At 42.1% G+C, this 117,265-nt stretch overlaps 1 protein-coding gene across 5 annotated transcripts; it reads right to left on the reverse strand.

The window, feature by feature from the left end:
- Positions 1–18,886: 18,886 nt before the first annotated feature.
- On the reverse strand, positions 18,887–87,091 carry SLC38A1 (solute carrier family 38 member 1). 5 transcript variants are annotated; one of them, XM_045801216.2, is made up of 18 exons: positions 86,308–86,589; positions 72,166–72,410; positions 71,918–72,049; positions 67,398–67,611; positions 57,615–57,690; positions 57,221–57,336; positions 38,000–38,073; positions 36,281–36,373; positions 35,888–35,969; positions 34,809–34,891; positions 33,320–33,378; positions 33,081–33,197; positions 31,626–31,705; positions 29,929–30,029; positions 27,421–27,539; positions 26,757–26,898; positions 26,560–26,657; positions 18,887–24,811 (listed from the first exon to the last, which is right to left on the reverse strand). In XM_045801216.2, the coding sequence occupies exons 4-18, from the start codon at positions 67,517–67,519 to the stop codon at positions 24,710–24,712; spliced, it is 1,464 nt and encodes a 487-aa protein (XP_045657172.2). In that variant the 5' UTR covers positions 67,520–67,611; positions 71,918–72,049; positions 72,166–72,410; positions 86,308–86,589; the 3' UTR covers positions 18,887–24,709. The 5 variants fall into 5 exon arrangements, with proteins under 5 accessions (XP_045657172.2, XP_045657171.2, XP_045657173.2 ...); XM_045801215.2 differs by lacking the exons at positions 72,166–72,410; positions 86,308–86,589 and adding an exon at positions 86,643–87,091; XM_045801217.2 differs by lacking the exon at positions 72,166–72,410 and having other exon boundaries at positions 67,398–67,532.
- Positions 87,092–117,265: the final 30,174 nt, after the last annotated feature.

Below are 117,265 nucleotides of genomic sequence, written 5' to 3' on the forward strand. Positions count from 1 at the left end.
AATCTACCCAGCTTTGACTGTTAACTGCATCAGTCTCTGCCAATTACCCTTGTGAAAAGAACGCCTTTAAAGCATGGGTGTGTTCGGCTTTTATACAATGGTCTAGTCACAAACTCTGTGACAGCTCTACCTTGAGTAGCCCATTTGGGAATTCAGAAGAGCTAGGGTTGCATTAGGCTCTCTTTAACCACAACATTCTTTTGGCTTTTACACTGGCTTCAAACGTGGTATAAACAGTGATTTTGTTCTTGCCGAGTAGAGTTTTCTCGCCGGTTTCTGCCAAAACGTGCGGAACATGGCTCCACAGATAAGAGCATCACAATGATAATAGGTAACCTGTACTGCAGGCTTACTACGTGATAGGTACTGTGCTGAGCAATTGACAATGTGCTGTCCCTTTTATTTCTCACAACCACTCTGTGGAGTGGCTGTGATTATTCCCATTTTATGATTGAGGAAGTCGAGCCTGAGAAAGACAAGGGAAACCTGCCTAAAGTCACGTAGGTTGTATGTGGTAGAGGCCGGATTCCAGCTAAGGTCAGTCTGAGTTCAATGCCATGCTCCTACCTCCTTACATTTTCTCCTAACCAAGCCATTTGTCCTTGGGCTGGGTGGAGAATCCTGGAAGAGAAGATCAGGCATTACACACACACAGGCACACACACACACACGCACACACAGGAGTCTAGTTTTGCTCCCAATCAAACATGGAATTAGTACTTGTAGAGCTGACTGAGGGAGAGTCTCTACTTGGCTCAGGACACCCTCCAAAAAACAGTCCTTTCTTGAAGCGTCTGCTGGTGGTGGGTGGCCCTGATTTACCATTTTGTTCAGGCCAGTTCTCTACCCCAAGAATGAAACTTTTCCCCTTCCCCACCACCTAAGGATCACTTTCCAAATGGGAGGCCCAAGCCAGTTCCCTAAAAAGCAGGGTATGATGGATGCCTCTTTGACAAGATGGAAGACATGTTTCCTGTGTTATTCTCATTTTATGTGGAGGTTTGATCTACGGCTTCACTTGGAGGCAGTGCTCTAATACTGGTGGATAGGTGACCCTGCCTTATGAGGACAACCTCCTTTGTCAGTTAACACTTCCTTTAACCAACTGGCCATGTAAGGTGTACCCTGCTTACCAAATTCCTCTCTGTCGTAAATACTGTTATGCAATTCTAGCCTGGATTTAATACATTTACAAAGTACTTGACCACCTCCTCCAAAGATAGGAAAATTGGAAAAGTAACCATTTTTATAGTTCTGAAAACTAAAAAAATAATACAGAATAAGGATGCCTGCCTGGCTCAGTCAGTAAAGCATGTGACTCTTAATCTTGGGGTTGTGAGTTTGAGCCCCACGTTGGGTGTAGAGTCTACTTTAAGAAATAAAAAAATAATAATACTGACTAAATAGGAATTCCAAAATGACAAACATTTCCAGCATACCCCTCTAAAATGGTGATAAATATAACTCTCTTCTTTCTCAAGGCAACAAGGTTCTGAAGGAACAAGTTATATTGAAAATTTCCTATTCCCTGAAAGGGTTTTGGAATTCTGCTTGATTGCCAGAAGTAGTTGGGGGTAATATTTAGAGAGTGAGATAACATCAAAATGAGTCTGTTTGGAATTATCCCAGTGTCTGCTAAATTCCCTTAAGCCTCAAGGATAAGAGATGAACTGGGCAAAGAGAGCTTCCTTTGAAGCCCCCTTTGATGAAAGCTGACTTATTTTATTTTAGTGACAAGCTGGAATGATAGGAATTTTATTACCTAAATTTCTTCTATTGAACTTCTCTTTAAGAAATATTCTGGACGATTTTAAGATTATCCAATTATTTGCTAAAAATAAAATTGAATGGTAACTTTTGGAGGAACTTTCTTAGATATGACCTTATATCTGTGTGCTGCTCAATGGGTTGGCCTGTAAGGGAAACATAGCCAAGGACTGCAGCTTGTGAATACATTGTTCTAAATAATGGATGATGTACAGATGGTAGTTTACCTAGCATAATTTTGTCTTGAGTTAACTGATACTTGGAGTCATATTTTAGCTTTTTTCTTCTGTGTTCTTATGTTTGGTATGAAACTGTCCATTTTTTCCAAGAGGCAGTCCTTAAATTTGAAGGAATTATTAGTCTGGACTTGGGGGCAAGGCAATTTAAAAGTTCACCACAGGGACGCCTGGGTGGCACAGCGGTTAATCGTCTGCCTTCGGCTCAGGGCGTGATTCCGGTGTTACGGGATCGAGTCCCACATCAGGCTCTTCCGCTATGAGCCTGCTTCTTCCTCTCCCACTCCCCCTGCTTGCGTTCCCTCTCTCGCTGGCTGTCTCTCTCTGTCGAATAAATAAATAAAATCTTTAAAAAAATAAAAAATAAAAAAATAAAAGTTCACCACAGGTCCAACCATAAGAAAAGAACAATTCGTATGCCTGGTTAGTATATGGACTGGTGCTTCTTGTCCTTTACCTAATAGTAAGTGGAGCAGAATAAAATGGGTCACAGGAATTATTGAATCAAGCCAATTTCATCTGTAACTTCTTAACTAATCCCCAAAATGGGTTATTTTCAGAATAAAGGCTTCTTTTTATGTCTTTAAAAGTGAAGCAAAAAGGATGAGACACAGAATTTAAAAAAACAGTATAGACACATTAATCTAGGGTAATACAATCCCCTCCATTTATAGCAGTGGGTCTCAAACTTTAGTATGAATCAAAATTGTCTACGGAGTTTATTGAGAATGCACGTTCCTGGCCCTACCACATGATTTAATAGGTTTGGGAAGGACTCAGGAATTTACATTTTTAAGAAACATCCAACTATTCTGATTCAGGTAACCCACAGATCATATTTTGAAGGATGTCGAAACCATCCGAGAAGAGATTAATGTCTGTAGATGCTAATACACCATTTCCTCAGGGAGTGAAACTTCAGGTAGAGAAGCTTGAACAGAGAATCTTGGGAACCCATCTTTGATCTGGGGCTTGCATATAGTTTCATTTCCTTTGGATTAGATAAATGACATCCAGGAAAATGTGGGAGCAACAACACCAGCACACCTGTGTGCATGCACACACACACATCTATAATTTCTCGACTCGTTAATATTTTTTACAAATATATTCTGAGATGCTTATTTAATCATTAGCAAAGACTTTCTTTACATTGAATAAACCTTTGACCTCTCTTATTTCTTCATCTCTGGACCATGTAGAACTCTCCAAACTCCAACCAGCACTGACAAGGGACCTCTCAGCTAAAACTTACACTGCTCCAAGGTTGAGGGGAGCCTCTGGACTTTATTTTTTCTTTCCCTGCAGCTACCTCTGCATTGACTAGACTCTCCTGTCCAGATACACCAAGATAGACTTCATGTATAAGCTCTGACCTGGCCCAGTTCCTGATCCTATTTCGCCTGAGATAAGCAGGATGCTAACAGATTTAGATTCCTATGCTAAACCAGCAGGATTTAATATTTAAATTATCTCCCATTCATTCAACAACATGTGAGTGCCTACTCAATATTTGAGTGCCTGCTATGTGCCAGGCATTGTTCTAAACATTTGGGATACATTACTGAACCCGACAAAAAGATCCCTGACCTTATAGAGCTTATATTCCAGTACAGGAGAGAGACTGCAAACAGCATAATTAAGGCAATAAATGCTATGAGAAAATGAAAGAGTAGATTGGGGTGTGCACATGCGTGTGTGTGTGTGTGTTTATGTGTTGTGGTATTACATGGAGCAGTCAGGGTAAGCCTTATTAAGAAAATGAGAATTGTGCAAAGATTAAAAGATGGGAGGAAGTTAGAGGATATTTGTGTGGAAAGCATTCTGGCCAGAGGGGTAAGCTAGGGCAAGACCCTATAGCAGGGATGTGCCTTGCATGATCAAAGAATAGTCAGGAAGCCAGTGTAGCTGGAACAGATTGAACAAGAAACTAATAGAAGGAGACGAAGTAAGAGATAATACTAGGGAAAGTCAAGAAAAACTTCAACTTTTTTCTGCAAGCTGCTGAAAGATTGGAGTTGACATCAGCTGAGGAAGGGAGGGCTATGGATGGGGCTGACATGGAATGAGTTTAGGGAATAGGGAGAAATCAAGACATTTGACTTGAAAATGTCAGACAACCAAGTGAAGATGTTGAGTAGGCAGTCAGGTTCTTGAGCTTGGAGTTCAAGAGTGAGGTAAATATTGGAATCATCAGCATATAGATTTTATTTAAAGACAGGGAACTGATTTAAGTTATCAAGATATAGATAAAGAAGAGGTTCAGATTCTGAGCTCTGGGGAAATTGAACATTAAGAGGATGAACTAAGAGAAGCAAACAGCAACAGAAACTGAGAGGAAGCAACCAGAAATGTAGGATGAGAAAGAAGAGAATGTGGTATGTTGGGAGAATATTAAAGAAGAGGGAGAACATCATAAGCAGCTGACAGGTGAAGATCTGAGGTTTGACCATTGTAATTAACCACATGAAGGTCATTGGTGACCCTGCTGAAAGCAATTTCAGTGGAGTCATGTGGGTAAACCTGATAGGAGAGAGTTCAAGAAGAATGAAAGGAAATTAAGTGGAGACAGTAAATATACATAATTCTTTCTAGGAATCCTGCTACAAATGGAAAGGAAAAGAAATGGGGCAAGAGCTAATAAGGGTTTAAGAGAGGTGTTATTATCACTGTTGTTTTTAAATGGAAGAAATATAAATATGCCTTTATGACTAATAAGGGTGATCCAATAGAGAGAAAAAGATCGGAAGTGTAGGAGAGACAAAGTAAAATTGCTAGAGCAATGTCCTTGATTGAAAGACGTCAGAGTCCACATGTGCAGGACTGGCTTTGTAGAGAGTTCAGGTAGTTCATCCATGGTCACAGGCAGGAAAGCTGAGCATGTGGGAGACGATGCCATTTGGTGAGTACATGAGATGGTGTGAGTCTGGGGAAGTTCTCTTCTGATACTTCCATTTTCACAGTGAAGTAGGAAATAAAAATCATCTATTAGAAATGAAGATGGGAATAAGGTTTTGGGGGGTTAAAGAAAGAGGAGGTGTGAAAAGGTTATCTGAGAGAGTGGGAGAATGAGCGATCTTGATATGTATGATATGATGCCCATAGGCATTAGGGGCCCAGTTGTGGTTTCTGTTTATAAATTTAAAATGCAACTTGTCTGGAGTTTGTGGTTTTTCTCCAGTCATATTTAGCTACACAGGTGCAGACGCAGAATAGGCTGAGAATTGGATTTAACCAAGGGAGAAAAGGGAAGGCATGCTCAAGAGGAATTAATTGAAGAAAATTTAAAGGAGGGACAATTTTCAAAGGTACAGGCAACATCAAGGGAACCAGCAAGCACCCTTGCAGCACTTCAGGGTTGGCACCAGGAGGGAGCTGTTATCATGTCCAGGCTGCAAGGGCAGGAGACGAGTAGTTACCAGAACTCTGTGAGAGGTGCAGCTGCAGGAGATGGACCTGTCAGTCCAAGGCTGTGGCCTTAGAGAAACTCAGCCACTGCTGAACTGCAGCTTGACATGGAGAGAGCAGGGGATTAATAACCTGACTCCTTTCTCTCCTCCCCTTTCCTGCCTGCACCTCTCATTGGTTGGACCTAACTGGTAGCTAAAGGGTAAGGGAGTCTCATGGAACCATCTGTAAAGGGCAGCTCCTAGCAGACAGAGCAGAGTAGAGAAGGATGGAGGATGGATCTGGAGGAGCAAACACAGAATATCCAGCTGGACCAGCATTGTGCTTTTTTAAAAAAGATTTTATTTACTTATTTGACAGAGAGAGAGAGAGAACACAAGGGCATGAGGAACAGTGAGAATACAGAGGAATTGCCATCTGCTAAGGGTGAAGGATAGTTGGCCTTCAGATAGCAGAAGGAGTGAGAATAGGAGGTAAAGGTAGGAGGTGGTTGAAAAGGTCAAAATTGAGATTATGGAGGAGTTTCAGGTATTGACAATAACAAGGTCTAGATATTATGATGGGAGTGAGTGGCTGGGATAGGGTGAAAGACAAGGTCACTGAGAGTGGGGAGGTCAAGGAACTAAGAGGTCAGACCTGGGATCTGGTGCTATACTGAGTGGTGGCCACTGGGTTCAAGAGTTATTCCCAGACCAGTGCTTAGTATTATCAGATATGATAGCTGGGTCCTTCTGTTGCTCTGCCTGCTTGCCGCCTCAACTGGTGGCACTGGTTTTTGCCTAAGTCCTGGTTCCTAAGTTCCAACCAGTACTTTCTTTAGTACTATGGTCCCTTCTAGAAGTGGAGACTTGCCGTGAAGTCCAGGATGGTTGACTGTGGCTCTATGGCCTTTGGTGAAGTTTTCTGGCCAATGCCTATGGTTATGCTGAGCTGGGAATCACTTCTGATTTCCTGTTGTAGAGTTTCACCACTAGGAGGAACCTGGCCACTTTCTCCTTGGACTCTGTAGCTTTGTCAGATGACTGATCATGACTGAAACTGTGTGACGGTCCCTTTGGGCCTCCTTCACCTCCTCAAACCTTCAGAGTCAGTTTGGCATCTGGGTGGATTCCCTTAAGAGCCTATCCTCATGCAGAATCTCTTAACATCCCTACCTGTTCATATTGCTGTGAGGCCATTTCACCGTGAGTCAGAGGACTAAGTTATTAAATACTACTGAGGGGAGGACCTATAAATGGACATAGAAGTGGCAGGTACTAGACACATAACAATCTTTTCCAGTGGAATCCTAGGTCCAACTTCAAATCCTCCATGTTTAGAGTTCCTTCTCATAAATATTTGGTTCACATAGCATACCTTTGGGCTCATAGCTAAAAACCAAGCACAATGTTAAACCTTTCTGATAAAGGAAAATCATATGAGTTACATATAAAGCACATGATATAAAGCAGAAATAGCTTTCCAAATGCACTATAAATTTTTAGAGCTAGAACAATGATAAATATTAAAAGAAAAAAATGTCAGCGATAATTTGACAATGCTAGGAATGAGATGCTTCATCCACCTGACATAATAAAGCAGAGAATCAAAAGTCTGCTAAAAATCAGAAGTAAAGATGGAGGGGCGCCTGGGTGGCTCAGTCGTTAAGTGTCTGCCTTTGGCTCAGGGCGTGATCCCAGCGTTCTGGGATCGAGCCCCACGTCAGGCTCCTCTAATGGGAGCCTGCTTCTTCCACTCCCACTCCCCCTGCTTGTGTTCCCTCTCTTGCTGGCTGTCTCTCTCTGTCAAATAAATAAATAAAATCTTTAAAAAAAAAAAGAAAAAAAATAAAAAAGAAGTAAAGATGGAGAGGGTCTCCTGGGTGGCTCAGCCGGTTAAGTGTCTGCCCTCGGCTCAGGTCATGATTCCAGGGTCCTGGGATCGAGCCCGGGTCAGCCTTCCTGTTCAGCGTCAAGCCTGCTTCTCCTTCTCCCTCGGCCTTTCCTCCTCCACCACTTGTGCTCTTCTTTTGCTCTGATCTCTCTCTCTCTCTCAAATAAATAAATAAAATCTTTAAATAAAGATGGAGGAAAAGATTCAGTTTATAATAGTGACAAGAGCTGTAAAATTCTTAAGAATAAATTTTAAAAGGAAGGTATATGATCTATATGAAGCAGACCAGAAAATCTTTCTGAACGATGTAAGATAAGATTCACGTAACTTGAGAGACACTTTTGTTTTGGCTGGGAGGAAGACTCACTGTAAGGAAAATGTCTGTTCTTTCCAAATAAATGAGATGCATGTATTGGAATTCCAACTTGAATCCCAATAAGCTTAAAAAAACCTGGGCAAAATATTTTAGCGTGAAGATAGAAGGTTAAATATCTAAACTGACCAATAATTTTTTAGAAGGACTGAGGGGGCATGCCTCACCAATTATTAAGACATTATAGGAAACAACTATGACTGTGGTTAACACCATCTTGTGTAATTAAAATGCGCTGAGAGAGTAGAAATTAAATGTTCTCACACACAAAAAAGATCCATACGTGAGGTGATGGATGTGTTAATTAACTAGATGGCGGGACTCCTTTCACAATGTACACATGTATCAAATCATCATGTTGTACACTTTAGTCTTACAATCTTGGGGCACCTAGGTGGCTCAGTTGGTTGAGTGCCCGACTCTTGGTTTCAGCTCAGGTCATGATCTCCAGGTCGTGGGACTGAGCCCCACGTGGAGCCCCGCTTCAGACTCTCTCTCTCCCTCTGCCCCTCCCCTGCCATGTGCTCTCTCTCTCTCTCTCTCTAAAATAAATTAATAAATCTTTAAAAAAAAATAAATATCTTACAATCTTGTCAGTTATAGCACAATAAAGGTAAAAAACAAGAAAAAAAAGAACATTAAATAAATTGAAAACATTTTGAAAACCAAAAAATAAAAATGAAGAAAGACTCTAATTCCGACAGTGTTAGCACAGGACTGCAAATATTGATAGGAGGACGACTAGAAAGTCCAGAAACAGATCAAAATATAGGAACACTTAGTAAAACAAGGACATTTATATAATAAATGGTGCTGACCTAGTTACCTATCCATCTATGAGAAAAGTTCTAGTCCCCTCGCCCATACACAAATATCCTACAGATGGATTGAAAATCTTGAATGTTTTAAATAAAATAATAAACATGTTAAATGAAATTAGGATATTTTATTACCTGGCACTAAGAACTAATTTCTTTATAAAGACCGTAAATACAGGAAAGCCAAAGCCCATAAAGTAAAGTCAGCTTTATATGACTATATGAAAGCAGAATATAAAAGGATGCATCACCAAGTCTAAAAACAAACATAATGACTGGGGAAAAATTAATATTTGACAACATATATAGTAAACAAAGCATTCCTTTGTCCCTTTTACACAAAATAATAAGCAAAAGATAAACAATCTTATTGAACAATGGTAAAGAATGTGAATAGGCATTTCATAAGAAAGAAAATGAAAATGGCAATGAATATATGAAAAAAATGATCAATTTCATTAATAGTTTAGAACCTTAAAATAAAAACAAGATCCCATTTTTTCGTCATCACTTGACAAAAACTTTAAAAGTGTCACAACTTCCCTTTCTGGTGAGGATGCAGAGAAAGGGGCAGATATGTATTATTTGTGGGTGTGTGGATTATTACTAGTAGTTTAGAAAGTAATTTGGTAATTTCTATTAAAATTAAGTAAGACAGATCTTTGGCCCAGCCTCACTTTGGTGGTTTTTCTCCTAGAGAAATAATATACTGATTTATAAGGTCCTGCAGTCATGGATATTTATTGTAACCTATATGCCATAAAAAGCTGTTTGTCTATCATGGAAAAAGATTGAAAAAATATATATCCCTGGCTTATCCCTACCAGGGAATGCTAATGCATCCAGTCGTAGGATGAGTTTAATCTGTAGGTACTGTGTTGGAAGGAAATCCAAGATCATTTGTTAAGTGGGGGAAAAATTAGGTAATTTGCGTAGTGTTTACAGTATGATATACACTACTCTGAGTTTTTGTTCATGTTTTAATGAAGTCATTTAACCCTCACAGCAATTCTATAGAAAGGTTCTGTTACTACTTCCATTTTACAAAAGCAAAATCAGGCATCAAGATATTGAAGTAACATATCCGAGCTTGCAGATCCAATAAATTTGAATCCAGACAGTCTGATTTTAGAAATCATGTGTGTAACCACCATGCTGAAAGTTACATTTTGGATGTTCCAAAAACAGGGATTATTAACCATTTCTTAATACATCTCTGTAATGTTTGACTTGTTGCAAGGAGAGGCTTATAATTTTTAAAACACCTATTAAGCAAACCATTTTAAAATTAAATTTAAAAATTAAAAAGGGTTTTAATTACTATATTGTACACTTGAAACTAATAACACTATACGTTAACTAACTGGAATTAAAATAAAAACTTAAAAGGAAAATTAAAAGGGGGAAGAAAAACAAATCTGGGAGCATGATGCTGAATCCTGCACCTCATTATCCCACTTACAGAGGGAAAGTACTCAATGTAAACTCTTTAATTTATTCATTCACTCATTCAACAAATATTTATTGAACACCTATCCTGTTCTTGGTGCTGGGATATGGCAGTGAAGAGAATAGATATAGACCCTGCTCTCACAGAGTTACATTCTAGCTAGAAAGAGACAAACACGCTAACTAAAGCACTTCGGATGGAAAGAAGGGTTCTAGCAACAAGAATAAAACAAGAGAAGGGATACAGGGAGTGAGGTATGAGTGTTATGGGTAGGTGAGATGCTATTTTTTGTGGAACGGTCAGAGAAGATCTTAGGGATAAGGTGACATTTGGGAAGAGAACTGAAGGCAATGGGGTAACGCCACGTGGATAACTGTGGGAGGAGTGTGACAGCAGAAGGAAGAGCAAGTGCAAAGGCTCTGAGATCAGAATGCTTGGTGTGTTCAGAGAACTAGAAGGTCAGCCTGTGGTAGGGTGGTCAGGAGGAAGAGATCAGGGGAAGACCATGTAAATGAAGGATCTAGCCTTTTCTACGAGTGCTATGGGAAACCACTGGAGGATGTTGAACAGACAATGACATGATATGACTTACTAACCAATGGTGAGTATTAGTGGGTCGTTTCAAATTTGAAGGTAGTGCAGTATTTGCCATTCACTCCACACATAGACACTGCAGTGAGTGTCTCCTGAGAGACTTGTTGGAAAAGAGAATTTTCAAATGGCCTGGGAATGTTTTCAGGAAAGTCTGAGAAGGCAACTGAGCGTGATTCCAGAGAGTGATTGGAAATCCCATCCTCGTTTGAATGGATCCTGCTGACAGAATGTGCTGCCCTTGTGGTTTGCCTTGTGGCTATCCCATTCAGAGAAAGAACCTTGGAAAACTGATAAGGACACTTTGTTCCAGAAGGAGTATTGTTTGTTTGATTTTCAGCAAAGGGACTTACCTGAGGCCTGACCTCCTTCCGCCCAAAAACAAACAAAACAAAACAAATATAACCTCCAGGACTTTGATTTGTCAAGAAAGCTCAGAACATCATGGAGGAAATGATCATTTCAAATATATTTTACATACTGTGAGCCCAGGCAAACTTAATGTCTTAGGTTGGGTTCCCCAGAAGCAAACCTTAAGATTGATTTGTATAAAAGTAATTTATTAGAGAGTGTTCCTATGAAGAACCTACAGGTCAGGCTGGGAAAGGAAGGAACCAAGCAAGGAAGGATGTAGTGTCAAGAAAGTCTGAAGGGAAACTGGCTCCATGGCACAGGGGAGTTCTGCAGACAGAAGGCACACCTCTGTGTTGGCCCCATTGCTGCGCTATTTACCACAGCTTAGCAACAGTGACGCCTTACATCAGTTATTGGTCAAGTGCTGTGTGAGGGAAGAAATGCTAAATCCTCAGACATACAAATCACAGAGTGGACTCCACTGAAAATCTCTAAGAGAAAAGATCCAGGATAAGGACATCATTTGACTACCAAAGGGGTCTCTGAAAACGATTAATGCAAAGTATATCTCACTCTTTCCTTCATGCTCTTCCAAACCATCATGCTTCCACAGGAAAAAAAATCTTTAGCTCAAACATCAACTTGAATGTTTGAAAAATGAGAGCAAGATGCTTTCCCAGGCAGAAAAGATGGCTTCTTAACTACATAGAAGAGCTATCTTTTCAAAAGGTATAGACAGGGGGTGCCTGGGTGGCTCAGATGGTTAGGTGGCTTTGGCTCAGGTCACGATGTCCAGGTCCTGGGATCTAGCCCCACGTCAGGCTCCCTGCTCAGTGGGGAATCTGCTTCTCCTTCTCCCTCTGCCCTCTCCCCAGCTTGTGCTCTCTCTGTCTCTGTCTCTCTCTCTCTCTCAAATGAATAAATAAAAATTCTTAAAAAAAAACAAGGTATAGACGGTGCATAATACTTTCTCTGATGTCCAACTCCCAAGTGCTGAGCAGTTCATGCAGACTTAGTTGCCAGTTGCCTAATTGAGGAAAAAAGCCCTCAGTAGTGGTCAGGAACCTATCCTGCTCTCAGACATGCTTCGTTTGGCTACTTATGTTTAAAAGTTGATTTTGCAATATTTGCATAAAAGATATATTTTGCCCACAAAGAATGTATCAAAAATGTATTCTGTCTTCAGAGTATTCACATTATGAATAAAAGGCTGAGAATCAAAAATATAAAATAATCTATGCTAGGGGAACAGTGAGTATGGCAGCATAAAATATCACAACAGAGATAAGAATTTCACATCCTTTGGATAGTTTCCTTAATAAAAATAATAAGCCAAAGATAACACACAACCAATCTGAAGTAAAATGGTCAAACAAATTTAAAGGGCATTTTGAGCAGCTCCTGGGTGGCTCAGTCAGTTAAGCGTCTGACGCTTGATCTCAGCTCAGATCTTGATTCCAGGGTTTGAGTTCAAGCCCCATATTGAGCTCCATGCTGCGTGTGGACCCTACTTAAAAAATGAATAAATAGTGCCACCTGGGTGGCTCAGTCAGTTAAGCATCTGCCTTTAGCTCAGGTCATGATCCTGGGACCCTGGGATCAAGCCCCACACTGGGCTCCTTGCTCAGCGGGGAGTCTGCTTCTCCCTCTCTCTACCCCTCCCCTCCCTCCTCCCTCTTCTCCCCTCCCCGCCCCAGGTTCTCGCTCTCGCTCTCTCAAATAAATAAATAAAATCTTTAACAAAAATAAATAAAAATAAAGGGCATTTTGAGGAACTGATTATTTATAGGCATTTTAAAAGGAATGATAGAATAAGATTGCTAAATTTTTGGATTGCTAAATTTAAACAAATTTTTGGACGTTATATTCACCTAGACAGAAATCATTTGCATCTCTATCAGACAAAAATTGAGATGTTAACATTTAACACGGAAAGTTACATATTATAATGTAATATTTACATATAAATATTGTATATATAATTATGTTATTATATATTACAAATCACATATGTAAATATGTAATTACATGTTACATTTAAATATTATAATATATAATTTTACGACATATATAGGTGTCTTGCAAAATCTGGGCCTTTAGTCAATAGTAAACAGTACATCAAGCAAAAGTACATTCCTCTAAAAAAGAAAAAGTACATTCCTCTAGATGATTAAATAATATATGGGTGAGATTGGTAAGTAACATCCTAGTCCAATATTATGTCCTCTCTTTGTCTTATTTCTAAATTTTGGATAATTTTTTAAATATCTCTGGCTGTACCACTAGAGATTATAATTTAATTGGTCTGAAGAAGGACCCTGGCATAATTATGTTTTAAAGCTGTCCTAAATTCATAAAATACATAAAACCTACCCACCACCATTTTGAAACTAGCTATGAAGAGCCAAACTGTGGTTGAACAGGGATCTATCAATGGAAATTTTCTGATGCATAAGACCAAGAAATGTCTCTAGTTTCTGTCTGTGATACGGAGGTAGGCCACCTGGGAGCCTGAAGATAGAAAATAAAGACTGGTGGCTGGGTTTAGTTGGGGGGAGTGTTAACATATGGACTATTCAAGAGCTTATTGAGAAAAGAGAAGAGATGAACAAACAGCATAAAGGACAACAGAAACAGTAGAAGAAGAGAGACCTGAGTATGAATTGAGATAAGGAGATAGGAAGAGGGGCGCCTGGGTGGTTCAGTCGTTAAGCGTCTCCCTTCAGCTCAGGGCGTGATCCCGGAGTTCCGGGATCGAGCCCCGCACTGGGCTCCAGCTCCACACTGGGCTCCCTGCTCTGCTGGGAGCCTGCTTCTTCCTCTCCCACTCCCCCTGCTTGTGTTCCCTCTCTTGCTGGCTGTCTCTCTCTCTGTCAAATAAATAAATAAAATCTTTAAAAAAAAAAGAGATAGGAAGAGAATCTGACAGCATATTTTTCTTGTGAGTTACAAAAACTCACAGACATAGAATTGATGGGGCAAAGTTAAAAGCATTTAAAATATTAATAGACATTGCCAAATTTCTCTCCAAAAAAAGTCATACAGTTTACACTACCATCAGCCACATATGAAAATGGATGTTTCTTACATCCTTAGCGAACTATAATAGCAACTGTTTTGATTTTTGCCAATATGAAAGGAATAATTTCTTTTTTCTTTTTTAAATTTATTTTTATTTATTTATTTTTATTTATTTATTTATTTATATTTTTTATAATAATAAAGGAATAATTTCAAAAGGTATACACAGGTGTTCTAATTTTCATTTATTTACCTGTGACTTAGATTGTTAGACTGAACACCTTTTCAAGGTTTATTTCTTTTTCTGTTCATGTTTTATATTTGTGGAGCCCATTTTTCTATTGGGCTTTTTATATTTTTTTCTTGGTGATTTTTAAAACTTGATTTATTAAGGAGATTAGCTCTATGTCAAAGGCTATGTAGGCAGAACTTTAAGAAGTTTCTAGGTGCTGTCTTTTAAGACAGTTTAGTCACTGTTGAACAGGGAAAAGTCAATTGAATGGCCCCTCTTAAGTTCTAAATGGGAGTCAAACTGTCAGGCATCACCCCTAGGGAAAAATGTAACTGGAACATTTTTGTGGTTTATCTATGACTGTCCAAAGCCAAACATCCCTTGGAATGTTGAAACAGTAACTATTGTAAAGGTCAGGCAAATTTGCAGAGGCACCAGATAGGATTATGTCTTCTACCCAATTCCTTCCCTTTTGAGTTTTGTTTTCAAACCTCTTATAGTTTGAGATGATCTCAGAAGGGACAGGAAACAGTCCTAAGAGTCCAAAAGTGAAGCTCACCATGAGAGACATCTACAGTCAAGAGCTGAGATCAATACGAGGTTTAAATGCTCATGGATGGGGAAAGGGACAGGGTTGGTTCTGATACAGTGTGCAGCTATAATAGGAGAACCTTCTGAGCCACACATCCTGGTGGGCATGAGCTGGGAATAAACTTCTGGTGAACTGAGGCACTGTTCATTGCTTGGGCTCTCAAGGTGACAACCACGATAGCACTGCATGGATTAAGGTCATCCTTCCTCCATCACGTCAGCCCTCACAGAGCTGTGGAACTGTGAGGGCATTATTGCCGCAGTAGATGCAGGTAAGAAATTGTGCAGAGCTGGTGTTCAACAGTGACCCCGTGTGGCAGCAACAGAAGCTGCACAGCAGTGGGAGAGAGGCCTCATGTGAGCAGATTAAATTTACCAGTTAGTTCTCTTTTGCCCGGAATTTGGAAGCAGGCACCTCTGGAATCAAATGCCTCGAGGGTTCTTGGACATTTGAATGTGGGAATATCAAGAAAGCGATGTTGGACATCCTGGTAATTTGACCAAGGGAATATTTTGAATAATTTTGACCTCAAACTTGAGAGTCGGATTATACCAGTTGCAACATATGTGTGGCAAATGTGTTTCATCTCTCATTTGAATTTTTGGAATTTTTTTTTCATTTTGGCACTTTTATAAGTCATAGAGTTTTAAAGATTTATTTATTTATTTTGAGAGAGAGCACGCGCGCACACGAGAAGAGGCAGATGGAGAGGGAGAATCCGAAGCAGACTCCGCACTGAGTGCAAGTCTGCTTTGGGACTCGATCTCAAGAGCCTGACATCACGACCTGAGCTGAAACCAAGAGTCGGATGCTTAGCTGATTGGGCCACCCAGGCACCCCATACACAGAGAGTTGTAAAATACTTATTAGTCAGTTACTTCCTTTGTGACTCCTGTGTTTTGTAGCAAGAAAGGCCCTCCCTTCTCCCAAGATATTATATATATATGAGATATAGATAGGTAGTGCCAGAAAAATTGTGAAAAACTTTGGATTGGGCAAAAAAGATGACTGGACGATCTCTCAGTGGTACACTACACGGCTTTTCAAGGTCATATAGAAGGACACTGATGATAGGATGGATATCCATTAATTTCTACAGTATGTTAGCCACAGTCTTCCAGTCTCATTGTCAAATAGGTTTCTGCTTCCTGAAACTTGCCCGAGTCTCTGCAACAAACTGCAGGCCAAAATCTGGTTCTTAAGCAAAGACAAACTGCCCAGAATCTCATGGAGCTGGATCGTGCCGAGTACATCCAACTATTGACACTTCAAAGAATAGACCTTAGGTCCAAGCTTGAGCTGACACAGCTTCGACAACGTTCAGGCTGTACCTGGGCGGTGAGGGTGGATGTCCAGGACTCTGTTCCGGAAGCAGACAACTTTATCAAAGCAGAATGCTGACCCAAGGTCCCACAGAATAGAATTTCACGGGATGAAACGAGCCGATGAGGGAAATTTAACTGTGGTAGTGTTGAGGCTGTCGTAATGCTCTATTTTCTGGATATATAAGGAGGCCATTCTTCTTCTTAAGTGACCTGTAATCTACAACAATCTGGTAGACTCCGCTTTTGTAAAGTGAAATTAAACTTTTTTTTTTTCTGCCTCTCACGGAACTTCCTACCTCCCCAAATTAAAAAGCTCTGAGTTCCTTACTTTTTCAAAGCAATATACTTATTTGCATAGGTTCAACAAGAATCTTTTCCTTTCTACCAGTATATAATCGGAAAAAATTGATCTTGTAACCATAGCCTTTCCTGGAAGGTCAAATTTGAGAATGATGCTCATTTAATCAGTTATATCAAACAACTCTAAGGAACAAAGGTTGATTTTACTTATGGAGCCAATGCCTACAAAACCATCCCAGGAAAATTGGCCTTAGTACCATTTCTAAAGGTGGTAAGAATGGGGTGGGGGGTAGGACACGGGACTCAAGTAGGGAGGAAGTCACCCACATTTATAGATAGTGCAAGCAAAATATGGTAGTTTCTTGGTGCTCCTTCCCCAGCCTTGAGCTAGCAAATAATAGAGACATTTAAAAGTACAATTCTGTGGCTCCAGTTGCTGTTCAGTACCCCATGGCTCTCAATTTTCAAAGCAAACCCAAGGAACCCTACATGATGGATTGACACTTGTGGCACCTATGAAAAGAATCAGGCCAAATCTAATGAGTCCAGCTCTTTTTTTATGATCGAGAATAATCTTTGGGATTTCTATGGTCACAAAAAGGGAAGTTGTTAGGGAAATTGGAAAGACTTTGAAAGGGGCAAAAAAGGCTACTTGGAATACTTTGATGGAATACCAGATATCTCTTCTGGGTTATCTGATTCTATACACATTTTGCTGGGGGGGGGGGGCTCGAGTTATATTATAACCCTGTAAATTATGGAGAACCGATGTAGAAATGATTACTGCCCAGAGAAGTAAAAGAGTTCTGCTGGTGGAGATGCAACTGATTTCCCCGTGGATAAGGCCGGTTTTGTGTCTATTAGCAAATTCATTTCAGCTCTCCTGATTTTAATGTATGGGTCTGTTTTTTGAATTATCCTTTGAACCACTTGTTTAAGCATCTTACTTGTTCATTTATTAATAAGGAGCTAAAGAAAATTTTTGACGTATGACAGCTTTATAAAAGTCATGGACTTTCATTTGTGAAAAAACGTATGTATCCACATGTTGTGCATTTGAGCTCTCTTTGGATATAAGGGGTGAACCAGGGACCCAGCTTTATTTACTCCAAAAAACTAATCATTTTTTCATAATTTATTGAATAGCCCTTACTTTTCCTATTAATTTAAAGGTCCCCATTCTGGTATTATTTGGGCCATTTATGTGTTCTCTATTATGATCTATTTATTTATTTCCACATCGGTAAAAATCTATTGTAGGTGCTACTACTTTATAATACATTTTGATAATCTGACAGGTTATTTTGTGTTGCACTGAGCCCACAGAGGAAGAAAAGATTGTCCTGCCAATTTGGATTAGTCTAAAATTTAAACTAATTAAAGATAAAACATTGGTATACAAAAAATTGGCACAGTTATTTGGGCCTCATCAACCCCTTCCAGACTATCCTAACCAGAGAGAATACAATTATGAGTCTAGAAGGTAAGCAAACAGGTCTTCTGAGTTCTAACTTACTTACTTCTGCAAAGTTAGTAAGCCCATAGTTTATTCCATAGGGGAGATAGAGAATAACCCTTACCCAATTATGTACAAAATAGGGCAGAATAGAATAGTCCTGGCAGACATTCATGGCATGATAGTGGAAGAAGTCAGAACTATCAAAAGCACTGGAGGAGTGAACCTTTTGATTTAGAACAAAACCTGCTCATATGCTCGATGGCCTTTTGGATTTTTGCATTTTAACAACTGCTTGACTTTGAAAGTAGTAATTACTTACACTCTTTGCCTCTGGGGTTTTGATCAACAAAGGATTAGACAAAGAGACGCATATGGATAACAGTTATCAGCTTTATTGCCAATGAAGCTAAATTGGAACACACAGTTTGGACTCCTGTGCTTGAGATTTCCAAATTTCCACCTTGAGGTCCACACGTGCACCGGTGCTCTACAGAATGGGCTATCATCCAGGCAGCTCAGGGAGCATCAAGAAGGGCCTCATACCCAGTCATACCATGAAGGCCCAGGTTGTTTTTGCACTAACCCCGTCTACAAAAGGAATCTGGATATCAGAGTCTGGCCATCTTGCTGTTCTGATAAAACTTGCCTAAGATCATGGGGAGGAGCCAGGGATGGACAGAGAAAAGATCAAGCTGCAGAAGCTTTCCCCTTAAAGTTCTAGGGAAATGGAAGTGTTGATAGAATTTTCTGTTATGCGTGGCTACAATATGAGTAGAGGAAGACTCAAGTCCTTATTACAACATAGTACAGAAATTGAGATCCATAAAAATGAACCTGAGCTTAAGAAGAAAATACTATGCTCAGCCTACTCTGATTACAAAGAATGGAGAAACATGTAATGTTTCAGATCAGATAGATTTCTATCAGAAGTATTTTTTTTTAAGTTTGGGTATGTAAATAATAAGCTTTCATGAACAGGTCATGTTCTAGAACCCTGAAAAATGTGTGCAAATCTGTCTCCAACAATCAAATGCCCCCCCACCCATTTTAGTATTGCATCCCAAAAGAACGAAGGCAAAACTCAAAAATACTTTTAGTTCACATTTTTAATGTTTAAAAACTATGTTAACAGAGCAATTATAGAACAGAATTTCTTATATTTCTTTATTTACACCACATCCTGGGGGGAAAATAAACTATTTGATTAACCATGAATAGCAAAGTTTTGTGACGTGTGACTCACTTCTATCACCCATCTGAAAGTCATTTACAAGTTTTTACATTAATAAAACAGTGGTGTGCTACACATACTGGACTTACATGAAGTCTAAAATACAACTGGACTCTGGAGAGTGGATTACGTACCAATGGTCAAGATTCAAGTGTTTTGGGAAAAAAATGACTTAAGACAGTCTATGTTGGCATCAACACTGAAAATGAAAGGCAAACATGCAAGACTTTCAAAAGCTTGATAAAATAACGGTCCTTTTTTTGTCCTTCAAATTTGTGCTCATAGTTAATGTTCAGGTTTTTCCCCCCTTTCAAAGATCCCAAAGTTTGGGAAATGCAGCAATTCAATTTAACTTTGAAAAGAAAAACTCTCCCCAACTTCTGTTTACATAAATACTTGTAGTGGTATCAGTGTTAATAGCGAAAGAGCATTATGAAGAAACAGTTTGTCATTTTGGGTATATCTATTTCTATCTGACAATAATTTGGGTCTAAATATTCCTTATTTGTAGCTCAGAGGATTATCTCTTAAATAATTGTCTTAATACCAGTATAAGAAATCAATGCAACTATTTCTCTGACATTTCGCTTTCTGAACAGTTAAGTAAGATGTTTAGATTCCAAGTTTACACTGAGAGAACGATGTTACCTGGGTGAGAATAAATTTTTCTAATTCCCAAACAAAACCACTAATATCTATGACAACATTTATTCTTGATATGCAAATACTAGATTCTTGATATGCAGACTTCTATCTCAGTGTGGATCAACAACTGCAAAAATATACAGCCTCCTATTTATTTACAACATATTTACATACAAATGAAGTATTTCCTACAATAAACCTCAGCTGCATAGATTCTTCCTTTTAAAAACACAAATTCAAGCCTGTAGACAGTTCACAGCCCTTCCTCTGAGAAAACCCTAAAGGAAAATGACTGAGCCTTGTGAATTTTACAATTTTCAAGAAATTTCCCTTTTAGATTTAGTGATATTTTTCAGTTGTTGGCCACCCCATTCCCAATTTGTACCTGAAAGCCCTATATCATCCTACATAATTGTGTAGATTTTAGAGGAAGTATGTTCTGTTGCTAAAGGATTCTCAGATCTGCCGTCTCAGGAAAACTGTTTATTAGCACTGCTAAATGATAGTCTGTATCTTCTTTGTTTTGAGAGTGGCTACAAGTTGACAGTGAAGTGGAATGGAGGAATTGCTCTTTCTAAGCCTCAAGCCATTGCCATTGATTAACTGAGGGAAACTAGAGGCTTTTGCTCTGAGCCGTAAGATCAAATATCTGATCATGTCCTCAACCTCTTCCCCACCCCATAAACGTGCTGCCCAGCACTGCGATCTACTGAAATGGAGCCAAGCCCTACATCCTTTTCTGAGCAGTTTGTAGATGCTTATGCAGTACAGACCTTTCTAGAGAATTCACTTTAAAAGGAGGACAGGCTCGGTCGTTACACAACGCCGACGAACACTGTGGAGAGCTGACTCCTGACACGAATTCAGTATTTCATCTAAAGCTGCATTTACAAAGGGTGTTTTCCTTCTCTGCAAAAACAAAACCACTTCACTTTCATTTCTTCACAGCTTCAAAAAATGTCATCTTAGTGCACCTCAGCCCGGGCAGACCCGACTGCAGGCAGCCTTCCTTGACCACTGTGCACCGGCACCGGCATTTCCTAGGAACCATATTCTGAGGTAGGACTGATAGGGGAGAAAAAAATGAGATACGAATTGACCTGGAGTGGTTCTCACACTTAATGTGCATCAAGATCAGGCAGGGGGCTTGTTCAAACCCAGCTGCTGAGGGCTTCCGCCCTGAGTTTCTGATTTCATTAGTTCTGGGGTGGGGCCCCAAACCCTGCATTCCAACAAGTGCTCAGGTGCTGCTGCTGCTGCTGCCCACCTGGGGACCACACTGTGAGAACCACTGGCTTAGAGGCTGGAGTCCAACTCCAGAAGGAAGTCAGCTATGGGGCAATTGCTGGGGTGTCCTCTCAAACACAGGAATCTTACCACAGTCCCTTGTCTACCCCCAGCCCCATGACCGTCACCCCTGGGTGCCTTTCTCAACAGGGTCTGCAAATACAAAGAAGGAAAGTCAGTAGAGAGCTTTTTTACACCGATCTGATTACTAGGCAGTTAAACCATGGTTCACTAGCACGAAACCCATTAAAAGTGCTGTGTGCTGGCTTCAATGACGGGCACACGGGAAAGCTACACAGCAACAACTGTTCTGTAACCGGCAGGGGAAGAGACAAACTATAGGAGCAAACAGAAAAGTCAGGCCAAGCCTGAGACCTCCAGGCAAAAGAAAGGATACCAGCCGAGGAATGTCCCTGGCAGGCTCACAAGAGGCCCCCTCATCCTCCTTCCCCTCCCCCTACCACCAGGTTCTCCGGTGGCCCTGGACTTCTTCCCCTCCTTTGCTGGAGACTTGCTTCAGGCCCCGCTGGTCTCCACTAACTGGTGGTGACCATACCCCCACCGTCCGGCAGCTGGCCATGTGGCTGACATGGGCGGTCCAGATTCCATTAACAGGAGTGACACACTCTTGGCAACTCTGAACAAATACTCCTTAGAAACAATGTTATTTTTGGTTAAGGCTTTTTAGCCATCGTGTTGTATTATCCTATTCTGCTAAATGATGGGTCTGACCATCTTTCCTAGCTGCTTTGGGGGCCTAAACGCCATGTATAACCTGGTTTTTAGAGGAAAATACATTCCAGGTTGCAAACAACCACCTAACAGGGTTTTGCAACATGATCTGCTTATAAATTGGGGACAGCCTGTGTTTAACAAGACTAGATTTTTTTCCTGTACACACTTTCCTACTCCACTCCCAATAAGTAACATTAGGTAAATTAGGGATTTACAGTATATTGTGTTATAATAACTAGAGAACAGTTCTAAATCCAAAGCATGAAACTGGCACTGTTCACTAGTGTTAAGCTTCTATCTACCAAAGGAAAACGTGCTGCTCCCAATGGCTAAGGTATAATATTCTTTAGTCTACTAATTTAGCAGAAAAACTTCTATAGCACTTGACTGCTGTTTAAATTCTACCTAACATCTGTGATACATGTATTTTTGGCTATCGGTTCACTATTCTGAACAAGAAGAATTACTGCAGTACACTTTACAGCTAATCCCACACAAATGATGTAATTAATCTGTGGTATTTGACAAATTACACTAGGGTCTATTATATCCATCCGGTGAAAAATAAACTTAGATAAACATACAAAGAAGATTTTTTAAAACCTGCAGTATCACAGACATCAACAACGTGCCTCCTCTAAATAAATATTTTAAATAATAATAAAAATTCCCTGTACTGACACATAAAATCCAGAGATCCAAAAATATCACTACCCATCCCAAGAGTTAATGATAATTTTCTGAGTTGACTTTGTGAGTGTAAAATGAACTGTTATAAATTAATAAGGAAAATAGAAAGTAGCATAGTATTGCTTGCAAACTCAACTAGGTATCTTTTTTTAATGGAGGGTCAGTCCACTACCTGGCTATTTCATTACTCGGTGCCCTAGACAAGCCTCCGAGGGCCAACTGACTTGTTTTGCTCAGTTTCTCTCCCTGTTCATCCAATATGGAAGACATTGCTGAGAAGGACAGAGGTGGCTATGGATTCTACTAGGTTAGGTATTCAAGTATGGGTAGGTATTCATATCTAATTACCTGACCTCTGACCCAATGTGGATGTAATTCTGGAGCAGTACATTAAAAGCTACGATGATCCTACCAAGAAACGCAGGAAATAACCTTTCCTTCTCCCCCAAGAGGATCACAACAAGGTGCTTCAATGCCTGCCTTTTCTATGGAACATTAGTCTGTAAAGGGGGAGGGGGCAGTTCCTTGTTACTCCCCGTGAATGGTGAGCAAAGGCCTTTGGGGATTTGAGTGAGGGAGGAACAGAACCCAGAGCTAAGTGCTTGGAAATCCTGCCAAGAGTCTGCGGTTAGATTCTACTTATCTCTGGATAAGAAATCCGTGCTCGGTGAACTTATGTGTTTGAGAAATTCAACCAGAATATAAATAAAACACAGGTCCTATTTCAAGAGATCAGCTCACAGAGCACAAACATTTCTTACTGTGTGATAGAGACAGTCCAATCACAGGTGATGGCCCACCTTCAGGAGGGTGCAATTCTGAGTTTCCTTACTGTCCCCCAACTTTCCAAGCTATGCCTTGTCCCCAGCTCTCTTCTTTTTCAGTCTCTGTGTAATTTCCTTCCACCTCCTTTAGGAGATAGTGGGGCTGGAGTAGGGTGTGAGGCAACTCTGTCCTCCTGTGTGGATCATGTCGGGCAGGCAGTAATGGCCCATCCCTTGGTTGGGGACGAGAAGAGGAGACAGCACAGGCACCAAAGTCCCCATCTGAGGGAAGGAAGGTACACTGATTCTGTCACAAGTTCTTCTCAAAGGCTATCTCTGAGGGTTCTTTTTCTTTCTTTTTTTTTTTCAAGACTCGGAGTGGATTGTTGATGGACAAGAAATAGGAATGAGGCTTATTTAAGGTACAAAAATCTTGTATTTGTAATAACCTAAATTTATTGATATAAAACAAGTCTTTTAAAGACCCCCTAAAGTACCCAATATAAAACAGGAATTACTTATCCTAGATCACCCTTGGTTAGATACACATTATTCCCTGTGCAAAAAGCTGGTGGACATGAGTAAAAGCCGCTGGGTTTATAATTTAAGAAAGTGTTTTTCCCCCCTCAACAATACAGGTGTAGGGTTGAAGGCTATCTGCATCAGAGGAATATTTTCTTAGGCATTTTGGATGCTCTTTTTGCAATACTCTTGCTTCTCAATTTATTACAAAGGTGTCATGGGTCTCCCTCAGTGGAAGGTGACTCAGATTAGAGTAACTTTGACACAACTGGCCAAGAGGGAAACAAAACTTCATTTGCTAGATAACCCAAATGTGTAGCTTAATATGTTTACCAAGGTAAGAAATCATTCTCACTCCCTTCCCAGTGGAGAATGTCCCTGCATGCAGCAGAATGTAGTGCCAGTGAGGCCACTGGACTGCCAGCGCCTGGCTGCCGGGTGATCAGGGCCACCTCAAATATCGGGCAGACCCTGACCCAGCAACGGCACACACCCCGTCGCTCTCTTATGATTACCCCTGTGTGCTATGTTAACCAAAGTAGGCAAAATATTTACGAAACCATTGTTTTCTGTAAAGCAAAATAACTATATACAATTCAGGATTCTTTTCTCTTCTAAAAAGGTACAGATGGCATGAGCGGAACATCGGCAGGAAAATTATTTCGGAACCTGGATGCATAATAAATAAACATGATAGATGATTATGATTTCAAAGTTCTAAGGGATCACGAAGTCATAAAAAATAGAGTTAGGAGAGTGAAAAACAACTGATTGTGACGAGTACTGAGAAATACGACTGCATGAAACTTAAAAAAAAAAAAAAAATCCACAATCCTTAATTGATCCCAACTCTTAGAGGGACAGGAACCATTATAGAAACAGGTTTCAGTTTTGCTACCGAAGTGTTATTCCATTTTAAGTATCTTGTGAATTTCTGGTTTGCTTCTGTAAACTTGCGAAAGAAGTGATGAGAGATTGCTGATGTGTGGTGACATGACCGAGCCGTGGGCCGGAACGCTTCCTGTCCTCAGCTGGTCTCAGTGGCCTTCGTCACTACTTGATGAGCAGGCCCAGTCGTAGATGACCAAGGGAATGCTGACCAGGGAGAACAACACCCCCAGGACCAAGAAAAGGGTGGCCTGGAGCAACATAAAGGCATGGGTTATTTTCAGAGAAGCCAACATCTCCCACATACACCTGGGGAAAAAAATAGAAATGCTTTTCCCTCTCTTTTTGTGTCCCCTTGTATTTGGAGTTTGTTACAACCATTGCCAAACTGTGAGAATCATTCCAAGATTGTATCAAGGAGGGCGAACCCAGAACTAGCTACGCAGGGCCATCCTCCACATTCTGTTCTTGGACTTCGTGGTCACCTCAGAACGAATCTGTTCTGTAACTCACTAGGTATCCTTACAGTTTCTAAGATTACAACAACAACAACAACAACAACAACAACAAAGAAAGGCCTTTGAAAATGTACGGGTCATTTTGTTACTTTTCACCAACCGAGGTTATCACTGGCAGGCAAACATTTCTTTTTGAAAAAGTGGGGAAAAAAGATATATAAAAGCAAAGTCGATTTGATCAAGTGAAATGGGAAATGGATGTCCAGAACTAAGTTACTCTAAGGGTTGAGGAAGGCCAGAAGGGGGACAGGTCACTAAAACCAGGATCTGGAGAACATGAGATTAGAAATTGCTTGGCCTTGGAAGTATCCAGTGAGAACTTTGCAGGGAGAAGGCTGAAGTAACATGAGAGCCAAGGGGGCTGGACTGGAACCTGGAGGATAGAACTAAGGGAAGGAGAAGAGACAAATGGTGGGGTTGTACACAGGCTTACTCTCGTAGGTCTGGTCTAACTCCCAGTAGGGCCCCACAAGGACAGGAGCCCTTGTCTAATGCCATCTGCTAGCTCCTACTACCAGTTTTAACACGGGAGCAGGGTTGGGGAGGCCCAGAGAACTCATGGGCAACAGGCCCCTACCACTTTCAGATGTAATCTAAGTGTGTTTTACTGCTATGCCAGAGTGACTTCTCCTTCTCTTGTGAAGCCCCTACTGGTACGGTTTAGAAGGACTTGGGACTTATGGTTTCAGGGATAATCCTGCTGGGGAGGTAGATGCTGTACCAGCATCAGTGCTGCTTCTCCTAAATGCACCAGGATGATCCCTCCTGCTTCCATCTCTCACCCGGGCCTGTTGACTCGGGTCATGTGTGCAGCTGGAGCGCTTACACTATCTGGGAGGGCAGCTGGGAAGCCTTCTTCGAGGCCAAACACAATGGTGCTCCAGAAGGTGCTCAGGCAGCAGCCACTTCACCCCTGCTTCCCTCACTGTCTCCAAGTGCACCACCTTCAAGATGCCTTTGAACTTCACCAGACCTGGAAACAAGAATCCCAATATAGAAAGGTAGTTTCTGAATCCAGGTCTGTTGTTCCAAAGTATTTCTGTCAAATCATAAAAAGGCTCTTTAAGTGACCTCAGCCGTTTTAATGAAGGCATCCCATGTTCCCTGGGATGTCCCAAAGATTTCCGGGACCAGGAATTGTACAAAAACAGTGGATTGCATTAAATCTTCGAGTCCCTCTCCCTTTCCTAGCTTCTAAAGACAAGGCATCACCTTACAGAGACACAGGATGACAAACGTCCAGTTTCCCAGCTGGCCCTACCCTAGCTCAGAGCAAAAGTTAGGCACAGTAAGAGCAACACATTTTGAGAGAACAGATCAGATTCTGATAGGATATTTTAAATCTCCCAAAGGGGAAAACTATAGGACTGCTGCTCCCCTCCTGAGGCCGCTAAAAGTAGGATTAGGTGCGGGAGATGGGCTACTTGGTAAATAAATGAAAAACTAATCAGAAAAATTAGAGTGGCTGGCATGAGACATACCCAAATTCTTTGAGTTCCTTTATCTCCATCCTGGCTTGTGATTTTTAAATAAAGAGATGAAGGAAGAATGAAAATAAGCATATTAGCAGATGTGACTCCTGTAAAATAAGAAAAAAAAATTGAAGTTGTTATGGTGAAATTTTAGCTTTCTAAACAGCTGTTGTAGAATGATAAGTGTAAAGTTCATAAAGCCTTACCTACGACCCCAAAAATATCCTTCATGGAGGGTATGAAGATCACCAGCAAGTTGATAATAACCAAGAGTACGAAGGTAACCAAGATATGACGACACAAATTAAACTTTGTTTTCTTAGCCAGTTCAAATAAAGACGAACGAACCTACAGGAAAAGAAAACAGAGGCTCTGTGAGGGCCCCAGCACACCAGCCTTCGCGTCCTCAGCAGAAACTCATGTCCTGGTGCACAGGAGTCTGGGAAATGTTTTGTAAGACCTTGTGCTGTATTACAGGCAGGGGGCTTGACTTAGGGAAAGTATGTTTATTTACAAACAGGTAGTTTGCTCTGGTGGGGGATAATTTTATCTATGACTAAGTGTGCTCTTCCGGTCCCTTTCTGTTCTCTCATCACGCACGAGCAAGATTCAAACACTCTGTCTACATTTCTTTGTGAAGAAGGAACAGATTAATGAGAATTAAGATTCATCTCGTCAGAGCCCACCCTATCTCACTGACCCTACTTTCTTTCCGAAGAGCCTTAACCGAGTCTTGGGGTGCCTCCCTGGTACGGTTCCCATGACACTGGGCAGTTCCCTGAAACAGGCTTTCTCTGGAGCAGGCTCCGAACACGGAAGGGAAGGCGAGACCTCAGCTTTTCTTATAGGGCCCCGAGGCCTGGTACTCACCGTGAAGAATAGCACGGGCACTGTGAGGATGACAGCGACAATCACAGCCAGCCGCACTGTCAGGATGAGAATGTCATCTTTACTCTGGTACTTGTGAAGGAGGTCCGAGTGCACGTTTTCTAAAGCAAGGAAAAGAAGGCATTAAGAAAGAAACAAGGCACGTTGCTCAATGACAGTTTTTATCTGAACAACAAAGAACTTGTCACCTAAACGGCAAGGAAAGCAATGTTCTGGGTGTTGAAGTAACTATTAAAGCAATTTGTGAAGCTGAGAAGAAAAATGCCCTGTGTGAGACAGGCTCCACCTGTCTGTACGTAACTTTAAAAGGAATCTACAGTCATCGCTAGAAGCAGCTACACAGCGTGGGGATGCTCGATTTACACCAAGTTCAATCTAGGCGTAAACGGGGGTTAAAAAGAACATACAGTTGAAGCACAAAACACCTCTTTTTTTTTCTTAGAGATTTTCAATTTATTTGAGAGAGAGAGAGAGCACGAGTGGGGTGAGGGCCAGAAGGAGAAGCAGGACCCCCACTGAGCAGGGAGCCCGATGCAGGACTCGATTCCAGGACACCGGGATCACAACCCGAGCCAAAGGCAGATGCTTAACGACTGAGCCACCCAGGCGCCCCGCACAAAACCCTTCTTAATCTAGACTTTCCCCCACTTGGTGCCACTCATCAGACGACGCTACACTGTCTCAGCCTTGCCGGTGGATGGCAGGCCACTCAAAGCCTCTTTCAGACCCTCCTCTTGTCACTCAACTTCCAGGGGCCAAGCAACACAGGTGCGAACTTCACCACCACAGGAAAGAATTCTCTTCCATGTATGTTTTTCTTATTTAAAAAAAAAGTATCTAACTCATGTGCCACTTTGAACTTTTTCTTAACTCTGAGCTTCAGAACATGATTTCAAAGACAACCCAAGCTAGAATGGCAGTCCCTGCGAACGCTCACTGCTTTGACAAGAGCTCCTTCCCCTCTTGCTGTGTCTCCTGTGAGGTCTCCTCACTGTACCAGTCTCAAGGTTCTGGGGGTGGAATTCCAATTCTATTCTGTGCCATCGATTGGTCTCAGTTTTGGAAAAGGGAGCCTAGGTTATAATAAAAAACCTCATTAGTTCTAATTTTCTTGAATCAAAATTTATAACCATCTAAAAATAGCTGAGCCGTTTTCTTTATCCAAAGAGTACAAAAGGGTTTGGTATTTTATTTTATGTGGGAAAAAAATATGGATTTGCAAAGAAAATTCACGGCTTGAACAAGGTAACAGAAAGACTGTTTGACTAACATGAAGCTCTCCCTCCCTCTCTTTACCTACTCCCAGCCCTGTAACTCTGCAGGAAACCTAGAAACACTATTTTTATGCAAAAATGCAACATGGCATTTATGGATTCATCAGACAATGCTGTTTGCCATTGCTTGTGAAAATGGTAATAATGCAACTGTATAATCAGGGTAGCCATTCTCTCCAGGCTGAATTAATCATCTCCAAACGTGTTTAAATTTTGAGACATTTGTGTTTATGGGGGGGAAAAGTACCCCAAAGAAATATTATTTAATAGAGAACAATGTGAAATATATGTATTTAAATTTAAATCAGGTCCCAAATTACAATGGTAATGAAAGACGTCAAATACAACTTGAGGATCATTTGAATAGGAGAGGAAGAAGACCTAATAATATTAAAGAAGGAAAACAGGGCCAATAAGTTACAAATGAAAACCAGTTGTTCTCTTTTTCAGATTTCATTCCATTGAACCTTCTCTGCCATTCCTTCAAATCTTCGCAGGGCTCCAACTTCCAGTGAACAATCAGGCGTTTTATTTTTAATTAACACGAGTGTCATGAGTATAGCACTCTGCTCTTTCTCACTTTCAACATCTGTCTCTGTCTCTCTTCTCTATTAATGGAATCTGACCCAATTCGCAACAGCAATTAGGAAAGCCTTCTCTGGTATAGTTTTAAACTTTCCTCAGTAAGGGTGGCATGCTTATAAAGTGCATGCAGTTTCTTTTAAGGACAGTATGAGGAGAAAAAATTTACAGTATCTTGTTTCAGTAATTATTCTATTGTGTAGTCTGCACAAATATGTAAAGGAATCATCACCATTCGCTTTGAGTAGAAGAAAAGACCAGCAAAATCAATGGGTAGATCTGTTGCATTTTTGGGCTATCGTGTTAAAAGTTATCTGGATACTGGGGTGCCTGCGTGGTTCAGTCAGTTAAGCAGCTGACTCTTGATTTCAGCTCAGGTCATGATCTCAGGGTCCTGGGATTGAGCCACGTGCGTTGGGCTCTGGGCTGAGCAGGGGGTCTGCTTCAGGATTCTCTCTCCCTCTCTGCCCTTTCCCGCCCCCCCACCCCCCACTGGCACTCTCTCTCTCTTTCTCTCTCTCTTTAAAATAAATACACAAATCTCTTAAAAAAAACATTAAAAGTTATTTGGATACTGATTTTTACTAATTTATTTAAAAATACCTATGTTTATGTGCTAACAGAAGTCACTTACCATAGAACGTCAAGTAGCCAAAAATGGCAGTCAAGAAGTACATAACAAACATGGCGAAAAAGGAGATATTGGAAACCATCTGCATCTTTTTCTGTGATCGACTAAGAACAAAGATAAGGGAATTTTAAAAATTAAAAGCCATGTTACTGAATTTAAGTACCAGTGTTAACACTGAAGAATACTAACAACTTTCTATCAGGCTAGGGAAGATCTGACCAGCTAAGATTACCCCCCTTCCACCTCCCCTGCCCCCAGCAATTATACCAGTTTAAAATAAATTCTTTTATACCAAACAAGTATTGTGAGGGAGAGATTCATGGAACTACCGATCCCTCAAATGTCCTTCCCCATTCTTTTCAAAGAATATCAGGTTCTCATCTGAAGGGCAGAGAATATTTTTTAATATTTATTTTTGATATTATCTCCATACTCAGCATGTAAGGGGGAAAGGGCAGAATAAATTCAAATGCTGTTCTCCCAGCCCAGAGATCAGGGGCAAAGCTGGAACTTGACCTCAGGTCTTCCATTGCTAAAGCTATTATTTAGGTTCCTTTTTTCCCACTGAGTAGCCTCAGTGATGCACCTGGAAGTCTATGTTTCCAGAGCAATAAGTACCCAAGTGATCACAGCTGTGATGATGAAGGGCTCTATCTCCTAGGTCAAGTTTACTCTGGGAGTTTGGGTGAACCTTTAAGTTTCTTTAATGGCCCAAATAATTCATCTGTAAGACTTGTACTCAGTAACAGACCACTATAGTGGTAACATTTGTTTGTGTCATAACAGGAAAAATTGAGAAGTACACACATCAGAAAATTACAAACTAAAAGCTGGACTATTAAATTTAAAAGATGTCAAAGACATGTTTAAATGTCCTAAGCATATGATCATAAAGTAGGGCTGATGTACACATAGTTAGATGTAGATATTTCAAAACTTACCCATATATCAATTAAATATGAAAGAGGAAGAGTCATGAGTTAATCAATGCTAAAGGACATTTTATTTTTCAAAATGGAAATAGACAGCTATATTGTATATCTTTTCTGAGCTTAAGACGATGCCATGAAGATTATTTTTATCTGGAAAGTCTGCTAACAGTATGCTAAAAGAGAACCCAGGAGGAAATTTATAAGCAGGACTTTAGTTTTCTCTAAAACAGCAATCGAAAACAAATCCATAGAATCATCTTAATAGTTTAAGATGAACAATATTCTCTTGTCCAGTTTGTGGCCTTAACATTAATTTCTTTGCCTGTTTCGCAGCCGTTTCCATCTAAACCAAAAGAGGCAAATCAGACACAACGCATTTTGCAGTTGATACATGAATCTGGTTATTATCATGCACTTGCAAAATAAGCATAAGTGACCTAAAGCAACACAAATCCTTGAACTCTCCTAAGTAACACAGTATGCGAAAAACCACTTTAACAAAAAAAGTCCACATAATTGGCCACTTTATATATTTATGGCCAAAACATACTGCAGTTTTCTGATTCTTGTTGTTCTTTTTTTCCTTTAATATAGTACTTGCTCAAGAATGGCAGAAAGTAAATGTTGAAGCAGGGTAATGAGTCCATGGGGGTTCATTATACAAATCTAGTCATTTTAATGCAGTACTTGCCTATTAACGAGGGGATGTAAAAAATGCTTAAGGTAAAAAAGATAAAATGATTAAGGTAAAAAAAACAAATCTCTTACTCTTTAAGCTCACTGTAAATTGGCAGGACTGACGGGTGGCAGACAAAAGCAAACGCAATGGTTGGTAAAGCATACACGGTCTATTTGAAAGAGAAAAATAAACGTTAAGAAGAAGCATTTTTACTCTAAAAATTATCCCGCTCCAATATTTCTGGGCTGTCGTTTTCTCCGACAGCTCTCCAGAATCCCTGGATTATTCGGTTATTAGGAGGGCTTTGATAGCGAAAATAGAAGCAGCTTTTCTAAGAGAGCTTATCTAGTGTGAGACGTGAGGCACTTGGCACATAGGGGTTCCAGGTGCGCCTCACCTGCGGCGTTAAAATTTTACGTGCTTCAGGCAAAGCATCAGCCCATATTTACATGGCACTGGCCGGTCACCTGACCCTTTCCCTGCATTATTTCACGGAGTCTCTACAACAACCCTAAGCAGTAGAAAGACCACTGATGCTCTCCTGACTCCCTCCAACAGGTTAGGTGACACGCCCGGGACTTCTTCCATCTCCATTCCACTGCTCTTTGCTCTACAGGACGCATCAAATCAGACTTAAAGGATGGCATCTAGGGACGCCTGGGTGGCTCAGTCAGTTAAGCACCTGCCTTCAGCTCAGGTCATGATCCCAGGGTCCTGGGATCGAGTCCCACATCAGGCTCCTTGCTCAGCGGGGAGCCTGTTTCTCCCTCTGCCTGCGGCTCCCCCTGCTTGTCTGTGCTCGATTGCTCTCTCTGACAAATAAATAAAATCTTAAAAAAAAAAAAAATGGCATCTAAAAAGACAACTACTTCCACAGTCACCACCTCGGCTGTGTCCTTAGAGTTTCCAGAGAGAGCGAGATATCTCTAAAAGGAAGAAAAGTAATATTTCTCGTGCTCTCATTCTGTGCAAGCACTGGACTAGGCCCATTCTAAAAAAAACCCTGTGAGATACGGAACAGAATCCTTGTTTTTCACATGGGGTTTGGTAACTTGCTGAAGGATTTAAATCCAAGCATGATCGGTTCCCTAGTCCACTGTTCCCCGTGCTATTAACAACGCCCCAACTATATGAATGTTTTCTAAGTGTCAATTTGTGTATCTGTATTTGGTATCTGTATTTCAACTGTGCGAGCTGGGGAAACTTGAGGGACGCCTGTCACCACCAGGGAAGAGCAGTGGGCTAAGGATGGTATTAATCTGTTTTTAAAGATCTACAAGGAAGAGAGGAGCTGAGACAATAATCCAGAAAGAGATTTTTACAGAGATGCTTAAGGTTGTCCTTTATGTAAACTGGATAAGAGGAAGCATGAAATATATGTGTCTATTTCTCAAAGGTCTCTAAATTATGGAATTTGGTAAGCAGCAGTATGGTGTTCTATTGAGAATAAGTACTTTCAAAGCAGTTTAATTGAAACAAATATGAGAACTACAATGCCCTTAATAAAATGCTCTTTTTTATATTTAAAAGATAAGGAAACTTACCTTTGAATTGAAGGTAACGTATTTTGGCGTACACATGTCAGGGTTTGTTAAATTAGCACTTATTGTTGAATTTAGCTCTGGAACAACGCAGAGAATTTGAAATTTCTTATAGATAACCTGGTATTAAGAAATACAGGAGAAAAAATATAGACTTTATCAAATAAAACCAAACAATGAATAATTACTGCATGGCACTGTATTATGGCAAAACCAAATCAACCGTTTTCATCAGCACTTACCACTATTAGGAAAAAAACCATACAGCTCAAAGAAAATCCACTAGTATAGCCAAGATACCCTAAAAGAAAAGTTGAAAAAAATTACTGTTATTATTTCACATATCACCTTGTTTCTTTCAATGCATTATTTCCAGCATAGTTCCAATAGTATACAAATACGCCTATGTGAATATAAGATTCATTATTTGAGAGTGCTCCTTTATTTGGCAAAGTAATGGTGACTTTAAATTAAAATATTATATTATTGCTTTGATTCCAGTTTTCCCTAATACACTAGACAATGCAGATCCCAGATAGGGAAAAAGAGCCTCCCAAATTTGGCCCAAGCTCTCTGCGGCTATACTCTATTGAAGTCTTCAGGCCAAATCTATTTACTCCTTATCTACTTGATAGTTCTTTATTATGTACCTATTGTGTACATACTGAATATCAGCTACAATACTTCTCTTCCCAGATGAGGGGCATACACAGAGGAGATGAAGTGATTTCTAGGAATAAATTGAGCATCTGGGGATCTTCACCTTGCTCCCCCTGGACTCCCCAGCCACTATAACTTCCACAAAGGCAGAGTTAAGCGGTCTCTGGGAGGCTGCACTATTCTCATCCCTGCAGAAGAAGAGCCCTTCCCTCCTTAAATTTAAAAGAGCTACATGTATATATACAGAGAAGCCAAAACACAGAGCTAGAAACCAGAAAATTAAGTCGTTTTTAAGATCTACTTCTAGATCTTACATAACAGCCACAGAGGCTTGATATTTTCCATACAAAACAAAACACTATGGTTAGCAATCATTTGGAGGAAGAACTTTAAATGTCTTCCTTGAATTCGCCCAGAATTAAAGGAAATGCGTTTTGGACTGCATAGCAGTCTGGCCACATTATTCAATGTATACAATCCCCGTAACATCAGGCATACTGGTCTCCAAATATAAACATACACACAAAAAATGTCAAAACTAAGTGGATAGGACTTAGTGATTATCTGCAACCTCTGACCTTTCACTTCTCTCTTTCCCTTCAATGAAGCAAATAATTGAAATTGGTTAGACTCTGATAATTTAAGAATGATTCATAATACTTTAGGGGATAAATATAAGTAACTTTCTGTCTTGATATTAGATTTGAAAATCTATCTGAATAATCAGGATATTTAAGACCTTGTATAAGGAGAATTCCATTTTCTGCATTTTTCTCAGAGTAGCCTGTTTTAAGTTGTGCTATTGGATATAGCACTGTGTCTGTCGCTGGCTCCAGAACGTCACTGCCCCCTAACCCCACAGCTCAGTAGAAGGATTGCTTAGGAGGTCACATACTGACCAGTGTTTTTATCCTATATTAAAGTCAAGCCTGATTAATACTTGTAATTTATCATTCACTTAATCTTTACCCTACAAGTGAAAGTAGAGGAGACAAAGTTGTTCATTTTTATTAGGTTTCTGACTCATCTGGGCACTGCAGAGACTATGATAAAAGCAAGCTCTTTCCTTACCTAAGTTCTTCAAGAGACACAGAGGGAGGATTATGCCAAAAGTAACTACCACCACCAGAACGCGGCCATCCACATACCAGGCTCTGAAAAAGGCATTTAAGTGGCTGGGTCATATTTTTGTAGAAAGTCAAATTTTTTCTTAAATATAAAATTTCACAATATGTTTTAATGAATTTTTACTATTATTAATTTTTACCATTAATTTCTATCATTATTCAGGTTTATCCAAACACTTTAACCCAACCACTCCTCATCTACTATCATCTCTCTCCCAAGTGATGGAAGAAGGGATTTTTTTTCCCTCCCCCATCAGCTAAATGTGGCATTCCTCTGAATAATTTACATGGTTTCAAAGCTGAATGCACACACTGCATTCTGTCAGATTACAACATGTCTTATCAATTATTTAAGGAGAAGTTCCTTTTTGTTTTGCTTGGCTAATACCATTGAAAAACAAGTCAGCACAGGTAGGCATTGCTTTCTCCCTAACCTCTTGTATTTGACCTTGAGTGCTGATGACAGAACATGAGGAACTCTGGCTCCTATGATTCTCCCTTGAAAGAAAACAGAGAAACTAAGACTGACAAGAACTGTTAAACAGGAGGGAGTCAAAACAACGGATGTGCCAGGTGTAGCTCCAACATTTTCCAAGCTTAGCTCTATCTTTAATGAAGTTGGCTCGTGGAAATCTTGCTCCCTTAAGAAAGAGACTAGGGTCTTAATGTTTTTGCATGTTCCACTTCTGTGTTAAATATACATCTGTGTTAAAAATACTCTGTATCTGTTCTGTTTTGTAGAAACTAGATATAGATTTCGGGCTCTCTGGGAGACGCTGGATATACTGTTTGCAGCCTGACAGATAAATCCACCTTTTAAATGTTCATAGTCAAATGGCCTTCCCTGCTTCTTTCATTTATATAATAACCCCAGAAAAATTTGTTGGTAAAACAAAGAAAGAGAAAAAACAACCCAGGGAAAACTCAGGTTCCTGCAGTTTTCATAAAACAAAAACTTTGGTTAGCCCAAATTTAAATTAGAAAGATTTTTGTTATCTTACAAAAAAATGATCTATAACTTACGAAAATGCCTCTTCCTTTCCCATGAGAAACTTTATGGCGGAGGGTAGTTCATTTTTTACTATGAAGAGGTAGCTCAGCATTGCTAGAGGAAAATGAGAACATTTTTAGAAAGAAGATACTAAGGCTCATGTTGCAAGCTATATAAAAGGCTACCAGCCTGTTCTTAGACTGACCTTCAATAAGACACAAAGACAGTTTTAGCTACTCAGTATACTTGGTTTTAAATAAGTGACTGCTCTCTCTGCTTTACTTTCCATGTGCCATTTTAGCTATGAGAACGATACAGCTTCCATTTTGTTAAAATTCATGTGGCCACCCAACCACCAGAATTAGAAAATATAATAATATTCACATACTTTTAAAGTTATGTATAGAAAAGCATGTTCTTTTTACCTCCAGTGTTCTGTAGAGAGGTGGCTCCAAAGATTACGAGCTTCCCTGTGGTGCCAAAGACCTGTTCTCCCAGCTTTTCATAAACCATGCAGCCTATTTAAAAATCATAGTTGAGAACACAAGAAATGACAGGGATCTAAAAGTTAAAAAAAGCCAAGATTTCTTCATTCTATGGACTCTTCCCCAAGTTATTCTTTCTCAAAATCACACAAATAGCCATTTGGGCTTTGCAAGGGTTAAAGTGTTGCAACCTCCTGACATTTTAAAATGTCAGACATGGCCACCATTTCTCCTTTTTCAGGTTGGCTACAAAAGCATTACAATTCAATTATTAGGTCATAAGGCTTATTTTTTTTTAAGATTTTATTCATTTATTTGACAGAGAGACAGCCAGTGAGAGAGGGAACACAAGCAGGGGGAGTAGGAGAGGAAGAAGCAGGCTCACAGCGGAAGAGCCTGATGTGGGGCTCGATCCCAGAACGCCAGGATCACGCCCTGAGCCGAAGGCAGATGCTTAATGACTGAGCCACCCAGGCACCCCCATAAGGCTTATTTTTAACTATCTCGAAGAGTCTTCCTACTTTACTGGGGCGGGGGGAGATTCCTACTCTGATCTCCTTTTCAGGTCTGGTGCATATCGTTAAAGTAAAGATTTGGTTTAAAAATAAAAAGTCCCAACTTTTGGGACAAAAGTTTCCTTTTCAATTAATTACATGAACTGATGAGGCTAACAAGGAATTATCTTAATAACATTCCACGAATGCCTCATGTGTCCTAAACACAAAAACAAACATGTAATAGTCAACACCAGAATGTTGATCATTTGTAAAATTTAGTTCAAAGATATGCAACTCAGAAAAGAGACCAATAGATGAATCTGTCAAAAGAATAATTTGGCTACAGCAAAATCCTAACATGTTCAACTGTCTCATCTCAATAAATACTAAGCTGCTAAACCATTCATTTAAAAAAACACGTTTATATTTCTTTATGACAGTTCGGCTCACGTTTTCAAAACGTTCACAGAAAGCAATATGGGTCAGACTATAATTAAAGTTTTGTTTAATCTCTCATAAGACTGTTGTTTAAACAAGACAATGGTAGATCCTCCATCTATTACAAAATGTCCCAGTTAAATGGAGTCACCCCTGCACAGTAATAGTTGGCCAATGTGGTTTTAGCTAAAGTAAAACTCAAAGTATTACAAACAGACCCCATTTGTCCCAGGAACAGAAAATAAACACTTCAGGTATTACACTGCGCAGAACTTGGAGCCTTTCCACAGCATCCTTGCTCCCACATTGCCTCGGGCATAACATTTTCTCCTTGGAATATACACAAAAAAGAATGAAAGCTCTGTTTACTTTTAAAATCCTGGAGGCTATGATATCAAAACATGGGATCCTTGTTCTGAATTTATAAAGACCTAAGGAAAAACTGAAGCCTTTCACATGAAGTCATCTTAAACTAGAAAAACAGGTATAATTGGGGGTTTGCTTTAAATGGCAATGGTATTCTCTCAGTGTTTAAGACAATTTAATTTCCATGGTGCTGTGTCTGTTTCTCTGGGTAAATACCACCATAGGTTTTCAAGGGACTGTAGGTCAAAGTACTCTTCAATAAGTAGTTGCTGAATCGGGAGGGCATCACTTGTTCACAATATCACCATGCAAATCATTCACCCCGGCTTTACCAAGATTAGACATATTATCAGCTTACCTGTTTCCTTTGAACAGATCAAAAGAAGGTTTATTGAATATATAGATAGCAGTGTCACAGAAGTCAAAAGTATCCTAAAGCAAAGAAAATAAGTCTTGTAATAACTGTAAAAGAACATACTCGGACCTTACATTTTAGAGGGGCAAAGGCTTATTTATGTGATTAACACTGTTTTTGTTGGTAGCATCCAAATTATGGAAACTATTAGTCACACCCTCTTTAAAATCCTCAATAAAAATGTTCTAACAAATAAAGAGCTGCTCATTAGAATCTGAGTAACCCTAACAGTGCAAATCCTCTACGTTAATTCAAAGCCTAAATAGCTCTCTGAGGTCATTTCAGTTGAGATGACTTCCAGACAGTATTATGAAAGAAAGCTTTTATGGTCTGTGATGCATTTTCTGTTACATCCGAGTGAGAAAGTGTGAAAGAGGTGTGGAGCGGGGGAGGGGGCCGAGGGAAAGGCTTGTAGTGACTCTTAGGTCGATGACTATGTGATTTAGGCAACTTGCTCAATTCCTCCTATCCCTGGATTCCTCACCTATAACACAGACACAAGCTAAATGATGTCTAAGGTTCTTTTCTTCTAATTACTCTGTGGCTATTTTTGAATCTATATACTAGACCACTGAGATAATTCACTTTTTTTGCACCTGGTTCCTCTTAAAGACTAAGCACTTCTTTAACTGATGGGAAATTTTTTTTTTTAAAGATTTTATTTATTTATTCGACAGAGATAGAGACAGCCAGCGAGAGAGGGAACACAAGCAGGGGCAGTGGGAGAGGAAGAAGCAGGCTCATAGTGGAGGAGCCTGATGGGCTCGATCCCATAACAGCAGGATCACGCCCTGAGCCGAAGGCAGACGCCCAACCGCTGTGCCACCCAGGCACCCCATGATGGGAAATTTTTGACAAGCAAAATGAAAAGCCTTTTATGAATGACGAACTCATGTTTTTGTTTTAGTACATCTGGCTCATTATCAAACCCTCCTCAAGAAAAAGAACAGTTAAAATGATATGGGAGATAGATTATTTCTGAATCATTTGGTTAAAACAGATTTGGTAATTGAAAATAAAGCCTATCTGCTGAAAAGAAAAAAAAATTCCAGTCCCCCAAATGAAACCACTCACTCTCTGATGTAGGGAAATATATCCCTAGAACAATATATTAGTGCAGTTGATTCCACATTTGAGTAATTAAGGCAATGATTTTTTCTACCAAGTGCCATTGAGAGGTACTTGGCACATCATGCAATTCTCTCTGTGTGGGCTCTCTCTTCCCAACCCCACACCCCCACCCCGCACAGCCAGTGGACACTGTCCTTGGGCCCAGCTCAGATGCCACCTCCTGAGGTGCCTTCCCTTGCCCCAGGCAGGAAGAGCTCCGTGGCTCTCTCATGTCTTATGGTGTTTTGCTTCTCCGATGTGCAGTGCAGCCATAAGGAGATCAATGGGGGAGTACAGAATGGTCAACTGTAGAGCAGACCAAATGCCAGATATTGGTCACAAAACATAAGCAATGGACAGAGCTCAGCCGAGGTAAAAACAAACACAGGGAGAAAGAACAGAAAACTTCTCTGGGTGAAGACCAAACTAACCAGCTAATATAAAGGGGAATTTAGGTGATGATATGATGGTAAGGAAATATATTCAGACATATATTGACTTGGCTAAGATGCTTGAGTGGGAGGGTGATTAAGAAGGTAAGTCCCTTATTATCTATTCCGGCTGAGGGACAGGAGAAACTGAGAGTAGGCAATTATTCACCCAACCAATAGTTCTGAGATATGTAATGGAACACCATTTGATAGGCTCTGCCAGAGAGGAAGATACAGGACCCAACTGTAGTATGATTTTTCTTTCATCTTCTAAGAGATAAACAATATTTATTCTGAAGAAGCAAGCTTCGAATTTTGCTCAGAGTTCACTTATTTTTTAGGGACACTGAACACGAATGGGCAACTCCTACGTGTGCATGCGACAAGCCATAGAGGACTTGGGCGTGACATGGACTAGCATGGGCTTCCTGTTGGGGGTAGGACGGACTCAAGTTTCTGCTGTTCTAGAGTGACCACGTGCCCTGTTGAGTCTATTCTCCTGGGACTGACCTGGAGAGGAGAGGGGATCCTGCCACCGGGCCCCAGGCTAATGAGTAGAGAGTATGACCTTGCAGGCACCATGTGACTAGCAGGAGGGACAATTACTAACGTCTACATGATAATTAACAAAAGGCCCTAAGCCTAGGAGAACTGGGTACTTATTAGCAAAGGAAACATCTGTTCCCTCAGCTAGCGGCCCCTGGGACCACATGGCTCTTGCACATGGTTGTCTCCCGACACATTCTAGTGGGGTGAATCTCTTTGTAGGTGATGCTCAGCTGGCTTGTGGCCCTTGGCAAGAAGGGAAGGATTTCTTCATAAACTCCTATCACCTTTTTTTCTCTTCCCAGGAGAAAAGTGTTGGTCAGGGAAGGTATTAGCAGGGAGTTCATCTATCTTCTCCCCCACACTTACCAACAGCAGAGTGAGGTCCTCCCACCGTGATGAAAATGACCCTCCTGCTCCCATGTGTAAGAGACGTAACGCTGCACCCCAGACAGAAGGCCCTGGAGGGACAGTCTGACAGCCTCTGCCTTAACCACCCCATCTCTGAAGAGGTCTTCCCCATCCTTCCCAAAACACAGAGCTTCTCTTCGAAAACCGAAAACTAATATAAAACAAAACCCTTTTTCTATCAGATCATAAAAGGCAAAACCTGTATGTAAAATTTTAAAACCGCTTTAGGCTATAAAAAAAAATCTGGTAGTATTAATGGAATTAAAATTTAGAGAAGTACACCTCTTTGTTTAGATTCTTAGAAAGAAACTCTAAGTTGTCTAATTGGCTGTAATGATGCCAGAATAGTTTAAGGGGATCCAGAGATGTCAAAGACACAAAACATAACATCAAAAAGAAAGAGCAGGAGGAATGACTTGCGAGAATGTAATGACTTATTTGAACATTTCTCCTGTCTCGAGTGTGATTGTACCTCTGTTTGTCCAATTAGATCTTTGTACATATAACTGTGGTTTGCTGGAAGAGAAATACACGCTGGTATTCCTATGCTAAGAGGAACGTGAGTGATTTGTTTTTCATCTCATCCGGACATCATGTTCGCTTTCCCACTTCTAATCACTGACAAGTTCTAATGTGGTTATGGCAAAAGCCGCTTGCTGAAAAAGGCGTTTCGGTGGCAACTGAACCTCAGCAACAGGGACAGAGCTGTCAAGGTGTTGATATTTCAGACTTATGTTCAGCCTTGAAGAGAAGAGGATCCAGAGCATGAAGCCAGACATGGGCACTGCGGGAGCAGCGGCAGGAGAGTTATCTAGGGAAGAACATGGTCAGGAACTTCTGAGAACCCTCGCGTGTCAGCAACACTTTGAAAGAGGCGGTGCGGAGACATCCCTGGAGAGTTTGTGTCCCCTAAGGGGAAGAAGCCTGTTAGGAAACAATTCTAGACTCCAGGATCAGGGAGGGACCTTTAGACACCACCTCGTCCAGCTTTCCACCCAGCACAGGAAACCTCTCTGCTCTGTCCAACACACAGGCATCCAGGTCTGCAAAGTGTGTCACAGGGGACACATAGCCACCTATCCCATCCTGTTTCTGGAAAGTGCTGCGTACAGGAACTGAGGCTGAGCTGAAACTACCGCCGTATCACCCTTTGGACCTACTGGAATCTACTTGAAATCGAAACCCTCTTCCACCAAACAGTCCCTCTGATGGTGCTCATTTTCAGACTCTGCCCTTTGACCTACACCTCTCCAATTCTTCCAGCTCTCATCCTGTGATGGGGCGTTCAGGCTCTTTACATCTCAGTGCCTCATCCACCCTTTTTCATGTCTGTGTGCCAAGAAAAGCACGGTGCCGTCACATCAGTTTGGTCCAAACAGCACAAAGCACATTAAGATTACTAACTTGAGCTTGACATCATGCTTTCTTGAAGGCAACCTATTTTAGTGTTCATTTTTACAGCAGCCAAGCCACACTTTTGATTCTTACTGAGCTTCTACTGGAAACTACTAGGCTACTCTTCCTGGTTCTATCCTGTGTATACTTTTTTTTTTTGAAAGGATTCTGCACTTTTCCATTACATTTTATCTTTCCAGTTTTGTGATATCTTCTAAAATTGTTGATCCTTTTTATTTATGTATCAACTGCCTCATCGAGCTTCAAATCTTGAATTTGCCTTCATCCAAGTCACTGGTACTAACTTTGAATAGATCAAGACCCCAATCTAGAAAATGGCCCAGTGTCCCGACAACTGCTCCAGCCAGAAACCTGGAAGTCACCCTTGATCTTTTATCTACTCTCACATCCCTCACATCTACTCATTGGCAAGTGTCCTATCACTTCTCTCTCCAAAATAGTTCCTAAATCCATATGCCTTTTTTTTTTTTTTCCATCTCCGCTGCTACTGCTCTGATCCAAGCCACCATCAACTCTAATTTCTGGGCAACTGTAGTAATCTCTATCTGTCTCTTGTTTCTTGCCCTTTCTGACCCATCTTCCACCCAGCACCCAAAGTAATCTTTTTATTTCATTGCTTTATCATGTTCCTCCATTACTAGACTATAGGACAGGCCATGACAGTTTAATTCAGAGTCATGGCCCATCCTATTTGCCTATTTGCACACAATACAAAACAAATCACATAGCAGACTCTTAGGTAAGAATAAGTGAATTTACAGAATATTAGTATCTCTTTTGTAAGTCATAGGAGATTATGCCAAATGTCTTGCTAAAATCAAGATACATTCTACCTAAGACAATTCTGTGACCTACTAGTTCACTATTATCTCAAAAGATGAAGTTAGTTTAGCACAACTATTTAGGAAAACCCTATTGGCCTCTATGGAGCAATATTTTCTACAGTATTTGCACATAAAAGCTATTTAATAATTTGCCCTTGAATATTGCTTGAGATCTACCTTTTACCACTTCTGAAAGCTGGGATGAAATCTGTCCATTTCTAGTCCTCTGGCGATACTCCTGCTCTCCATGATTTCTTAAATATTTCTGACAGGGGTCCTCGATATATTTAGTGTATTTGGTGCAAGAAAATTTTGGCTCTTACCTTAAACAATAACATCTAAACATCTATTTTAAGAACATTTATTTGTTATTGTTTTGAATCACATTGATAAGACTGTAATTCTTTATTCTCCCATAACTTACCCAAAGATTACATGGATAACATTATAATAAATTTCATTTCTTAAAGTACTATATGCTAATCAAATGGAAAACTGTGACAATAGAACCGAATATTTAAGGCAATTGAAATTTTTTTTTTTTTTAAGTAGACTCCGTGCCCAACGTGGAGCCCTACACGGAGTTTGAACTCACAACCCTGAGATCAAGACCTGAGCTGAGCTCAAGGATCAGATACTTAATCGAGTGAGCCACCCAGGTGCCCCAGCAATTGAAATGTTCTATGCCATGACTGTGGTGGTGATTTCACAACTAGATTTGGGTAAACTTATCAAATCCCATCCTTTAAATTGGAGAATTTTATTGTGTATAAATTATACCTTTAAAAAAAAAAAAAAGACTAACCCCACATCACTTCAAGGATGATGAGACTATCTTTTAAAAGCCTAGCTGAACAACAAGGAATCATATGACATACTCTCCACCCAGCATCCGAGCCCTTGAAAGAGGTGGAGATGAAGCAGCAGTCAGCACCCCGGATCCAGAAATAGCTTCCATGGGGGTGTTCATATGGGGGTGTTCAGGGCTGCCATACAGGTGAGTGCTTTCAACTCCTCTAGGACCCATTCCTCTTAAAAAATAAGAGAACCCTTCCCAACCTTCCCTGCATGACTGTCCCTGTCCTCTCCCTTGCCAAAGTTTAAAGCAGCTGTCCTCAAACTTTAACGGTATATACGAATCTCCTTAGGATCTTGTTAAATCGAAGATTCTAATTCAGTAGATCTGGGGTGGGACCTGAGATTCTGCATTTCTCACAAGTTCCCAGGTATTTCAGATGCTGCTGGGCCATGGACTAGACTTGGAGTAGCAAGGATGTAAAGCTGCCAGCTCCAGCCCTGTGGCATAGAGATCTCGGTGTTTCTGTTTCTCACAACTGTGGAACTAGTGCCACATGGCCTGCCGCACTGTCTGCAGGTGGCTACACACTGTCTGCAGGTGCACAGAATCACCTATGACACAGACCCCACAGTTGTCCAAGTGAGACTGCAGTGAAAGGAACCATTTACAGCTGAATCATTATCATTCCTATGGGATGACAGCTCTCAGCGTGAATGCGAGGTCTGGTCTACTTCCTTTGGTCAACTTCCTCAGGATATTAGGGCATTATTTACTTCACCAACATGTATATTTTAAAATTGGGGGCACCTGGCTGGCTTAACCTAGTCGGTTAAGTGTCTGCCTTTGGCTCAGGTCATGATCCCAGGGTCCTAGGATTAAGCCCTGCATCAAGCTCCCCTGCTCAGCAGGGAGCCTGCTTCTCCCTCTCCGGCTGCCCCCCCCCAACTCATGCTCACACACACTCTCTCTCTCAAATAAATAAATAAAATTATTTTCAATGTCATACCCCTCCCCCACTCCAGCCACGTCTCTTTCCTTCCAAAAGGGATCTGAGGCTCATCACACTATAGAATTCTGCCTCTTCTAAACCCAGTTAAAAGTATAAAACTTTTACCATCCTCAGAATAGTCCATATAAAAACTCCCTGCACTGGAGGAAAAGTAGTCTTTACTAGTCTTGCTTTTATTTACTGTCATCTCCCACCAATCCACAGCCCCTCCCTCCAAAACTCAGAGGTACGCAATCTAGTTGAGGCAGAACATTTACAAGAAAATTTAAAATTCCAGTACAAGGGAATTGGACAAACTGTAGGAAACATACTGTTTTCTGGCCAACCATCTTTCTCCAGTCCTTCCCCTCTGCTACTGGCCTCTCTCTCACTTTCTTCTACCCCTTCCCTTTCTCCTACCTTTTCAAGCTGTCTCCACCTTCCTGTCTTCCACCCTCCACTTTTTTACTCATCTCTTATCTCCACTAACTCTCTCTGTCCTTCCATCCCCTCCCTGCCAACTCCTCCAAAGGGAAATATCTATATGAAGTGAGTAAAAATCTAAAAACACTGCTGTAGAGAGCAGAGCACTAGCTGGGGATGAAGGAAGGGCTGGGCAGTATGGAGAACCCAAGCGAGGATGCTGAATGAGTTACCCATCTGCGTGGTTAAGGAGCTCAGATTTGGGGGGTTTCCAGCTGGTGTGACAGAGAGCCAGTGGAGAAGGGAGTTTTAGGGTGTGGGAAAGCGAGGGGTTTTCAAGTGAAAAGCCATGACACTTGCGCTGGACAGGGAAGGAAGTGCGCTTCTCCCTGAGGTTCTCAGAGACAGGTTCTCCATGACATTGGAGGACGGGCACACTGGGAGTACGTGAGGGAGGAGCCTGGAAGCGGAGGGGGCTGTGGTCATAAGTAGAACATCTGGAGGGTAACTGCCAAGGCAGGGTGGTGCGGCATGGTTGCTGGCCCAGGGAAGCCATGCCAGTGGGAGGCTTAAGTGGAGAAGAAAGGTGACACGGAGGAAGAATCGTCTATTTAATGAGAGCCCACATGGAAGGAGACGTGCCTGAAAGTGAGGAGAGAGGGACCAGGTATTCTGAGTCCCTAATCTATGTGAAAATTTTAAATATTTTGGAAAATTCAAAATTACCTTTTACATACAAATCCATTTCCTAGAACTTTAACAGGGGTTCAATATAATTAATAAAACACTTAATTGATTATTACTACCAATAAGTTTAGGGTATTTTCATTATGTCAGGTCCACACTAAGCACTTTTTAAAATATTTCTCTTATGGGGCGCCCGGGTGGCTCAGTCGTTGGGCGTCTGCCTTCAGCTCAGGGCGTGATCCCGGCGTTCTGGGATCAAGCCCCACATTGGGCTCCTCTCCTGGGAGCCTGCTTCTTCCTCTCCCACTCCCTCTGCCTGTGTTCCCTCTCTCTCTGGCTGTCTCTCTCTCAAATAAATAAATAAAATCTTTTAAAAAATATTTCACTTATGAGCAGTACTATTACTATTTTACAAATAGGGAAACTGAAGTTCAGAGAATACTTAATTTTGTCTAAGGTCACACAGCTAGCATTAAGAGCCCTCAAACCCTCACAGCCTGACTCCAAAGTCCTTACCCACCCGTGGTATATTGTCTGCCAAAGTCAAACGTCCACAGAGGAATGACATTGTATGAAGTAAAACCTAAGCAGAAGACAAACAACTTAGAATGAAATACATCACAATGTTAACAGAGCCTGCTGTTAACAGTGTGATTTCGGGTGATTTCTTTACACTTAATTTATTTTATGCATTTTCAAAAAGGTCTTTAATGATTATCCTACTTTTACAATAATAGTATTAAAATGAAAAATGTAAAGAACCTTTCAAATCATAGTAGTATTATTCCAAATCTTCCTTTTAGGGACGAGGGGGAAGAGTTGCATTTGTTCAAAACCCAAGGTCATTAATATTGTCCCTATTTCATTTAAGGAGCTCACAAAACACGTAAAGAAAGGAGCAGAAACATATAATTATTCAGTCCCAAAGCGCACTTCCTAGTCACTAGATCATGATTAAATTTCAACATTCTGAAGGTCAGAGGACCAGCACACCAGGATCTGGTAGCATGCAATTATTTGTACTATTGACACATTAGAGAGTGAAAGGGATGGTTTTAAAATGCTGAGCTGGGAACAGGCAGGGTTCAATTATTTGTACAATTCCTTCCATTTCTTTCCTTGTAGGTAAATCTACATATTTTGGTGCAAAGCTGCTCTTAAACTCTCCTCACTGCTGGTTAGGTATTTCATGTTGTCTATTGAAAAGAATTATGCCTCACTGATGACCAAAGCAAGTAAGATCTGGTATAATCCTAAAAAGAAAGAAGTACTTAAAAGAGGTAAGCAGACAGAACTAGAATTTTATCAATTTACTTGATGCTTTGTGAGGTTAACAAGTTAGGAGGAAGTCTGACTTTAAAAGAGGAAGTTGTACTGGTAAGAAAGCAAGCCATGGGCCACCACCACTTCCTGTTTTTGCCTATAGTCGTTGGTAGAGGGCTGTGGGTTTTGTGGGCATTCCATTTATAACTCTTGACATGTCCTCCTTCCTTTTCTTCCACTCCACCAGAATAACTGGCTTCCTTTTCCCTCAAACCTAGACCCTTACCTTTGAAAATGATGCCCCTTTATCATACTCTTAAGATGTAACTCCTGAGTGACAGCAAAATTCCACGTAACCGTTAAATAAGGGAGTGTGCTGTTCTCTCCTTTGGGTATTTTGGACTTCCTTCTACTCCAGCAGGAATGATGGAGCTGGGGCTTCATTCATACTTTCCTACTCTGTTTCTGTGGTAACAATGCACATTGAAGGAGAGATGGAAGAGCTAAGAGGACGACATCATGGGCTTGTTGCCCTCCCTCTCCTCACCCCACCACCAATCATACTGTAATCCTGGCAAGTGCCTTAGCCTCTATGAATCTTAGTTTCTTTACCTATAAAACAGTGATGATAAATCGGGTTGTTATAGAGCCCAGGGAACATGTATACTTTATAACATCTTTTTTTTCTAACTCTTTAAAAAAGTAAAAGCTACTCTCAGCTAGCAAGCCACACAAAAAGAGGCTACAAGTGGTTTGGGTCAGTACGCTGTAGTTTGCGAACCCTTGAGGTAGCTGTGGATCACTGATACCGTGGACCTGACGTAAAGTGAAGCTTGTGGCCACTGAACAAAACAAAACTAACTGGCCTATACAGGGGCAGTTTTCCACTCTACTAAACGAACTACCACTCTGTGAGTAATAAAAGTTCAAGCTAACCTTGAAAATCCACATTTCTGGACTATACTGACCTACTGTGCTGGTAAACACCTGACTTTAAGTAAACGAAAAGGCATTCATGCATCATGGAGGTATTAATACTGGTAAAACCTAGAGTTAAGTCGCCTCTTGCAGGCTAAGAAAAACACAGTGCTCCAAAATGGAGGCCATGCTGTCGTCCTTGGGGGTAGCACCATAGCACCCAGGCACCGGATGCAACTCAGTCTAGATTGGACTGAGCCAACTCCCGGCACACGCGCTCGCGCATGCGCGCAGTGCACACACCCGCCCACCTCTCCGGGGCCACCAGAATTGCCTTCTTGGAACCCCTTATCAGACACATCTTAGGTGACTCACCAACTAAGCATAACTGCTCAACTTTTGAAAACAATGGGTGGGACTCATCTCCTATGCTTGCCAACCCTCTTCGTTTACAAAATAAGCACTCATTTTTCGGACAACACTAACCACTTTCCTATTTCCCTATTTCTGAAAAGCTTCTTAATCCAGTGAATTTCAATAGAGTTCAATGGCACTGCCACTGCCCTTTTTTACATGTATCTCAAATGCTGGCAAGCCTGAATGTGCCATTTCTCCTCTTCCAGTATTATTATTCCCAAACAAGAGACTCTGAAGCCAATGATTTTTGCTGCCAGCTTTAGGACAACAATTTTCTCTTCAGATCATTTCTAAGGAACAGTGACTATAACTCAAAGAATTTTAAAAACAAGTAACTGATTGACAAGAGGGAAGATGAATGTGACTATACTCATGGACCTCCTCCTAGGATCACCGGAAGAGCAGGGTTTCCCTATTGACTTCCTCTTTAATTGCTGGGTGTTGAGATCACAAGATCCAGTTTGAACTGCCTCAGGAGGCAAAGAACTGTCTGCTTAGGAATGCACAGAGAAAGACAACATTTACGAGGAATAACTTGATAAATATCACACAGACCATCTCTGTTACTGCTAAGAGCAAAATTATCCTCTTGGTGGGTGTGATTCAAACTTTCTGGAATGTATATGAAGTAATGAAGCCGGGACAGTTCAAGAACATGCAGAGTACATATCTGCGAAGGTACACTGCAGTCTCACTCCAATTTAGTAGAATTTGCTGAAAAAGATGTCAGACTTCAGAGCTATGCCGACGCAGCTATTTAAGAATACAAACCTCCTGATACGGTGAGAAGCCCATTTTTTGTGACGGGCTAATAATGATCAAATACCTACAAGACATGAACAGGACTTAGGGCAATGTGTTGATGGACCTACGGTTCTAATTCCATTCCTGTCTCCCCCTTATGTAGGCTCAACTGTAAGACACTGAATTTAAAGACAGAAGGCCCCTGCTAGTCTGATCTTGATTTAAAGAGATCTTTATATTCTAGATTGACCCTTACTGGCATGGCTATTTACTGGTTTGTTTGTAAACACTGTAATTATAGGTAATACAATGTTGCATCTTTTTAGTGGTCCACAGAGGTAAATATTGAGAAAAAAGAGAGACAGAATTCACCTACAATTGAAGCAAACAATTTACCACAAAGTGAAGGTAATTGCTGTAAACTGAAAATGACAATTACTTCCCTTTTTGCAAATAGCAATTTAACAACAAATGCCCTTTTAGCAATGTAATACTAACCTCTTACAGGATTTAACAGGCTCTGAACTATTTAGAATGTTCAAATGAAGGAGGCATTTTCAGGAAAGTAACCAAGTAACCACTTGGGGGTGAGTCCTGTGCTAACCTTGTTATTATCATCACATCTCCACAACCCACTGAAAATCTGAGGGTGAGCTAAACCTCTCAGTTGGTATTTGCCCTCTCATAATTTTGCAACAATGACGAGAGCCATTGTTTTGCCCTAAGCCTTGTTTTGGTTTTGCAAAACAGAATTCTTGGGTAGTCATGCATTCATGTCAATGAAACTATTGAGAATCACCTATATGCAAGCAACTGTTCTAGATCTTGTTGGGGCCGGGGCAGATGACTTGAACAAGGAAGAATTAGTCATTAATCCTGCCCTTGTAGGGCTCAGAGTTCAATCGGGAAGGTAAAGGGGGATCAGGGAAACAGTTCTGGAGGTGGCATCTGACTGGGCCTCACAGGCCTGCCAGGATTCCGAAGCACAGAGGTGCGTGGGACTAAGGAGAGGAATAAGGACAGGGAAAGGCCAGGGTGATAGGGATGGTGCAGGTGGCCTTTCCAGAAAAGAAGGAGCTTGGTGTGGCTGAAGTGGAGGCTCTTCGAAGGCAAGTGGAAGCTCTCTGAAGGCAGATGGGATTGAAAATATAGTTTGGAACAGGTGGCAGGCACAGTATCAACCGCTTATTCTTGCTCTTAGGGTCTTAAATATCAATACGGAAAATCTGCTATTCCTCAAGCCTTCTGTAGGTAAAAGGGGGAAAAAGTCCTATTGCATTGGTTTTAAATTCCCTAAAAAACAGCGTTTTTTCCATTATTTTCTTCTCCTAAAGACACTTGGTAGAAAGATAATACAGAAAGTGTAAACTCTGCACTCCCACTCCACCCCAGTCCCCGTGTAACTCTCCAGAAGTAAACACTGTCAACAGCTTACTCGAACACCCTCACGAATAGTCTGTGGGGTGTATGCATAGACATATGCTCACTTCCACCTAACAATCAGGTTTTTTCACATAGGAATATGCTTAGGACATTTTTCCATACCAGTACACATAATCCGGTTTACTCTTTTATATAGTCATCTAATATTCTGTTTGATGGAACTACTATGACTATTGAACCAATTCTCTAATAACGGACTTGGTACTATCTGACTTCACCAGTACTCGGTTTTTAATTCTTAACAACAACATTTAGTTAAATCTTTGGAAGGAATTAAATTCAAGGGCTCACCAAGATAGTGGTGACTCTTAAATATTAAATAGCACATGAGCCAAGCCGGGTGTAGATATGACACATACGAAGCAGTTCAGAAAGTATGTTAGTTTTATGGTATACTTTAGGCATATATTTTATTGGCTATTACCAGGAACCTGACCACCCCTGATCTACAATTTGGTGCACTCGATATTGTAAAAATATTTCCATTACAATAAGGACAATGGTTCCTGGTGAAACAGTAGTAAAATAGTCCAGGAATACTGATGATTATACAAGGTGATTTTTAAAGCTAAAATATTAACTTACAAGTATCTATTGATAAGAATAAAATTTCTCTGATGATGTACATTAATAATGCAAATTTGGTTTCTGAAGAAGCATCGCTAAAAGGCAGGATAGTGTTTTAGATCACACTGGTTCTAGAGACGAAAAGCCTAGACAAACTCTGGCTCCCCAACTTGCTAAGTTGTTATTAAGCCTCAGTTACTTCATCTGTAAAATGGAGCTAATACTTACTTCAGAATGTTGATGGAGATTAAATGAGATAATACGCATATATAATTACTGTTCAATAAATGTTAACCATTATTTAGTGACTACTTAATACTTCAGCAAACATGTACTATATAGTGCTACTATATACCAGGCATTACTGGTACTCCCTTCATCCCTCTCTCTCTCTCTCTCTCACTCACACACACACACACACACGCACACACATACACACACACTCACTCTCATGCACACACTCTCACACATACTCTCTCTCTCACACACATAGTCTCTTCTCTCTCTGCCACGCACGCACACACTCACAGCAGACTATGGGGTTGGCACTAATTAATAAATGTCTTCTTGTGTGCCACTTTTCAAAGTGTGTCTTTAGCTGTATTATCCTTTTATCCTCACAACCAAGTGACATAGAAAATGACAAATGAGACTCAAAATTAAAAAACTCAAAAAAGATGACTCTGGAATTGTAACCAACCGAAATAAAATTAAAACTATCGTCTATATAGATTGTCATGTTGTTTCACAATTATTATTTCCAACAGATGGTTTATAAACTCAGTGTTTATGATAAATGATCATACCTTGTGAGATCTCAGAAGTATCATCTATTTCATTCTCCTTTTTCATGGTTTTACACTTAGGGGCTACATTATTAAAATAATAATAAACAATACTACCTGCCAAGTAGTTATGGAAAAATATAAAGCATTTATTGCTTTATCAGATTCTGTATAGTTTAATAAACCTCTCATTTACCTACTACTATGAGGAAATGATACATTCCAAAGACATTCATTTTCTATAAAACATATGCCTTTAATCGATAACTTTAGAAATGTAACTTTCCTCTTTTGGGCTGGCATGGGGGAGATGGTAAGGTGAAATAAAAAACAAAACAAACCCCACCATTCTTTTATGCCAATATTTACTTTTTTCCCTTTTCGTTTCTTTTCTTGGAGGGGGGAGGGGAAGAGGGAGAAGGGAAAGAGAATCTTAAGCAGGCTCCATGCCCGGTGCAGAGCCCTACTAGGGGTTCAGTCTCATGACCCTGAGGATCATGACCTGAGCCAAAATCAGAAGTTAGACACTTAACCCACTGAGCCACCCAGGCGCCCTGCCAACGTTCACTTTCGATGTCACTTTGGCCATGACAGAGTTACAGGGAAGCTATGTAAAAAAAAAAAATTTAAAAAAAAAAAAATCAGGGACAGAAGAGGGAATTACAGTGGAAGAGTTTTCAGCACCCACTGCCTTTTCCTTGGCTCCCCAATCTTAGGAAAACACAGTTCAATGGGTGCGTTTTACCCTGAGATATGCTGTGCCTCAGCACAGCCCCAACTGCTGCCTCAGGGTACAGCCCCATTTTGTTTCCAACAGAGAACACATACTGTCAGGACAACTGTAAGCTGAGATTCCCCATTCCCATGCTTCCTGTTCCTCAGATGGAATTATAGGGCTTCAGAATTAGGGAAACACAAAACCTAACTGCATTCTTCCAATGGGGCAGAGTTCACTGAATCCAACTGAATCAGATGTGTGTTAAAGAGGGATGACAGCCATTATGGTCAGGTCAAAAAAAATGAGCTCCAAATGCATCCAAGAAAAAGAAATCACTCCCGCAAGTTTTCAGATGACCCCAGGGAAGAGCTCCGCACCCAGCCTCAGGGAGACTCAGAGGAGCCTTCCCAGCTGCTTTTCTAAAGAAGCTTGGACAGGCTTGGACTCTTTCTCCGTGTTGGCTAATATGAGTCTGGAACAGGGCCCTGTACCAGATGAAATACCTTGATCCTGCCAACTGCTTCTTGGCTTTGAGCAGCTGTAGAAGCAGCTGGTTTTACAACACACAGAGTGAGTCCTTGTTCTAAGGTTCTACATTTTGTGAAAAGCTCGTAAGTTTGGGTCCTTATACAGCTACCTTCATGAGCTTTCACCTGATGATTTGGTGTGTGGTGCTTGCTATTCACACATCTTGCAAAGAACCAAATGATTTATAAGAGTTTTATGCAGGGAAGTCTCCCTGCAACTGTTAAGAGTCAAGTTTATCCAATTCTTTGCTTCAGTCAGAAACTGAAGAGTCATGAGACAGGAGATCAATTATCCCTGAATCACTGTAATTAAAAATCAACTGAATTCTAGGAATGGTATATTGAATATAAGAACTTACTCCTGCTCCCTCCTAAGAACACAAGAGGAGACAATAAGCACAAAATTTCAGAACTGGAAAGTAGACAAAGCTGAACCTTACACTGGCAGTGGAGAAAGCCAAGACCAATCCAATTTTCACCAAAGAATTCCCAAAAGGCCCCAGTGGCATTACTGGAAGTAGGAAACAATGGAAGGGATGAGCTAAAATAAAGGGTATCTTCAAGAAATAGCTAGATTCCCCAGACCAGGCACCTATTCCGTAAAGCTGAGTGACTGTTCCTCCCCCATCTGGCAAAAGACATATATCTGAAGATACATTCTCTGTAAAGTATAAAATACAGGTCTCTGGGTGAGGGACCCAGCACAACTTGTGGGGGAGTGGGTACTGTCAGGAAAACTGGGATTGGGTGAATACATGCAACTGAGATATCCACCCCAAACCTTGCCCCCAATTTGGTTCCCAGAAAGACGGCAGCAATGCTCAGACCCTCCAGGCAGGTGACTGGAAGATCCTGGGTGATCCCAACAGCCAAAGAGTAACTGATACTCCTGGTTCCGTAAGTAAAAGGCTGGTGACAACACCTTATGAGAAGCCATTGCCAACAAGCCCCGCTCACGTGTAGCGGGCTTCACTTAGTCTTGTTTTTCCCATCCCTTACTTGTGAATATAACAGACAAAGAAGGACCACCTGACATCTGAGGAAAGAATCTAAAATGAAAGAGTGCAAAGCAAACAAACAAAAAATCAACTTGCGCCAGAGGGATACAGTCAGGGGAATTCAGACTGTCGGAAACTCTATAGGACAAATGGCCCAGTTTCTTCAACAAATATATTGCATAGGAAAAAAGGAGAGAGAGAAATGTGGGAACCTACAGATTAAAGGAGATTAACACAACTCAGCCAATTGTACTATACGGACCTTATTTCAGTACTGATTTGAAAACCCCAGTAGTTGTTTTTTTAAAGGAGATAAATACGCAATTCAAATATTGTTTGGATATTTGGTGATATTAAGGAATTGCTGATGACTTTTTAGGTGTGACATATTATGGTTCTGTTTTAATAATCCTTATATTTTAATGAGAAATTCACTGGAATATTTATGGATGAAATGATATGAAAGCTGGGATTGGCTTCGAGACAATCCAGGTGAGGGGGAGGATTAAACACGTAAGGCCACGGATGAAGGGAACATGGGAATCTTTTATACTCTTCTTCCCATTTTATGCTTGAAATTTCCCATAACAGAAAAAAACTGTCACTAGAATCCTTAGGAAAAAACACTGAAATCATAAAACAAAATAATATCATAAAAGAAAGGAACATTCCAGGAATTTTTAAAACTCCTGTAAATAAAAAAAATGATAACAGAAATAAAGCATTCAGTAAAGAGCTGGGGGAAATTGAGAACATATCCCAGAAACTACAGTAAAAAATTATAGAAATGAAAATAAAGAGTAAAACGGGGAGGACGAGTCCAGAAGGTCCAGAATTTGGGAAGCAGTTCCAGAAACAGAGAAAAGGGAAAGAGGAGGAAGGAATTCATTAACACAATAATGTGTAAGGAAATGTCCCCAAACTGAAGACTATGAACTTCTAAAAGAAAAGGAGGTACCGACTGCCTGACACAGTGGATGATAACGGCCCACATCAAGACACATCACTGTAAAACTGAAGAACATGGGGAACAAAGAGATTCAAGAAATTTCCAGAAACAAACCAGAGCAAAACAAAAACCCTGGCTATATAGCAAAGATCAAGAATCAGGAGGATATGGGACTTCCCAACAGAAGAAACTAGAAAGCAATGAAGGAATACATTCAAAATTCTGAAGGAAAATTATGGCCAATAGAGTTCTATATCCAGCCAAACTGCCAACCCAAGGTGAAGGTAGGATAAAAACATTTTGCAGACATGAAGGCCTTGAAAAACTTATTTCTATTCATCTTTTCTCAGCGACAAAAGCAAGGAAGTAAATCCAGAAAAAGGAAGAAATGGAATACAGGAAATAGGGGCTCTAGGAGAGAAGAGAGGTGAAGGGGATTCCCGGAGAAGGGGATTCCCAAAATGGTGACAAAGAGAGATTCAAAAATAAAAGTCTGTTCCCTCTGCCTCAGTTCCCTTATCCATGAAGGAGGGAACTAACCCTAGTACCTATCTCATAGACTTGCAAGGATTCAGCATAAAGCACTTAGAGTAGTACCTGGTACAAAGTTACAGCTGCAAGAGGTACTGTTGTTACCATCATCAAAGAACTGACTCTTCAACTACTTAACATAGAACTAACTAATACTCCAGTAACTGAAAAAAAATAAATCAGTGTAAAACACATTTCTGAACGGAACATTTTTCCAGCTTTGGAATAACTGAAAATAGTCACAGAATCGTAGGGTTTCAGAGGTTGGCAGGGTTCTGAGATTTTTCTAGTGCAATTTCCTTGTTTTACAGAGTAGGCAACTGCAGCTCAGAGTGGCTAAGTAACTTGCTTAAGACTACAGACGCATTCCGAAGAGGAGTTGGGACTAGCAGTCAGGCGTCTCCCGTCACTGCTCTGAAAATCACAAGTGCAGCGACCCCACGGCATCCTCAGAGTTCCATGCATACCAAAAAAGTCACCACAGAGTTTTGTCCAACTCCCTCCTTTTACTCTAAAATCTGGCACTCGGCTTAAGATATAAAGGCCACACAGAATTATCCACCCAGCACAATAAAGAGAAGAGGCTACAGCTGGGTTTACAGAGTTGGGTGGACAATAAGGAAGAAAATATATTGAATTCACTGTTCTATACAGAGCTTTAATTCTAGGAAGGACGTGTCTAATGCACTTACACGTAAGAGGAAGAACATTAATCCCTAGTGCTACTGACCAACATGGCCCAGCATGGATGGACATCACTGATCCCCGGGTAATGGAATGGGCAGCAATGTACTTTCATCACAGTCTTCTAAGTCTTTCTAAAGGAAGATACACAATTTACAGGAGTACTAGCCATTTTGGTCACTGCTTCCAAGGAAATGATGCTCCCATCTCAACAATCCAGCAATAGACTACTGAGCGAGGCCATGAGGAACGTGAGTGCAGTCATGGGGGAAGAGGCTGGCGAAGAGAATTTCCTTGTTGCCTCTTCAGGCAAAACACCACTGGTACTCCATAAAGGTTTGAGAGGGGAATCGGGCTGGGTGAGAATTTTCCTGGTATAAATTCTATAATGGTTTCATCTTGTTCCAACTGAAAAGAAGCCCTCTGTACATCTGCAGAAAGTCCCATTCAACAGTGCAAGAAAAAGTTATTTAAAAACAAAATTGCCTATTTTCTTTTAACTAACTCTCAGAGGAAAAGTACATGCTAATTTCTCATCTGTGCTTCTTGGTTATTTATTACAAACAAATTTGCAATTACCTTTGGAGAGAGTACATGTTCCATTGCAATCCAAATACCAGAGTGGTGAGTGGCTGGATTAGACACCTCTAAATATTTTGACCTTTTAGCTGAGATTTAAAGTGACAGGCAAAGAATCCAAAAATACCAAAAATCTAATTTTGAAAATTCATAATCCTTTTTATAAAGACTTATTTTGGTGTTTTTGGTGAATAAAAATATTTTCTCTTTCCCCATTCTTATAAACATTAGGTGCAACTTGGAAAATCATTCCAACAAACAATATAAAAGTATGTACTCATAACTTACCCAAGTTAGTAAAAACACCAAAACTATTTAGACGTATTTCCAATTTCTTCTGTATATGAACAGAAACATACAGAAAATACAGTTTTAACATGGAAAGTACTGCAGTGTCAACACTCACAGAAAAAGTAGGATTCCAGTGTTTGCCAGGGCAAAGGCGAGTCCCAAAATCCCACTGCCCATAATGGCGTTGCTTAGGTTAAACACAGACATGCCCAAGGAGGTTGTTCCTGGAATCTGAACAAAGACACAAACATAAGCAAAACAGTCCCCAAGAAAGTTCTTCATGCCAAAGTCTTTAAAGAACCATTAGGAACCAGTGAGGAAATAAAATTCAAGACATACTTCCTTTGTGGTCTAGTTATTTTTTAAAATGGGTTTCAGGAGAAAATACATAGGATATCCAGGTGAATATAAACAGCTATACTTTTGGTACTTTGCTCCATGAATTAAAACATCTGTCCCAATTTATGTGATTAAAACAAATAAGCATACTTTATTATAATGACACTTACATATTCATCACATTTCTTTTTTTCCAAATGGCTGTTGGTGAGACTTCTTCTACTCTCGCGATCAGAAATAAACTTGCTGTAAAGACACGTATAATAATTTAACTTCACGATAATGACTGAAGCTTAACATTATTACTTATCAAAACATCACACATGAAAAGTTAAGTTGGTTACTTAGGAGTTAACAGCCCTATTCAACCACCTTTCTGTTTTGTTTTGCTTTGTTTTTTGCCTGTATTAGTTGTCTCTGCTCTTGTTTTACCAAATAAACTCCAAGTGCTCCAAGGGCAGATACTTTGCTTCATTTGTTTTTCTACTCCTCACTCTACTTAGTAGAAAACACTGCTAGGGGCGCCTGGGTAGCGCAGTCGTTAAGCGTCTGCCTTCGGCTCAGGGCGTGATCCTGGCGTTCCGGGATCAAGCCCCACATCAGGCTCCTCTGCTGGGAGCCTGCTTCTTCCTCTCCCACTCCCCCTGCTTGTGTTCCCTCTCGCTGGCTATCTGTCTCTGTCAAAATAAATAAATAAAAATATTAAAAAAAAAAAAAGAAAACACTGCTAATAGTAGGTGCTCATCTTGAGATGAAATGAAAGACAACCATAAATCAAAAAAGAATGATAATCTCAAATCACTTCAATACTAATAGATTAAAACACTATATGCAATGGAAGTTAACTTTTACATAGATTTTTCTCTAACTGAAAATGAGATAATGTCAAGGATACTATAAAGCTGGCATTTAAAAGAATCCTGGAAAACAGGCCTCCTTCTGAGCTCGCATTCCCAGCATACAAACTTAGTAAATAAGCATTCCCTCTCTGCTGCAAAAAAGAAACTAACTCTTTCCCCATCAAACATTCCTTCAGCAACTGCTGTATGCACGTCAGCAGGCCAGGTGATGAGGGAGACACGGGGACACGTAGTAAGTGAAGCAGACACTAGGTGACTGGAGTTCAGGCTGGGAGATGATGGTGGGGAAGGCAGGGGCATATAGCCCATGGTTAGGGGCAGAGCAGGGCTTTAAGAAAGCATGGCACTAGAACTTGAGCTCGAATCCTCACTAGCTCTGAGGGACAAGGCATGCTACCTGTTTTCTCATCTGTGAAATGGGAGTAACATTATTATATTATCTCGTAGCATTACTGGGAAAATTAAATAAGAGAGCATGTGTAAAACATCGGTACAGCTCCAGGCACGGATAACAGCAATAGATGTTAATCACTCCTCTCCATGGGGGATGGTGGGACTTAAGCTGGGATGGAAAGGAGTCAGACAGGCTGCGTAAACTATATACAAACATATAGAAGCTCTATAGAACCATCAAATATATTCATGAGTAATATGAGAACTTTATGGCCTTAATTCCTAATTTAAAAAAAAAATTCCCAGGGCACCTGGATGACTCAGTCAGTTGAGCAACCAACTCTTGATCTCAGCTCAGGTGCTGATCTCAGGGTCCTGAGCTCAAGCCCCACGTTGGGCTCCACGCTGGGTGTGGAGCTAGTTAAAAAAAAAAAATCCCCATTACCAAAACAAGTGTTATTGTCAAAGAAAAGTCCCTTCATAGATACACTGCTGCATGGATTAGTAAGACACGTCAGGGATGCTTTTTGGCTCTTCTGAAAATCGAATTGTCCAGTTTTAGCAAGAACTAGTCACAGTGAATTTTTCACTAATAAATGTAAAGCCACTTGAACTGGACTATTTTAAAGAAGCAGCTATCTTTAAACTGTACATTACATTTTCATATGGAGTTTTGAATGATGCATATTTCACAATAAAACATTTTTAAATGAAAGATACATATCACCAAGTTGGTTTAATTTAGCTACCTTTTTCATCTTTCATCCAAGGGGTCTGGCTTCTCCCTGGCATTCCTTCTCCAAGTTTGCCTCATTTTGCCAGGATAAACTAAAGACAGGCGACTGACTGCCCCTGGGGCCATCACTTCATATAAGCAGCATAATCTGCAGTTTATCCCTCCAGCATCTGCCTATGCCTGCGACCTCTCCAGTTACAGCGAGAGGGCGAAAGGAAGTAGAAGGCAACCTCGTTCCCCTGAAACACAGGAGACTGTGCCGGCTAAAGCCAGAGCAGGGAGGTCTGGCTGTGCGAAAGGGAGATGAGAGAAGGAATCCAGAGAAGGAAAAGCTTCTTCTATCGGTGGGATTAGCCAGAGGGAACTTAAAGGCTGAGGCCTGAACTGCAGGTTCTTAGCAGGAGAAGGACATAAGCAAACCAGTCTCTTTGGAGACCAACCTGGCAGTTAAATAGCGTTGCCATTGCTATTAATGATTGGTGTGGCCCTTCTTTTGCCCTTAACATTTTTAAAGATTTTATTGATTTATTTGAGAGAAAGGGAGAGAGAGAGAGAGAGCATGAGTAGGTGGAGGGGCAGAAGGAGAGGGAGACAAGCAGACTCGCCACTGAGCACAGAGCCCGACGTGGGGCTTGATCCCATGACCCTGAAGTTGGGCACTTCACCAACTCAGCCACCCAGCTGCCCTGACCTTAACATTTTAAATCTTTACGCAGAACTGAGGTTTACAGATCTGGCTGAAGAGAGACAAGGGAAAGCTGTCTCTGTTTTCACACAGACGGCCTCCCCAAAAAATGTGGGTGCCAGACTTGCCAAAATGAAAGGGACTCCTGTTTAGTGTTGCTATTAAATGAAAGACTGTATTTAATCAGACTAACTTTAACAACCAACTCAAGTGTAACCAAATCTTTATCCAAAATGTTCCCTATTTGCCTTTCTCGTGGAGGGACTTGTTTTCGAAGAAGCATTTCTATTATTTTTAAATCAAGAGAAAAGCCCCACCACATTCAAAGAAACCAAACAAAACACCAATAAACTGCCTGTTATGGGGGCGCCTGGGAGGCTCAGATGGTTAAGCATCTGCCTTCGGCCCAGGTCATGATACCGGGGTCCCGGGATCAAGCCACACGTGGGGCTCCTTGCTCGGCTGAGGGCCTGCTTTTCTTCTCTCTCTGCCTGCCGCTCCCCCTGCTTGTGCTCTCTCTGTGTTAAATAAAATAAATAAAATCTTAAAAAAACAAAACAAAACTGCCTGTTATGGCAGAACTACGTTCCCAGCCCGGCAGCGTGCCTCAGAATCCGTGGTGGAGGACTGGTGGGCAGAGAAGAATGGGACGCAGGCACCGTGACACCGGGGGCATTTAGTGGGGTCAAACGTTGTGCAACAGAAAGGGATAAAGAATAAAATCCCTGCGTGATTGCCAGGTCTTTCCCGCACAACTTCTGCAGGATGAGACTCGTGAACCTGACTTGCAGAGCTGTGGTAATAAGTAACCATTAAAAAGCACATGAAAAAACATCGTGGGTCAGCTGCCTCCCTGACTCCGCGTCTTCCAGGGTGCTTTCTGCAGCGCGGCTTAATAGGCTTTCCCCCAAATCTTCACTGGCTCCCCCACAGAAAAAGTTCCAAGGACAGATTCCTTACCCTGTAATTTCAGGTACTGCTTAATTTAATGTTGTCTCCATGTCGCAATATTAGCTCCCCTGCTCCTCAAAATGATCTTCACTACATTCTGTAGTTCACCCCAGACCTTAACTACTGCTAGCCTACTGCTGGCCAGAGCCGTCCCGATAACGCCAACAGTCGATGAACACATATTGTGTATGTTATATGTCTTACAAATGGTTTTCTTACAATAAAGCAAGCCAGAGAAAACAAAACATTATTAAGAAAATCATGAGAAAGAGAAAATACATTTACAGTACTGTACTGTATTTACTAAAAAAAACTGGACCTGTGCAGTTCAAGCCTGTGTTGTTCAAGGGTCCACTATAGTAGGAATCCACTCCCCTCTCAGGAGACCCTCCATCCCCCTCTCAGCCACTGTCCTCCCACCAGCTCAAAGCCCTCAGCTTCCATGAGTCTTCTTAACCTCTGGTCTAAATGCAGTTTTCTGACTCTGACCTATTTCCTATTTTTCTGCGGCAAAGATGGAGCCATGAGGTCATTTTGCATCCTGAGCGTTACGTGGTGCCCGCACTCCCTCTCCTTCTTACATGTCCCTGCACTAGCAACTCAGAAGACCTTCCACAACCTGAAAATGCATCTTCTTTTTAGGAAGTATGGAGTAGCTGAGGCTGAAGGGAAATCTAGCTCAGTAAGAATGAAGTACTTAAAGAAAGCCTCTTTATTCTCTTCGTGTGCTTCCAAATTTTTCTTCTCTTTAGCCTTTATATCTTTGCTTTGTATTTTTGTAAACTTTTTTTTAAAACAAATAAAACGAACCTTTTTTTTGTAATGGAAAAGCCCATTCAAAATAACTAGAGGGGCGCCTGGGTGGCACAGCGGTTAAGCGTCTGCCTTCGGCTCAGGGCGTGATCCCAGTGTTGTGGGATCGAGCCCCATATCAGGCTCCTCTGCTATGAGCCTGCTTCTTCCTCTCCCACTCCCCCTGTTTGTGTTCCCTCTCTCGCTGGCTGTCTCTATCTCTGTCAAATAAATAAATAAAATCTTTAAAAAAATAAAAAATAAAAAAAAAATAAATAACTAGGCTGTGCAGCTTATTACAAGTTCCCATTATCTCACCATTTAAAAAAATGCAATTGCATGTTAAAAAGCATTGACCTCTGGCAAAGAAATTGAAGTAAATTCCTCTTTATTGACTAAAAAATGGGCTGTGGGTAAGGGTGCCTTTGACATGTGGTCTCAAATGATAAAAGTGTTATTAAAAAAGAGTTTCCACAGGGTCGGTCTGTACCTACAAAGCAGAATTCAACCAACTCATAGGTAGGCAATTGTTCTATGCACAAAACAAAACCTACAGTGGCTGTCGTGGTGACCTTCAACAGACAAAGCCTTAAGAAGAATGTAGGCGTTATACTGAGGTCATGTGAAAGGAGGCGAGAAATATAGAACGGTTATTTAAAACCAAAAATAAATCAACGACAACAACAATCCAATTAAGGATGGGTTGTATGATAGGAAGATAATCTTCCTATTGAAATCTCTACCAATCAGGTTCTTACTAGATTATAGTGTTTCATCTGAGGATTCATAACACAAAAGGGATGAGTGCTTGAACTTGAATGACCTTTGCTAGTTCTTTCCCTGAAGTCCTAACACTCTACTGAAAAGGAAAAGAGAATAAGAGGAAAGAAGCAAGTAACAAAGAGATTGGAAAACATGAAAGAATGAAAGAAACGGAAGGCACTTAAAGAGAAGACAGATCCAGATGGCCAACAGACATGTGAAAAGATGCTCAGCTTCACTCATCATCAGGGAAACGCAAATCAAAACCACAATCAGATATCACCTCACACCTGTCAGAGTGGCTAAAATCAACAACACAAGAAACAGTTAAGTGTTGGTAAAGATGTGGAGATAAAGGAACCCTTGTGCGCTATTGGTGGCAATGCAAACTGGTGCAGCCACTCTGGGAAACAGTCTGGAGGTTCCACAAAAAATTAAAAATAGAACTACCATATGATCCAGTAATCCCATGACTGGGTATTTACCCAAAGAATACAAAAACACTAATGTAAAAAGATAAATGAACCCCAATGTTTATTGCAGCATTATTTATAATAGCCAAATTATGCAAGGAACCCAAGCTTCCATGCATAGATGATTGGATACAGAAGATGAGGTACATACATACGATGCAATGTCACTCAGCCACAGAAAAGAATGAAATCTTGCCATTTGCAACAACATGGAGGGACCTAGAGGGTATTATGCTAAGTACAAGAGAAAGACAAATACTGTACGAATTTACTCACATGTAAAATTTAAGGAACAAAATAAAGAAAGAAAAAAAAAGAGACAAAAAAACAGATTCTTAACTACAGAGAACAAGCTGATGGTTACCAGAGTGGAGGGGGCTGGAGGGATGGGGGAAACAGGTGAAGGGGATTAAGGGTACACTTATCTTGATGAGCACTGAGTAATGTACAGAGTTGCTGAATCACTATATCGCACACCCGAAACTAATATAACGTTGCATGCTAACTATACTTGAATTTAAAAAAAAAAAATCTTTTTTTAAATAAAGAGAAGACTGAGAGGTAAACAAAGCCTTACTTGACGGGTAAACTCTACTGAAAAGAAAACAGACTTTAATTGGAACAGGAGCCATTAAAGCAAGGAAAGCATTTTCTGACATGAAAACTGAAGATAGCAAGAAGTTGTGGAAATTTCTTCCCTAATGAGTAGAAAAGACATTACATTTTCAAGGGTCCTTCCAAGGGATACAAATTTAGTACATAAATTCTGAAAGATATGGAGGGACCAAAACAAGCAAACAAAAGCTGGTGAGGGTAGTGACAAGAGCTGCCCCAGATCCTTTCAAGAAAAATCTTAATTGAAAGACCGTCAAATTTTGTTAGTGCTCCTGGGGTCATAACAACACTAAGTCTACACAGAGATGAGAACAACAGTAGATAACATACATGAATATTTGCATGGATACAGCTAGGATAATCTAATGTTTCGACAACTCTAATATTTCAGCAGCTTTAAGGTAACAATAACCAGCAACCATCCAAACGCTAAATCGATGTTATTCCTTGGGGTGGAGAACACAGAAGTGCTTCCCAAAGAAAGAGAGTTGCCCTATTATTGATACAGACTTTTCATGTACTAAAAGGCTAACGATTGCCAGACACTCTGCCAAGTACTTTACCTGGATTTTCTCATCTCTTTTCACAATAATTACATGTGGTCAGTACTATTATTGGCTCCATTTTAGAGAAATTAAATAACTTGACCAAAGTTACATTGCTAAACACTAACTGCTGAGCCAGGATTTGAACCCGAGCTGGCTGGATGCAGAGCCTGAATTCTTAACCTTCAAAGAGCAGAACGGTATTGCATCTAATATTCCCCAACGATCCCATGAGGGAAGCCATGATCCCCGTCTCAAGGGGATGGAACTAAGGCTCAAAGCACGAGATCACACAAGATCTACTGACTGAGCCAGGGTTCCATTCAAATCTAAACCTAAACCATGCACTAACTGGCGTGTGTGTGTGTGTGTGTGTGTGTGTGTGTCTTTCTCATTTAACAACTACTTTGTAACATCCACCCTGTACAGGCACTATTATCATATCATTACAAGGTACAGGAGACATAAAGACGATTAAGATGGCTCTTTCTGTCAAGAAGCTCACATCTAGAAAGAGAGTCCAGGGTCTGCTATGTTAGTGCGGTCGCTAGATCAACAATATGGGCATCACCTAGGAGCGGGCTCGAAATTAGAGTCTCGGGCCCCATCCCAGACCTCCTGAACCCAAATCTGCATTTCAAAAATTTGTATGCACATTAAAATGTCAGCAGTGCTGGTCTAGTGGACATTTTGAAAGGTTCTGTTGTTTCAGCTATAGATTTCCATGACTACAACCCCAAAATTAGGGCATGAAGTAAAACAATTGAACTGGAATACGGGCAGGAGTCCTAATACCCAAATGGCTCTAACTCTATTTTTAACAAAACTTCAAAGATGATTCTTCTAGTATCCTAGTGGGGACTTTCCAGGCAAAGCTATCGGTTACATGCCAGGTAAGCAAAGATCAATATTTGCTTTCAACATTGTCTCCAGCTTCCTAAGAAGAGGCGCTGTGACCTACAAGCTTACTGCTCTGGCAGAGGGCTCTCTTAGATTCCTATAATTGAGCCTGCGTTCTTCGCACCCACGTGAAAAAGCCACGAGAAGAGGGAGAGGTATTTAGGTGTCGCTTTTGCAGGAATCATGATGGGGGTCTTGTTTCTTTCATTTGCCTTTTTTTTGGCTTCATGTTGTCCTATGCTGTTTTTAATCTGACTTGTCCTAGAGCCAGAAAGGAAGCAAGATTCATGAACTGTGTCAGTGAGAGAGATGCATCACACTGTATTTGCAGTAGCAGAACCAGATGCCACAAAGCAAGTGGTCAACACCCGCCAGCTCTCCCGCTGTCCCCGCTTACTGTGCCTTAGTCACAGTCTGGGAGGAAGTGAGCTCACCCAGGCAAGACGCCCAAGCCACAGGCAAGACTGGGTGCTTCCAGCTACTGCAAGCTGTAATCGCCTCAAAACCCGAACATTCCTCGTTTAGTAAGTACAACTTTTAAAGATCAAGTCCAGATTCTAAACGGAATAGTGTAATGACTCACTTTAAGGTCCTCAAAGGTTTGCTCTGCTTCGGGAATGAAGCTCCATTATACAACTAGAATGTCCTACTTGTGCAATGATTAGACTCCCATCCACTGTTAAGTGCAGGTCAGCAGTGACTGCAGAACACTCCGGGTGTACAGAGCTTAAAATAGCATTGGCATTTTAATAAAATTAAGAAAGACTCTCTTTTTCACCAATGTCCCAGAGTTATAGTTGCAGGCAGCAGGACAGAGCAGAAAGATAGGTATTTCTGACAGACCTGTGTGTGCCCTTGGGCAAGTTATTTTATTTCTCTGAGCCTCAGCTTCCTTATTTGTAAAACGCACCTTAAACTTTTCCTTATTTGCAAAAGAAAGCTTTGCATGTCATAAGGAAAAATGGCAATCTATGTAAAAACACCTGATATTCAGGAAATGGTAGTTATTATCGATAATTACTCAGAAAAGGTGCAAGAGGCAAATCTGAGTCCAACAATAAGATATACCACAACGCAGTGTGAATGGTACTTGGATGATAATGAGGAAGTGTCTGGGTGGCACACTTCACCTCTAAGAACATTTAAGGAAGGGAAAAGGGAGAAGAGGAGGCAGGGCTGGAACTTCTGAGTTCATAAATGACAGCAGCTGAGTCCTCTGCTCGACTTCCAATAGGATACCATATCAGAACACAGAGCGGATTTCCAGAAACAATTTCCACAAAGATGTCTGGTTAGCTGACATATGTTTTCACCTTCCTCCATCCCAATTGCCTTCTGACCATACCCCAAATGTGTACATGGTTGGTGTTCTAATAAGCGGTCCTGTCTACTCCCCTCTCTTCCCCTGGCCTTTTAGGAGGCTATGTGCTTTACACAAACCACGTCACCGAGTCCCAAGCTGGAGAGCTTCCTGTGAAATGACCCGCATACGCTGGCTACAAAATCAGCATGTCAGAGAATGCGCCAGATCACTTAAGAAAAAAAAAAAAAAAAAAAAAGACATTGGTCCTACTCTTCCAACTTAAGAAACACAGGACCCAAGAGTTGCAAGGACCTGCTGAGGTCACGGCTGGGGTCGAGAGCTTCGCAGGCAGACTCTTCCCACCTGCCACCCACCTACCTCCTCCCACTCATGCTATCTTTTCTTTCTGTTTCATGTACTAATTCTCTACTACAGTTTCTCAAGAGAGCCACTGGGGCCCAGCTCTTGTTATTACTCTTTAAAATCTGTGTTACGAATGATGCTTGTAATGCTGTATCTGTAGTTTTAAAATGGGGTCATTGGCCAGGGGGATGTTGACCGTTGGTGGGTGACAATGTGGGTGAGGGCGGATGGCTGGGGCACGTGCTGAGATACGGCATGCAGTGGACTCCAGCAGTCTGTCTGGTTCACAAGCACAGAGCTCTTGAAAAGTTAGGGCTGGTCGGGGTCCAGTGTATTTATATATTTTTATTAGACTCAATTGAAAGATTTGAAAGGAGGAATAAATTACTTTCCTATTTGCTTCATCTGCTATTGCAGACTGTGCCCAACAGATGTCACATAAGAAATTCAAATTACGTCTTCAAATGGAGCATAACTTTAGTAATGAATAATTCAGGAGAATAACTGAAAACCAGAATAATATTTTAGAGACATTTCTTTCATGGGATTGAGAGTGTTAGCGGAAAAATACTCACCTATTTATTTGACCATTTTCTACTTCAGTGAAATCATTGGAATCGTTGCTAATGTTATCATCCTCGGGCACTGTCATGTTCTGCAACTCCGTTAATTCGAGTCCACTTTTGAAATGCATCATGTTGACAAAGTATCTGTAGTCAAAAAATGAGTCCAAATTCTGCTCTGAGTGTATTACAAATGGATAGCAGCAAAAATATAAGCTTGACACCCCTAGAACACAATACAATGAAAAAAATTAAACATATGAATATCACCACTGATGAAAGATAAACTATTACAAGTAAACAACTAGTTAACTTAATGATGACTTATACATTTTGCCATTCAGTGCGTTAAGGCCATCTTTGTACATCAAGTTACAGAGGCTTATCTCTAAATTTTATGCCTGTCATAAATCTCCTTCCATTTTAACTATAAAATGAGTCCTGTCCCATTATCTTCGTGTGCACGTTAACAGGAACACCACGTCAACCGCGGGCCACGTCGATGCCTTTTATGAAACAGTGTGTTTAATATGAAAGTGATGCAGTTATTTTACTGCATCTGATCACAGGGCACACACACAGCGTGTTCAGACTACACAGACACAAAAGCACCTCGGATTTAGCAATCCCAGTGTAATAAAAACGTGAATCCTCCCTAAATGGCATCATGAGGGATCAACTACCCAACCCGGAGGTCAAGCAGCAAAGGACAAATCTGTGTGTTGAAATGTAGCAAACACTTTATCCATCAACTGCGAGAGATTAAATCAATGTCTTCAATGAAATCACTCTATGTCAGGGAATTAGGGAATTAAAAACTCATACTCCAGGGATTTAGGTTAATCCACCTAAAACTATATTTCCTCTCCAGAAACGAAAGACTTGCAGAGTTCATAGTCTCCCCCACATGGATGACTGGGACTTACGTTTCAATGGTATGTAAGGGGGGAAAGAGTTTCGGACACACAGCATCCCAAATTAAGAATCAGGTGGCAACGAAAAAGAGCTAGACACAACCTGAAAAGCAAGGCCGTGTAGGTACAGGAGCCCCATCGGGGTCATCTCGGTGAGGTGGTGGGGATCAAGGGAAGAAGCAGAACGCCAGTAAGTTTGTCTTTTTACCTCCAACGGCGAACCCCTTTGGATGGTATTTTGTGCCCAGTAAGCATCCTAGCAAAGCCCAAGAAGCATTGTGCTAATTGATAAAATTTTCAGGACCCGTAGACAGTACCTTAGAATGATAATTTTTTAGAACCTTTCTTTTTCTCTTTCCCACAACCAGGCCACACAGTATTCCTCTTTGTTCAGACAGACTCTTATCTAGCATGAAACTCCCCTGGTTCCAGGATCCTTTACAACTTCCAACAGGGAGACACCCCCCCCCCCAGTGCCGGGGACCTCTGTTCCTGTCCTCCCCCTGTGCCTGTCCTCTTGAGTCTGGACCCCCAAATGAGGGGATGGGGAAAACCCCAGAAACCAGGCATGGATGGGAAATGCTGGAGACAAAGCCAATTACAGTACATTTTAAACCTGTGGCCCTGGGTGTGCTAGAGCCTGCCCCGCCGTCTAGGGCCAGGGTAAATGGACCTTGAAGTGGGGGCCTGGAGCTTCCTACACGCCCCCAGAGAGAGGGGGCATCTCTGTCCCCTGCTTGTGAAGACACTCTCACTGCCCACTGGGAAAGATAGGGTTTAAAAAAAAAAGGAAGGAAGGAAGGAAGGAAGGAAGGAAGGAAGGAAGGAAGGAAGGAAAGAAGAGAGGGAGGGAAGAAAGAAAGGGAAGGGAGAAAGAAAGGGAAGGAAGGGAAGGAAGGAAAGAAAGAAAGAAAGAAAGAAAGAAAGAAAGAAAGAAAGAAAGAAAGAAAGAAAGAAAGAAAGAAAGAAAGAAAGAAAGAAAGAAAGAAAGAAAGAAAGAAAGAAAGAAAGAAAGAAAGAAAAAGAAGAAAGGGAAGGGAGGGAGGGAAGAAAGAAGGGAAGAAAGAAAGGGAAGGGAGGGAGGAAGGGAGGGAAGGAAGGAAGGAAGGAAGGGAGGAAAGGAGGGCGGGAAGGAAGGAAGGAAGGAAGGAAGGAAGGAAGGAAAGGAGGGCAGGAGGGAGGGAGGGAAGGAAGGAAGGAAGGAAGGAAAGGAGGGCAGGAGGGAGGGAGGGAAGGAAGGAAGGAAGGAAGGAAAGGAGGGCAGGAGGGAGGGAGGGAGGGAAGGAAGGAAGGAAGGAAGGAAGGAAGGAAAGGAGGGCAGGAGGGAGGGAGGGAAGGAAGGAAGGAAGGAAGGAAAGGAGGGCAGGAGGGAGGGAGGGAGGGAAGGAAGGAAGGAAGGAAGGAAGGAAGGAAGGAAGGAAGGAAGGAAAGGAGGGCAGGAGGGAGGGAGGGAAGGAAGGAAGGAAGGAAGGAAGGAAGGAAGGAAGGAAGGAAGGAAGGAAGGAAGGAAGGAAAGGGGGGCAGGAGGGAGGGAGGGAAGCAAGGAAGGAAGGAAGGAAGGAAGGAAAGGAGGGCAGGAGGGAGGGAGGGAAGGAAGGCAGGAAGGAAGGAAGGAAGGAAGGCAGGAAGGCAGGAAAGGAGGGCAGGAGGGAGGGAGGGAGGGAGGGAGGGAGGGAGGGAGGAAGGAAGGAAGGAAGGAAGGAAGGAAGGAAGGAAGGAAGGAAGGAAAGGAGGGCAGGAGGGAGGGAGGGAAGGAAGGAAGGAAGGAAGGAAAGGAGGGCAGGAGGGAGGGAGGGAGGGAAGGAAGGAAGGAAGGAAGGAAGGAAGGAAGGAAGGAAGGAAGGAAGGAAAGGAGGGCAGGAGGGAGGGAGGGAAGGAAGGAAGGAAGGAAGGAAGGAAGGAAGGAAGGAAGGAAGGAAAGGGGGGCAGGAGGGAGGGAGGGAAGCAAGGAAGGAAGGAAGGAAGGAAGGAAAGGAGGGCAGGAGGGAGGGAGGGAAGGAAGGCAGGAAGGAAGGAAGGAAGGAAGGCAGGAAGGCAGGAAAGGAGGGCAGGAGGGAGGGAGGGAGGGAGGGAGGGAGGAAGGAAGGAAGGAAGGAAGGAAGGAAGGAAGGAAGGAAGGAAGGAAAGGAGGGCAGGCAGGAAGGAAATGCTTCCTAACACCTCAGGTTCTGGGAGCCTCCCCTTTCTGCCGGGCACGGAGAGTGGAGCCGGTGTCTCGGGGTGAAGGCACACCGGGCGGCTCAGGGCCGACGCTTCTGGCCAGGGGGTCGTGCTAGCCACAGGCCCGTCTAACTGCTCCTCAAGCGCTCCCACCGCAGCGGCGTGGACAACCTGTCTTTCCCGCACGGAGGCTGCAGGGCGCCCGCACTCGATGAACGCGCGCCGGCCCGGCCACGGCGGCTCCCCCCGGGCGGCCCCTGGAGTCGCAAGTAACACTGAAGTGAGGTGCCGGGCTGGTGGGCCGCTGACTCAGGGGACGGTGTCTGCCGTCCGCGCTGAGCCCTTTCCTCTCCAGAGACTGCCTGGAAACGTTTTCTGAGGACAGGAAAGGCCGACTAATAATAGATGTGGAATCTACTGTTTGATTTTCAACTTTCGTATCAATATATATGTGTGTGTACAAATAACATTTAAATAAATCTGTCCATTTAAATAAATGGACAAAAAGGCAAAAGCGTAAAAAGAACAGAGGAGGTCCTGGCCACTAAGCTCACGTCCGTACCAGGCAAATACCAGCATTCAGTTAATCACCTAGAATGAATGCTTTTTCCTTTGGCTTAAACAGGAAAACTTTCTTCACAGTTCAGGAGGCTACAAGTCCAAAAGCAAGGAGTCAGCGAGTTTTGTTTCTTCGGAGGCCTCTGTCCGCAGCTTGCGGAGAGCTCTGCGGTCTCTGTGTCCTCACGTGGCCTTGCTGCTGTCTGTGTGTTGTCTGCGACCTAATCTTTTTTTTTATCACAATGAATTTTTACTGTTACAGAATCATCTCTCTGAAACCTAACTCATTCTTGAAAGTGAAAACTGCAAAAAGGGGTAAGTTAGGAAAGTTAGTGACACCTCTCACCGAGCCTGGGCCACACTTCGAAATTCCTTCCTATTCAGTTCATCATCCATCTATTGAGGCTCGATAAGGAGGGATTTCAAAGTTTGAAAAAAGTCACATTCAGGAATCTGAGGCAGCTTCACTGGAAAGTCACATCTGGGCTGGTCTTGAGCAAGAAATTTTTTTTTCTTATGCTATAACTAATACATACTGACAGTAGAATCATTAGAACAGGCCTTGTAAAAAAAGATCCCGCCACCTAAAACTGGGCCACTGTTAGACTCTGATGTATTTCCTCTCCTCTTTTCTTCATTATCCTTTTTATCCTTTCCTTCTTTTTCTTTCCTCCTCTCTAGCTGCCTCTCCTCCTCTTTCTTTTTTTTAACATTGGGATTTTAGACTGTTTTTAACCTACGTTTCTTCATGTAGTATTATATTATAAGCATTCTGGAGAACAGAAATGTTTTTTAAAAACATACTAGTTCCTTATTAATAAATAATAGAAGCTTTGTAGAAAAATTAGAAAATACATGTTTGCAAATGAAGGGAGACACAAGTAAACAGAAAAAAGTCACCTGTGATGTCAGCACAGAGAGATGGTCACTGTATATGTGGAGAGAGATAATATACACTGGAGTATGACCTTCCAGGGCCTTTCTGTGCACATAGATATAGTGCCTGGCACACAGCAGGCACTCGATAAATATCTGTGAAATGAAAAAAGTACAAATAAAAAAACAGGTATACATTTATAAAAATGGAAATCATACCACAGAGTTTTTAACTCATATTTTTTTTCACTTAACAAGATACGATCTCCTACCCCGAGTTATGTCCAGGTAGTAAATGCGGGTCTACACCATCACAGCAAACGCCTGCTTATCTGCCGGACTGTGCCATAAATCAACACCCGACCCTTTACTCCTGGACAGTCACCCTGCTTGGCAGACAAGAGACTGACGGGTAGAGATGGGGCCCGAGCTGAGACTTCTCAGTGAAGGAGAGCATGGTCAACAGCACAGGTAGGAAGCCCAGGCTGAGTCCAAGAAGCAAAGAATGACAGCTTCTCTGAAATACAGAGGCGATTATCAGGCAACGCAATTAATGAAAAGGCCTAACAGGGTCACTGGGTGAAGACCTTAATGTTAGCCCAACCATAATTACAATCTCTCAACATTTATAATGGGGTTACAAATTGAAGTTTAGTCGGCACAGAACATCTTTGGTCCTTCACCACGATCTTGTGAGGTACTCTTAAGCAAGCACTATCTTGGTACGCTGATTGGTACATTTTACCAAGAGTACTATCGTAAAATCTGTAAGTCTCTACTCTTCATAGTGTTATGTCTCAAAGGAGAAGATACACAGAGAAACTTGTCTAGCCTTACATTGCTTATACCCTATTTAAGCAAGCAAGACCATCCCACATAAAGTGACAGTATACCATAAAATATCTGCATGATAGAGACCCAACTCTATGGCAGAACAAAGAATAAACCCAGAAATATTTTGGAGATACATACATACATACAGATGTACAGGCAAGCAGGCAGGCAGGTAGGAAGGCAGGCAGGTAGGAAGGGGGAAAAAATGGGGCCTGGAGAAATCAGCTAAGGTGGACTTGAACTATGTCTAAAAACAGGTGGCTTTAGACTGGGGGATAGGGAAGGCATCACTTGTACTGGGAATAGCACAAGCCAAATGTACACAGAACAGCCTTGCATGACCATTCAGATGAACCAGCTAGAGCAGAGAGAGCAAGCTGCATGTTCTCCAGTAGTGGAAGTTTTATAGCTTTGGTAAAAGCTGATTGAAGGACTGTAGAGGGGCACGCCTGGGTGGTTCAGTCAGTTAAGCATCCTTGATCTTGATCTCAGCTCAGTTCGTGACCTCAGAGTCATGAGTTCAAGCCCCACATCGGACTCCACACTAGGCGTGGAGCCTACTTAAAAATACATAAATAAATAGATAGATAGATAGATAGATAGATAAATAAATAAATAAATAAATAAATAAATAAATAAATAAATAAATAAAATACCGTAGAGGGAAAGCCAAACCCTCTTGTTCTAACTTAAACAATGTCAAAAATCACTTTTTGGAATAAATACCATTTCAATTGCTGATATGCTTTATAGGGGACTGGCCTGCTCCGTATTTGTTCCTACTTCCGTTAGTCCCGTTCTGTAGATGATGGAGTGTTGAGAGCTGCATCTCCCACAATCTTTTGCAGCTAGGGTTCTAGGTCTGATTTAGATCCCACACCAGAGAGCAAGGTGGTGGGGGCAAGGGAGCCATCTTGCTGGTACAATTCCAGCAGGTGCAACAGACGGCTCTGGAACCAACATCTGTGGCTATGGATTCCCGATCATCAGATCTGGCTCCAATGATGTGCTCCTGGAGCATGCAGCTGAGACAGTGCAGAACCGGCTTCCTGGTTCCCTGGCTGCCGGCTGGAGGCACAAGTGGTAATTCCTTTAGCAGACTAGTTTTAAGTGGTGGTTTTCCAGTAATTATTCCTAGAGGCCTGCCCTGCCATCTCTTCTGACAATTTTACAGACACTTAATTGCCTGTATTTAATCCCTTTCACTTAACATACATAGAAAAATCTCTGTTACGTGCAACTAGACCCTAACTGATATTCGTAATTTTATTTTCTCCCCTTTTAAATTTTTTATTATGGGAACTTTTAAACATATACACAAGTAGACAGAATCGAATAATGAACCCCCATGAACCAACTTCAACAATTATCAATTCAGGCCAGTCTTGAAATTTAACCCCCATCGTCACAGAGAATTATTTTAAAGCAGATCCCAGATATCCTATCATCTGTAAATATTTCAGCACTTATCTCTGAAAAAATTACTTTTATAAACCAATACCACCAGATCACTATCAAACCTAAAAAAACAACAATAATGCCTTTATATCAACAACACCCAGTCACACACACTCAATTTTAAAATTATTGAGTAACTATTGGTTTTTTATTCTGTAAAACTAATAAGATTAAACCTTTCCTAGCTCAATTGCTGAGAATCAATTATGGTAGCTACATCAGTAGTTTTGAGAAAGTGTTAGGCCTTAGGCCAATGATGGTCCTATTCCTTCTGCCATCACTTCTCATAACTGAGTCGGTTTACCCATTGAGATCCTTGGATCAACTGGCTCTTAGATGAATCTGGAGCGCCTGGGTGGCTCAGTCGGTTAAGCGGCTGCCTTCAGCTCAGATCACGATCCCAGGGCCCTGGGATCGGGCCCCACATCAGGGTCCCTGCTCAGCGGGGAGCCTGCTTCTCCCTCTCCCGCTCCCCCTGCTTGTGCTCTGTTTCTCTCTGTCTCTGTCTGTCTCTGTCAAATAAATAAATAAAATCTTAAAAACAAACAAAAAAAAGAAAACCCAAAATCCTTTAAAAAAATAATAATAATATGAGTCTATGAGCTGCTCTTCTGTATCTCAAAAGGCCTCAAACAGGCCAAACAGGTTGACTAAAATGTCAGGTATCCTTGCTTTGGCCTAGATTGTATTAACCTGCATGATCCTAAATTCTGACTGGCAGTTTTATATTTCTTTGAGTAATAAAAACAGGAAATAAATTAATATATTAAAGTTGTAGTCAACATTCATTAAACAGTATACGTACAATCTGGATATTACATCACATATAAATTACACTTCAACTACAACAAAAGCTTAGTGTATAGAAATGCAACTGTCTTCTATCCATTGGTTTTATATCCTGCAACTTTGCTGAATTCCTGTATCAGTTCTAGCAATTTTTGGGTGGAGTCTTCTGGGTTTTCTATATAGAGTATCATGTTATCTGCAAAGAGTGAAAGTTTGACTTCTTCTTTCCGATTTGGATGCCTTTTATTTCTTTTTGTTGTCTGATTGCTGAGGCTAGGACTTCTAGCACTATGCTTAACAACAGTGGCGAGAGTGGACATCCCTGCCGAGTTCCTGACCTTAGGGAAAGGCTCTCAGTTTCTCCCCATTGAGGATGATATTTGCTGTGGGCTTTTCACATATAGCTTTTATGATATTGAGGTATGTTCCCTCTATCACTACACTGCAAAGAGTTTTTATCAAGAAAGGATGCTGTGCTTTGTCAAATGTTTTTTCTGCATCTATTGAGAGGATCATATGGTTCTTGTCCTTTCTTTTATTAATATGGTGTATCACACTGATTGATTTGCAGATGCTGAACCACCCCCTGTGGCCCAGGGATAAATCCCACTTGGTTTTGGTGAATAATCCTTTTAATGTACTGTTGGATCCTGTTGGCTAGTATCTTGGTGAGAATTTTGGCATCCGTGTTCATCAGGGATACTGGTCTGTAGTTCTTTTTGATGGGGTCTTTGTCTGGTTTTGGGATCAAGGTAATGCTTCCATTTCTATTTTTTGAAACAGCTTCAGAAGAAGTATTCATTCTTCTTTAAATGTTTGGTAAAATTCCACTGGGAGGCCATCTGGCCTTGGACTCTTGTTAGTTGGGAGATTTTTGATTCCTGCTTCAATTTCTTTGCTGGTTATGGATCTGTTCAGGTTTTCCATTTCATCCTGTTTCAGTTTTGGTAGTTTATATGTTTCTAGGAATGCATCCATTTCCTCCAGATTGCCTGATTTGTTGGCGTATAATTGCTCATAATATTCTCTTATAAATTGCTTGTATTTCTGCAGTGTTGGCTGTGAGCACTCCCCTTTCATTCATGATTTTATTTATTTGGGTCTTTTTTCTTTTTGACAAGTCTGGCGAGGGGGTCATTGATCTTACTAATTCTCTCAAACAACCAGCTCCTAGTTTTGTTGACCTGTTCTACTATTTTTTTTTAATTTCTATATCATTGATTTCCGTTCTAATCTATATTATCTCTCTTCTCCTGCTGGATGTCGGCTTTATTTGCTGTTCTTGTTCCAGCTCCTTTAGGTGTAAGGTTAGGTTGTGTATTTAAGACTTTTCTTGTTTCTTGAGAAAGTCCTGTATTGCTATATACTACCCTACGACCCAAAAATTACCCTACTGAGTATTTAACCCAAAGATACAAATGTAGTGAACAGAAGGGGCACCTGCACCCCAATGTTTATAGCAGCAATGTCCACAATAGCCAAACTATGGAAAGAGCCCAGATGTCCATCAATAGATGAATGGATAAAGAAGATGTGGTATCCATATATACACAACGTAACACTACTCAGCCATCAAAAAGAATGAAATCTTGCCACTTGCAACCACATGGATGGAACTAGAGGGTATTATGCTAAATGAAATAAGTCAGTCAGAGAAAGACAAATACCATATGATTTCACTCATCTGTGGAATTTAAGAAATGAAACAGATAAACAGAGAGTAAGGGAAGGAAAAATAAAGTAAGATGAAAACAGAGAGGGAGGCAAACCATAAGAGACTCTTCACTATGGGAAACAAAACGAGGGCTCCTGGAGGGGAGGGGGGAGGGGGATGGGGTAACTGGGTGATGGGCATTTAGGAGGGGAGCACTTGGTGTTACACACAACTGATGAATCACTAAGTTCTACCTCTGAAACTAGTAATACATATTATGTTAATTACATTGAATTTAAAGAAAAAATTTTAAAAACCCCAAAGCTTAAAATTTATACTCAAAATCTTCGAAAAAGATCTTTGGGAGGTGGGGAATAATAAAAGTGGCCTTTGGTAGTGAGAAGCCTAGGAGCCAGTAAGCAATCTCAAATTAAAGGTGTTTTCTCTCTTTTTCTTCAAGACTCATGGCTTAACCAAATGCAAGTGGTCGCAGCTCTGCTAGCACGCTGTATCACCACTTCCTCTCCACGCACTTCCCTGACTTCCCTGACTTCTGCCAAACACTCTCAGCTCTGTATCTGGAAAGTGACTTTGTCTATAACCTTGAAATACGCCCCCCTCCTCGGCCCTTTACTGCCAACAACCTGAACAACCCGCTCCCATCCTCATCGCCCCCCTGAAACCACGCTCGACTGGCAAATTCTGGCTCTACCATTTGGGAGCTGTTGACCCCAGGCAAGTAGGTTAACTTCTCTTTGCCTCAGTTTCTGACTCTGTAAACTGGAGATGAAGAATACCCACCTCACACAGTCATTGTCAAGATTCCACGCTCAGGTCCGCGGCCAGCACCTGCAACAGTGCCCGGCTCCTTGCAACTACTGCTGCCATTTCCTCATCAAGGCAAGCGGCCCTTTCTCAGTTCTCATTGTCTCCAACTGCTTCCACAGCAGGCAGGGAATACTGCTTCCTGACCTCCCCCGGCTTGCAAAAAGCCGGGCCTCTAGGCCCTCTCTGCCAGCGCCCTTCCTTCTCCCGCCTGCAGTGTAGGGGTCGCTCCTTCCAGCACACACTCCAGATTCTTTTCTTTTTAAAGTTGCAAGCCTGGAGTGTCAGGTTTCATCCCACAAAGGCATCTTTCAGATTTTTTCCCCAGTCTTTTTCATTTTATAAAACGAGCATTCCCCTGCATTATGAAATAGGATCTCCCTCATAAATACTACTCGATAGTCATCGAGTCACTTAACATGTCACGTGTTTCTTCATCTGTAAGATGAGAAGGCTGGAGGGAGAGAGGATCTCTCAGGTTCCTTCCTGCTCAGAAAAATTTCCAAATTCTCTTTAGACGCCAGCTGCCCGCGGGACTTCTCCACGCGGATGTTCGCCATCGCCTCAAACTCACAGGCCTAGCTGGACACACCACTGACCTCACACATCAGCTTTGCCACTCCTGTTAAAGATAATGTCCGTTCTCCTCATCACTCAAGATTCCGAGCCTGGGTATCGCTTTAAAGCTGCTGAGTATCTAATCAGTCACCAGGCCCCATCAACATTCTTTCGTATGTCCCCTCCCTGCCCACAATCCTAACTCACTTTCCTCCATGCTACCTGCCAACCCTACCCTCTTCCCCTACAGAGGCAGGTTGCTCCTGAAAGTACATGTCTGGCACATTCCTCTTCTCTTCTTGCCAGTCATAATCTCCCAACGTCTACAGGATGAAGTCCAATCTCTGGAACCTGCCGACACAATCCCAGGTTGCTCCTAACTCTCTTTCTCTCCGATGACATTCCTCCTGAACCTTCTACACCCTCAATGGATCTAGTCTTGCACAGCTCTCTGCTTTGTTCATACCATTCCTTTGGCCCTGAACATGCCCCCTCCCCCTTCCCGTGAAGCCCATTCCTCCGTAAGCACAACATTTCTCTCAAAGCCCAGCTTGTTTGCGTTCATGCTTCTTTTTTTTTAATTTCAAACCAACCTTCTCTGTAATATTTTTCTCCAGTGACCAACCCATGATTGATTATTTACCTGTCATGAATTCTTTCAGCATTTTTGTATCGATTACTCATTAGCTTATTGGCTTACACAAAGGTTCTTATATATGTTAACAGTCTTCTTGTGTATTTATCGGCCTCCATAACTATAATTTCAACTCCTGGAAGACAGGGGTCATAGACCTCATAGCTCCCTAGCACATGGTAGAAGCAAATATGTTAACAATAGTAACGATGACTAGATTTAAAAAGCAAGCTGTGAGCATCTGTCTGCAGACAGTGTATTAGTGATCCTCACACTTTCTCAGGAAAACAAAATAGAAACGGGACGATAAAGGAGGCAACATGAATAGCCTCACCTCCCAGTTTTCATGAAGTCTGCCACTTAATTCCTTTTACATTTAATCTGGGCACGTGAGAATTATGTGGAAATACATTTAAAACCGTAAAGTACCATATAAATGGAAGGTATTTATCATGAACATCGCAATCACTATGCTTGGAAGGTTTAGGAATTCTTGGCATGATTTCTAAAGGTGCAGAGAAAGTGGACTTAATTAAAACAGTGGCTCTCTACTGCGGACAATTCTGGCAATGTCTGGAGACGTCTCGGTCACAAATGAGGAGATGCTGCAGACTTCTAGTGCAGAGAGGTGGGGGCATGCTGTGATATGTTATACAATATATAGGATGGCAGTCCACAACCGGTCACAAGAGTCCGCAACAGTTATCTGCCTGCAAGTGTCAGCAGTGCCAAGGGTGAGAAGCCCTGCGTTAAAGGAAGCTCACCAGGGGACAAGTACCAACTATTTCCACATGGGGCAGGGAGATGAGCCGTACCCCGACACCTGCACCCACTGCTCCAGAATTCCTCTTCTCTTCCAGCTCCTATGTGACCTTTCAAACGTCTGTTATCAATATGTCCAGCCTATGATGTCTAGAAATTAATATGTCCAGACTATGATGTCTAGAAATTAATATGTCCAGACTATGATGTCTAGAAATTAATATGTCCAGCCTATGATGTCTAGAAATTAATATGTCCAGACTATGATGTCTAGAAATTAATATGTCCAGACTATGATGTCTAGAAATTAATATGTCCAGACTATGATGTCTAGAAATTAATATGTCCAGACTATGATGTCTAGAAATTAATATGTCCAGACTATGATGTCTAGAAATTAATATGTCCAGACTATGATGTCTAGAAATTAATATGTCCAGACTATGATGTCTAGAAATTAATATGTCCAGACTATGATGTCTAGAAATTAACCTATCCGTATTCAGATGTTTTAAAATGACTCTGATTTCTCTAAGACAGAAAATACTGATAAACTCCAGAAGTTAACAAAGTCAATCTCTAACTTAGGTATGGGATAAAATGCATATCACATTTTTTAAAAATCCCCTCGATGGTTAATGAAATGAGAACAGTGAGTGTATTTGAGCAGGTGGCCACCACAGAACTAAAAATCTTCCTCATCAACTGGAAAGTCATAGATTTAAATAACTACTGAAAACAACCTGAAACAGTTAGGCCTTTGAGAATATTCTTTCCTTGCACATGTATGTTTTTGCTCTAATGATGTTTTTGATCAGGAACTGCTGTTGAACTAAAAACACGGGATGGGATTTTCTTTGTTTTTAAGGCTTAGCTAAGCTATGACAGCCAGCTCCCGGCAAAATACTCAGGAAAGAACAGAAATAATGAGAATTTTAAAGCGTCACAAAGTGGTGCATGTAAAGAGGATCATTTATTTTTAAAAAATTACAAATATACCTTTGCATGAAAATAGAAAAAACATCACAGAACACACTCTACCCCAATATCAAATGATGTAATAATCCTCAGACAAGTTTTTCTTCCCTCTAGGCCTGTTTTCTCAGAATTTCTCAAATTCTGATGAACCCATGCCCTCTCAAAAATCTCCTCCAGTTTTAAAACCCTCTGAATTTATGATTCCATCGAGTGTTTCTTAATGGATCGCTTTCAAAGATAAGAAACGGGCTTGTGGACAAATCTTCTGAATAGGTGACCGAGGCTAGAAGTCCTCAGTTCTAGACATAGACAGAGGAATCACCTCGGGACTTAAAAAAAAAAAAAAAATAACGAACACACAGCAGTTTCTGATTTAAATGGTCTAGGGGTGGGATCAAGCATGGATAGTTTAAATGCTCTGCAGGATTCAAATGTGCAGCAAGTAGTAAAGTCTACAGATAGGTGCAGACTAAGGGGTGCAAATGCAACCCCAGCCCAGGTGCGTGTGACAAACGAGCAAGGCAGACTGGGCATCAGGAACTGGAGAACACATATCCCACCAGGTTCAGTAGGAATAAGCCCAATCTTTCTATTTTTAAAAAAAAATGCCAGAAATTCAGATTTCAAGTGAGAATCTGATGTTTAAATATTGTCAACTGGGGCGCCTGGGTGGCACAGCGGTTAAGCGTCTGCCTTCGGCTCATGGCGTGATCCTGGCGTTATGGGATCGAGCCCCACATCAGGCTCTTCCGCTATGAGCCTGCTTCTTCCTCTCCCACTCCCCCTGCTTGTGTTCCCTCTCTCGCTGGCTGTCTCTATCTCTGTCGAATAAAGAAATAAAATCTTTAAAAAAAAAAATATATATATATATATATATATATATATATATATATATTGTCAACTAACTCCAAACAATTGTAAGAGAAAGTGTAGGTCACACAAAACGTACCCGCAGGCTTCATTTGGCTTTCTAGCACCAGTGTGCAGCCTCAAGTAAACGAGTTCCAGGAACCAAGACGCCTTTTTCCTCTGTGCTCTGTCCTGTCTCTCCTACTCAGAGCCTATTCCTCCTGTACCTGGGTCAGGGCCTATCCCTCTCCCTTTCCTTTTCCTTTCCACTGTCTCTTTCTTTTCCAATCTTCTTCATCACTCCTGGAAACTGAGATCCACACATTAAATCTTCATGTAGCCCTGGCTGTATCACTGGACAGGACTGGATGCCTGGGAAAATTGAAGTTGTAAATTGTAACCTAAGGCTGTTGGGTCCATGATGTCAACGACGGGCTGGGTTAGTCAAATCAGGGGAAAAGTCAGTCAAGCGCACAATTCTGCATAACTTAGACTTCATCAAACAACATATGGAGGTCTTCATTTAAATTCTGACTTTGTTTTGTTTGCTTTAAAATCTAAGCCACTGGAATTAGAATCATCCTGGGTGTTTTTAAAAATATTCCCAAATCTGGGCTCCACCCCATGCCAACCAAATCTGAGGTCTGGAAATGGAGTCCGGGCACTGGTAGCTTTTAAAAGACCCCAAGTGGGGGGCGCCTGGGTGGCTCAGTCGATTCAGTGTCCGGCTCATGTTTTCGGCTCAGGTCGTGATCTCAAGGCTCATGGGATCTGGGCTTAGTGGAGAGCCTGCTTGGAATCTCTCCCTCTGTCCCCCCCCCCCCCACCACCCCACTTGCTCCTTCGTGCTCTCATTCTCTCTCTCTCTAATAAATAAATAAATCTTTAAAAAAATAAATAAAAAATAAAAATAAAAGACGCCAAGTGGGCCTAATGTAAAGACAGAGCTGAGAATCACTAATCTAAACTCGTCCCCTAAACCTGCGGAGTAGCAGCACATTGAACTCAGATGATTATCATCTTAAGTACTTCTTTTAACCCTTTCAAGGGTTTCCTCAGCTCTGTTCGCATTGTATCTTCACAATTCTGTGAGTTAGGCAGCGTGGACACTATTTATTAGCATTAGACAGATGAGAAAACGAGGCATAAAAATGTTAAAAGATTTGCACAAGTGCACCCAGCTAATTATTGGCAAAGACACATTATAACTGTACCGAGGCGGAGTTCCTTGATTGTAAGCCTCGTTCTTGAAAAGTTTCCCCAAAACACAGGGCCTTCCTGATCGCTGAATCCCTTTACTGTTATTAAGGAACCCTAACACCTAGGTGGGCACTACAAAACCAATGACTACAATGTGATCAAATTTCAGAAGTTAAGTGTAACTGTTTTCAAAAGACATGGTTTAGGGTCAGTGGTCCAAGGTGTCTTTTTCTGAAGTCTGTGATGCGATTCTGAAAGCGCTGACTTCTACACACAGCCTTCCCCCACCCCCACACCACCTTTCATAGTTTCCATTAAGATATTATTTTCAGAAAAGTATTTTAAATGATTAAATATGCACAGAATATCAGAGGTAAGGGGAACTTTACTGATCAACTTTCCCACCACCTCTGATAGATGAGAAACCTGAAGTCCCTTTTAATTCAATATACAAGGAGTGTTACCATGGTACCAAGCGCTTCACACCCAGCATCTTAACTGAATCTTCAGGATAACTCAGTAAGACAGGTACCACTACCACCACCATCACCATTATCTTCATTCCCATTCAAGATATGAAAAAACAAAGACGGGTTCTGGGTGGCTCCACTGGTCGAGCAGCCGACTCTTGATTTTGGCTCACGCATGATTTCAGGGTCGTGAGATCAAGCCCCATGTCTGGTTCCACACTCAGCAGGAAGTCTGCTTGAGGATTCTCTCTCCCTCCCCCTCTGCCCTTCCCCCTCCATCCTTCCCCTCTGCCCCTCTCTCCCAGCTCACCCTCTCAAATAAATAAATAAAATCTTTTAAAAACAAAACAAAAACATTAAGGTTTAGAGAGGCTACACAATTTGCCCAGTGTCCCTGGGCTGGTAAGTCGGAACCCAGTATTTACTTTTGACTCAAAATCTGTGGCCTCTTCACCCTGCCTTCTATCACCAGAAGTAACAAAAGCACAAAAAGTAAAAGACAAATCCTCATGAAAATGCTAAGAGATGATCAGTGAACACTGATTTGAAAGGGGAGAAAAAGAGGCATTTGGGCTAGGCCTTCACAAATACACAGGATTACAGTAGGCATTCCAGTCCAGAATCAACACCCATACGGAAGCAGAAAAGCCACAGGGAGAGCACAGGGTGAACTGTGAGAAAGACGGAGAGAGACAAGGCATCAGACCATGGAGAGTCCTGAGTGCCCAGCTAAAAAATGGAGACTTGAATTTTAGGTCACGGGAACCCCCTGAAGGTTTTCAGAAGCAACGCCGCTAAAAAAATGAAAACTGAAGTTTAGAAATACAGATCCCATGCAAGTGTGGAGACTGAATTAGGGGAGCGGGGCTTGGTACCCGAGGAAAGGAACTAGAAAGCTGTTCCACCTCATGAATTCCTGCTTCCCCTTCACCATGTGTTGTGCTTGCGTGAAGCACTGGCTTCTTTAGGGCACCTCCACGTCTGTATCCCAACACATGACTTGCACTGCCATGTCTAGGACAGGTGACAGGGACCTGAACTTGGGCAGTGGGAACGGAGATGAGAAGACAGGTTTGAGAGGCATTTGCCAGGGCCTGGTAACTGCTCAGAAGTGGGGAGAGGGTAAGAAGGAAAGAGAAGCAGAGTAAAGAAACCTCTCACATCTTCACTTGGGAGAAAGGGCAACGAATAATGAGATACAGAAAGGAAGGGGTGGTCAGCAGCAGAATGAAGAAGTGAATGAGATGGCTAAGGTCTCAATCTGAGAGGCATTTATTAAGCCGCAACTCTGTGCTGGCTATTAGTGGAACAATAATGAGTAAGATGGGTTTTTTAACTCAAGTATCACCCAGAGGGAGAAAAATACACTAGAACAGCCAGATGCCTGACCTCCTCCTCTCTGGACAAACGTCACCCTCCCACACAGGCCCTGCTAGAGGGTCATCTATTTCAAGTGCCCTCCCCCATCACATGATCCTGTTTTATTTCTCCCTTATGCAAATACCTGAAATTCATTATATGTGCATTTATTGTCTGTTTCCCCCAGGAGAGGGGAAACTCCACAGAAGCACGAACTTTATCTAGTTACATATAGTAAGTCCTCAGTAGGAAATATTTATTGAATATTTGGGGGGAGGGGAAGGGGAGTGAATAAACTTCACCAACGTTTTAAGACCTCAAACCAAACTAGGCAAGTTTCCTAAATATTCCTAAAAGGTGACATGCTGAGAACTGAAGCGACTCAGAAGAGTAAAGCCATTTTGAGGTTGGGGCGGAAGCACAATCCAGGATCCGTGCCTCATCCCGCCTGTTTCGCATAGATTTCAGGAGTGCCCGCCCGGTGTGAGATGTTTCAACAATGAGGCCAGCCAGCCACCTAGCTCAGGTTTTATTTCCGTTGTCCTTCTGACGTCAGAAAAAGCACGAGTTGCAGCACAGTTTCTTCTATCAAGGTGACAAATTCCAGCCTTGCTGTTCCCTGCAGTCTGCAAACCATAGCCTTATTCTCTCCTCCCCCGATATTAAAAAAATTAGCTCCACTGCAGAGATGTCAAACCCCCTTCACATACAAATAAATGCCGTTTCTTAGCGCTGGGGTCTTTTTCACTCTTAACTACGTACATCACCATGGAACGTTCGTCTGAGAAAGTACGTGATCCTGGCGGCAGTAAGGCTTCCACGGGAGAAACAGTGCTATGAAAAACTGGGTCCGCGCCGCAGAGCGAGACACAAAGGACTCTCAATTGTAGCACCACCTTCCCAAGCCGGAGACAGCCTGTGAAAGGCATCCCGAAACGCGGTGAGGCTGTGACCGCGAAATTCCTTTTGCCGCCATATGCTCTCGTACATCCTCCGATTACAGTTCACCCTAAACCCAGGGGCGGGCGACTCCGCAGGGAAGCGGCGCCCAGCAGCCCCGTAACCTGTGGGGTCCCAGTGGGTGCTGAGGAGCCAGACGCTCAGGGAGGTGGATTATGGGGAGTGGGGGGCGCCCCAGGGCGCGCACTGGGGCGAAGGAGCGCTTTCCTCCCGGCACCCGCGGCGAGTTCAAAGGCCTTTTGTGGCCACGTTTAGGGACGCGAGCGAGGCGCCGGGGACCGGAGGAGGGAAGGGGAGAGGAGGCAAGGCCAGTCCGCGCCCGGGCCCCGGGCGAGCGGTGGCCTTTTGTTCGCCAGCTCCCGTGGAATCCAGCTCTCAGAACAGCACTTCTCTTTCTCCCCTTCTTCATGTTGGAAAGCACCTCTTCAGGGCGGGAAAGGACAGTGAATCACCGCCAGCTTCCCTAAGTAATCGTCCCCCCGCATCCTCCTACTCTAGGCTACTGAGAGAGGGGGCAGAGCTCGAGGAAGGGGCTGCAAACGTGCTCCTGTTTACTCGCGCTCGGCGGCTCGGTTCCCTCGCGGCGCCCAGTCCTCCCCAGCCCCAGCCGGCCTCACGCACACCCCCGGGGGCATCACATACTCTCCTCTGGGCCCTGCGGACGCAGGAAATCCCCCCCCCAAATGTCCAGGATTGGAACACTCCTCGGATATGCAGTAGCGCCCTCCCGTCCGCTCCACTCTCCCTCCAGACCCGCGTGGTCCCTGACCCTAGTATCGTTTAACCAGATCGCGTGCCACACTCTTCCGCTATGAAAACAGACCCAAAAAGTAAGCCACAGCCCACGCAAAGGTGAAATTGGGGCCCCTGCACCCCCTTACGCTGCCGCGTGTGCTCGGAAGAACAGAGGATCTGGACTTTTCCTACAAGCAAAATCCGAACGCAGCCGGCAGAACCGCGCACTCCTTCCTTCCACGCCCGCATGGGTGACTTGTACGTTACCGCCTCCTCCCGCATCCAAAACATCCCTTTCCTCCCTGCCGCCGCTCCCCCGGCTCCCCCTGAAAAAGCAAAATCGCCTTACCCTGGGCAATAAAGGGAAAAGCGGCAAAAGGAGACCAGGTGTCCGCCCTTCCGGGATTCCCCCGGCCCTGTGATGTCCTTTGTGTCAAGGTCTGGCTGCCTCGGCGGGGAAAAGGTGGCCTCCGTCAGCGAGGGCTGGGCGGGGAGGACTGGAGCTCAGTGGCGGATTTCCGAGTTAGGTGAAGGGCGGAGGTTCCCAGCGACCTTCAGGCAGAGCGGCGTGGCCGCCCCAGCCCGCGCTCTCTGGCTCTCCTCCTCCTTTCGCGGCCGATTGCATCAGAATCTCCCCCCACCGCCAACCCCCACCCACACTCTGCTCGCCAGTCTTGCACTTACATCCACACACTCTGGCACGGAGGGTCTCGAATCGCAGTCATTCTCCTACTGGGGGGCGCGTCGCCTTTGCGCATCCATGGCTCGTGATGGTTTAAAGAGGAAAGTCAGGCCATTCCTCCGCGTCCCGCGTCCCGCGCGCCGTCGCCTCCCTCCCGCGCGCCCGCTCTTTAACCAAAGCTGCTTGTCACTGAGCGGTGCCCGTCACATGGTGTCTCTGCTGGCGGCCGCGCCTCGCGACTTCCCTCTTGCCGCTCTCAGAGGATGCAGCGACCGCGGCTGGCGGAGATTGAGCATCGGGGAAGGGGCGAGGGAGGGGTTGCGGGGCGTGCGTGTGCTGGGCGCACTGACGGTGGCACTGGGAGCGGAGGCGGCGCGCAGCCTGGACACCTGCCCCACGCCCTCTTGGGGACCCGGCAGCCGGCCCAGAACCCCGCTGTGGTGGCGGCTGGAGACCCTGAGGCTTAGGGGTGGAAGTGGGAGCGACTAAGAGGGCGCCGGCGGAGGAGAGGGGGGCTGTGCGCTGGCGCCGCATTTCGGGGTACGCCAGAGCGCGGATGGGCCGAGGGAGCCAGGGGAGTTGCATTGTGGGAAGGGCGCGGCGTGAGGATGGCCGCGGGAGTGGCTGGTCCGCGCAGCCCAGCGGACAGCTGGCAGTGTCTGGAGCTGCGGGCGGCGATGGAGCGCGGTGTTGGCTCCGGGGACCGCACCGAGAAGGCCCGGGTTGGTGGGGGAAGGGAGGGGGCGTGTTGCGCAGTGGCTGCGGGAGCGGGGCGCACGGGCACCTTTGGAAACCCTTTGTCCCTACCCCGCAGTGGGAGGCGCCTCGCCTCTTCCGGATCCAGCACACCCGCAGACCTCGCCAGCCTTCCCCGACCTGTGCGGCGGCGCTCTGTTTGGGGCACTGCGTGTGATGCGACCCGATAGATGTGCGGAGCTCGGAGCGCGCACCTGCCTGGGCGCGAAGGGGCGCTCCAGATCCGGGGGCCGCGGGGAGCCAGGGAACAGGATGCAGGGGACTGGGCAACCGGGCCCGTTTCCCTTTCTTTTGCTTCCTCTTTGTTTCAGGCATAGACCCTTTTAACTGGGCACTTCCTTGCAGGGGAGTTGTGTTTCCTTAAAATGGCGTCAGGAAATCCCACCTGCGCCGCCGCCAATTAGACTGTCATTATAGAGCGAATTTGCGGGGTGGAAACTCGAGCTCTTTAGTGACAGGAACCGTTCAGTCTCCGTGTTCCATCAAAACAGGAAAGGGAAGGTGAATCATAACTCAAAAATTAATCTACCTGAAGCGTTTCAAGCGGGCAGACTGAATGGAGTAGCCATCGCTTTTTTTTTTTTTTTTTTTTTAAACCACCGCTGGAAAAGTGAGAGGCCAACCAGATTTCAAACCCCGGACAACTAAAATCCTTTTTGCTTTCAAATGGCAGTAAATAGTTTTCATTAGTTTAGCAATGGCTTCCTGAGAACCCTACTTAGAAAGCACCTGCTTGAATAAACTTGAGAAATTGAAAATTCAGTACAAACAGGAGGGGGCGAAATGATGGTGGCTCACCTCGGACAGACCTGCGTTCAAATTCTGCCTCTGACACTGTTGCCCTACCTGCTTCACTTCTGTCCCAGTTCTGTGTTCCCAACTCGCAAAACAGAGGGTTAATTGTACCCACATCATAGTAATATTCTACAGGTCTCCAAAAAGTTGGTTCTTTCCCCCCTTCCTTCCTACAGGAAGCTAATATAGTATGGAGTTAATTAATTTTAAGTAATTTTAAGTAGTGTGCACCTTGCCTGACACAATAATTCTGATAAATAAGGAAAGCAATCTAAGAGACACCTGGGTGGCTCAGTTGGGTACCGGTCTACCTTCAGCTCAGGTCATGATCCCAGGGTCCTGGGACCAAGCCCAACATGGGGCTCCTTGCGCAGCAGGGAGTCTGCTGCTCCCTCTGCCTCTCCCTTCCTGCTTGTGCGCTCTCTCTCTAACAAATAAATAAATAAAATCTTTAAAAAAAAAAAAAAGGAAAGAAATCCGAACACGCAAGGTAGGTAAACTGAGCGCAGTTCCAAAGGCTGCTAAAATCTTTACCTCATTAGGCAGAATGTATATTCACCAATAGTTGTTTGGAGAGCATCTGATCTCAAGCTCATCCTTTGATTAACTTATTTGCTAGTTTCTCTGCACCCCAAAGACTGCAGTTACCTAGCAATTTTTGGATTGGACTCAAGAGTGATGAATTGAACTTCTATTCCTTGCCAGCTGCTGTGCTATGCATTTTACACGTAAATATTGTCTCATTTAATGCCTTCAACCACTCAATTAAGTATTATCCTCTCCATATAAACAAGAAAGCAGGTTCAAAGTGGCTGAATTGGCCCTGTTCATTGAAGACAGAACACAGTGAAGGGGGAAGCCTGAAAGTGATTCCTGTCCAGGTCTCAACTGAAAGTCTATGCTCAAGTCTTAACCATGACGCTACAACCTTTTGCAACTAGACACCCTTGGTCCTCGAGTTGAGAAAGATCTTCAGCCCTCATCTGGATTTGAGTTAACAAACTGGGACTAGGGTGTAAGCATCAACATGGAGGCTGAAAGGGCGGGCTGCTGCTGTGTGGAGAAGGGCGGGGGAAGGAGGGAAGAGGTGGTGTTCAGGATGAGTGCCTGCTCACTGCACTGTGTGGTTTTCTTGTACGTGAAACTTCCTTTCAGTAACTCAGCACTTAAACCCAATTGTTCTGGTCTCAAATGGAGGCAAAGGGCGTCGTGATGACAACTCCCCCATTCACTGTATGCTTGCTGAGACCTCAGCAGCAGGACAAGCACTTTACAGATGGTTTCTTAGTTAATCCTCATGACATTCTTAAGAGGTGCAGACCAGCCTAATCCCCAATTCAGACGTTAAGGAAATTATCCCAAGTTCACACAGGTCTAACTGGCCCATCTAGCTCTAGAATCCTGAAGTGACTCCAAAGCTGATTCTCTGTGTCTGGCTCTAAAATGTTCTCCGATGTGGGAGCAACCCTCTTTGGAGGGTCAGGAGGTGGCACAGGTCCCAGGCCACTCGGCCTTCGGGTGGGAACCACTGCCTTGTTTCCAGAGAGTCCAGGGAGTCCGTTTGCTCTATAATGGGTTTATGAGCTCCAAGGGCGTTGTCGATAGTATCTAATGTTCCTTGAATGGAAGGTAGTCAGGACACATTCACGGGTTGTACTGTGGGCTGCCCTATGAAACTGAGAAAATAAAATTTCTGCGTCTGTGCTAAATGTGATACTGGAGAAGGAAACTGTACTGTGAAAGAACTGAGTCACCTGGGGTCACCTGGGAGTTTTCTGGTAGCCCCAAAGGTCCTTTCCTTATGGTTCCAGGAAGGAGGGAGGGATTTGTGAGAAAGAGCCCCAAAGAGGATTTAGCCTGAACTGAAGTCACATCTGCTCTCAAACCAGCTTCGTCCTGTCCTCCCCTTGGTCGCGCTCATTCCCCATGTGGGCTGCCCAGGAGGACGGCTGGAAGGGTCCCCACTAGCTGTGCACTTACAGAGACACCGTGCTTTCCTCCGTGGGTTTTCAAAACTTTCCAAATACATCTGGCCTCGCTACTAGCAGACTTCTTGTGGATGAATTGTGAGTCATAGGATAAATACTCTCTTCTGAATATGTAGTTTTTCCTTTTAATTTGTAAAGGACTGTTTTCGGACAGTCTGAATTTTAACAACGATGAAAAATAGAAAAGTCGACTGGTGAGGTTAATTCAGAATAAGTGTCCTGTACATTTCCTACTGGTAACAGAAGCAGGACAGCCATCTGTGAACAAAACCTACCTTGTTAGAAAATAAGTTATTTATTCTGAAATCAGGTTTTTATTCCTATTTCTAGGATCTACTCTGAAAAGAACAGATGGTCTTTAAAATTATTGGTTTTTCTTTTGACTGATGCGATCACATTTCTTTGCCTGATGAACGCTTTTTACCATTCTCGTTCTTTGAATGATCTTATCCAGAGGTGACAATATTTTGGCACTGGGAGTTAAACAGCCAGGGCAAAAAGTAATTCCCCACTCAAGGAGTTCCCGGTCGTCTTGGCCCTCTTTCTGCAGAGACACAACACTGTGTGGACTAACCCTTCCAGTACTGTGCCGGACAGAGCCTACTGTCGCTTCTTCCAGCACTGAGATGACCATTCTACCTCACTGGATTTGTTTTTCTTTTTCTTTTTTCAATGATTTTATTTATTTGACAGAGAGACAAAGAGAGACCACAGCAGGGAGAGTGGGGGAGAGAGAAGCAGACTCCCCACCAAGCAGGGAGCCTGACATGGGGCTCGATCCCAGGATCCTGGGATCATGACCTGAGCCAAAGGCAGACTGACTGAGCCGCCCAGGTGCCGCAACCTCACGGGATTTGTAATTGATGGGTTCTGGCAGGAGGTCAACAATCCCCACTGACCCTAAACTGAATTTAAATTAAATCCCAGAGTGGGGCTCTTTAAGAGTGTCTATTTTCTCTGATTTTGGCCCAGGTCAGCTTTGTAGGGTCATTTATTTGTTTTATCTTTTAGGGGAGCAGGGAGTAGGGTTCATGAAGTATTGTGACTGTAGGACAAGATAAAGACCCAGGGCTAATGATCAGTCCTGAAGGTTTGATATCTAATTTACCTGACATTTATGCATCATTGTACATGTCAACTGTGAGTGTATTTCCCTAGCTTGTTGCCCCATGGGGTAATGATACCCATCTGATGGTCAAATGAGTAGGTGTCTACACAGTACTTACCACAGTGCTTGGTGGATAAATGCTCAATAGATAATATCTGTTATTATTTTCATACTTTGCAGAAAAAAAGCATGGGGCAATGACTTTTCAAAGCCTGGGTTTAGGGGCACAAAATACGTCCCTGTCCTCACCCTCACTGAATGTCAAGCCCACACCTCTGCTCGCATTTCTGCCACTGTGGGAATGGGGAGACAGATGGTATTAGAGAACAGTTAGCCCTCCATTTCAGTTCTCAGCCTTATCTCTGAAGGAGAGAAAAGGAAGTTTAGGATCTCCCTAATAATGTATTAATTAAAAAGTAGAAGTGTTCCGAAGCAGCATAGCATCCGTGCTTACTAATGGGGCCAGTGTGAATCAGTGCAACTTCTTGTGAGGTTGCAAATTAGGTGATTGAGTGTGGTCTCTGGGCCAGATTGCCTGACTTCTAATTCTGATGCCACAGCTTACCAGCTCTGTGACCTTGGGCAAGTTACTCAATGTCTCTGTGCCTCAGTGTCCTCATCTTTAAAACAAAAATGAACAATAATACCTCTCTCGTAAGGTTATGTGAAATGTGTCTGTTAATAAATGTAAACACTTAAAATAGTTCACAGCATATCTTAACTATTCAACAAATAATGGAAATTATTACTGGAAAGCAGTTTGGCAATAAGTGGAAGGAACTTGGATTTCATTGATGTCACTTCTGAGAATCAGTACCCTAAAATACACAAAGATGTCACTACTCGCAGAGAGGGCATGGACGTGGGCTTTGGAATTAGGCAAGGAAAGGTCAAAAGCATGTTGCCAAGTATTCATTTTTTCCCCAAGTATTCCTTTAAAGCAAGGATGACATAAATTCATAAATGACAGCTTGAAATAAAATGCTCCAGTGGCCAGGCAGAGCTATAAACCCTCCATAAACCCTTAGAGATACTTAGGAAACAGGATACTAACTGTTAACTGTTAGTTAACTGGCTAACTGTTCCTTTCTCCTGATCCAACGTGATCCTTCCTTCTTTCTTATCAGTTTGGGTGTCCAAAGGCAATAGAGCTGGAGAGAGGATCTGCATCTAAGAGTAAGAGAAAGGAAAGTGATAAGGAAGTGGTTGAAAGGCATCAGGGAAAGATAAGAAAGACAAGAAAGGGAGAAAATGAATGACAAGATCGGGAGGCAGGAAGATCTGAAACCAGTCAGAAATGCGTGGCATGAGCTATCCGGGTGGGACGAGAGCTGGGTCATCTCAGGGTGCTGGAGGCTCTCCTCGTGCTTTTTGATGCTACAATCTTACCGGGAGGAAATGCAGCTTTTGCCTTTTCTGATGAAAAGATAGCTTTGAAAAGGAGGGGCTGTTTGCTGTTTTTATTTTATGTTATTTTATTTTCTACTGCTGGCAGTACTTAGGGGGAAGAGTCCTGTTCATGACTTGAGTAGAGTAACACGCTTTACTAAAATAAGTTTCTATTCTAAATGATTGTTCTTAAAATAGGAAATACCCAGAAATATCCCTTTTGAAGGACTCTTTATTTGGTTTTATTTTAGGCATACGAAGCTTCTTCATAATCACAAAGGGGGTAATTTTAGCAAGAGATGTAAAACTCATGGTCTTCTGTTGTATGTATTTATAGTTATTTATACACACACAAATAAAATGCTCAACGTTTTTGATTCAAATGTAACACGTCCAAGATTGAACTCATCGTTTCTTTCCCCAATCCAAAAGGTCCTACTCTCCTATAGACTCCATCTTGGGAAACAGCACCACCAGGGGCACAACCACTCGAGCTAGGGAAAGGGGAGTATCTTGGCTGACTCCTTCACTCTTCACATTGAATTAATTAATTCTTTGAATTAACATTTACTAAGTGCCAGGCATTTTGCTGGCCTTTCGTGGAGCTTGGAGATAGAGTGGGAGGCCAATATTCCTCAGGTGATCTTGGCAGTAGATGTGAAAATTACAGATGGAGAGGAGTGCTCGGAGGAAAAGAACTCGGAGCGTGACTGTGAGAGGAACAGAGGAACATGCACTGGCCTGGGAGGCAGGAAGGCTCCCCTGAGGACGGGAGCCTTGTTTGGATTCTGTCCTCTTTATACTAAGGGTTTTGATAGGGAGGCGGTAATGGACATGATCCAGCATGCGTTTTCAAAGAAATCATGACTGTCCCATTGCTCTGCTGCCTAAATACTTCTAGCATCTGTTCCTTTTTCTCCAGCCTCATGGCTATCACTAGCGTGAGCCTCCATCAGCTCACTCCTGGCCAAGTTCAATCCAAAGGACGTTGATTACATAATCATTAAAAACATCTGATTATACTTACTCAACATAACACGTACGGGTAAGTATTTGTCAATAACATATATGTATTACTGTCCCATTTATTACATACATTAAAAGCATTTCCCCAAATTTTTAACAATTAAATAGGATTTTACATTTCATATTTATCTGTTACCAGTATTTTATTCTACTACTAAAATATATTGCTAATTGTTATTAAAATGTTAACATTTTAATGAGGTAAATTTGATTCAGTATACTTTATTTTTTAAATTGTGCTTAATGTTCTGTGATACAGCAATTCACAAGTCTGGTTCCAGATTTGATTTATTTTGACACTGAATTTAATGGCTGTCAGAGCTGGCAAAGAAACCTCAAAGACATATGTGGGCCCAATGGAGGAGGGACTGTTAGCTTCACTTACCAAATCAAGCCATTCATTTCTTAATCCCATCCACTAATTTACAAAGATTTATTTTGTTCATTGTTCACCTACAAATGTACGCTTAGATGAGGGGTATCATTAATGACTATGACGAAGAGAGCCCATAGCCTTACTTGATAATTCCGAATTTGTTTTAATGGACTTCCTGTCACTTTGACTAGGTGGGCATTGCTTTGCCTTGCAATGTAGCCCTGACTAGGAGTGAAAGTGTCAGCTCTACTTTTTCTTATTTCCTTATGCTTGTATTATTATTATTTTTTAATCTGAAAGTTCTTTGTATGAATCTTTTAAATCTACTTGTCCATTTCTGGAGGACAAGTTAAAATATAACTTGTAAATGTAATCAACCAAGCACTCAGAAAAGAAATACATCACAATATGCCAAAAGGGGACGAATTAACAAGGGCACCATTGTCACCTCCCTGGGCCCCTTCCTCAAGATACCCTGAGTGCTGTAAGTGACAGAGGGCCATCTAACGTGTGAGCTGAGGGAAGGTCACCAATGATCTATATATTAATCTAAACAGGAGTTCCAGTATTTTCTTCCTGAGGTCCACTTTGTTATTCCACGTCAGCCTTTCCTGAGAGCCTCGTAACAACTCACTTAGCTGCTCTTGACCACCTCATCTCTCCACTGCAGTTTATTTTTTTTTTTTTTGTAAAGATTTTATTTATTTATGTGACAGAGAGACAGCTAGCGAGAGAGGGAACACAGCAGGGGAGTGAGAGAGGAAGAAGCAAGCTCATAGCGGAGGAGCCTGATGTGGGGCTCGATCCCAGAACGCCGGGATCACACCCTGAGCCGAAGGCAGACGCCCAACGACTGTGCTACCCAGGCGCCCCTCCACTGCAGTTTAGAAGTCATTGCCACTTCTGAAATCCAAACTAGCTTATATGCTTCCCTACACTGAAATTATTTATTCAAAGACCACCTTCGCACTTGTCTACAAGCTTCATAAAGGCAGATGACATGTTTTCACCTGTTTCCAAGTACCTCAGACATAATAGAAGCTCAGTAAATATTTGTTCAGTTAATGAATGTATGGACGAGTAAATAGAATATAGTTAAGTAGCTCTAAGGCTTTCTTATTTAATTTAAATGTCAGGTCCTTAAAAGGACAAGGAATATAACAAAAATATAAAATATTTATCAAATGTACATTTAGCCAGGTTTTGAAAGTTTAGGAGCCTGTATACATGATCAAATGAATAGTGAATGAATAGCAATTTGGGGCTCTCGTGAATAAAGTACAATTTTAAATCACCAAGGGTAAGTGTCTATTGAATGTCATTCTTAAAAGGAAAAAAAGAACCCCAGCCTATGTTTGAAAGTAATATATTTAGCTTAACAGTTTTCTAGCTTATGGGAATTATCTGGAAAATTCAGAGCCCCAACCACTTCCTTAACAGTAAGTACAGTTTTTACTTCCAGAATGATCTGGATAAGTGCCGGCATTCTCCATGGGGCTTTCCCTGTATGAAATTAACATTTGTAAATGGAGTCTGATTAAATTTTGTGCTTAAAAAAAAGTTACAATTTGTTCTATTGTTCCTCTTTGCTCTTCATATAAAAATGAGAATTTAGACATAATTTTATAGTTAAGATAGGAACCATTTAGCAATGTCAATTTAACGATGAATATGATAGTTCTTTGTCTATATTCAAATTGTTATTGTTAATTCACTGATTTCAGCTTTGAAAAGGAACAGAAGTATAGGAAAACTGTCATGCTGCTGGCGTTCGTATAATCATTCATTCATTCATTCATGTGTTCAACGAATGTGTTTGAAGTTAATTCCTTTTATTTATTTTATTTTTAAAGATTTTATTTATTTATTCGACAGAGAGAGAGACAGCCAGCGAGAGAGGGAACACAAGCAGGGGGAGTGGGAGAGGAAGAAGCAGGCTCATAGCAGAGGAGCCTGATGTGGGGCTCGATCCCATAACGCCAGGATCACGCCCTGAGCCGAAGGCAGATGCTCAACCGCTGTGCCACCCAGGCACCCCTGAAGTTAATTCCTTTTAAAGGCAGCATTCTTTATCCGTTTCTCTCATCTCCTTTGAAAATTTGCTCCTTCATTTATTTCTTTACTACTGTATTTTCATTCCCCCCTCTACTGAAAATAAAGTATCCAAACTGCTCATCATTAAAAAAGAAAGGAAGGAAGGAAAAGGGGAGGAAATTTCCCCTGATTTTACATCTCTCTCCAGATGCAGCTCTTCTCTTTCTTCTATTTAAGAACAAGCTTCCCCAAAGAAGAGTTAACAATATTTTCCAGTTTTTTACCTCCCGTTCATTCTTTAAATACACAAACATCCACACACACAAAATTGCAGAATTAATTTATTTCCACTGTAGAAAAGTTGGAAAATGCAGTAAAAATCTGAGGAAAACCAAACTCATCCATAAGTTTAGAGACCATTAGATAAGCACTACTGACATTAGTTCATTTTGTATATGTGCCCGTCTTTTTTTACATTCAGAATCATGTCCAGTTTTGCATTTTCATGCAACATTAAATTATGATCATTTTATTATATCATTAACAGTTCTTCAAAAACATAGATTTTAATGACTACAAAATATCCCATCATATGGTTTTGCATTCTCATTAACCTCAGATTTTCTTTTTATTGTATATGTGTACAATACTTTCCCCATCTCTGATTATTTCCATAAGTTAAACTTGTAGAAGTAGAATCAAAGGGTTTAATGTAGCAATATTTTAAAATACTTGATAGAAAATTTAAGGTCACTTTCTAGAAAGAGAATATGCATTAAAACATTAATAGTATGTGCAGGTGCTGCTGACATTGCATCTTCAGCAGTCTTGACTATTATAATTTTGCTCATTTTTATTAATCTATTAAGTGAAAAAGAATTTCTGGATTTAATTTGCATTTCCTTTCTTACTGATTTTATTGAACTTTTAAAATGTGTGCTTATTAGACCTTTTATTTGTTCTATGAATTATATATCATATGCTTTACTCATTCTAATATTTTAGTGTTTTTAAATCCATTTGTGCAAATGTTTTGTATTTTAAAAGTCAAAATTGTAGCTAACTATACATTTTTCAACTTTTTGTTTGCTTTTTATTTTTACGTTCGGAAGTTTACAATTTTTGGGGCGCCTGGGTGGATCAGTCGTTAAGTGTCTGCCTTTGGCTCAGGGCGTGATCCCAGAGTCCTGGGATCGAGCCTCACATCAGGCTCCTCCGATGGGAGCCTGCTTCTTCCTCTCCCACTCCCCCTGCCTGTGTTCCCTCTCGCTGGCTGTCTCTCTCTGTCAAATAAATAAATAAAATCTTTTAAAAAAAAGTTTACAATTTTCATGTAAATGAACTGTTGAATTTTTTTCTTACATCTACAAATTTTTTTCTTGTACAGATACAATATTCATTGGAATTTGGCCTTACTTCTTATGACTTGGGTTTTTTCCATTTAATTCTTTCATCCACCTAGGAGTAAGAGTTAAGAATCTAAATTGATTTGTTCCAAATCACTAACCAATTATTCCAGTACCAGTTGTGAAAATTCCTTCTCTTAACCCCTCAGCTGTGGTGCCTCCTTTATCAGATGTTACTACATTTTAAAAGGTTTTACTCCTGATCTAACTATTCTGCCTGCTGATTTGCTCATTCTTCTAGCATCTATACTTATTTAGTAGACCTTTGTTATGTGCTTTAATATCAACTAGGGCACAAGCTTTTTCATATTTTTCTTAGCTATTTTTAGCTGTTCATTATTCCGTGTGAATTCTAGGATCATTACTAAGCCAATAAGACAAAAATCCTAGATTTGGGCTTTTATTTTGCCTATCAGTCAATGTATATGTGCTGCCGAAGCAAGCACTGCCTATCAGTCAATGTAAACATACACATAAAACATTTACAATAAAAACACATAAAAATCTAAGAGTTCCCTTTAAAAGAAATGTGTAGGCTCTCTTTCTACAATTTTGAACCTATAGGGGTGCCTAGCTGGCTCAGTTGGTAGAGCATGCGGTTCTTGATCTTGGGGTCATAAATTCGAACCCCCACATTGCATGTAGAGATTACTGAAAAAAACAAAAGAAACACACTTAAAAAAGTATAAAATTTTACTAATATATAAATGAAGTACTGAATGCATTGGGAAATATACCATACAGTCGGAAGGTGATAATTTTTCCTAAATTATTTTATAGAAAATTAATTTTGCACATATCCTTATTTTTATTATTTTTAAAGATTTTATTAAATAAGCTCTACACCAGCATGGGGCTTGAACTCACAATCTTGAGATAAAGAGTGACATGCTCTACCAACTAAGCCAGACAGGCGCCTCCATAAATCCTTTTTTATTTTTATTTATTTATTTATTTATTTATTTATTTATTTATTTATTTATTTATTTTGAGAGAGAGAGCGCTAGCAAGAGATAGGGCGCAAGAGAGCGCCAGCAGGGAGGGGGAGGGGCGGAGAGAAGGGGGGGGCGGAGAGAAAGAGAGAGTCTTAAGCAGGCTCCATGCCCAGCTGGGCCCCATCTCACCACCCATGAGATCTTGACCTGAGCCAAAAATCAAGAGTCCGGAGCTTAGCCGAATGAGTCGCCCAGGCACCCCGACCCATGAATTCTTTTTTAAAAAAGTAAAATCAGGGGTACCTGGGGGGCTCAGTCACTTAAGCATCAAACCCTTGGTTTCTCCTCGGGTCATGACCTCAGGTGTCCTGAGATGGAGCACCCCCCCCCACTCCCCCCCAGCTCAGTGGCGAGTCGGCTTGAAGATTCCCTCCCTCTGCCCTTCCCCCCCCCCCATAAACAAATAAATCTTTAAAAAAAGATAAGGCACTCATTTTTAGGTGAATTACATTTCTGTATTAGGAAAGTATAAATAACCTTATGCGCTTCGGTGTTTTGGGATTTTGGGTTTGGTTTTTGGTTTTGTTTTTGCTGCAAATAGCTTTATTGTTTCCCCTCGGTGCACGGTTGGGAGGGGGCTCCTGCAAAGCTGCCCGGCGGCCCACCGGAGAGGCTCGGGCACGAGCCCGCGGGCGCTGAGGCTGCCGGGCTCCCAGGTGTGCTTGCGGCTGAGCCCCCGGAAGAGACCCGCGCCCGGCCCGCGCGCTGGGACCCGCCTGCGGAGGTGAGTCTGGCGTCGGGGCCCCGGGCCGCGCCTCGGCGGCGAGCGAGGAGCCGGGTGTCTGCGCCGGCGGCCCCCGGGGCCTGTGGGGAGCGGCAGCGCGGCCTCTGCCCGGGTCGGGCCCCTCGCCCTCGGCTCGGGAGGCGGCCGCACGGCCTCCGGGCCTGCATCTTCAGGGCGCCCTCGGGCTTCTCCTGGGCCCGGCGGCCGGAGCCCGGGCCTCGCGCTGGAGAGGGAGGCGGGGAGGCCGGCGGCGTGCGAGGCCGCGGTGCGCGCGTGGCGGCGGGTGGACGGGTGTCCGCCGCGGGGAACGGGCCTGGCGAGGCTGGGAGCCCGGCCCCAAACAGGGTGCTGGCGGGTCCGCGGGGCGGAGGGTGGCTGAGGAGAGGGTGGTGACGTCTGTGACCGGAAGAGAGGTGGGAGGGTGGTCGAGGCTGGAAGAAGGGGCGTCCGTGGGTGTGTGGCGTCCCCACCCTGCGGGCGCGCGAGACAGATCCGGGGGCGCCGGGGGCACCGCCTTTAAATGCGCTTACGTTTTAACCATCCACAGTATATTTCTTGACATTCTATAGGTTAAAATGAAAGACACCAGTCGTGTTTGCTATATCGAGCTAAAGAGTATCTTGGTGCGAGTTACCAAACATGTTTAATAATCAACCAATTAGGTATCTGTCGAGGTTTTGGATTCTCTGGGGAAGAGTCTGAGACTGAAATTAAAGTGCGGGACGTGTATCACCTTGGGATCACACTTGAGGAAGGGAAGGAAGCAGCACTAGGGAACAGAGACGTTGGACTATGGTACGCTCTCAGCGAAAGCCTCAGACAGTGCCTCAGGGCGCTCCGAGGCGGACTCTCGGGTCAGGATTGTCTTGAGTTAGGGTGAGGGGCGGGATAGTTTTACCCTCATGTTGACCGTTGATGCCGGCTTCCGCGGGAGCTGAGTACGACCCTGGGCGAATCAGCTTTCTGTAGCTGAGATACTTCTGTAGGAGAGCAAATGAATGAGGGCTTCTACGGGCTTCTAAAGGGGGACATGGACGGAGTCCCACAGTGTCCTCTGTAGTACACACTTAAAGTAGGCCTTACAATTTCCACAACATGTATCAGTGTGTACTCAATAACTTTTAAATGCGAAAGTAGAAAATTCTTAAGAGAATTGTTTTAAAAGACACATAGCCTAGTGTACTTCGTGTCATGAACAGGAAGAAATACAAAGGAAGGATTCTAGGGTTCTCACTGTTCTGACTTATCTGGCCCTTGGGCATGAAAAACTAGGATGCAAGAATTCGAATCTCTTTTCCTTTGCTTTCCATTCCCTTCTTCAGTGAAGCAGCAAAATAGAATGAAGCCAGGAAGAATAGCAAGGGATCAAAATTCACCCTACATTCCTGAACAGGCAGGGAGGGGGTGGAGCTTGGTCAAGATTTCATAGATAGCAATTAAGCTGAATTCAAACTCAGATCTGTCTGCTCTTAATGCCTGTGTTTCTTTCTCTATATGCTGTAAATATGAGGGATAGAACCAGACAAAACAATCAGAAATTATTCCTCCATTCTAGCATAACTCAGTTTTTAAAAGATTTTATTTATTTATTTATTTGGGAGAAAGAGAGAGAGAGAGAGCACGTGCACAGTCGCACACGCCCAGGAGCAGGGGAGGGGGCAGAGCAAGAGGGAGAGGAAGAGAATCTGAAGGAGTCTCCACGCCCAGTGTGTCAGAGCCTGTCGCTACGGTGGGGCTCAGTTTCACAACCCGGTTATCATGAGCTGAGCTGGAATCGAGAGTCAGATGCTTCACTGACTGAGCCACCCAGGCGCCCATAGCATAACTCCGTCTTATTCACTGGTTTAGTAAATATTTATGGGGTGCTTATCAGGCACTTTACTATTTGTTGGGATACAAAAGAGATGGATGAGATACAGTTGTCGTCCTGAAGATCTACCGAGCTTAGCAGTCCTGTTAATTATTAGGGTGTTTGCTTCGCTATCTTGCTCCTATGCCAGTGGCAAAGTAACTGAAATAGTTATCCAACCGATTCCTTTGATAGCTTGCCTGAGTTACCTAAGTGCATGTTGAGTGGGCACCAGAAAGACGTTAAAAGCATAAGGTACACCCTGAAGTAGAGGTTTGGAGATGAAGGTGGATATGCTGGCATGGGGAGGGGAGAGAGCTGCAGCCCATTTTTGAAGCAGAGGCAAGTAAAAGAATACCCTATCATGGGAGAAGGCGAGTTCAGAGGGGCATTCCTGAACTGTTTGTTGATTCTGATGAAGAACCTAAAATAGTAAGTTAGATGCCATTCATCCTTTCTTTTGGTACAAGGTCCTGCTCGTAGGCATGGGCTTTGCTACTAAATATACCCAAATTTTAGACTTGTCCACACGCAAGATGCACATGGAGGCAAGCGACTTAACCACCTCAGTCTTGAGTATCTTCACGTGTAGGATAGGGATGATGGCGGCGCCGAGCTCATGGGATTGTTGTGTGGAGTACAAGTACAAGCTTACATAGGGCCTGGTGCTTACTGCTTACTACTTATTAGCCCTTGTTAAGAATTGGTACTCTTGGGACGCCTGTGTGGCTCAGTCCGTTAAGCATCTGCCTTCAGCTTAGGTCATGATCCCGGGGTCCTGGGATCGAGTCCCACATCCGGCTCGTTGCTCTGTGGGGAGCCTGCTTCTCCTGCCTGCCACTCTTCTCCCTCTGCTGCCACTCCCCTGCTTGTGCGCACACACTCTTTCTGTCAAATAAAATCTTAAAAAAAAAAAAAGAATTGGTACTCTTTACTTGAACACTTATTTAACTCTGTTTATTGCCAGTATGGGAGACAGTAGAGCCTGATGGTTAAGAAAATGGTCTCCAGAACCAGACAGCCAGAGTTCAAACCAAGGTTCTTCCTTGGACTGGCTGCATGACTTTGGGCAAGTTCCTCAATTTCTTGTCTGCAGAGTGGGGTTTATACAGTTCCTACTTACAGTGGTGTTGTGAAGATCGAGTGAGGGTCTGTAAAGCCTCTAGGATAGCACCAGGTAGAAAGAGCCATGCAGGGGCGCCTGGGTGGCTCAGTCGATTAAGCTTCTGCCTTCGGCTCAGGTCATGATCTTGGGGTCCTGGGATCCAGCCCCACATTGGGCTCCCTGCTCAGCGGGGAGTCTGCATCTCCCTCTCCTGCAGCCCCTCCCCCTGCTCTCCCTCCCTCTCTCAAATAAATAGTAAAATCTTAAAAAAGAAAGAGCCATGGGGCGCCTGGGTGGCACAGCGGTTAAGCGTCTGCCTTCGGCTCAGGGCGTGATCCCGGCGTTATGGGATCGAGCCCCACATCAGGCTCCTCCGCTATGAGCCTGCTTCTTCCTCTCCCACTCCCCTGCTGTGTTCCCTCCCTCGCTGGCTGTCTCTATCTCTGTCGAATAAATAAATAAAATCTTAAAAAAAAAAAAAAAAGAAAGAGCCATGTAAATATTAGCTATCATTGTCATCACCATCATCCTCATCAGTGCTTGGCTCGTTAAAAACACGCGCTTCTCCACATCAGTCGGTGTTGCAAAACACGCAGCCCTCAGACATACACCAACACAGCGGAATGCACACGCACACACGCACACCCCAGCTACGAATAGTCCAGGCTGCTACACATCATTCTCTGGGGAGACTAGCGGTGCCCTTACTCCTCTGCCGAATTTCCCTGGGAAGGGGAGCTGACTTCTGGAACAGAATGTGAGGGCAAGATAAGACAGGAGGAATGAGCAGCCTGGGGCACTGCCAGCCCCGGGGCAAAGGGCGACCCTGGTGCCCTCATCACCTCCCTTAGCAGCCTCCTTTCCTTCCTTCTGCCATCCCACTCTCTCCTGCCCCCCAGGGCCTCTCCTATGTCTGGTCCCCGGTTTCAGTGACTTTAGCAATGAGCCCTTGCCAAAGTATGAACTCTAATTAAGGTATTTGCCGAGAATGTCAGGTATGCAGCCTCCCGGCTTTTCATTTTTTCACAGGAGGAAGGGCCGATCGCTGCATTGTTGCTTCCCCTGCTCGAGCACCCGTCCTTCCTATCCTGTGTCGGGCCGTGGGGAGAGCCCGCAGCAGGTGGGGCAGTGGGGCCTCTGGCTCTGGCTCTACCTGCTGTTCCTCTGCAAGTGCAGGATTTGCCGGCTGTGACCCACGTCAGTCTTCCTCTCCCGTACCCTGTGCCAGAGCGGGGGTTCCTGCACCGGGTGCAGAGAGGTATATCGGGTATCTAGTCGCTCTCTGTGACTTTTCGTTCACAAAAAACAGTCACACTTCTAGCTGGAGAAAAGAAAGGAGCCATTAAAAAGAGGAAGGAGGGGGCGCCTGGGTGGCACAGCGGTTAAGCGTCTGCCTTCGGCTCAGGGCGTGATCCCGGCGTTCTGGGATCGAGCCCCACATCAGGCTCCTCCGGGATCGAGCCCCACATCAGGCTCCTCCGCTGGGAGCCTGCTTCTTCCTCTCCCACTCCCCCTGCTTGTGTTCCCTCTCTCGCTGGCTGTCTCTCTGTCACATAGATAAATAAATAAAATATTAAAAAAAAAAAAAAAAAGAGGAAGGAGAAAGTAGTTTGAGTGAGGGCTTCGACAGGTTCCCTGAAGCAGCCAGACCTGCGCGAGTATGCCAGTGACCACCCCGGTGGCAGCTAGATGAGTGACCGGACAGATCTTGGAAGCATCATGGAAACACAGCATTCCGAGCCGGGGCTCCGGCATTTCCTTTATAACATCCCCAATAAGTGAATAAGTCCAGCTGCTTGGGGTTATTTGTTTTGTTTTCAGGTTACTCGGTTTCTCCTGGCTCTGCCCTTGGCCACCCCACCCTCCTCTTCCCTCTGCCACATGACAGACCCTAGATACTCCAGAGCAACCTCTCCTGTATTCTCTCTGTAGCCACCATTTAGCGCAGGCCAGTCCTACCCCAATCTGTCTTGTCTTGTCTTCCTCAACATGAGTCCTTCGGTTCCTTTGATCACTCCCTATATGTGTGTTGACAATACGGTCTGCAATCAAAATGTTCAAATCTATGATCTCCGCTCACTTGGCTAGTCCAGTGTCAGACCACACGTTCTAAACATTGTTTGGGGAAGGTGTTGCTCTGGGCCACCAGGCTATTTCTCCAAATTCTCTGATTCTGACTCCTGATCTTGCTCTCTTCCTCTCCCTTCAACCCATTACAACTTCCTAAATACTTGGCATGGGTCCCTGTGAAAGTTGCCGATCCCTGAAGGACCCTAAGCATGATTCTAAGGTGCTGGTGGATGTGGAATTCAGGAGTGACCAGGATGTACAAGGAGGTGTACAAGTAACAAATCTCAGATGGTGGAGGGGAGCACAGAGTTAGGGTCTGAAGTTCATAGAACAGAAGAAAACACACATCCAGTCAAATTTACACTTGAAATCCCTTTAAACTTTGGGTCTTTCTGCTCCTTGATAATTATTTGTCTTCTGTAGATTATTTTTGTTTCTTTGTGTCTTTATTAGTTCTTCAATTAATTCTTCAATTTCTTCCTTGAGAATAGCTACCCAGCCCTTGCTATACAAGCATCAACGGTGCTGGCGTCACGTGAGAGTTTGTTAGAAGTGCGGGACTTCACGTTGCACCTCAGACCTACAGAATCAGTCGGCATTTTAGCCAGATCCCTAAGTGATTACCTTGCACACTGAAGTCTGAGAAGTGCTATACTGAACCATCATAGCCGCTTGCCAGTACACTATGCTTCTTTGTCAGTAGCTGGAAAATCTTAAAATAATGATGCTCTGTCCCAAACTTGCACCAACATACACCAATCATTTTACCCTTGACTACACGCATTGATTTTTTTTAAAGGCATGTACAGTTAAATTCAGGGACGTTCAAAATATGGGTTATGTATTCCAAGAAGTACAAGGATAGAGGACTACACTCTAATTCTAGGAAAAGATGGAAATTTAAATCATTGTCTTTTGGTAAAAATGGTGATGAGGAAAGAAAGGGGCACGAGTAGAATCAAAAGCAACCTAGGACTGGAGCTGTTTTCAGGAATAGACTTGGGATGGCCATATTTGCTTGCAATGAGAATGAGTCAACAGGCATGACCCAATGCCCATGATGGGGTAAAAAGCTGAAGCAAGACTATGGACTATGAGAAACAAACTGAGGGCTTCAGAGGGGAGGGGGGTGGGGGAATGGGATAGACCGGTGATGGGTAGTAAGGAGGGCACGTATTGCATGGTGCACTGGGTGTTATATGCAACTAATGAATCATCGAGCTTTACATCGGAAACCGGGGAGGTACTGTATGGTGACTAACATAATATAATAAAAAATCATTAAAAAAAAAAAAAAGCTGAAGCAATGTGGGGGCAGTTGGCAGACTATCTTGTGGACATTTGAGCAAAGAAATAATGTAACTAAAAAGGATTTGGGAATTTTTCAAGAGACTCTAAAGGACGGACTGGAACTTTTCTAAGCCTCAGTTTTCCCATCTGTAAAATGGAATGTAATTTCTAGCGTGCAGATTGTTGTAAGGAATAAAAATAGATTATGTAAAGAGCTTAGACAGGGTTGGCACATGGGAAGCACTCCACTGGCACAGAGGTTGTTATAATTATGCAAAAGGGGGGTGTGGGAATGAGACACTGAAAGTGGAGAAAATATGTAGGAAGCTCTTCCAGTAGTAGTAATAATCGAGGCAGTGATGAGGTACTCACGGTGTGCTGGGCACCATTCTGAAAGGGCTTTACAGAAAGTGGCACATTTACTGCTCACCCTGGTCCTATGGGTGGATACTGTTATCCCATTTGTCAGATTAGAAACTGAGGGACCGGGAGGATATGTGACTCACTTACGTTGCCACGGACAGAATGCACGGCGTGACTTCACACCTGACACCCTTGAGCACCGTGCTGTTCCATTACCGGTGTCTCCGCGAAGACAAGGAGGAGGGGTGTGATGGGAGAAATAGAAAGGGAGGAGCAAACAAACACGCATCCGTGAGGAGAGATGGCAGTGGGTGAGCAAACAGCCCTGGATGAGTAGACAAAGTCCAAAATAACTCTAGTTGGGAAGCGGAGTTGGGAGGGAAACAGCACCGGGGCCAGAGATGGAGGCTTGCTTTGTTTTTGGCTTACTGTCCTTGAAGTGTTTAAGGTTTGATTAAAATCTCTTGGATCATTTTGGAGCTATAATATGTTATTTAAAAAAAAAAAAAAAAAGAGCATTGCTCTTGCTTTTTGAACAAAGAACACTCAGCCCCGGTCGTTCACCTGAAGCCTGTGTGTTCAGTGATTAGTTTTGTACACAGGTGAGAATTTCCCTCAAGTAGCACGTATTTAAAGAGCATAAGTGGCTTTTTTTCACACCCCATTTAATTTACACTGGTTTTACCTTCCTGCACAGATGGCCTGCTTTTCCTCTTCCTGTGCTTAATTCTCACTGAAGCCAGGGAATGCTAAATGCCCATGAGGATTCAGTGGAGTTAAGGAATACAGGAAGAGGAGTCAGATGGTGCTAATATTACAACAAAACTGCAGGGTATGATTTTAGGCAGAAGACATTAAAAGCATCTTTTGCAGCATAGGAAAATGGGAAGACACAAGTAATGTCAAATAAAAGAGAAAACTAAATAGTATATGCAGTAGGATTCTTAAATGGGGACATTAAACAGTGTTTATAAATGTAAACATGTCACATACTTTTTAAAGGCCAGGAATTTATTTTCAAAAATAAATAATTATGGAGGGGTAATTTTGGTTGAAAAGACGGAGGGTGATTTTATTTTCTTCTTTAAGTTCATTTTCATTTTTCCACGCTGAGTATGCATTCATTTTATAATCAGAAGGATCCCACACTTTTAAAAAAGAAAAGTGACCTTTAGAATCTCTGTTTTCTCTGGTAGGTGTTTAAATCTGAATGAAAGCTGCAGTTTCGGCTGAGTTTTTTGCCCGGTGGGGGCAGTATTCGTCCCCGAGATTTCTGCAGTTGCCGTATTGTTGGTATGTTTGGGAGAGCCTGAAGTGCAGGAAAGAAGGGAGGCTCCTCTCTTTCACCAGCTGTTAAGTGATTAGCAACACTAAGTGGAATTGTTCTTCCTATTAAGTGGAAGAGTCAGCCTAGGGGAACAGAAAGAGGGGGTGGTGGTGAAGGAAGAACCTTCAGGAGAGCTTCCTCTTCAGCATTTTTCAGGGATGATTACTCCAGGGCCCCAGCCAGCTGCAGCCTGCAGCTGTGTTTCCAGCTGTGCCGAGTGGGGCTGGATGATGTGTTTGCCAAGTGCCCCAGTGGCCCTTTTCTGGGGCATGTAGACCAGCCAGCCAGTAGATATGGTGGAGCTGGGGCTGCACTGAAACTCTAGTGAGTGGGCTTTCTGGCAACTTTCAGAAAGTTGAAGTTGTACCTTTCAGGGGTCAGAAAGATCAAGGGAGCCAATACCCATAAAATTGAAACCTACAAAGCACTATCTTGATGGGTTTGTATGAGATTACAATTATTTCTCTCTTTAAACTCTGAAACTTGAAAGCTTAACCACTGTTTCTTTCATAAATGGAATAGACATTTTTTATTACTTAGCCTATTTTAAAATTCTGAGAACAATATTATAATGACCATAAAGAATGCTTTAGAACATGAAAAGGACTGATCATGTAAGAATCCAATTATTTAAAAAAATAATCGAATTATTTTCATTTTGGGGGCCTTAGAGTGTTTATGCTTATAAGAATAATGAAACTATATTACAGAAAATTTGGGGAAAAATATCACCCCCCCTTATCACTACCCTGAGACAACTGTCATCAATTCTTTATATTCTCTTCCAAGTTCTTTTCTAGAGGCAACATCTTTATTTTTTTTTTTTAAGATTTTATTTATTTATTTGACAGAGAGACAGCCAGCTAGAGAGGGAACACAGGCAGGGGGAGTGGGAGAGGAAGAAGCAGGCTCCCAGCGGAGGAGCCCAATGTGGGGCTCGATCCCAGAACGCTGGGATCACGCCCTGAGCCGAAGGCAGACACTTAATGACTGAGCCACCCAAGCGCCCCTAGAAGCAACATCTTTAAACTTGAGATTGTAGTGGATATAATACTTCAGTAATCTGATATTTGAATTCTTTTTGCTTTTCTGTTTAACACCATACTGAATAGGAGACAGTTTAGGGTAATGCTTAAAAATCCATACTCTGCAGTCATGTAGGAGCTCCTTTAAGGAATTTTCTTTCCGTCAAGTAGAAAGGGAAGTCAGCATGGAGAGATAATTGAAAGAAAGCAGTGGGGGATAAAAGAAGAACTTGAAAAGAGCCTTAACCTGGGGTAATACCTACTTTACAGAATTATTGTGAGACTGAAATGAAGTCATATCCACAATATAGCTACTTCATGGCCTGGGACACAGTAAGCATTCAGTGAATGGTAGCTATTGTACCATGCATATATTGTTATATAGACTTTATAATTACTTTAACGCCAATATCAATATTTTAATTTCACTATAGAATTTCAGTAGATACGTATATTATATCTTTATTGGTGACCATTAATTTTCTTACAACTTTTCAGCATAATAATGCAGGACATGGCTTTTCTCACATTTTAGATTATCTTCTGAGACTATATATAATTTAATAGAATTACTGTGTCAATGAACATTTTTATGGTTCTTGATATATTTTCCTACATTGATTTTCAAACATGTTCCAATTTATAATGCCATCATCAATATTTAAAAGCAATAGTTTTACTGTACCATTGCCAGGATTGAATATTAAAGTTAATTTGTGTGTGTGTGTGTGTGTGTGTGTGTGTGCATGCTCACATGCTTGCATGCATATGCACACATTGTGTGTTTGTGTATGCTTACTAACGTGGTGAAAAGCGAATGATGATGTAAGAGTATTTTTGCTAAGCCAGAACAAAGCCTCTGATAGGCTGGCATGTGGAAGTAGGAAGCACTGCTCTCTAGAGGTACTTTGCAGAATCTGTGTGAACTAACTTCCTAACGGAATTAGAAAGTTCCAGAAATATGACTCCCACAGGATGTGCAGGACAGATGCCTAACTGTATCTCCCAATTTGCACTGGTTCAGGAACTCAGGAGGAATGAATTAGAATTCAGCTTACAAGAAATGGGGCTCAGATGTAAAAGGTTTTAATGGTAAAAGAGAGAATCTCCAAAAAAGAAAGAAAGATATATTAAACTTTAGGAAAATGCTGTTGAGGCTTTGAGGAAAAAGTCTCTTTGAGTAAAGATTTATTCTGACAGAGTGGCTTAGGCTCAACAGCAGGATCTGACTGCTAAAAGGAGCTGGCATGCTTCTGAACTCTTAGAAAGAGAAGATGGTAATAAAGGAAAAGAAAAAATATCACCTAGGATACAACATCTTTGTTGTGGCAACTTTCTCTGAAATGCTGGTCAGGAAAAGCAGGTGTCTCCAACTAGCTGGTGAGAAAAGCCCTTGAGTGGGTGGGAGAGGTGGTGGCGGCGGGGGGTGGGGGGGCATGTGCAGCAGGGCAATAACCATCAGTGGAGCAGGGATGGCTGAAACACCAAGCACTGAGGTAAGGGTAGCAATGCTTTGGCACCACTGATGATATGTAAGACTGAGGGCCTGCCTGTAGCTGCTTGCTGTCCTCTTTCTGAACTGTTGCTTCTGATCTACTTTGGGCTTGGAAACCAGATACCCAATCTTGTCAGAGTTGTGGGTAAAATAACAATAAAAAGTTTCTGGGATAATGGTGGAATAGGAAGTGCCAGAAATCTGTTTCCTTACCTAGACAAAAATTGTACTGGCAGAATCTGTCTGATGTAACTATTTTGGAACTGTGGAATCTGTTGAAGGCTTGCAACTTCCAGAGGAAGGTTTGGATGGTAAACTGCAGTTAATTTTGGTCAGTTCCAGCTCTTAGCACAGTATCAGCTACCCAGCCCTCACCCCCTAGATCCACGACAGGCAGCCATGCATGCATTCCAGAAGAATTTTGTATTGCTGCTTGTAGCAGCCCTGTTCCCCAAACATTGGGGATCTGCACTCCAATTACTGATTACTGCTCTGATCACAGAGATGCAGATGAAGAAGGGGGTGGCCCTTGTTGTTGCACCTCTCCCCATTGTTGCAAACCCCTCCTGCTATGGCTGACATGACTTCCAGAGAACTTAAAGGGCCAATGACCTTTTTTCCCTTCATTTTTCTTTTTCCCCTTGTGAGCCAGACACTAAAAACCAAGATATTCAAAAACAAAACAAAACAAAAATGACCCCAAGACTTTCAGAGCAACTGCAGGGGTGCCTGGCTGGCTCAGTCAGTACAGTACATGACTCTTGATCTCACGGTTGTGAGTTCAAGCCTCATATTGGGCATAGAGTTTATTCAGGAAAAAAAAAAAGGCAACTGCATATATGGGGACATTGGAAAATCACTGCACATGCCCAGGGAAGAGCATATGCACAGAAAAAACCTGAGAAGACCTTAATTTTACTCCTCAGGTTGATCTCTGGCACAGATATAGCTCCCAACAATCAAGACAGAAACAAAAACAATAAATAAAAACAAAACAAAACCCAGAAGACCCTGGGAAAGGGGAGAATCTGATTTTCAGAGTTACTACATTATTAGATTCAACTGTTAAGTTTTCAATAACAACAACAACAACAACAACAACAAAATCACAAGGCTACAAAGGAACAGGAAAGTAAGGTCCATTCAAGGGAAAAACATTAAACCAAAGAAAAAATTGTCCTTGAAAAAGACCCAATGGCAGATCTTCCAAAGTCTTTAAAACAACTGTCTTAAATATGCTCAAAGAACTAAGTGAAGATGTGGAAAAAGTCATGAAAACAAAATGTGAATAAAATGAAAATATCAATAAAGAGAGAGAAAACAACAACAACAAAAAAAACCACAAAAAGAAATTCTGACGCTGAAACTTACAATAGTAGAAATGAAAAATTCACTAGAGGGATTCAAAGGCAAACTTGAGTAAGCAGAAGAAAGAATCAGTGAACTTGAAGATAACACAATGGAAATTATCAAGTCTGAGGAACAGAAAGAAAAAAGATTGAAGAAAAGTGAACACGAAGAGTCTAAGGGACCTGTGGAACACCATCAAACAGATCAAATACATATTGTGGGAGTCCCAGAAGGAGAGGAGAGAAAGAGGCAGAGAGAATATTTGAAGAAATGCTAGCTAATAAAACTCCCCAAATTTGATGAAGACATGAGTATAACCATCTAAAAAGCTCAATGACTTTGAGGTAGGATGAACCCAAAAGTAGGATGAACCCAAGTAGGATGAACCCAGAGACACTCACACTAAGATACACTGTAATCAAAGTATCAACACACAAAGACAGAGCAAGAATCTTGAAAGTGGTAAGAAAGAAGCGACTCATCACATACAAGGGATCCTCAATAGGATTATAAGCAGATTTCTCATCAGAAACTTTGGAGGCCAGAAGGCAGTGGGCTGATATATTCAAAGTGCTAAAAGAACAAAACTGCTAACCAAGAATCCTGTCTATATCCAGCAAAACTATTTGTCACAATTAAGGGGAGAAATTAAGTCATTGCCAGATAAACAAAATCTGAGGAAGTTTGTTACCATTAGACCTGCCTTACTAGAAATGCCAAGTGAGTCCTGTAGGTTGAAATGAAAAGACAGTAGATGGTAACTCAAAGCTGTATGAAGAAATAAAAAGCCCAATAAAGATAAATACAAGAACAATTATAAAATCTAATATTTTTGTAACAGTGGTTTGTATCTTCATTTTTAATTTTCTGCATGATTTAAGAGACTGATAGGTTTAAAAAAAAACAATTATTTGTCTAAATGCTAGTATTATTGCAACTTTGGTTTATAACTTCACATTTTTTTTTTACATAATTTAAGAGACTAATGCATTTTTAAAAATTATCAGTTTATGTTTTTGGACATGAAATATATAAAGATGTCATTTTATGACCTCAATAACTGAAAGGGGTCGGGGCAGAAATGCAGAGGAGCAGTTTTTGTATGTTATTGACAATAAGCTATGATAAATCCACATTAGCATGTTATAACTTTAGGATGTTAAATATAATCCCCATGGTAACCACAAGTAAAATAAAACCCAATTCAAAAATGGACAAAGGACCTGAATAAACACTTCTCCAAAGAAGATATACACATGGCCCACGAGCACTTCACAAGATGCTCAGCATCACTAATCGTTAGGGAAATGCAAATTGAAACTACAATGAGATACCACCTCCACCCATGAAGATGGTTACAAAACAAACAAACAAACCAGAAATTAACAAGTGTTAGCTAGGGTGTAGACAATTGGAACCCTTGTGCAGCTGCTGTGGAAAATCATATGGCAATTCCTCAAAAAATTAAAAATAGAATTTCAGTTTGATCCATGAAACCCTGTTTATGGGTATATACCCCAACATTTGAAGGCAGGGTCTTGGAGAGATATTTGTTCACCCATGTTCATATCAGTATTATTCACAGTAGCTAAAATGTGGAAGCAAACTGAGTATCCACTGGCAGATGAATGGATAAGCAGAATGGGGGATATACATACACTGGAATATTATTCAGCCTTAAATAGGGAGGAAATTCTGACATGTGCTACCACATGGATGAACCTTGAGGACTGTTACGCTAAGTGAAGTAAGCCAGTCCCAGAAAGACAAATACTGTGTGATTCCACCTATACGAGGCACTTAGAGTAGTCAGATAATAGAAACAGAAAGTAAAATGGCGGTTTCCAGGGGCTGAGGGGAGGACAGAATAGGGAGTTACTGTCTAATGGGTGTAGAGTATCAGTTTTGCAAGACGAAAAGAGTTCTGGAAATGGGTGGTGCTGATGATAGCACAACAATATGAACGTACTTAGGGCCACTAAGCTGTCCCCTTAAAAATGGTTAAGATGGTACCTTTTACACTATGTATATTTTAGCACAGTAAGAAGTCTCTGAGAGAGAACCCGAGGAATTATCCTATAAGCAATGTGTGTGTATTTTAGTATATGAGATTTATAAACTCCGTTTTGACTACTTATTCTTTTTGTTTCTTTCCTGATTCTGTGCTCTGTTTTCACAAAGGACTTTGTCTAAGATCCGAGTTCTAAATAGGTGAAGTCTTTGGCAAATTTTGTACAGGTTTCTTTGCCCTCATCCAGCTTCTTAATATATAAAGGCACTATAATGGAGTGGATTTAAATTTACGCTCTGGAGTCAGAAAAAGTTGAAAGACCTGGGTTTGAAGCTGAGTTCGACAAGTAACTACCTATGTGATCTTGGGAAAAAGTTATGCAACCTCTCCAAGTCTAAGCTCATTCATTCATGAAATGGAGATAATAAGTTACCTGTAGGGTCCCTTGTGAGGATTAAGGAGAAAATGCATATGTAATGATACAATGCATGATGCCTGACACCAGTGAGAGGCAGGGTGTGTTAACATGATACTGAGAAGAAGCTCCAGCAGGAGGGCGGGATTCTGTCTTGCTCATTCTGCTTGGTGATGAGTGACCATTCAGCATAATAAAGCCAGCTCACTTTACAATGTGGAGGCAGCATTAACACCGAGAGCATTGCTTTATTATTAGATTATATCAACAACATGTGGATTTGTAGTGGATTTTCTAAAAGAAAGAATGAGTTTTCAATTAAATTTAGAAAATAGACAAGCAGAAAAAAACTTATTTCGCTTGAGTTTACCTTATAATCACAAGTGGGGCCTGAGTGAGCATATGCCTTCTTAGAATACGGGTAAAATAAAGTTTTTTGAGACCTAGCAGTATGCATTGGTTTTCCCTAAAAGACCTAGAGATCAGATATTCAAAAGAGATACCTTTTAAGTACCATTAATATTTAAATTTGAAAGTCTTTTTTCTTACTTTTTATTTGCCTTTTGGCTGAAGTCTTTACATGTGTGCACGCACACACTTGTATTCATAGGTGTGTGTGTGTGTGTGTGTGTGTGTGTGTGTATTCTTAGTTTGCCTACTTATATTTTTTCCACAGGAAAAAAAGAAGCATGCAATTGCCAGATAACCTTGGTGAATGTACCCCTTCATTTTCAGTCAGGAAATGGGTGTTTGGAGGTTCCAGGTCACCTTCCCTTTTACCTTCCTTACCTCAACTCTCTTCTTTACTCAGGCTTAAAGAGAATGTGAGGGCATAACTGATGAGAAAGTGTCTTTCTCACAGAAGGCGTGCAGAAGGAAAAAGCACATGTCAATAAGCTATGCAAGTGTACACTGGGATTGAAAACATACGTCCAAGACTTGTATGTGAATGTTCACAGCAGCATCATTCATAATAGCCGAAAAGTTGACACAACCCAAATGTCAATCCCTTGATGAATAGACAGAGTGTGGTGTATCCATACAATCGAATATGTCTGTATATATATAAATAGATGCATATTTGTATTTAGTTTATTCAACTCTTTTGTGTTCACTGAGCTGTGTACTTTAAAAGGGTAAATTTTATAGTATGTGGATTAAATCTCAATAAAGCTCTGTATTTTTTTATTTTATTTTTTTAATGCTATACATTTCTATCTTATTTTCTTTATTTATTGTTTTAAGTAGGCTCCACACCCAGCATGGAGCTCGAACTTACAACCCTAAGATCAAGACCTGAGCTGAAGTCAAGAGTTGGAGCTTAACCAACTGAGCCACCCAGGCTCACCCTTTTTAAAGCTGTCCAAAAAAAAGGAAAACAAAGGCATGACTAGGTTCTCACAGACCTGTTGTTTTTATCACATCTATATATAACTTCACCATAGCAGAGTTATAGCATTTCATAAATAACCTGAAGGTTATTTACATGAAGCCAATTTAGTCTGAAAAAAAAAATTCAGAATTTTCCAGGAAAAGCAGGCAACATGAATGGTAAATTTGCTCCAATCCACTTGGAGGATTATGGAAATATTCATACTCTCTATTCACATTCATCAGTTGAAGCTTCTGAGGCAACGTTTGTTTTCTGAATGTTTCCTGCTTCCTGGAGAGGTGGAAGAATTCTTCTTATTAAGAGTAATGCCAAAACAGCATTACACATTTGACATGAAGAATTAAAGAGGATGATTAATGATGTTCTAGGCGAAGCTTTTGCAGTCTACCTCTGTTCTCTACTAGTATGTGTGAGTCTTGTTTTCCTATGCCCCGTTTATTTAAGCAATGAATTTCTTCCAGAAATGGAAAACCCAGTAGGCAATGAATGATATTGCCTAAAGTAAGGAATTAACATTGAAATAATAGTACAGACTTTAAATTACGCTGTTTTTAGTCTTACAGGTGTGACAACTGATATTTTGGGCCTAGGAATCGTTCCTTAATTATCAATAGAAAAGTTCCTACACAGAAAAAAAAGTATATCATATAATTAGATTCAGAGCTTATTTGGATCATACATTTAATTATGCTTTTTGAAAAAAATAAATTCTGATCTATTAAACAGATTAGAAATAACAGCACACATCCTCTTAGCCTGCCAACCAGTTTTATTGTCAGTATCAGAAATTATCTATAATAGTCAGTGAGCCAATCCACTGCTGGCTCCTTTAAGAACAAATAAAATAAAGCAAAAATAAATCAAATGAGAAATAGAGACAGAATGAATCATTTGCAACCTCCTTAAAGTCAAATGAGATGATTCTTCCCAGAGCCCAAACAGCTTTCTTTTCAGCTGATGTTACTCAGGAATTCCACATCCAGCAATGCCTGAGGGCTATCGTGGAAGTGCAAGGATACCCAGATTTCCAGGGACAGCTTCCTGGACTAGAGATATCTGAACCCAGAACTGCCCCCCAACGAGTCTTTGTGACATGTTTTTATTTTTTTTATTTTTTTATTATTTTTTTATTAAAGATTTTATTTATTTATTTGACAGAGATATAGACAGCCAGCGAGAGAGGGAACACAAGCAGGGGGAGTGGGAGAGGAAGAAGCAGGTTCATAGCGGAGGAGCCTGATGTGGGGCTCGATCCCATAACACCGGGATCACGCCCTGAGCCGAAGGCAGAAGCTTAACTGCTGTGCCACCCAGGCGCCCCACCTGCTAACCACTTCCGAACACCTTCCTTCTTCTCTAGGAATAACCACATTGATGATGGGGAGTGGAGAAAGGATCGCATACTTACAATTCCTTTTCTTCTGTCTTATTCTCCAAATATTATTGAGAGATGGCAGCTACCTGTGACATAGTACAGGGCTTTCCTCTGCCTAGAGTATTAGTCTTAGAGGGACAGAGACAGAAAGGGCTCAGTGGGCAGTCTGTGCACCAGTGGCATTTTTGGAGATAGCCTGGGATCCAGGTCGCCCTGAACCATTTAGGACTTCAGCTATTGTTATTTCTAAACCCCATAGCTTTTGAGTGAGGGTTTGTGTTATACAGACCAGCTGGCTTCATTTTTCCAGGAAGGAACAATCTTCAGAAAGCTAAGATAGTTTTTAGGGTCAAGGCAGGGTCTGACAAGAACCTCCAATTATTTCATTATATAAAATACAGATCTTCCACTGCCAAAAGTTTATAATGAGTTGAATGTCTTCTCTTAGCCCAATCAGCTCCAAACCACTAAAAACAAACCCTTTATTAGGCAAAATCAGATGTATTGACCCATTGCTATGGGGGAGACCACACACTAGAGAAACTGCAGGGCATCTCACCAAGCAAAGGGAAAGAAAGAGTTAGGACTGATAGAATTCTGGGAGAGTTTAGGTAAAAAATTAAATAAATTAGTGTTTTGATAGGTTCCAAGTAAAGCAAGGCTGGGTAGCGTGGTTAACATCACATCTGGACTGCAAAGTAGACCCAGGGCCTTGTTTCCTTGGGGGAAAACAAACAAACAAGATAGATGTGGAATGCTGTGTGCTCAGACCCCTTATCTGAAGCCCTGCACCTGGGCTGTAAATCCAGATTGCTTCTCTGTGTCCAAGGAACTTACCCCCCGGGCAAGTGGGTGGTTCCATTCTTACGGACATCATTTCAAACAATTTAAATCAAAGTATTTCAAATTTTGATAGTCTCTGATTTTAGACAATAGTTTCCCAGCGACTGAGGAAGCAGT

The sequence above is a fragment of the Ursus americanus genome, chromosome 25 (genome assembly GCF_024610735.1).
Source record: "Ursus americanus isolate L20-20 chromosome 25, mUrsAme1.1.p, whole genome shotgun sequence".
NCBI classification, from domain to species: Eukaryota; Metazoa; Chordata; class Mammalia; order Carnivora; family Ursidae; genus Ursus; species Ursus americanus.

Bases quoted from the DNA above. Each gene is read 5' to 3' on its own strand.
- SLC38A1 (XM_045801215.2), bottom strand. From the start codon at position 67,519: ATGATGCATTTCAAAAGTGGACTCGAATTAACGGAGTTGCAGAACATG. The intron at 34,892-35,887 runs GTAAGTTATAGA...TGCCTTTTTCAG, and splicing joins GGAAAGGAAGAGGCATTTTC to AGCCTGGTATGTGGATGGCC. The intron at 30,030-31,625 runs GTAAGAGATTTG...CTTTGTTCTTAG, and splicing joins ATTTACAGTGAGCTTAAAGA to TCGATCACAGAAAAAGATGC.